The sequence below is a fragment of the Zalophus californianus genome, chromosome 8, assembly GCF_009762305.2.
Source record: "Zalophus californianus isolate mZalCal1 chromosome 8, mZalCal1.pri.v2, whole genome shotgun sequence".
NCBI lineage: Eukaryota > Metazoa > Chordata > Mammalia > Carnivora > Otariidae > Zalophus > Zalophus californianus.
This window is the reverse complement of record NC_045602.1, coordinates 136,176,371-136,318,579: the sequence shown is the minus strand read 5'-3', so window position 1 is coordinate 136,318,579 and position 142,209 is coordinate 136,176,371. Positions and strand designations below refer to the sequence as shown.

The 142,209-nt window shown below is 48.2% G+C and overlaps 3 protein-coding genes, 2 long non-coding RNA genes and 1 pseudogene across 12 annotated transcripts; 2 read left to right on the top strand and 4 right to left on the bottom strand.

The window, feature by feature from the left end:
* Window positions 1-30,038: 30,038 nt before the first annotated feature.
* On the bottom strand, window positions 30,039-31,422 carry LOC113936971 (annotated as a pseudogene).
* A 7,363-nt stretch (window positions 31,423-38,785) lies between these two features.
* On the bottom strand, window positions 38,786-92,955 carry GNAS (GNAS complex locus). Of its 8 annotated transcripts, none has more exons than XM_027620551.2 (13): window positions 91,077-92,955; window positions 53,938-54,010; window positions 50,686-50,730; window positions 46,256-46,313; window positions 46,050-46,169; window positions 44,149-44,246; window positions 40,819-40,873; window positions 40,612-40,685; window positions 40,457-40,515; window positions 40,228-40,348; window positions 39,906-40,036; window positions 39,529-39,596; window positions 38,786-39,298 (listed from the first exon to the last, which is right to left on the bottom strand). In XM_027620551.2, exons 1-13 carry the CDS (start codon window positions 92,938-92,940, stop codon window positions 39,152-39,154), a joined length of 2,913 nt encoding a protein of 970 aa, XP_027476352.2. In that variant the 5' UTR covers window positions 92,941-92,955; the 3' UTR covers window positions 38,786-39,151. The 8 variants fall into 8 exon arrangements, with proteins under 8 accessions (XP_027476352.2, XP_027476353.2, XP_027476357.1 ...); XM_027620552.2 differs by having other exon boundaries at window positions 46,256-46,310; XM_027620556.2 differs by lacking the exon at window positions 91,077-92,955 and adding an exon at window positions 57,730-58,236.
* Window positions 58,670-60,532, bottom strand: LOC113936967 (eukaryotic translation initiation factor 3 subunit A-like). The gene is made up of 2 exons (XM_027620560.2): window positions 60,270-60,532; window positions 58,670-60,094 (listed from the first exon to the last, which is right to left on the bottom strand). The coding sequence occupies exon 2, from the start codon at window positions 59,728-59,730 to the stop codon at window positions 58,894-58,896; it is 837 nt and encodes a 278-aa protein (XP_027476361.1). The 5' UTR covers window positions 59,731-60,094; window positions 60,270-60,532; the 3' UTR covers window positions 58,670-58,893.
* Window positions 92,956-95,352: 2,397 nt separating the features above from the next.
* Window positions 95,353-102,118, top strand: LOC113936969. Its single transcript, XR_003524432.2, has 3 exons — window positions 95,353-95,962; window positions 97,271-97,449; window positions 101,726-102,118. It is a non-coding gene; the product is annotated as an uncharacterized LOC113936969 (long non-coding RNA).
* A 1,610-nt stretch (window positions 102,119-103,728) lies between these two features.
* On the top strand, window positions 103,729-130,627 carry LOC113936970. The gene is made up of 3 exons (XR_003524433.2): window positions 103,729-103,830; window positions 129,262-129,443; window positions 129,913-130,627. It is a non-coding gene; the product is annotated as an uncharacterized LOC113936970 (long non-coding RNA).
* Window positions 105,098-106,228, bottom strand: LOC113936968 (neuroendocrine secretory protein 55). The gene has a single exon (XM_027620561.2). It carries the CDS (start codon window positions 105,874-105,876, stop codon window positions 105,136-105,138), a length of 741 nt encoding a protein of 246 aa, XP_027476362.1. The 5' UTR covers window positions 105,877-106,228; the 3' UTR covers window positions 105,098-105,135.
* Window positions 130,628-142,209: the final 11,582 nt, after the last annotated feature.

Here is a 142,209-nt window from a genome sequence, read left to right as displayed (position 1 = left end):
TGGGAGGCTCACGGACACGGAAGGTGTTGAGACCTGTGGTCACGCACAGGTGTATTTATTAGCAGGTACGTGGGGGAAAATCTTGGAATCTGTCATGTTTTATTGAACCACTAGGGTCAATCGTGAATGTCATTTGCTCTTGTGGACTCCATCATCAGGCCAATGAAATTCTGTCAGAAATATAGGAGGTATATCCTGACTTGTCCTCACGTGGAAATTTGAAGACCTATCAACAGGGACATTTTATCCAGAGGTTTTGAGCTCCGGGCCAAGACTGAAGTTTTTCTGACCTGAAGGAACCTCCTTCAACTACTACTGTAAGACAACGAATGACTTTGGAAATTGCATTTTGCTGTGGACTTGAAAATGTTATTTAATAAGTTCAGATGAACCTTAACAGGCAATACAGTGCTTCTTGCAAAACTTCTATTGCGGGAAAGTCATTTCAACTTTGCTAATCCTGTTGGAGTCTCAGGTAATGTCAAGCAGCTTTATATGCTTCCCCTGCTGTCAAAAGTTGAAATAAGACGGAAGAGCCCTTTCCCATACAAACCTGAAGCGCCTTTATTGTTTGTTCTCACACTACATTTCAAGCAGTGATTTTTAGAACTTGATGCAAGCTCAGAGGAAATCTATATATTTCAAAATCCATTTAACTGTGCAACAGAGAAGCTTCCACATAGCTGTCAACTGGAAGTGATTAATCTGTAATGGAATGACATGCTAAAAGACAAATATCAAGAGAAGAACCTGAAAGAATTCTGTAATTGCCTCGTATGTGATGAATTTGTTTAATTAAAATCACAGGCTTGTGGACCAATACCAGGCTTGGTAGTACCTCTTTGTGTTAAGAGGCATTTCCAAAGATGAAACGCATAAAATCTCATTACAGATCAGCATTTAGAGATGAATTTTTGTGACTGGTTTTGTTAGAGGGGACACACACTTCGGCCACCAATTAAACAAATGCTAGTCCAGTCCATTGCTAACCAATGTTAGTGAAGAGTATTCTGTTCTTCTCATGAGTCGGCCTATATAACAAAAAAATTATATTTATTATTATATTTTTAACTTCATCAATTAAAAACCTGCATAGTTTGTTTCCTCTCTTGTAATAACAATTGTCTACATTATTGAGTTTTCCCCTTCCTTCACAGAGCCTACAATATTTACTATCAGATGTCTTCTTAAAAAGCTTCCATGTTAGGGGTGCCTGGGTGGCTCAGTCTGTTAAGCGTCCGACTCCTGATTTTGGCTCAGGTTGTGATGTCAAGGTCGTGAGATTGAGCCCCACGTGGACTCTGCACTGGATATGGAGTCTGCTTGGGAGTCTCTCTCTCCCTTTATCCCCCCACCACCAAAAAAGCTTACATGTTAGACCGATGGACTTAAGAGATATATAAAGACACTCTACCCAACAAGAATGGCACACCCATTCTTCTCAAGTGCACATCGGACATTTTCCATGATAGGCCATATATTAGGCTACAAATAAAGTCTCAAAAGATTTAAAAAGATAGATACCATACAAAATATCTTCTCCAACCACAATGGGATGAAGTTAGAAATCAGTAACAGAAGGAAAACTGGAGAAAGCACAGATTGGTACAAATTAAACAGCACTCTTCACCAGTGGATGAAAGAAGAAATCATATAGGAAATTAAAAATATTTAGAGTTAAATGAAAACAAAAACACAACAGACCCAAACTTATGGGGTACAGTTGAAAGCAGTACTAATGAGGAAATTTATAGCTATAAACACAGTAAAAAACAAGAAAGATCTCAAATCAGCAACCTAAATTTACAACTTGAGGAACTAAAAAGGAGCGAACACTAAACCCAAGGCTGGCAGAAAGAAGGAAATAAAGATTAGAGCAGGGGTGCCTGGGTGGTTCAGGTCCTGGGATCAAACACTTCGTCAGGCTCTCTGTTCTGCAGAGAGCCTGCTTCTCCCTCTCCCTCTGCCCCTCCTCCCTGCTTGTTCTCTCTCAAATAAATAAAAATCTTTTAAAGAAATAAATAAAAATTTTAAAAAGCTTAGAGCAGAGATAAAATAGAGAAGAGAAATACAGTAGAGAAAATTAATGAAACCAGAAGTTGATTCTTTGAAAAGATCACCCAAACTGAAAAACCTTTAGCTACATGGGCTAAGAAGAGAGAAGACTCAAATTACTAAGATCAGAAATGAAAGTGGGGCCATTACTACCAACTCTACAGATATAAAAGGATTATAAGAGATTACTGTGAAAAACTGTATGCCGACAAATTGGATAACCTAGATGAAATGGACAAATTCCTGGAAAGATAAAATCTAATGAGACTAAATCATGAAGTAGAAAATCTGAATAGACTTATAGCTAGTAAAGAGACTGAAACAGTAATCACAAATCTCCCACGAAAGAAAAGCCCTGGGCTCAATGGCTTCATTGCTGAATTCTACCAAATATTAAAAGGACAACCAATACCAATCCTTTTCAGATGTTTCCAAAAGATTGAAGAGGAGTAAACTCTTCTTAACTCATTTTCTTTATTTTTTCCATGCAAAAAGGTGTTTTTTATTTTTATTTTTTTATTTTTTTATTTTTTTTATTTTTTTTTAAAGATTTTATTTATTTATTTGAGAGAGAGAGAGAGAGAGAATGAGAGATAGAGAGCACATGAGAGGGAAGAGGGTCAGAGGGAGAAGCAGACTCCCTGCTGAGCAGGGAGCCTGATATGGGACTCGATCCCAGGACCCTGGGATCATGACCTGAGCCGAAGGCAGTCGCTTAACCAACTGAGCCACCCAGGCGCCCTATTTTTATTTTTTTAAAGATTTATTTATTTTAGAGAGAGAAAGAACACAGGTGGGGGGAGGAGAGAATCAGACTCCTCGCTGAGTACAGAGCCCAATGTGGGGCCTGAAACCATCACCCTGAGAGCATGACCTGAACCAAAATCAAGAGTTGGATGCTCAACCGACTGAACCACCCAGGCGTCCCAAAAAGGTGTTTTTTATTGAAGTACAGGGACAAGACCCGTGGGCAAAAAGAGCTGCACTGTGATTGGGAGGAGTGATTGATTTTTATGAGGCTAACATTACTCTGATACCAAAGCCAGATAAAGATGCTACAATAAAATAAAACTACACACCAATGTAATACATCACAGTAACAGAATGAAGGGAGGGAAAACCCCACATGATTATTGCAATTGATGCAGAAAAAGCATTTGATAAAATTCAACACCCTTTCATGATAAAAACACTCAACAAACTAGGAACAGAAGGAAACTACCTCCCATAAAAGCAATCTATGAAAACCTCAGTGAACATCATAGTCAACAGTGAAAAATTAAAAATTTCCTCTTAGGGCGCCTGGGTGGCTCATTCAGTGAAACTTTGGCTCCGGTCATGATTCCAGGGTCTGAGATCAAGCCACATGTCAGGCTCCTTGCTCAGTGGGGAGTCCGCCTCTCCCTCTGCCTGCCGCTCCCCCTGCTTGTGCTCTCGCGCTCTCTCTCTGACAAATAAATAAAATCTAAGGAAAAGAAAAGAAAAAAAATTTCCTCTAAGAGCAGGAAGAAGGGAAGGATGCCCACTCTCACCACTTCTGTTCAACACTTCTTTTAAAATGGACAAAAGACCTTAATAGACACTTCTCCAAAAAAGATATACAAATGGCCAATAAGCATATGAAGGATGTACCGTAAATTCTAGCCAAAGCAATCAGGCAAGAAAAAGAAAAGGCATCCAAACTGGAAAGGAGAAAGTATAATTGTCTCTGTTCTCAGATGATGTGATCTCCCATATAGAAAACCCTGAAGATCTCACACACACACACACACACACACACACACACACACACACACTGTTAGAACTATTGAATGAATTTTACAAAGTAGCAGGACACAAAGTCAACATACAAAACTGAGCTGCATTTATATACACAGGCAATGGGCAACTTGAAAAGGAAATTACAAAACAATTTCATTTTTCTTGATAGAAAAATAAAAAAATTAGAAGTTAATCAAGAAGGTGAAAGATGTACAATGAAAACCACAGAGCATTGCTGAAAGGAATTAAATGAGACATCAGTAAATAGAAACATATCCCACTGTCACAGACTAGAAGATATAATATTGCTAAGATGTCCACACTGCCCAAAGCCATTGACAGATTCAGTGTAATCCCTATCAGAATCACATTTAAGAATTCTGCATTTCACAGAGTAGAAAAGCCCCATCCTAAAATTCATATGGAATCCCAAGGAACCCTGAATGACCAAAACAACTTTGAAAAAGAACAAAAGAACTGAAAGACTTACATGTCTTAACTTCAAGACATACTACAAAGCTACAGTAATCAAAATATTGTTGAACCAATGTAAGAACAGACAGACAGACTCATGGAACAGAATAGAAAGGCCTGAAATAAACCCTTGCATGTGTGGTCCAGTGATTTTTGACAAGACGGGCTAAGGCCATTCAAATGGGAAAGGATAGTCTTTTCAATAAATGATGCTAGGAAAACTGTGTAGCCACATGCAAAAGAATGAAGTTAGAGCCTATCTAACACTGTCTACAAAAACTAACCCAAAAACTAACTCAAAATGAGTGAAAGATCTATCTGTAACACTTAAAGTTATAAAAACCTTAGAAGAAAACAGGGCAAAAACCTCACAACTTTGAATTTGGCAGTGATTTTTTGGATATGACCCCAAAGACACAGGCAACAAAAGAAAAAAAAAAAAAAACAGAAAAATTAGATTCCCTGAAAATTTAACAATTTTGTTAAGACAGTATCAACAGAATAATAAGGTAACTCCCAGAATGGGAGAAAATATTTGAAAACCAGTAAGGGATGACTATCTAGAATATTTAGAGAACTCCCCAAAATGACAAAAATCAAACAAGCTGGTTTTAAAAATGGACAAAAGACCTTAAGAGACATTTCTCCAAAAAAGATATACAAATGGCCAATAAGCATATGAAGGATGCTCAGCATCATTAATCATTAGGGAAATGCAAATCAAAACTACAATGAGATACCACCTCACACCCATTAGGATGGCAACTATGAAAAAAAGAATTAAGAACTAGTGTTGGCAAGGATGTGGAGAACTTGGAACCCTCATGCACTGTTGGTGGGAATGCACACCGGGGCAGCCATGGTGGAAAACAGTATGGTGGTTCTTTAAACAATTAAAAATAAAACTACCATATGATCCATAATTCCATTTCTGGGTATATACCCAAAGAATTGAAAGCAGAATCTTGAAGAGATATTTGTACACCCCATTTGTAGCAACATTATTCACAGCAGCTAAAACACGGAGGTAACCCAAGTGTCCCTCAATGGAAATGGATAAAATGTAGTATGTATGTACAATGGAATATTATTCAGCTTTAAAAAGGAAATTCTGACACATGCTACAACACGGATAAGTCTGGAGGATATTATGTTAAGTGAAATAAACCAGTTGCAAAAAGACAAATACTATGATTCCACTTAAATGAGTTAGTGTAGAAAAAATCACAGAGTTGGACACCAGAATCGTGGGTGCCAGGGACTAGGGAGAAAGGCAAATGGAGAGTTATTATTTAAAGGGCATAGAGTTGTGTTTTTTTTTTAAAGATTGTATTCATTTATTTGAGGGAGAAGAGAAAGAGCATGAGTGGAGGGAAGGACACAGGGAGAGGAACAAGCAGACTCCCTGCTGAGCAGGGACCCTGACATGGGACTCAATCCCAGGACCCCCAGATCATGACCTGAGCCGAAGGCAGACGCTTAATTGACTGAGCCACCCAGGAGCCCCTTGTTTTTTTTTTTAAGTAAGCTCCATGCCCAGTGGGGCTTGAACTCATCATGACCCTGAGATCAAGACCCTGAGATCAGGACCTGAGCTGAGATCAAGAGTTGGTTGCTTAACTGACTCAGCCACCCAGGCGCCCTTGGAGTTTTGGTTTTAAAAGATAAAAAGAGTTATGGGGATGGATGGCGGTGCTGGTTGCACAACATTATGAGTGTATTTAATACTCCCAAACAGCACACTTAAACCTAGCTGAGGTAGGGGGGGTGGGGGGATGGGTTAGCCTGGTGATGGGTATTAAGGAGGGCATGTATTGAATGGAGTGCTGGGTGTTCTACACAAACAATGAATCATGGAACACTACATCAAAAACTCATGATGTAATGTATGGTGATTAACATAATAAAATAATAAAATAAAATAAAATAAAATAAATAAAATAAAATAAAATAAAATAAAATAAAATAAAAAACTAGCTGAGATAGTAGAAGAAGAGGAGGAGAAGGAGAAATATCTTGCTTGGTGGACCCGAAGCTACGTGCTGGGCCTTCTAAGCACATGTGCAGGCCTCTGCTCGCAAGACACCACAGAGCTTGCTCTTCTTTCCCTGAGCTTGTCCATCTGACACTTGGAAATACAGTCAACCCTAGAACGACAAGGCTTTGAACTGCATGGATCCACTAATATGTGGATTTTTTTTCAATAAATGCAATAAATGTCTTTTCTCATTCTTACTATTTTCTTAGTAACATTTTCTTTTCTCTAGCTGACTTTGTTGTGGGGATATGGTATATAATACATTTTCACATACAAAATATGTGTGGACTGTTTGTTATCAGTAAGGCTCCCAGGCAACAGGCTTTTTTTCGCAGTTAAGCTTTGGGGGGAGTAAAAGTTATAGGCAGATCTTTGACTGTGTTTTTCGAGGGTCAACTGTATTCACCCTGAGTCTTCTTTCAGAATGAAGTCTTTAATTCCTTTGAAAAAGAGGTTAATATGATACTAAATAGATTAGAATTAATGTTGATAATAATAATAGTAACAGATGGAAGAGGTTGGAGGATGAACAAATTATTTTGAACACTTACTAGTCTTTATTTACCTGCCTATCCTATACACACTGTATATTTGGGTAACCAAATAGTAGATGAGAGGAAGGAATTCTTTTTACTTTTTTTTTAAAAGATTTCATTTATTTGAGAGAGAGAGAGAGAGGGGTGAGCACAAGCAGGGTGAGGGGCAGAGGGAGAAGCAGATTCCCTGATGAGCAAGGAACCAATGTAGGGCTCGATCCCAGGGCCCCAGGATCATGACCTGAGCCGAAGGCAGATACTTAACTGAGCCGCCCAGGCGCCTGGAAGTTTCTTTTTAAAGAAACATTCTAGCTAATACACGGGAGAGGAATGCTGCTATTAGTTTTTGACCATATTACAGACGCTGATGAATTGGAATTGGACAAATGTATAATGACATGTATCATAATTATGGTGTCAGAGTAGTTTCACTGTCCTAAAAATCCTGTGTTCCACTTATTAATCCCTCCCATAACAATGCCTGGCAACCACTGATTTTTTTTTTTTTCTACTGATCTTTTACTGTCTCCATAGTTTTGCCTTTTCCAGAATGCCATATAGTTGGAATCATACAATATGTAGCCTTTTGACTTATTAATATGCATTTATGTTTCCTCCATGTCTTTTCATGGCTTGATAGCTCATTTCTTTTTAGCCCTGAATAATATTCCATCACCTGGTTGGACCACAGTTTATTTACATATTCACTTACTGAAGAACATCTTGGTTGTTTCCAACATTTGTCAATTATGTGTAAAATTGCTATAAATATTTGTGTACAGATTTTTGTGTGGACAGAAGTTTTCAACTCCTTCGGGTAAATACCAAGGAGTGTGACTGGTGGATTGTATAGTAAGAGTATGTTTCATTTTGGAGGAAACAGCCAAACTGTCTTGCAGAGTAGCTGTGCCATTTTGCATTCCCACCTAGGAATGTAGTGTGTTCTGTTGTTGTTTCAGCTTGCATTTCCCTGATGACATATGATGTGGAACATCTTTTCATGTGCTTATTTGCTTTCTGTAAAACTTCTTTGCTGAGTTGTCTGTTAAGGTCTTAGGCCCATTTTTTAGTTTTTTTTTTTTTTTTCTTATTGTTGAGTTTTAAGTGTTCTTTGTATATTCCGGATAACAGTCTATTATGAGTTGTGTCTTTGGTGTTTTTTTTTTTAAGATTTTATTTATTTATTCATGAGAGACAGAGAGAGAGAAACAGAGGCAAAGGGAGAAGCAGGCTCCCCATAGAGCAGGGAGCCTGATGCGGGACTCAATCCCACAACCCCGAGATCACAACCCAAAGGCAGATGCATAACCGACTGAGCCATCCAGGTGCCCCCAGATGTGTCTTTTGAAGATATTTTCTCCTGTTTTAGGTCTTGTCTTCTCCTTCTATTGACACTGTCTTTTGCAGAGCAGAAATTTTTAATTTTAATCAAGTCCAGCTTATCAGTTATTTCTTTCATGGATCGTGTCTTTGGTGTTTTATCTAAAAATGCATCCCCATCCCCAAGGTCATCTTGGTTTTCTCCTCTGTCATCTCCTAGGAGTTTTACAGTTTTGTGTTTTACATGGAGATCTGTGACCCATTTTGAGTTTGTCTTTGTGACCGGTATAAGGTCTGTGTCTAGATTCATTTCTCTGCATGTGGATGTTCAGTTGTTCTAGCACCATTTCTGTCTTTACTCCTTTGTACTGTCTTTGCTCTTTTGTCAAAGATTAGCTGACGATATTTATGTGGGTCTATGTCTGAGCTTTCTATTTACCTATATATATATTTTTTCTATTTGTCTATATTTTTGCCACCACTACCCCATCTTGATTACCGTAGCTTCACAGCAAGTCTTAAAGTCATGCAGCACCCGCCCTCCAACTTTGTTCTTCTCCTTTAATGCTGGGTTGGCTCTTCTGGGTCTTTCACTCCTCCACATAAATTTTGGAATTTGTTTGTTGATACCCACAAAATAATTGCTGAGGCTTTGATTAGGACTGCAATGAATCCATAGACCAAGCGGGGAGAAACTGACCACCTGACAATATTGAGTCTTTCTATTCATGAACATGGAGATCTCTCCATTTATGTAGTTCTTCTTTGACTCTGATCATCAGAGTTTCGTAGTTTTCCTCATATAGGCCTTGTACATATTTTGTTAGATTTATACCTAAGTATTTTATTTTGTTTGTCTTTTAAGATTTTATTTATTTATTTGACAGAGAGATAGAGAGCCCAAGTAGGCAGAGTGGCAGGCAGAGGGAGAGGGAGAAGCAGGCTCTCCACTGAGCGGGGAGCCGGACGTGGGGCTGGATCCCAGGACCCCAGGATCATGGCCTGAGCAGAAGGCAGCCGCTGAACCGACTGAGCCGCCCAGGCGCCCCTGAGTATTTTATTTTGGAGCGCTAATGTAAATGGTATTGCGTGCGTGCGTGCCTATGCATGTGTGTGTTTGTCATATTCCTCTTATTCATTGCTGGTATATAGGAAAAGCAATTTACTTTTATATTTTAAAATTTTATCCTGCAGGGGCGCCTGGGTGGCTCAGTCAGTTGAGCATCTGCCTTCAGCTCAGGTCATGATGCCAGAGTCCCAGGATCGAGCCCCACATCAGGCTCCCGGCTCAGCGGGGAATCTGCTTCTTCCTCTCCCTCTGCTGCTCCACATGCTTGTGCTCTCTCTTTCTGTCAAATAAATAAAGTCTTAAAATAAAATAAAATTGTATCCTACAAACTTGCTATGATTGCTACCTCTCAGAGTTTTTTTCTCCCCCATTCCTTTGGATTTCCTACATCCATGATCATGTCATCTGCAAACAAAGACAATTTTATGTCTTCCTTCCCAATCTATATACCTTTTATTTCCTTTTCTCCTCTTACTGCATCAACTAGAAATTCCAGGACAGTGTTGAAAAGCAGTGGTGACAGAGGACATCCCTCCCTTGTACCTGATTTTAGTGGAAAAGCTTTGAGTTTCTCGCCATTCAATATAAGGTCAGCTGTGGGAGGGGAGGGTTGCAGATGTTCTTTATAAAGTTGAGGAAGTTCTCACTAAGAGTGTTTATCATGAATAGATACTGGATTTTGACAAATGCCTCCTCTGCATCTGTTAATATAATCATGTGATTTTTCTTTTTTTAGCCTATTGATGTGATGCAACACATTAATTGATTTTCAGATGATGAGCCAACCTTTCTTGCACCCCTGCGATAAATCCCCCGGGGTCATAGTGTATAATTCTTTTTATACATCATTGGATTCATATGCTATTTTTCATAGTTGACCTAGAGTTTGCAACATGCAATTACAACTAATCCAAATCTACTTTCAAATAACACTATACCACTATACCATGTCACAGGCGGAGCAAGAACCTTGTAATAAGAAAAGATTCCTTATTCTCTCCTCCCATACTTGTATTGCTAATGCCATTTATCTCACTTATACATAATCCTACATAAGTACATGCATGTACATTAGCGTACAGAATTGAATACATTATTGCTGTTACTATTCGAACAAAGTATCACTGGTGAGATCCAGTGAGAGTATAAAGTTAAGAAAAATAAAAGTTTTTATTTCATCTTCACTATTTCTACTCTGGTGCTCTCCCTTACTTTAGGTAGATTTGAGTTTTTGACTACATTGTATTTCCTCTCTCTAAAGAACTTTCAACATTTCTTGCAAGGCAGGGCTACTGGCAACGAAATTCCTCAATATTTGTCCGAGAAGATCTTTATTTCTCTTTCACAAGGTACAGAATTATAGTTTGGTGGGATTGTTTCTGCTCAACACTTTGTAAAATTTCATTTTAGTGTCTTCTTGCTTGCATGGTTTCTGAGAAGTCAAATATAATTCTTACCGTTATCCTGTCTAGGTAAGGTGGATTTTTTCCCCCTTCTAGTTCTTTTAAGGAATTTTTCTATCCATCTTTGATTTTCTGTAGTTTGAAAATGACACGCCTAAGTGTAGTTTTGTTTTGCTTTGTTTGCTCGGCATTTATCCTTCTTGGTGTTCTTGGAGCCTCCTGAATGTGTGGTTTTCCGTCTGACATTAATTTGGCAGACTTCTCAGTTATTATTGTTTCAAGTATTTTTTCTGATTCCTTCTCTCTTCTCCGTCTGGAATTCCCATCACACATGTTACCCTTTTAGTTCCCTTTGCTTTTCCGTTTTTGAGGATGCTTATTGAAATGCCCTGCAGCACAGAGACTCTTGTCTTCAGTCACGCCCAGGCAACTAGTAAGCCCCTCAGAGGCATTCTTCGTTTCTGTTACAGTGTTTGAGCTCTAGCATTTCTTATGGTTCTTCCTTAGGATTTCCATCTCTCTGTCCCACTGCCCGCCTGTTCTTGCACACTGTCTGCTTGATCCGTTAGCACCCAAGCACAGGTGCATGTTGGAGGCATTGTGGGTTGGGGTCCGGGCCACCACAATAAAGCAAATATTGCAGTAACGCGAGTGAAATGGATCTTTTGGTTTCCCAGCATATTTAAAAGTTATATTTATACTATATTGTATTCTATTAAGTGTGCAGTAGCATTATGTCTAAGAAAAAGCAATGCACGTACCTTAATTTAAACTACTTCATGCTAAAAAATGCTAACCATAATTTGAGCTTTCAGCAAATCATGACCACTGATCATAGATTACCATAACAAATATAATAATAATGAAAAAGCTCAGAATATTGAAGAGTTACCAACATGTGACACAGAGACATAAAGAGAGCAAATGCTGTTGGAAAAATGGTGCTGACAGACTTGCTCAATGAAGGATTGCCTTAAACTTCCAATTTGTAAAAAAAAAAAAAATTTTTTTTTAAATGCAGTATCTGCAAAGTGCAAGAATATGAGGCATGCCTGCATATTTTCATAGGTGTTTTAAGTTTCCAGTCTGATAATTGCAACATCCCTGCCATGTTGGGTTCCCATGCTCTGTCTCTTCCGAAGGTTTTGTTTTGTTTTGTTGCCTTTTCTCTCTCTCTCTCTCTCTCTCTCTTTTTAAAGATTTTATTTATTTATCTGACAGAGGGAGACACAGCGAGAGAGGGAACACAAGCAGGAGGGAGTGGGAGAGGGAGAAGCAGGCTTCCCGCGGAGCGGGGAGCCCGATGCGGGGCTCGACCCCAGGACCCTGGGATCATGACCTGAGCCGAAGGCAGACGCTTAACGACTGAGCCACCCAGGCGCCCTGCCTTTTTTCTCTTGATAGCCACACATGATGTGCTAGGTACAGGAAGCACTGTAAATGGGCCTTTGGTAACATGGTGGTGAGGGTTAGAGTTGGTGGGGGCGGGAGGGGTGAGCGTTCTGCAGCACATCATTGCCTATCATTGGTCTTTTAGTGAGCGTATGTCTCTGGTCTGTGAGCTTCTGGTTGTTTCTCCCACGCAGGGGGGCTGCAGAATGGCTATAATGGGCTACCTTGGGGTATTTGCCCTCCCCAGGTTGGTTGGCTCTGGGGAACTACTTTCCTCCGAGGGCAGGCCTTGTCCAGAACAGATTGCTCTGGGGTATTTAAAGGGGATTTTTCTCAGATATTTATTGTGGGAACCTGGCTGAGCTCCCACCATTAAATCTCACCATATTGCGGGGAACTCTCCAGGACCGGGTTTTTACCTGGGGGACGTTGTCAGTTTCATCTGGGGATTTCCTCCTGGCACCGGCTCCCCGGGTGGTGGTCCTCCCGCGCCAGGCGGCCCCATACGTAGCGGCCCCCTGCATTTGCTTGCCAGTCTCTCCAGTCTCAAGGCAGCGCTTGGCCTTGTGTCCTCTATCTCAGGCATCCAAGAAGAGTTCTTGAGTTTTCAGTCTGTTCAGCTTTCTACTGGGGTGGCAATTTCCGAGCTCCTTGTATATGGACCAGATATGCTCTTTCTCAGATAAATTCCTAGAAGTGGATATGCTGACTCAATACTTGTGCAACCCGTGATGATTTCCCTCCTTCTCCAGCTTAGCCTTCAAGGTCCATCATGGAAGCATTCCCTTGCTGGGGCCCTAATTCCATTGCCCCGTCATCCTTTGACCGCAAATGCTCCCAATGCTGGGAGACCCCCATGCATCATGCCTACACCTGTGTGCCGAAGGTGAAAAAAAGCACACAACAGGGTAACCTATTTCCTAGAAATTCCTCATCACCAACATCAACCAAACGGTTTGTCCTTACATCCAGCTCCTTCCTTCTGGTCAACACATTCTCCTCTCTGTGAAGATGTTTCAGACTTTCTGCTTCTCTCCCCAGACCTCTGACTTGCCCATGCTCCAGCCAGTCACCTTCTACTACAGAGAGATCGTGGAGGCCCTCACATGCCAGCCGCTGACCCCTCTGCCACAGCTTCTCCCCTACACGTCATAACAGAAGCGACCCCTCTGCACACAGGGCTAACGCCCCCACCGGCCCTCAGGGCCCTTTCCACTCTGCCTCTCGGGAGTTTCATGCAATGGATCCATCCTCCTTCATCGGCAGATCTGGTGCCTCCTCAAAATAATATCTTCCCCCTTCCTCATTTAAACATACTCAGATAGTTTCCATCTTAAAAAGCAAAGCAAAGCAAAGACCATGTTTCCTTCACCTCGCCTCCTTTGATCACCACCCCAACTTTCTTCTCTGCTGGACAGACCAACAGTCCCAGTTACTATGGCTGCATACAAATTACTCTCCCAACCTGAGTGACCTTTATTCTTCTAGTGGTTTCTAGTGGGGATTATTGTTTCTGCTCTATAGCCTCTGAGCTTCCTCTAGTCATCCCCTAGCTTGGGCTGGCATTCCCCAAAGCCTTGTTTACTCACATGGCAGTGGACGGTGGCTGTCAGCTGGGGACCTTGGGGCCTCTCCACGCAGTCTCTTCACGGACCACTCTGGCCTGCTTCGTGGCATGGCAGCTGGATTCCAAGGATGCAAGTACTCCAGAAAAGAACCAGAGTCCAAGTCCTGAAGTCAGAAAGTAGATGGGGGGTGCCACGGGCTGGAGAGATAGGGCAGAAAGGGAAGGCCACGTTTCCTGGGGACACAGCTTTGGTTTTGTGGGTTGACAAGCGTTCTGGAGATGGGTTGCACGAGTGTGAATGTACTTAACACTACTGAAGTGTACGTTGGAAAGCCGCCAAAATGGTAAGTTTTATATTACGTGTATTTTACCACAACTTGAGAGAGAGAACACGCGAGAAGCTGCATCCTTTTCATGGCCCAGCCTCACAAGCCCCATAGCACCAGAGCCTCTGTTCTCCATTGATCAGAGAAGTCACAGGTGCACCGGGATTCAGGGGTTTGAGGATGGGCTCCTCCTCCTGATGAGGAGAGGAAGGTTCTGGAAGAGCATGTGGAATGAAAGGTAGTACTGTGGTGTTTGTGGAAACACCACACGCTCTATGCCCTCAGCCCCCACCAATCCCTTTTCCTTCTAGGCTGGCTTTTGCTGTGCCGCTGCTCATGGGAACGTCATAGATGATTTCCATGTTGATAAATCAACTAGATTGTTTTATTTTGTTGTGATGGATGGAAACGTTCAAACGTCTTCAAAAGTAGAATAGCGTAAAGAGCTGCTCGGCATCACCCAACTTCAGCAAGTACCAGGATCTGCAAACCCTGTTTCTTTGATTTCCGCCACCCTCTGTTCAATAATTTTGTAGAACAGCTCATCTCTCTTGACCCCCGAGCAGCCCTGGACAGAGTGGCGTCTCCCTCTGCCTTGAATCATTGGCTTCCCGTGGCTTCCAGGACACAGATAGCCTCTGGTTCCCCTGTTCTTTTAGGCCTTTCTGTCTCAGTCCATTTCTTAATTATCTTACTCTGAAAGTGCTCCGTGTGGGAGGACCTCAGTGCGTGGCCTGGGCCACCTTCTCGGTCACCTGTCTCAGCCATGCCCTTAGTGCCCATCACCACCCACGTGCATGTGACTCCTGGGGCGGAGACCACCCCCCCCATGCCAACATCCATCCGTTCCTCCTTCTTAGGAGCCCTGACTTCTAGCTGGGCATCAGGCTGCCCAAAGGTCACCGTCCCCTGCCTCTCTTGCAGTGAGAAGCACCATGGGACAAAATGGTGTCCCTTGGGAGGTGAGGGGAAATGACTCGTGCAAACTCTGGGTGGTGTCTTCACAGAAGGGGCATGGCCTCTCCCTTCTCTTTGCCCCCCTGGATGCTTGGAGGCCGTCACAGAGATGGGCCATGGGGGCCCCTGTGGACGAGAGTTACCCCCCCACCACCACGCAGACGCAGCCTGGGCCCTGGGGCACCCTCTCCAGCTCCTGCATGGGGCCGAGCTGAAGCTCGATCCCCACTGTGCTCCTATTACATCAGCCCGCCGCAAGAAGCCAAACTTACGTCCTGACTATCCTGTTTCATCAAGTCTCAGATGCATCTTTTTTTACATTTTAATTTATCTGCAATCAGACCTGTTCAGTTAATGGCAGGTCGGTTTCATCGTGGTGCCTGTTCTCCTTCTTAGTGGCGTGGAACACAGTGGTACAGCTCCCGGCCAGTGGCATCGGACGGGCGCTGAAACATGGGCTCCCGGCTCCCGGTGTCCTGCCAACCCAGCCCCTCCTCAGAGCTCTGGACCGAGTCATCCAGTTGCTCTTTGGCACTTGGATCTGAATGTCTCGAAGGCACGAGAGCCACTGTGTCCATGATCTTTCCCCGCCCGCCCCTCCCAAGTGGATCCCTGTCCAGTTCCTGTCCCAGTAGACGGCACCCTCCGGAGACCTCCCTCCACTCACATCCAGTCCATCACCATGTTTTTTCTCCTCTTTTCCATTTTTTACTGCTTCATAGAAACTGCCGTCATGTCCGTTCCGAACGCCAGCAGCACCCCACAATTGCGGTGCTTCTTCCTTTCGAGCTCCACCCCAGACCATTCACCACACCGCAGCCAGAAGGCTCTTCTCAAGCCCGATGTGGGACTTGATCCCAGGACCCTGGGATCATGATCTGAGCCGAAGGCAGATGCTCCACCGACTGAGCCCCTTGTCCATTGGATTTTAACATTCACCTTTCCCCATAGAATGTAGACTCCAAGTGGGCAGGGACTGTGTCTACTTGTTCACACGTTTACTCAGACTCTTGGAGTAGTGTTTAACATGCACTGAGCACTCAGTAGTTGCTGAATGAACCAATGAATCTTACTCTTTAATACATCGAACCAACCTATCTTCTCAAAAGGTTTAGACCAACAGACACTCCAACCAACCATGCCTGAGCGTGCTGATTTTTCTACCGGGAATTTGCACTCTTCTAAAATTTTTATTATTCACATCTTTCATCCATGTAGTACACTTCCATTGTCCTACTTTCTCAGAATTGTCTGTGTCATTTTTTCCCCAGACTTCCATTGACGTGGCCATCTTGTATTAATCTCTAAGAACTCTTTGACATAAGTGGGGTACCAATGCTCTGTCTGACATGTAGGTTACCCGCTCCCTTGTGTCATTAGTCTTTTGATCTTGGTTATAGAGATTCTGGTGGTTTGGTTTGTTTTTGTGCTATGGAAGTTTAGTATGTTTTGGTGTTTTTATTTATGACATTTTATTTTAGTGTCATGGTTGGAAAGGCATTTACCAAGCCTCCAATTTTTCAGTCACCAATATTTTCTTTCTTTCTTTCTTTCTTTTTTTTTCAAAGATTTTATTTGTTCACTTGACAGAGAGAGAGACAGCGAGAGCAGGAACACGAGCAGGGGGAGTGGGAGAGGGAGAAGCAGGCCTCCCGCCGAGCAGGGAGCCCGATGCGGGGCTTGACCCCAGGACCCCGGGATCATGACCTGAGCCGAAGGCAGACGCCCAACGACTGAGCCACCCACGCGCCCGATTCAGTCACCAATATTTTCTGCTAGCTCTTGAATGGTTTCTTCCCCCGCCCGTAAATCCTTGTCCATATAGAATACATATTGACATCAGGAATGAGGTAGAAATCTGGCATTTCTGGGTTCTGCCTGTCATCATGTGTTCTCTCTCTCTTGCCCCAGTAGGGTTAGCTCTCATTACAGTCTGAGCTGGGGTGAGCTCATCCACCTCCCCTGCTTGACCCAGGTCTGACCAGACTACTCCATCTCTCTGGTCACAGCGATTGGTCCAGGGAAGGGCATGTGATATAGGTCGGGCCAATCAGAATTTCTCCAGAATTTTTTTCTACCCTAACGTTTAGGAAAGAACTACTTTCCTTAGGCTGCGGTTGTTAAGGTACTACGTGTGTTTGGTTATTGGAGGCTGACGTTTGCACTGTGGGGAGAGCTGCTGGGAGAGATTGAAAGAAAGTTGGAGATGTGATGACATTATTTGAGCACCTAGATCCAACTGACCCACTACCCATGGGACTTTTGAGTTACTGGAGCAAATATGCCCCCCCCCCAAAAAAGCAAAAAAAAAACCTCAACTGAGTTTCTGTTACTTGCAATCAAAAGCATCCTGGATACATGACCTTACTTTTCACATCAAACACTAAACTAGGGATCATCTATTGCTTTGTCTGCCCAAAAGAGCAACCTTCCCTTCCTCTCCACCTCTCCCCACCCCCTCCCACTTGTCCTAGGAGAGTTTGTTTATCCGTTCCTGCCTTGCGATTTAAATAGAAGCTGTCATAATATAGATCCACCTTCCCAGTCACCTTTTTTTAAAATTTAAATTCAATTTAACTAACATATAGTGTATTATTAGTTTCAGAGGTAGAGCTTAATGATTTATCCTTTGTATATAGCACCCAGTGCTCATTCTATCGGGTGCCCTCCTTAACGCCCACCACCCAGTTATCCCATCCCCCACCCTCTCCCCTCCAGCAACACGCTCAGTTTGTTTCCTAGAGTTAAGAGTCCCTTATGATTTGCCTCCCTCTGTTTTCATCTTATTTTTCCTTATGATATTTGTCTTTCTTGGACTGACTGACTTCGCTTAGCATAATACCCTCTAGTTCCATCCACGTCGTTGCAAATGGCAAGATTTCATTCTTTTTGAACGCTGAGTAATATTCCATCATAGATATACGCTACATCTTCTTTATCCATTCATCTGTCGATGGATGTCTGGGCTCTTTCCATAGTTTGGCTATTGTGAACATTGCTGCTATAAACATTGGGGTGCATGTGCCCCTTTGAATCACCATGTATCCTTTGATAAATACTGAGTAGTGTAATTGCTGGGTATTAGCGTAGCTCTGTTTTTAACTTTTTAAGATTTACTTATTTATTTACTTGAGAGAGCTCACAAGCAGGGGAGAGGGGCAGAGGAAGAAGCAGACTCCCCACTAGGCAGGGAGCTCAACACCGGACTCAATCCCAGGACTCTGGGACCATGACCCATGCCAAAGGCAGACACTTAACCAACCAAGCCACCCAGGTGCCCATATTTTTAACTTTTGGAGGAACCTCCATCCCAGTCACCTTTGATTGGTCCAGGAATGGCTCCTGATTTAAGCCTGGCCTATCTTCCTTTTTTGAGATTCCTTTTCCCCCCAGAGAGTTGGGAGGTGAGATGAAACCCATTAAAATAGTAGATAACTTTCTGGGGGAACAGGAATATATCCATATTCATATTAGTCCACATCTAAAAGATACTAAAGGATATACAGCAAAAATCTCTACAAGCAACTCTTGAAAATCAATAAGAAAAATATAGAAACCCTAATAGAAAAAAAATGAACAAGCAATTTACAGAAGAAGAAATCTACCCATATGAAGAAATACTTAAACTCATTAGAGATCAGAGAACTACAATTTAGAGCAATAATAGCTATCATTTTACACCTATTTGACTGACAAAATTTAAAAAGCTGGTTATTGTCAAGCGTTGGCAAGATGTGGGGATAAATGCCCCTTTGTACCTCCTCATAGCATACACTGGAACAGACATTCTGGGGAACAATCTGGTGCACTTAGTGAAATTAAATACATGCCCACCTGTCCAGAAATTCTACTCCTGGGTGATGTTCAAAGCAATGGTCCAGGGGGCCTTTGGGGGATATATACAGGATTGTTCATCATACCATTGTTCGGGGTGGCAGGGAGATGAAGACAACGTGAGGGTGTTTGGTACTACTCACTGGGACTGTCCATGACTATTCTGATCCTTTCTCTTTCTATAGTCACATGGTAAGAATGGGCTTCCCTGCCATGAAAAGTTAGCTGGAACCTTGTGACATGCTCTGGCCATCAAATATGGGCAGAAAGTGTGTGCCTCGCTTCCAGATGAGGATCAAGTCAGTGCATGCTTTGCTACATTCTTTTATCTCTGGCATAGCACTTGGCACTGATAGAGATGGTGCATGGGTCCCTGGGTGATTACAGTGAGCAAAGCCCTCCCGCCAACCTCTAGTGGACAGGGAGCATGAATGAGAAGTAAGCTTTCGTGGCTTTAAACCATTTCAACGTGCGCCATATTTGTTACTGTAGTGTAATACACTGACTGATACAGTGGCCACATGTCGACATTGGAAGCAGTGTAGGAGGCAGTTCTGGGTGGGGAGAAAACTGAACGAGATCTATATCATAATACCATTTACATCAATTAAAAATAAGGTGCCCCAAACAACTCACGCATTTTTCCAGGAACACATACACACAAAGGGATACACCTCAAACATACTAGAATTGCTGTTGATGGTGGGAAGGAAATGCAGCTAAGGGGAATAAGTAAATCAATAAAACCGGTGGCCCTTTCAGTGGTGGTCTGTTTGGGACCTGAGGGTGACCATGAACTCTTGTCCTGAGGTCCAGTAAAAGGAAAAAGATTCCCTCCTCCAATCCCCTCCCTGGAGGCATCTAATCATACCTGTTGACTATGTATCCTGCTAGGGAGTTTATATTTATATCATAAATATAATCTAGTATAGTATAATAAGTTATCTATAATTTAATATGTAATATATCACCTTTTACCTGTATAATTATATGAAATAAGTATAGGCCATAATATAAACATATAACACACTAATCTAGAATAAAATTCATAATTCATAATATATAGCATATCAATGTTATATAATTTAATATATATTTCACATGTATGTGTAATTACATATAAACTATATTGTAGAAATACATATGCAGTAACATATATATGTTATGAATAATTTATACTATCCCGCAATATGGCACAAATGGGTTTTAAAGTCTCTTACAATTGAGAAGAGTATTAAAAAGTATTTGACAGATCCTGGCCCATCACAAACACCCAGGAGGTATAAAGTTTTTCTGTTGACAGGGGTATGAGTAGAGAGGTATGAAGCAGTACCGGCTCAGGGCAAGCACCCCATCAGTGCTGGCTTTTGTCATCACAGTTACAGGTGCGTCAAGCAGTGGGACGCGGGGGCAGCACTGGCACTCAGCAAGTGTTACGTTTGGTTACAGTGCACACAGGGGCTCTTCTCTGGGGTTTCCCAAAGCTAGCCAATCCTTTTTTTTTTTTTTTTTAAGATTTTATTTATTTATTTGACAGAGAGAGACACAGCGAGAGAAGAAACACAAGCAGAGGGAGCGGGAGAGGGAGAAGCAGGCCTCCCGCGGAGCGGGGAGCCCAATGCGGGGCTCGATCCCAGGACCCCGGGATCACGACCCGAGCCGAAGGCAGACGCTCAACCAACAAGCCACCCAGGCGCCCCGAAGCTATCTAATCCTATCATCCACAGGTAATGACAAGGTTACCTTCTACTTTTGCAGGTTTTTAATTCCAATAGTAATTATTGATTATTTTTGTCTAATTGCACTGGAAGTGTAACCAGAACTTCCAGAGTGAAGGTAAATATTAGTGACGAGCACAGGCCCTGTTTTTGTTGCTCCTGACTCCAGGGACGTTGAGCATATTGCTGGCCGTTGGTTCCATGCACACTTGGGAGACACACACATGAAGTCAGGAAGTACCCTTTCATTATTATTCTGCCACGGGCTTTAGAAAACAACCAGGAAGGGACCCAAAGGTCTCAAGTGCCCTTTGAACCCTTACCGAGCATCGTGATGTGCCTCTCTTTGGACCCATTAATAAGGAGAATCTCACTGGCCAATTTTGCGATGCTCCTCGTCCTCCTTCCTGGGGCCAACCCCTCTGGCTATGGTCTGGATCCTATTGGCTATGATCAAATTCATCTCTCACTCTGTAGAGGGTGTCAAGCATCAGGGGCAGGAGACAAAGTACCAGCATCGTTTTAGGAAGAACCAAATGAGCAAGAAGAAGTCCTAATAGGACTACATTCTTCTAAATGTTGCCAGGTTGTTGAACCAGCTTTGACAAATCCACAGCTGCAGCAGAAAGCCAAAGACAAGTGGTCAGAAGTGCTTGTTCTAAGGGCCTGGGCAGAAGCTGGCTCTCAAAACTCATCTGAATTTAAACTCTTATGACGAGGGTTTGGGTTTCAGAAGATGCACTGAATTGCACCTGAAAAAGCTCTTGCCTTGATCAGATGTGTCAATGAGGTAATTCTGTGTCCAAATTTAAAACTCCCAATTAAAGAAGTAGGTGACTTATAAGTTGATCGAGTGAGCTCATATCGTCATAGCCACACCCAGGGGGTTCTGGTGGTTTCTGTACTAGTATTACTGCTTAATAAAAGTAAGAGCTGTAAGGCAAATGACAAGCTACTATTACAGCTCCAATTTATTGCTAAAACTATTATAAGAATATTTGAACCTCTATATGAAGATAATGAAAATGTTTATAGTTGTGGATGGAAGCAATTACAGAATTCTATATGGGGTAATTTTTCAATTGGTTTGTACAATAAGCTATATTTTTATGGGTAAAGATTTGATGCTTTGTTATCATACACTGTCATTTTGAATTTAACCTGTAGTACCTGCTGATTTTTAGATTTTTCACTTACTAATTAAGGAAAGTTCTCTTCCTTTTTGTGAAAGGTATTTATTTCTGTGTTGGGTTCTTGATCCCAGAGACAACCGAGAATTACGGCCAGCTATATCCCAGTGGTGATAATTCTCTTCTGTGTGAAGGCAAGAAAACTTGAATTTTTCCTTAAAACTTGCTGTACCAGCAGTCTGGTTTCTTCCTTACCTGGTACCATTTTCCTTTAGGGGGTCTCTGCTTCTTCAGTCTACATCTTTTTATGGCCAATGTGTTTGAGATCTGGTCCTAAAAAAGTTTTCAGTTTGAAACTAAGGAAAGAGGGGCGCCTGGGTGGCTCAGTCATTAAGTGTCTGCCTGCGGCTCAGGTCATGATCCCGGGGTCCTGGGATCGAGTCCACGTCTGGCTCCCTGCTCAGCAGAGAGCCTGTTTCTCCCTCTCCCTCTGCCTATTTGGGCTCTCTATCTCTCTGTCAAATAAAATCTTAAAAAAAGAAAAAAAAAAAGAAACTAACGAAAGAAATTGTAGCACCGAATTACACAAATGGAAATACATCGAAGGGTTTCTCAAACTCTAGGAGCCCAAGACATCTCATACTTGAAAGGCATTGGAAAAATGTTGTCATTGTGGACACTGCCAACAAAGGCTACTTAATAATTGGGAAAGACAAAACAGAGGGAGAAATATTGAATAATTGTGGATTTACCAAATGCAGTGTGATTTTTAATTTTTTTTTTGCAGTGTGATTTTTAATGGGTCTTCAGATGTTTGCTAAGCACTATTAAATTATAAAACCCTAAAGAACATAGTTTAGAATGCCCTTGCTGGCCAGTTATTACAATGTCCAAGGATCCCCAGTTTGCTAGTGATCTATAAAATTCTAAAGCAAGTACCAGGCAATCAGGGAGTAAATGATGAGAAAACACAAAAGCATTCTTAGCCTTTGTCTGAGGGACTGTTTGGTAATCCCAACCCCATGTACAATTATCCGTTGCTTAAAGTCCTTGTTCACTGAAGCCCAATTTAATGGAGACTCCCTCTTTCCTTTGAGGTTCCCCAACCTTGGGGAACAGGGTCACAGCATTTTTTTTCTTTGATTGTTTCTTTCCTTTTGGAAAAAAAGTGAGGAGCCGATTCTTATCTCTGGCTCATGGATCCTTATTTCTAGCAGCTGATCTCAATTATTCTCAGACTTGAACTTCATCTCTGAAGCAGCAACGTGTGTGTGTGTGTGTGTGTGTGTAGGACAGTCTAGGCAGGTGGGGGTCAGGGAGGTCCTACGCTCACCTCCCCAGTATTGAGACAGCCACTTAATGAGCTCACTCATTTCACCAGAAAGTTGATGGAAATGCCCTCCTGTTTCTCCAGGGGGTTCATGCTACAGCTCTGCTTCAGATAGGTGAGTCTTCGCCTCTTCCTAACCCCACCGCCAGGTCCACCCAGCCCAGCCAAACTCTCCACTTTTGGTTGGTGTTTCTATAGAACCTCTCTTTGGAAAGGGAGGACCTGAGATGCACGGCCGGAGACCCCCAGGCAGCGTCGTGAAAGTCCTGAATTATAAACGCACATTTGTGTCTCAAAATGTGTGCTTCAGTGATGTGGAGTGCATGCGGGACCTTCCTCGGGGCTGTGCCCCGTGCCTCAGCACCTGTCTCTTCTCGCATTTCCCGTCTCAGGCCAACATCACCACCTCGGGCAGGCCTTCCCTGATCACACCTTCTGCAGTGATCCCACCGCAACCACATACCATTGCTTTAGATGGACCCTGGGATGCTCTGAGTTACTGTGATGATTTCTCAGGTTAGCAGTTTCCTGTCTCACTCTCCCTCTAGAATGAGAGGGCTTTCCTGCCCCGTTTGTTGCTATCCCTTTGGCGCCCAGCACAGCGCTTCCTGGGTAGTAAGTGCCCAGTAACTATTTGCTGGGTGGGTAAAATAGTCTGGGCTATGACAAAAAATGAAAACATTTGCGTTTTTTTTTTAAGTTTTCATTTAACTTCCAGTTAGCTAACATACAGTGTCACATGAGTGTCGGGTGCGCAATACAGAGATTCAGCGCTTCCGTCCATCACCCGGCGCTCATCACGGCGAGTGCGCTCCTTCATCCCCATCCCGTTTCCCCGTCCCCCGCTCCCCTCCCCTCTGGTGACCAGCAGTGTGTTCTCTACGGTTAAGAGTCTGTTTTTTGGTTTGCTTCTCTCTTTCCGCCCCCCCTTTGCTTATTTGTTTTGTTTCTTAAATTCCACATATGAAATGAAATCATATGGTATCTGTCTTTCTCTGACAGACTTATTTCACTTAGCATAATATTCTCTAGATCCATCCACGTCATTGCAAATGGTAGGATTTAATTCTTTTTTATGGCCAAGTAATGTGTGTGTGTATATATATATATGGATCGCATTATTATATGTATATATACATATATATATATATATATATATATCTCCCACATCTTCTTTATCCATTCATCTATCAGTAGATATTTGTGCTGCTTCCATACTTTGGCTATTATAAATAATGCTGCAATAAACATAGGGGTGCATGTGTCCCTTTGAATTAGTGTGTTTTTTTTTTTTTAAGATTGATTGATTGATTTTAGTGAGAGAGAGAAAGAGCACGCGAGTGGGGTGGGGAGGGGCAGAGGGAGAGGGAGAGAGAATCTCAAGCCGACTCCATGCTGAGCACAGAACCCAGTGCAGGGCTCGATCTCATGAATGAGTGTTTTTGTATCCTTTGGGCAAATACCTAGTAGTGTGATTGCTGGGTTGTAGGGTAGCTCTATTTTCAACTGTTTGAGGAACCTCCATACTGTTTTCCAGAGTGGCTGCACCAGCTTGCATTCCCACCAACGGTGTAGGAGGGTTCCCCTTTTCCACATCCCCGCCAACAGGTGTTGTTTCTTGTGTTTTTAACGTATAGAAATATTACTCTTAACAGATTCATGCAGAGAAACTACTAGAACACCATGTTGATAATAGACTAACCCAAAACTTTATATGTCAACAATCCCCTCGACCCTGCTCCACTCGGCCCCATAAAAATGAGATCCCATTTTGGAAATATGCTTTGCCTCCCAGCGGAGGCATGCTGCATGAAGACAGGAGCCAGATCTGCCTGGGTCACCATCATCCAGTTTAGTTCTGGTCTAATGGAGGCACTCACCAGATCTGTGATTAGAAAACCATTCTCCTAAACAGCGTGTTGCCAGTGGGCTGCATCACCAGGTTTATTTCCAATCTAGCATTTTGGGTATTTTTTTAAAAATTCAGTGAGCTGCCTGGCTGGCTCAGGCAGCAGAGCGTGTGACTGTTGATCTCGGGGTCATGAGTTGGAGTCCTATGATGGTCTTAGAGATGACTTAAGGAAAGAACAAGATTATAAATAAAAAACAAAATAAAGTAAAAAATAAAGTGTCTTGGGTCAGAGTTAAAATCGCAGGCTCTGGAGCCTGACTACCTGGATTTGTATCCCAACTCTGCCACTTTTGTGAGCATAAACCACGAAAGTTGCTTGGCTTTCTCCTCAATTTCTTCATCTGTAAAGCAAGGATGATAAGAGCCCCTGGCATTATCCTTTGTAAAGCACTTAAAGCCAGGGTCGAGCGGGTAGTAGGCGCTCAATAACATAGTAGCTCTGAGTGTTGTCAGGCAGCACTGATGTGATCGTGTGATTCCTGTTCATAATTATCTGCACTGATCAGTCATAACATTAAAAGGTTTAAAAGAACTTAATCTTGCAATTTAGGGTTCTTCTCTTTAAATTTTTAGTTAAAACGTCAAGCCTATGCAGAATGAGATGGTGGTGTAATGTACAGCCTGGTGAGATAGTTAACAGGACTGTGTTGTAGGTCTGAAAGTTACTAAGAGAGTAGATCTCAAAAGTAGTCACCCCAGGAGAAAAAAAGGTTTGTAACTATGAGTGGGGATGGATGTTAACTGATTGTGGTGATCATTTTGGAATATATACATGTATCAAATCGTTCTGTTGTGCACCTGAAACTAATACAATGTTATGTCCATGATAGCTCAATAAAAACATTTAGAGCAGTATAATGACCCCCCATGGACCCATCACTCCGTCTCAGCAAATACCGACTCACATCCAGTCTCTTGCCTCTGCCTGGCGGTGATGTGCTGGAGCCGGACAACCGGGTTGGCTGAGGGCTGGTCAGACTCCTCTCCTCCCAGCTCCATGCTCAGTGGTGTACCACTGGGAGCTGAACTTCACTGTGATGGGCATGTTTACATCATGGAAATTGGTGAATAGGACAAATCAGGGCTCGCCTACCCCCACCTTGTGCCAGAGAGCCTGCTGTTAGGTCATTACCAGCACAGCCTTCCCTCCACTCAGCTAGCTTACTTGGGAACATCGTATTTTGTTTCAATGGGTACACCTAAAAGATGAGAATTCCTTAAAAAACATAACTATAACTCCGTCACACATAAAAAAGTTCACACAACTTTTAAAATATTGTCAAATATCAGTTACTATTCCAGTTTCCCTGATAATTTTATGATTTTTTAAAAGATTTTACTTATTTATTTGACAGAGACACAGCGAGAGAGGGAACACAAGCAGGAGGAGTGGGAGCGGGAGAAGCAGGCTTCCCGCGGAGCAGGGAGCCCGATGCCGGGCTCGATCCCAGGACCCCGGGATCATGACCTGAGCCGAAGGCAGACCCTTAACTGACTGAGCCACCCAGGCGCCCCAATTTTATGATTTTTAAAAATAGTTGGTTTGGGGCACCTGGGTGGCTCAGTCAGTTAAGGGTCTGGCTTCGGCTCAGGTCATGATCCCGGGGTCCTGGGATCGAGCCCCGCATCGGGCTCCCTGCTTGGCGGGGAGTCTGCTTCTCCCTCTCCCCCGACCCCACCGCTCCTGCTCTCTCTCACTCTCTCTCTTTCAAATAAATAAAACCTTAAAAAAAAAAATAGTTGGTTTGTTCAAACCAGAATTCCAAATGGGGATGCAATCAGAAAAATCTAAGATGTGGAAAACTCTATAGGACAAAGAGCCTGGTTCCTTCAACAACGGGCCTGTAAGGGGGCTCGGAGAGGTAGCTACATATTAACTGAGACATATAAACCAAATGCAACGTGGTGCCCTATCCAGCCAGTGGTCTCCTGTGTCTTCTTCTAAAAACTTTGTTTTAGCTGTCACGTGTTACTGATTCCCCCCTCCCCATCTTACTGAGGTGTAATTGACAATTTAAAAATATATATTTGAATTGTACGGCTTGATGTTTTGATACATGTCTGATTGTGAAACAATCATCTTTGTCCAATTAATTAGCATATCCATCACCTCACATAGTAACTGTTCTCTTCTCTGCGGCCAGAACACTTACCAACTACTCTTAGCAAATTTCAAGTACTCAATAACACTATTAACCGTGGTCACATGCTGTAGATCTCTAGAACTTATTTGTGTAACTGAAACTTTACCTCTGACCCACATTTCCCCTTTCCCCCTTCCCTCCAGCCCCTGGTAACCACCATTCTCGCTGCCTCTATGAGTCTATTTTAGATTCCACATATAAGGTGGGTCATGCAGTGTTTTTCCTTCTGTTTCAAGCTTATTTCACTTAGCATAATGTTGTCCAGATTCATCTGTATGATCCTAAGTGGCAGGATTTCCTTCTTTTTTAAGACTGAATAATATTCTATTGTGTATATATATATATGCAACATTTTCTTTGTCCATTCATCTATAGACAGGTTGTTTCCCTGTCTTGGCTATTGTGAATAATGCTGCAGTGAACATAGGAGAGCAAATATCTCTTCGAGATATTGATTGCATTTCTTTTGGCTCTATATCCAGAAGTAGGTTTGCTGGATCATAAGTTTGTTCTGTTTTCATTTTTGAAGAACCTCCACATTGTTTTCCGTAGCAGCAGAACCAATTTATATTCTCATCAGCAGTGTGCAAGGGTTTTCTATTATTCACATCCTCTCTGACACTTATCTTTTGCCTTTATGACGACTGCCATTCTAATAGGTGCAAGGTGATATCTCGTGGTAGTTTGGATTTGCATTTCCCTGGTGATTAGTGATGTTGAACACCTTTTATACACCTGTTAGTCATCTGTATATCTTCTTTTGAGAAATACCTATTCAAGTCCTTTGTCTATTTTATAACTGGGTTTTTTTTTTTTTTTGCTATTGATTTTTGGATGTATATTTTGGGAATTAACCCCTCATCAGATGTATGGCTTGTGCATATATTCTCCCGTTCCATCGGTTCCCTTTCCACTCTGTTCATTGTTTCTGTTGCTGTGCAGAAGCCTGTTGGTTTGATGTAATCCCATTTGTCTATTTTTTGCTTTTGTTGCATGTGCTTTTGGTGACATTTAAAAAATTACTGTCCAAACCAATGTAGAAGCTTTTCCCTATGTTTTCTTTTCTTTTCTTTTTTTAAAGTAGTCTCCACACCCAGCATGGAGCCCAAAGCAGAACTTGAACTCACAACTCTGAGATCAAGACCTGAGGTAAAACGAGAGTTGGATACTCAACTGACTGAGCCACCCATGCACCCCTCCCCTATGTTTTCTTCTATTTTATGGTTTCAGATCTTACATTTACATCGTCAATCCGTTTTGAGTTGATTTGTGTCTATGGTGTGAGATAAGAGTCCAATTTCATCCTTCTGCATGTAGATATCCAGTTTTCCCTATATCCTTTAAGGAAGAGGCTATCCTTTCCCTCATTAGGATTTTTGTCAAAAATCAATTGGCTATAGATGGGTGGACTTATTTTGGGGCTCTCTATTCTGTTCCATTGATCTATATGTCCATTCTTATGCCAGTACTTAGGTTTTGAGTACTGCAGCTTTGTAAAATATTTTGAAATATATTTCAGTATGATGCCTCTAGCTTTGTTCTTCTTATTCAAGATAGCTTTGATTATTTGGGGTCTTTTTTTCCATAATAATGTTGGAATTTTTTTCTATTTCTGTAAAAAATACCTTTGTGATTTCAATAGGGATTATACTGAATTTATAGGTAATTTTGGGTATTATGGACATTTTATCAATATTAATTTTTCCAGTCCATGAACATGGGATGTCTTTCCATACACCTGCGTCTTCTTTAATTTCCTTCATTTTATAATTTCAGCCTACCGGTCTTTCACCTCTTTGGTTAAGTTTATACATAAGTAGTTTATTCTTTTTGTTGCTGTCATGAATGGGGTTCTTTTTCTCTTCTTCCCCCCCCTTTTTTTTTTTGCCAAGGTAACATTTTTAATACCCAACTTTCTAAACATAAGGTAAAACTGTCTTAGACAGGCAACTCCTGGGAATTTTTTAATTTCCATGGCAATTACACAGGTATGGATCACATTCAGTATTCAATGTATGAATGAGTTAATTAAAAAGAAGTCAAAAACAAAGTTAAAGAGCCAATACCTCTTTGAAAAGCTTCTGATGTTAATTTATTTCTGGACAAATAAGTGGGAAGAGCCATCAGTGTAAAAATATTTTAATTTTTTTTAAAGATTTTATTTATTTATTTATTCATGAGAGACAGAGGGAGAGAGAGAGGGAGAGAGAGAGAGAGAGAGAGAAGCAGAGGGAGAAGCAGGCTCCCAAGGAGCAGGGAGCCTGATGCGGGACTCGATCCCAGGACCCTGGGATCATGACCTGGGCCGAAGGCAGACGCTTAACCATCTGAGCCACCCAGGCGCCCAACCTATTTTAAGTTTAGTCTCTATCCTTAAGATTGCCTAAAAATTCTTAGAACATAGAAAAACTAAATTTGAATGCATTTGTAATAGCTTAACAATTTATGTACCTTATTAGGACCTTTTAATGGCATGTTTTGAAACCAATCATAATTTGCTGCAAAGATAAATGAGAAAAAGAAAACAAATTTGTGAATAGTATGTTACAATGTCCTGGACAAAAATAATTATCAACTAGTAATAATTACCACATGCAACAGATTGAGAAATTAAATCCTCTGCTATATACATTTAAGTATTTTGTCAGACATGAGGAATGTTTCTATCTATAACAGTCATCTCCCGTGGCACCTGGGTGGTTTAGTTGGTTGAGCGTTGAGCGTCTGCCTTTGGCTCAGGTCTTGATCCCAGGGGTCCTGGGATCGAGCCCCTCTGGGCTCCTGCTCAGCAGGGAGTCTGCTTCTCCCTCTGTCTCTCTGCCTTACTCCACCCCCTTTCCCCTCCCAGCTTGTGCTCACTCTCTCTCACTATCTCAAATAAATCTTTAAAAAACAAATATCATCTTCCCACAAATTTAATTTTATTTTAAACAAGAAAACCGTTCTTTCTTTCCAGACTTTTATGTTTATCAGTGCAAAGTGAAACAAAGCAATCTCAGTAGCAATGGCTTATTATAATGTTATTTTAGAAAGGTTTATTCCTCAAAATTCCTTAGTCCATTTAGGAATGAACTAAAAGATGTCCAGATTGTGAGAACAGTCAACCTCAGTGGCTTCCTCTACATCTGCCTTGGCCTCTCCATGGCTTCCTGGGGGCTCGTCAAGAGAGGCCAGTGCCTCATATTTGTCACTTGCAAAGTTTCTCATGATGCATCGCCATCTTCTTGAAAATTTAGATTTTTCATAGCTTGTTTCATCTTTTCCCCCAACACTTGTGTTCTCTTTCTAGCAGCTTTTTACGTTCCCACTCCTTCTGATTTTCAGTGTAGAAAATGTCCTTCATTTGTTCCTCACTGACGCTGAGAGTGTTTTTCAGGAGATCCAGGAAAACTCCACCTGGTGTTTTTCTTCAACTAGCATTCATTACGACAAGGCCGGCATTTTGTTCAACTTCAGCAGTTTCCATCAGAAGTTCAGGTGCCTTTTTGTTCCCAATTATCCTCATTACTTGTGCTGTCAGATCTTTCTTTGGGAAGATCTGCAAGCTGAAAGACATCTCCTGCAACTCGAAAGAAATGCCATCAGCCAGTTTCTCCTGTGAACCGGCCTCTGTGATCTGATACCGGCCTTTGGAGCTCAGCTCTAGTCCCACCCGTGGCCTGTCTTTAGTGGGTCAGTCCTGCGTGAGATGACCTTGCCCGTTTTCCTTTTCCTTCGACCCCAGTCTTTTGCCACCCTGCATATATTCATCTAGGTCTTTGTCTAATTCTTTTGTATGTTCTTGAGATTTCCTCTTCAGTTTCTTAGCAAGCAAACAACTGTAGGTCTCGCGTTGTCTGCTTCTGTCAATAGCATCCTCCATTCCCCAGAGAGCAAGTTCGGTGGCCACTGCACCCTGATTCTGTTCTTGTAGCCCAGCACCCCCTATGTTGTTAACTTTCTCCAGAAACAGGTGGTTTCTGGCTGCTCTGGCTTGGGAGGGGGGTTAAAACATTTCTACTGCTTGCATTTCCAAAGACAGCTGTTACCATCTGTATCAGAAAAACCCTCTTCGCTTGAATCCACACTTTTAACAGCCTGATAATGTGATACTGGTGTTGCTGTACCCTGGAAGGGCCTCACGGTGCTGTCCCCACCTAATGTTTTTGGTCCCTGCAGCGGCCTGTCACTGGGTGCAACTGTCATGTCAGAATCCAAGTCAGAAAGCTGCCCATCAGGGCGCCTGGGTGGCTCAGTCGGTTATGCATCTGCCTTCGGCTCGGGTCCTGATCCCAGGGTCCTGGGATCGAGCCCCGCATCGGGCTCCCTGCTCTGCGGGAAGCCTGCTTCTCCCTCTCCCGCTCCCCCTGCTTGTGTTCCCTCTCTCACTGTGTTTCTCTCTGTCAAATGAATAAATAAAATTAAAAAAAAAAAAAAAAAGCTGCCCATCCTCCACGTCACCAGCCTCCTGCACCATCTTCCCACAGCCTAGATGGTTTTCTTAACTGCCTTTTTGGGTAGTTGTTTGTGTATAGAAACGTTACTAATTTTTATATGTTGGTTTTTAATTTCGCAACTTTACTGAATTCATTTATTAGTTCTAACAGCTGTTGTTGAGCCTTCAGAGTTTTCTGTATATGTGATCATGGTCACCTGCAAACAGAGGTAATTTTACTTCTTCCTCTCCAATTTGGAAGACTTATTTTTTTTTAAAGATTTTTTATTTATTTATTTGACAGAGAGAGACACAGCGAGAGAGGGAACACAAGCAGGAAGAGCAGGAGAGGGAGAAGCAGGCTTCCCGCGGAGCAGGGAGCCGGACGCGGGGCTCGATCCCAGACCTGAGCCAAAGGCAGACGCTTAACGACTGAGCCACCCAGGCGCCCCGGAAGACTTTTATTTCTTGTCTAATTGTTCTGGCTAAAACTTCCAGTACTATGTTGAACAGAAGTGGCAAGAGTTAGCATCTTTGCCTTGTACTGGGTCTTATAGGAAAAGCTTTCAGTTTTTTCCCCATTGATTATGGTATTAGCTGTGGACTTTTTTCGTATTGGCCTTTATTGGGTTGATGTAAGTTCCTTCTGTACTATTTTGTTGAGAGTTTTTTTTTTATCACCAATGGATATTGAACTTTGTCAAATGTTTTTCTGTATCAACTGAGATGATTATTTACTTTCTGTTCTTCATTTTGTTAATGTACCACATTGATTGGTTTGCATATGTTGAGCCATCTTTGCATCTTAGGGGTAAATCCCACTGGGTCATGGTGTAGGATCCTTTTAATGTGCTATTAAATTTTGTTCGTATTTTATTGAGGATTTTTGCATCTATGTTTATCAAAGATATTGGCCTGTGGTTCTCTTTTCTTGTGGTGTCTTTATCTGGCTTTATTGTCAGGGTAATTGGCTTCATAATACGAGTTTGGAAGTGTTCCCTCTTTTTCTCTTATTTTGAAAGAGTTTAAGAAGAATTGGTATTAAGTCTTCTTTGAATATTTGACAGAATTCACCTGTGAAGCCATCTGGTCCTGGGCTTTTCTTTGTTGGGAGGGTTTTGATTACTAATACAATCTCCTTATTTGTTATTGGTTTGTTCGGGCTTTCTATTTCTTCTTGATTCAGTGTTGGTAGGTTGTATGTTTCTAAGAATTTACTTCTTCTTGGTTATCCAATTTGTAATGTCTCCTCTTTCATTTCTGATTTTAAAAATTTGAGCCTTCGCTCTCTTTTTTAAAAAAGATTTTATTTTTAAGCAATCTCTACACCTAATGTGGGACTCAAATCTAAGGCCCCAAGATCAAGAGTCACAGGCTCCACCGACTGAGTCTGCTCTGTTTTTTCCTTAGTCTAGCTAAGGGTTTCTTGATTTTGTTTATCTTTTCAAAAAACCAACTTGTAGGGTTTTTTTTTTTCCTATTGTTTTTCTATTTGATATATGTCTGCCCTAATCTTTATTATTTCCTTCCTTTCCTAGCTTTACGCTTAGTTTGTTCTTTGAGCTGTAAAGTTAGGTTGTTTATTTGAGATCTTTCCTCTTTTTTAATGTAGGTGTTTATCACTATAAACTTCCCTCTTCGTACGGCTTTTGCTGCATCCCTTAAGTTTTGGTATGTTGTATTTTCATTTTTGTCTGTCTTAAGATACTTTAAAAATTCCTTTTAATTTTCTCTTTGACCCAACAGTCGTTCAAAAATGTATTGTTTAGTTTCCACATATTTGAATTTTCTCATTTCTTACGTTATTGATTTCTAGTTTTAATTTATTTTGGATGGGAAAAACACTTGAATAATTTTGATCTTCTTAAATTTGTTAAAACTTGTTTTATGACTTAACATTGATTTATCCTATTTCTATTGAGAAGAAAGTTCTGTATATATCTGTCAGGTCCACTTGGTCTATAGTGTTATTCAAGTCAGCTGCTTATTGATTTTTCTGTCTGGATGTTCTATCCATTATTGAAAGGCTATTGATTTTTCATGTTGATCTCATAAACCTGTACTTTACTAAATTCTCATTTTTAGTAATTATTTTTCTGTGGATTTTTTTGGGGGGAATCATGATAGTTATATCATTTTCAGCACAAGATAAAAGTTTTACTTCTTTCTTTCAAATTCTCAGGCCTCTAATTGCTTTCTTTTGTCTAATTGAATTGGTTTGTTTTTCCAATACAGTGATAAATAGTATGGTGATATGGAATCCTTGTCTTTTTTGTTTCTTGTTCCTGATCTTAATAGGAAAGCTTTTAGAGGTTTCTCATTAAGTAAAATGTTGGTTTGGGGAGAAAAAATTTGTATAGCTATTTAACATATCTATGTTAATTGGTTACTTAGTCATCAGTTATTAATATAACTAATATATTTATATTTAAATACATTTAGTATACTTATAATTGATATATTTATGTAAAACATATAGGAAAGTACATTTTAGATACATACACATAGACAGTGTACTTTATATATTATACATAGTATAAATATAGTTATTAAGAAAGCACCCATTGATTACTATTTTATTGGATTTCCAAAAATATAAATGGGTATTAAATTTTTACAAATATTGCTGTTCTGCTAATATTGAACCAACCTTGAATTCATAGAATATTTCTCATCTAGGCATGATGTATTATTTTTTAAATGTAACATTGGATTCTGTTTGCTTATATTTTAAAATTTTCACATTGATATTATAAATGAGATTGGTCTGTAATTTTACTTTTGGATGCAATCTTTGACATATTTTAAAATCAATGTTATGCCTGTTTTACAAAAATAATTTTGAAATTTTCCTTTGGTTATACTCTGAAATAATTTAAGTAGTATTGGAATGATTTGATCTGTAAAGATTTAGTATAATTCTCTGTAAAACCACCTGGGTCTAGTGCCTTCTTCCTTTCTCTCAATTAAAAAAATTTTTTGAAGTATAGTATACAGACTGGAATCTGCATGAATCATGGGTATATAACTCAGTGGATTTTCTCGAATAAATTTGTTTAATCAGCATTTAGGTAAAGAAACAAACACCCCATTAGCCTCGCTCATGTCTCCCTCCATTTCCTAGCTTCCCACTCCAACAATTGCCTGGATCCAACTTGTCATGGTGCTCACTATGGTAATGTGAGGGTTTTTTTTTTTTCCCCCTGTGGTAACTGTTTTGCCTAGATTTTTTTTTTTTTTTTGTCTCCACCAGGGTCAGTTTTGATAAACAGCATTTTTCTGGACAACTATCTATTTCGTCTAGGCTTTCAAACTGATTTACATAGAATTATACAAATTGCTCTCTTATGATTTGAAAGTTTTTTTTTTCCTATTATCTTCCCGAATCCTTAAAAACTGTAGGTGCTGGCTAGATCTTTCTAGGTGTTCCATCAAGCTCTGTGCAACAGAACATTATAAATCCTTCTCTCTCTGTGTATGTGATAGTGTTATTAAACATACATTTTTCTGTCTGTCTAGCTAGTTATCTAGGCATCTACGTTACTATCTAGGTATCTATGTGTATTTCACGTGGTTGAGAAAATGGAAGGGCAGCTACAAAGCATTTGCCTTCCTGATAAAAGGGACAGTCGGCAAGGCTGTCTTTCCCTCTCCTCTCTGCCTTGGGCAAAGATGTGATACTGTCTTGCAACCAAGAGAAAGAAGCCAAGAGAATTGTTGGAGGCACCGGCCCTGCTATTGATGAGCTGCTTAAGTAACACTAGGAGCCACTTTCAGAATTCTTCAGGATTCCTGTGAAGTGAGTTATAAGCCTCTGTTTATCTGTGCCACTCCAAGTCAAGGTTCTGTCACGTGCAGCTGAATACATTCCTAACTGATAGAATACACTAGACAAAACCAGAAAACTTTAGTTGTTCATAGTATATGCGTGTTTAAACACAGGAAAATTATCACAGAGACACCAAATCCCCTAACTCTAAAATAGGAACCTGGGTAGCAATTACTCAAATTAAGCGCTTACTGCAATGGCCTTTTCAGTGTAGCCATTGTTAAAAGCATAATTTGCATAAATTACTCACCATGTTTTAAATATCACTTTTTAAAATTGTGTACAATGGGGCACAGATTGGGTGCAACTTGTACAGATGATAGGATACATCCTCAAAGGGTTTCAGAGAGATTAAATGAGACAATTCACAAAAAGGGCCTAGGACAGCCCCTATCACATGTTAAAGTACTCCATAAGTATTAGGTGTGATGTTTCAATAATCAATATTAATAAAAAATTTTGATGTTAGCTACTCACATGGATGGCAACTCCTTCTCCTCTTTTGCATTCCCATAAGAAATGTCACCTCCCCTGAGAGGCCCTCTCTGGCTCTTCTATCTAAAGTGGAATCCCTCCCCAAATATCTCCCATTCCCCATTGCCCCATTCGTTTTATTAGCTCGGAGACCTGGTCGCCATCTGTAATTCTTTTGATTATTTATTTGGTAAATGTGTGTCTCCCCTGATAGAATAGAAACCCCATGAGAGCAACACTCAGTGGCTGGCAGAGATCCTCTACTCTCTATACATTTGTTGCATACAAAGATGACCAGTCGTGGCCAAGAAACCATTAAAATAGAATGTCATTTAACATAGACGGGTTTTGCGGAGGCGGTCATTTTGAGGAGTATGATTTTGCCCACATTTAAATAAAAATGAAAGTGGGTAAAGATTCTGAAGATTCTGCTCAATTCTAGAGCCTCCTCATACTAAGCTTTATTGGGGAGCTCAGTGGTTTATTATTATTTTTACTTATTCTCTAAAAGGTCAATACGTGGTTATATATGGTCTATACGCCTTTAAAAAGTGTGGCACAAATTGTTACCTTTAGAAAAATGTTGTTTTGCATTCAAATGGAGATGTAAAATTCAGCTGAAATTTTAAAATCCAATGGCTACTTGTAATCAAAGATTTAGATGAAATTCCTCATAGTTTTTTGGCTTTCTGAAGATCCTAGAATTTAGATTTCAAAGTAACCCTATAAAAGTTATGTTTGGGACCAGGTCAGAGGGAAAGTAGAAATGGAAATGTTTTCAATAGAAGGAATAAATCCTAAGGAACAGAAGGAACCCTCAGACACATTTGAGTGACTGGAGGGGGCCCCAAGGCAACCCTTTGAACTGGGGGGAAGGCAGGAGTATGTCCAATGCCACTGTCCGAGGGGAGAGGACCCCCTCCCTGCTCTGCCACCCACCCCACCTACTCCACCATCACTGCTGGCTCTGGAGTCCAGAAGAGCCCTGCAGCACTTCCCCTTGGGGTCATAGGTCATGGACTCCTGGCAACTGGCATCCTGGAAAGAACAACAGGAGACCTTTTCCTCTTTTATCTTTGTCTTCCAGAAGGACAGTATGGTGTGGGAGTCAAGCAGTAGGCTTTGGCTACCTGAGTTTGAAGCCCATTTTCCCCGTTTACCAGCCTTGTCTCTTACAGCAAGTTGCTTTGGCCTCTCTAGGCCTGGGTTGACTCATTGGTAAAATGGTGGTGAGGGCCGAAACCGTCTCGCTGGGCAGTGGTCAGCACATAGTAGGTGCTGGGTAACTGACTTTCATGACCCTCCTTCTGGAGGAGGGTCATAAAAGGACCAATTTTGACCTGCAAGGGGGTGGGGTTCTGGGGCATCATTTTCTTGGTGTAACTGCTCTAGGGCCTGAGAATTTGTTTCCTAATTTTGATGGGATCTGTGGCTAGTGCTGTGGTAATCTTCTGTTTATTCTTCAGAGAAGGTTCCAGAATTTCTAGGTGGCTGGTGGTGGGGGGGGGGGGGCGGCATACAGGCAGCCATCTTGGAAGAGCTGGCCATCCTGGTGGGCTGGTCTTGATGGCTGGTACCCAGGTTTTTGTTAGCTGTTTATTTGGAGTACTTTGGAGGATTATGGGGATTGGTGGGTTGGTCTTTGGGCTATATTTGCATAATAAGCACTTATGTAGATTGATGTTAATTTGGGGGTGATTTGGAGAGTTGTTTTGCAACAAAATCTACAGAGCACGCACACAGTTTTTATGTGGACTGAATATTAGGTAGGAAGCTTTCGAAGGGTTTATGGAGATTGGGTATTTGCTACTTTTTCTGCCCTCCTTGGGGCTTATTTTGCTCACCCCTGGGGAGCTATGCAAGAGGATTAATTTGGCCGGGATTAATTTTATCTGGAAACTAGAACCGTTAAGTGGATTTTGGGGCTGAATTACAGAAGCAACTTAATGTTTCATTTGGCCACTTTCAGAGGGTGCAGTGGTTGATGCTGAAGACAAGCTGGTCTCTCTTCTCCCACCTCTCCAGGAAGCCACACCAGGGGTGACCACAAGCTTAAGGTATGACCCTGGGGATGAAGATTAGGGAGCCCAAGTGGACCTCAGACCCAAGCCACAGTCCATTACAGCTTTACTGAGTTTCATGTGGGGCCTATGAATGCTGACCACCACCCCCCAGCACCTCCCGATGAGTTTATAGTGCATTTTGAGACTCCCCATTTTCCCTGTTATTTGTATTTTTTTCTCAAGTAAACTGTGTGTTCATGAATTTTGCATTTTTATGACAGTTTATTAGTTCTTACGAGTACTTTCCTTATTAGGGAATCAACCCATTGTTACGGATTTTTACCCAGTCGCCACCCCATTCATATTGTTTTATATAATTTTCATTTTGTATAGCCCACCCCACCCCCACGGCTTGTGGAGGTTAGACCATATAGAAGAGGGCTTCTAGAAACCAATATTCTAACTGTTAAAATATCCATTTTAAAGGACTTTTTTGTATTTAAATGTGTGATCCACATAAAATTCCTTTGTATATGGAGTGAGGTAGGGATCCAGTTTAAGTTTGTCCCCAAATGTTTAGCCATTTGTTTCAAAGCCATTTCTATTTGATAGCTCTTGTTCTGTTTTTTTTCCCCAGCTCTGAGGGATGACAGACAAAATTCTGAGATAATTAAGTGTACCATGTGATGATTTGATAAAGGTCTACATTGTACACCATTTCTTGAGTAACCCCACTTCCTGTCTTTTGAAGCACTGCATTCCTGAATTTCCCCCCACATACGTGAGTCCATATCCTAAAGTTGGACAGAGAGCCCCAAACCTAACACCTATTTTGGGGCGAGATTCTAGGTAAAACAGGCACAATGTGATGACATATAAGAGAAGTTGGTAGAATGGATAGGGTGGCAATGACCAATTCGGAAGTCTTTCTTTACATGGGCTAATGGTTTCCTAAGGGGCGTGGGCTTGGGCAAAAGACAGGGGTAGACTTTTTGACTTATCTGCAAGTTGTTTTCAGAAACCCAAATTATGGGGACAAACCATGAACAATGGATATCTGCACGAAGCCGCAAGTAATTAATTCACAGGACTCACATCCTTTGCTCACATTTAATTTTTATTTTGATTTTTTTAATGCTGCACAAGACAATATTTATTTCACTTCTTTTGTTTTATTTCATTTATTTTATTTCATTATTTCTGTTTGCTGCTGTTATTTTATTTACTGAAAGAGAGAGGGAACTTTTGTGGCCTTTTCCTTTTTCTCTGTAGGCCGCCTTAAGCTTTCTAAATTTGGAATATTTAAGCAAGCTGAAGGGGAAAGGGGGTTTCGCAAAATCACTTGGGGGGAAAAGGAAAGGCTGCCTTGTTAATCATGCCCTATGGTGGGTGATCAACTGCGTGTACAATTACGTTTCACTCTTAATTGTGCTTAAGGCTTTACTTAAATTTGGGTGTTCCCTTCTTAGAGCAGCTCATACTGACGAAGGTGCATGCGCTGAATGATGTCACGGCAGTCGTTGAACACACGGCGAATGTTCTCGGTGTCCACAGCGCAAGTGAAGTGGGGGTAGCAGTAGTGGCGCCCATCTCCACTAGCAGTGCTGATTCTCTGCGGGACAAACGCAGGAAAACCGAGTCAGCGCCACCTCCCTACGATCATCAACAGGGTATCCGCCAAGGACGAGCTGACCAGCTACTTACTGAGGTTACGTGAAAGCTAAAATTCTCACTGGCTACCAGTGAAATAAAATGGAAGAACTGAAGAGATTTTAATCCCCAAATGTTCAAGTAAATTTACCGCCTGGAGAAAAGAGAAAACTAAAGACAGTCTCTACTCACCAGAAATTCGTCGCGGATGAAGTACTTGGCCCGGGTCACGCGTGGGTCCTCTCCGGGCTCGGGAGTAGCTGTGAAGAACAGAACCATTTTGGTAAGGTCATCGAAAGGTTAAGGGCAGAGCTAGGGTGCTGACATCATTGTAGCCCCTTAACTTCTACGCAGAGAAGTGAGCTCTTCTTGCCTCCCTACAGATCCCTTATAGTTGGGTGGTGGGAGTGAAGGGACACTTCCATTCTTAGAGGCTGTTCATTTAGGTGATTCTTAAACTCCACCTATGTGAAAAACCTCCAGAAAGGGAGACTTGTAGCACAATCAGGGGTGTATAGGACCAATGAACGGAACCACGCTCCCGTGCGACAGCGTAACGTCATACGCACCATCCTCAGGAGTAGTGTAGCGAGCAAATTCTGGAAAGTAGTCCTCAATCTTCGATTTTCCAGCAAGGACTTTCTCAGCGAGCAGGTCTTGCTTGTTGAGGAACAGAATCACAGAGATGGTGCGCAGCCATCTAACAGAGAGGAATATGGGCTTAATGTCCAGGAAAAGAAAGCATTCTTTCTGCAAGGGGTCTGATCTACTTGCACAAGACTCTTTTTAATAATAGTGCAAATACAGGGCTTTGGGATCAGTCACAGGATCCCTCCCCCCTGCCCCCCCAGGAGAGAGGCTGGGAGGAAGCCAAGGGGATGCTCCACAAACCTGTTGTTCCAGATGCTCTTGAAGAGGTTCAGAGCCTCCTGCAGGCGGTTGGTCTGGTTGTCCTCCCGAATGACCATGTTGTAGCTGCTGCTGGCCACCACGAAGATAATGGCAGTCACATCTTCAGCGCGAGAAAGCAAAAGCAATGCATGTTAGAGGTGAACGTGAACCTCGATGATTCAAAGAGCAAAACGTCCTTATAGAGCAGAGAAGTCTATGGCTTCCATACCATTGAAGCATTGGATCCATTTGCGGCGTTCATCGCGCTGGCCACCCACGTCAAACATGCTGTGGGAGACAGAGGACACCCAGTCACCCCACCGCTCTGCTGGTGGGAACTGAAGGAAACCAGTCTCTATCTTAAAAAGGGAACCGTTCACTTACTGGAAGTTGACTTTGTCCACCTGGAACTTGGTCTCAAAGATTCCAGAAGTCAGGACGCGGCAGCGAAGCAGATCCTAAAACAAGATCTAGGTCAATGGATCTCACCAAAACCAACTGGAATATTAATAATGGCCAACTGGAAGCAAAAGTCTTGACTAGCTTGGAAAGAGGGCTCCAAGTCCTCTGACTGTGAGAACTTTTGCCTACCTGATCGCTGGGCACATAGTCAGCCTGCTTGATGACATCAATCTTGTCCAGGAAGCTGGGAGGAGAAGAACAGACACACAGGGGTGTTCAAGGAGCTCATGAGCTCATGCTGATTTGCCCCTAATTCCATTCCTGTCTCGCTACGAAGTTGAGCTCAATGGAAATGAGGGTGTCATAGTTATATGGCATTCAGTCAATGGGAGTTTTGTCCGTGTTGGTCATGTTGATGACTCAAAGCCTATACCTTAGAAAGGTTAGAGCAAGCAGCATTTAAGAAAAGATATTTGGAGGACTAGTAGATCTAGGCCTCTCAGGGCCCCTGGCCTACAGGTACAGCAGAGGACCAAAGGGGGATGGGGTTGGGGGCTCTGGACTTGGTTCTGTGCAACTAGCAGAGGCCCCCAAACCAGGCCTACCTGATCTTGTGCCATTTGAAAATTATTAAAAATTTAAAATTTTCAAGTTGTCTGCCTTTGACTAAAATGGCAAGTAATTTGAAAACTGTACACTTCTACTCCATTTTTTTTTTTTTTTTAAGTAAAATGGCACACTTAAAAGCAGCAAGGATTTTCCCCTCAAGGGACTCGTGAAAATGAGATTGTTTGAATTACTCAGAATGGGTATCCCTTCCTCCTACTTTTTAAGAATCTCACTTATTAAAAGAGAACAAAAGAGGCTGACACAAAGGAGCCCTTTCTGGCCTAACCACACCGAGCAGGAAACAAACACAAAGTTCCCTTCCGCTCCGTTCGGTCCATGAAATAGAACCCTCCAGATAGGAGACTTTTGAGTTAAAAAAAAAAAAAAAAAATCCCACAGCCATCCAGGCTATGGATCCTTCTGGGGCTGGGATCGTGCACAAAAGAGGGGCCTGGGGCCTGAGAGACAACCATCCACCGTAAGGAAGCTCTGTGGGCCACAACTTTCCCAAAGCAATGAAGACATCCAAGTGTTGCTGGACTAGACACACCATTAGAGAAAAGAACTTAGGAAAGATTGGGGTCATTTAATTAATATGGAAAATGAATGTTAAAACTGGGAGAGGGGGTAGTTTTTCCTGGGGCGGGGGGGGGGAGATGGGGGTTTAGAATTGTTTTAAAACTGAAAAGAAAATCACAAAGGGAGAAAAGTCATACTTTGAAGAAATTCTGTAAGTTCCCCCTGCCCCCCATCCTCTTTACCAGTTTAGAGTTAGTCTGGCTTAGAGGATACACTGACTTGCCCAATCAGTCCCACATTACAGCACCAGTCCAGAAATAGCTCCCCAGCCGCCCTGGCCTCCAGCATGTTGCCATGGCAACAGAACCACAGTTCTATAAATAGATCATCAGCACCAAATCTTGTGAGAGAGACATCTGGAGCCAGGCCAGCCAAACCCCAGCTCAACAAATAAAAATAGGCAGCTTAAGAAATGGGCAAGATACCAGTATGGCAACTTTAACGTAAAGGCAGTTCAACCAGAAACATACTGGTCAGTGTGCCCCGCACGCATGCTATCATCCTGCCCGGGGAAGACATTTTAAAAGTTGTAACCTATGTTCTTTTTTTTTTTTTTTCCTCCAAGTTTCCTTAAAACGTTCCATAAACTGGGGCGCCTGGGTGGCTCAGGTCATGATCCTGGAGTCCTGGGATCGAGCGCCACATCGGGCTCCAGCCCCACATCGGGCTCCCTGCTCAGCGGGGAGTCTGCTTCTCCCTCTGACTCTCTTCCCTCTCATGCTCTCTCTCATTCTCTCTCTCAAATAAGTAAATAAAATCTTTAAAAAAAAAAAGATAAAACACCAAAAAAAAAAAAAAAAAAAACTTTCCATAAACTGTGCAAATGTTGCCATTTTCAGATAAAGCTGCAGGAGCAACATAATGTTGCTGTAAGAAAACTTTTAAATGGTGTGAAATTAAAAAAACAAAACAAAACAACAACAACCCAGAAACCTGGGTAAATTACTGTTCATGAAACTGTTACTCTCTCCCCGCCCCCCCAACAGAGCACTCAAAATGGGGAGGGTTAAGCCCTCCTAATCTTGTACCTGTACTTCTGACTTGGATCCAAAATACAAAACGCAAACAATTCCAGGATTTCCATTTGTTTTGAGTTACTATAATTAGCACTTCCAGCTTTTAGTTCAAACTTTTGAGAAAATCAGGGACTTTGTTGAAGAAGTGGTAGGGGGTTGGGGTCACCGGGACTGGCCAAGAGGGACTGTTTTTCTGCTCCTTGGGAAAATACACAGACTGGTGAGTAGCGACCACCGCCAAACAGCTAACGTCCCCAAGAGCTGGAGACAGCTGACTGCGTGCTTCCTATGGGAAGGCGGGGCCGGGGAGGGGGACGTTGATAGGTTTCCCAGAGCCTACCAGAAGCTTCTGTGATTTGTAGATAACAGGATTCTAGGGAACTTGCTGTTTGTTTGCTGTTACCTCTTCCTCCCTCCTATTTATTCAACTGGTATTCACAATAAATCCCTCAGGTTTGGGGCTTCTAAGCAAATGCAATTGTAGGTTTTTGTGAGCCAGCCTGGAACCCTGGTCCTGATGACTTGATATTTTCTACAGTGAAGTCGCTTCTGAGTTTCAGCGACCTGCAGAAGAAAGGCTGGAACGTCGCAAATATCTATTACCTGCCCCCCGCCAGCGTATTTTCGCTGAGACCACTTAGCATGTTTGTGCAACCGCAGTCTACAAACACTGTCTTCAAAAACAATTTCTTTGTGGCTCTGAGCATCCTGTATTTACTGTATCAGGTGCAGGGTGAGGGCGGTCCACTCCCCATAAGGGGAAGCATCCTTGAATTAAAGCCCAGCGTGAACGAATAACTCTAGAGGAACAGCATCCAGTAATGCTGGACTCTGGTAACTACTCTATAATCACCTACCTGATCGCAGAAATAGCAAGGCGATTCTCAGCTACCAAGGAGGGGGCGGGGTATGGTTTTGTCCTTGCCATTTCGGTTAGGTTTTTAAATGACAGCAATGAAGTATAATATTTTTACATTATTCAAAGCGTGAGAGCTACCCAATCTTCCTAAAAGCTTGGAGGTCAATCCAATTAATTACCTCAAGCTAATTAACTACGAACATCACTTTATTGCAAGTAATTATCATTTCGCTCTAAGAGGCATTAATTGTTTATATAAAATAATGTCACTGCACTAAAAAGTACAATTAACAAATGAATCAGACCAGAACTTTCTAAGTGCAGGTGGGACTTAACTGGCTGGCTCCTATGAATGGAACCCCTTTGCAAATAACTTTACAAGCACGAGCTGAGATTTCTAGTGTTTTCTCCATTTGTGCCTATGCTGTGTGTGGCTGGGGGAGAGAGGTTACTCACTACTGGGCGCAGTCGATCAGCTGGTACTCGTTGGAGCGCTCATAGCAGGCACGCACGCCTTCATCCTCCCACAGAGCCTTGGCATGCTCATAGAACTCCTGAGAGTGAACACGAGAGAGAACACAGATGAGCTTGAGCCCAGGCAGGCAGGCTGCCCCTACAGTCCAGATGCCACAGTTCACGGTGTGACCAGCACGGGGTGGGATTCCCACTTGCGAGCCAAATTAGTGACTCTGTGCTCAAAAGAACTTTCATTCAATTTGTGAAACGTAATTAAAAGGCAAAGTAATTAATTCCTGCTGTCCTCTTATTGGGTGAATTAACTGGTCTTGGGTAGTGTTCCTCCTATTTTTGGGGGGGGGGTGCGGACAGAGTAAACTACTGAATCATTTTGTTTCTCCACACAACTGCTTTTATGGGAAAGATATACATTAATCTGCATTAGGAGAATATGCCAAGGAATGATTCAGTGTTGTGAAAACATGAAAGATGTGCTGGGATGAAATTTCCCTTCCAGGGAAATTTGAATTTTACCCAAAAAATATTACGGTTGGGAATCGCTGACAAATCTGGCCTTGTCAGTGCCTGTCCCTTGGGAAGGGTCGTAATAGGGAGAAACAAAGGAGCAAATAACCTCTGTTGTTTTAAATTGTAGTAGGTTATGATTCACATTTCATTTGAACATAAGAAACATTTTTAATCATATGGGGGCAATCTTCCCTTACGAGGAAAGGGAAGGTTTCTCTTCCAATATGAATTTAGCAAGAGAAGGATTAAAAGCAGGTAGGGACACAAAGTTCAGCTATCAGCACGACTAATAAAAGGTTACTGTTCTGGTGCATTTTCAACTGGCTGCCATTTTTCCTTCTATTAGAAATATGCATTATGTATATCGTGCTGACCGCTTGATCTTTTTTTCTAGCAAGTGCTACTTAAAAAAAAAAAAAAAATTACCTAGCCCTACTTATTAATACTGCTTCCCTGCTAGTAGAAGTTTGCAGCCAAGCCCATTTAAAATACACAAACACAAATTCCCAGGAAAGCCTGACAAAAGGCCACAATAACTCATTGTTCTAACTGTAGACAAGTCTTTTCCTTCTGGGCCTTATAAACTTGCGCATCTTTCCATCTTGTTTCCCGTTCCCCTCTGAGAAACCACTCTTCCCCTACAAAGGGGTCAAAACGTATGTTTTGGCATGGGCAGTTTTGTGTCACCTAAAAATAGCTCTTTATGGGACAGAGAATCTTTGTAAAGTGTCCTGCACGCCAACGAGGATGCACAGAAGAAAATCTCCAAGTTATAATTTAGGTGAAAGTCCTTTTTTATTTCCTTTTTAAAAAATTTGCCCCAACGCAAGGACTGATTTAAAACTTCATAAAGGTCAAACAGCAAATTGTTGAAAACGAGAATGTCTCCCATTTATAAAACTCAGGGCTGGCCCTTCCTTTCTGCCTTCTTTGCTATCTTCGGGTCCGTTCATTTAACTGGACAATCAGCATTTGTGCGCCACACTTAACATACAGTTTGGTTTGCCACAAGACGGGTACGAGGGCGTAATGAAGGCTGTGACACACAACCCGTGCCATCTTCCCTCATAAACATTTGCAATCTACTAACACGAGGATTAAAGTGGGGTGCTGACTTGTGGGGATGGGTGAGCCAGGACTTAGAAGGGCTGATCGAATTTTGCTCCCCCATCTTGAGCAAAAACCCTACTGATTGTTAAGATTTTGGTTTTGAACATTAAGGACCCTAAGGGAATTCACTTTTCCGGAAAGGTGTTTCGCCGGAAGTGTGGCTGACACAGGTGACCGGTGGCTGGGGCTCATCACCTGTGCCGCCCCGTGGGCCAGGCTGGGGTGGGTGGGGGGGGAAGGAACAACCCAAGAGCTTAGCTTACAGGAGGGAAATCAAAGTCAGGCACGTTCATCACGCTCAGAATGTAGTCCACTCTGAACTGGTTCTCAGGGTTGGCCAGCTCCACAGGGGGCACCAGGTTGCTCATGGCGGCCACGATGGTCTGAAAACAAGTCAGCAAAGCAGTCAGGGGGACAGCACTGCCTGAGAAGGGGACTAAGGGAAGAGAGATAGGACCCAAACACGTACTTCGATCGCCTCTTTCAGGTTGTTTTTGATGTCCTGCACTTTGGTCGCCTTCTCACTACAGTGGGATTGAAAAGAGAGAGAGATCATATTGCATCACATTGACGAACAGAGTCTCTTTAGTCAAGATATTCCAACTAAAAGCATAGTATTCTGTTCTTGCAAGAGCTGTGGGTTCAAATCCGTATGGATTGGAGGTTCCTGAATAAAGGTGGTTTCAAATTATAACCTCCCCAATGTGTCCCAAGGACACGCCCAATTGGGGCTGATTAGCAAATTGGCATCAAGATAATGATCAAGTCTACTGTACCAGAAGCCAGACCTGGTTCACTGTTTCAGATGTGGGTCCATTTTTTGAAGTTCCCACTGCACACCAACACTTCCTAAAAGGCTCCTACTGGCCCTTATCAGCGTGTGTGTGTGTGTGTGTGTGTGTGTGTGTGTGTGTGTGTGTGTGTGTGTGTGTGTGTGTGTGTGTGTGTGTGTGTGTGTGTGTATGATGTGAGGGGGGACATGGGGGTGCTCTATCAATCATATTGGGGAGAAAAAGTTTCATGGTTCTATTTGGGGCTTACTCCATCACTGGATTAGTACATAGAGAACCAGTGAATGCAGATGGTGATATTACAGATTTGAAGGCTTTGAGGCCATTTTTATTAATTAAGTCTCCATGTCAGTCACTCAGCCAGTAGCAATGACGCTTCTAGGTGATGTTAATATACGCTGATCCCTCCACGTGAATAGGGATAAGATCAGATCCCCCCCCCCTGCTCAGGAGTCTTTATGATCTGGGACTTGTGTGCTGGGGGCAGTGGGGGGCAGGGGCACCTGTTAAGTAGAAGTCCAAGGTTTAGCTGATTTGAACCTAAGTCATACAGGACATGTGGGATGATCTTTTTTTTTTATTCAGAGTCACTGGGACCACAAGTAAAAGCCACACCCTCTGGCTCCTGGGGGGACCCCCTGATGGAATGCCTGCTCCCAATCACATCATTTGGAAGCGCCTAGGTGTCTTTCAGCAACTGTCCTTCATCAGCGACACGACCAAAGAAGAGTCTAGAGTTTGTGTCTTCAGGGATAAAAAGGGCCTCTCGCTTGGGGTAAATCTTATCACACCTATTGCCTCAACCTTGTGGTTTTGGGTGTGTGTGTGTGTGTGGGGGGGGACGTGGAACCATGTGCAGGACACACCTGCTGCGCATTAGGCCCCGGGGCTGTGACAGCGCTGTCACGTGGAAGTAAGGCGCCGCCCCCTCACAGAGGAAACTAAGGCTGAGAGGAAAAGTGAGTCACAGAGGCAGAAGGGACAGAGCTCATCTTTTTCTTGCTGTGTAGGAATTTTAAAGACCATCTCGAGATTCCTAACTTTTGAAGCTTTCACTTGATTGATTCACCAAGAGTCCTGGAATGGAGGTAGCCCTCAGGAGTAGAGGAAACAGAAGTGGGGGGGTTAATAACACCCACAGGCCGGCAGTAGGGTTAATCATAGGGCAGGGCGCAGGGAAGGGAGATTGGGGTGCAGGGGTCATGGGCTCGCCTGCCAGCCCGATCCTGGTCCTTTCCACCGAATTGTAATAGCTAATGTTTCCTGCACAGTTTATTCTTATCAAAAGGAAGATCCGCATATTGATCTGAGGGGTGGGCCCCGATTTTCTGATTTCATTTCATCCCTTCTCCAGGATCAGCCCTCTTTCTGGTAAACTGGCCTCAGAGAAACTGCTTTTCATATGAGAGTAAGAAGCTAGTTTGGAAGTATTCTCACCAGTGGGGGAGGGTCAGTAGGCTTTGGGGTATGTGCACGTGCGTGGGGGGGTGGTAAATGGTACCAGGAACCCCCTCAGGGCCACTTAAAAGTGCTGAAGTCAGGAGAACTTGAGAAACAGACATGATAGTAAGAGATCCTGCAAACCACGAGTGTGGCATCCGCACCCGATCGGGGTCCGGCTCTGGTCCCCCACTCTTTATGCAACCACCCTACACTGAAAAGGGACCCAGAGTCCTGACCCTTCTGTGGGACTTTTCTGCTTTGTACGTGCACCAACTGAAGCTCGTTTCTGAAATTAGGAACCATGTCCAGACTCGGTGCTAGAGTCTGAATCAGTTATTTAGACATTAGAAATTTTTTAAAAGGATGTGTGTTTGCCCCTAATGCTCACTTGTGGACTCAAATTTACCTAAAACCCCACAGAAGAAATCCATTCCCATTCATTAAAAACAGGCTCCATTTCCATGGTAATGAGAGCCATTAACCTTCCGTTTCAAGGTTCCACGGTAGTTAAAATTAGAGATGTCCGGGTATTAAATACCCAAATGTACGTACAGCAAGAGGAAAGTACTTCCAGAAACTAGGTTCTTTCATTCAGTTTGATATTTTGGTCTAAGTAGTAGTATGATAATTGGAAAACTTCCAGTCTTAAATACGGATATTTTGAGAACGTGTTCAGTATTCATCTACGTATGTGAATAGGTGTGGGAGTATATCAAGTATAAAACAGCTAAAATAGAAATCTAAAATCTAATTCGGGTGTGTAATACTAAAACATAAAATTCTTCCATTGAAGCAATTACTATGTAGATGGAGATATTATACTAGGGCTGGCAGGTTTATCATTTTTACTATCGCTTAATGAATTTAACATTGATTGTGAAATTCAGAGAAAATCCCTCAGATGTCTCTAAACTACTTAACAAAGCCAAATTATGTATCACCTACTACAATTTGGACGGACTAAATATCAGGGCTGGGGCTAGAAGTGCTTCTAGCACATTGCCCCCTTCCCCCCCCCCGCCAACACGTATATAAAGCCTGTTGTCTGGGTTTGAGTTTTAGGAGCCCCTTCTCTCCGCGCCCCCCCCCCCCCCCGTCAGCTGCCTAAGTGGTAGGGGGGGGGCTACGTCGTCCCGAAAGCCTCTCTCCGTCCTATACTTTATCCTTGGGCTTTTGTGGGAAAGGACAAAAGAAGAAAGACAGAAGACAGACGCAAGATACAGGGATTGCTGAGACATGCAGAGAATTTTTATTTATCACGTATGTTAATTCTTATATTTACTTGCAGAACAGAGTCACAGAGAGAAGTGCAGGCAAGGCATTAGTAGGGTTCAAGGATCTAGCGCAGCATCTAGTACACAGTAGCTGGTTCTATAAGGGTTTGTCATATTTCTCAAATGCCAACTTTTGGTACAGTAAACTGTCAGTCACTTTTATGTAGATGCCTTTTTTTGGATTTGCTATTACACTACATTTCTGCCAATTAAGGATTTCATGCCATATTTTTGTGTGTGTGTGGTTTTTTTTGTATTTTTTTGTTTGTTTGTTTGTTTGTTTTCAGTTATCTTTTGAGGTTAGGTGGTAGGGCCCCATCCCCCTCCCCCCCCCACAACAGAATAGTATTCTTATTAGAAGTTCCTAAGACCAGGCAATTCCAGCATGCAAAGTGTGATAGGACATAGCCGGGAAGATGAGAAACTGTAGCCATCATCTAGGGATAATATATTCTAAAAGAAACAGATGAACAAACATGTGTAAGTTACTTTGTCCCCGACCCCAGGATCCTTTGCCCCGCCCCACCCCGGCCACAGAGGCTATTTCTTTTGAGATGCCCTAGGCTAGGTCAATCAGCTCTGCGTGTTCTCATGAGAAATAGCTGCTTCATCACTGCATGCTGAATATGCAAGCAGACCTCCAATGGTTACCTGGCATGCGTGTGCGTGTCGGCGTGTAATGGGGAGTGGGGATGTAGGAAGTGAAGGAAAACAAAATTGATGATGAATGGAAAAAAAAAAAAAAAGCGGATGCCATCATGAATTTCCTATCCACTAGCTAATAATGCAATATGCCTCCAATTCAAAATATACTTGAAAATCTTAAAAAGATCAGAGGCTTTGATATCATTCTTAACAATGACCTCCTGCAAGGTGCTGAGGCACTTTTTTTTTTTCCTCTCCAAATTACAGACAGCGCAGCACCACGAATATTTTGAGAGGGAAAAAGATTTTTTTTTCCCCGCCAAGTCTGAAATTTTAAAATCAGACCAAGCACTGGGTGGATGGGAATTTAGTAGATAGTTTTAAAAACAAGTAGCCAATCCGAATGGACAGCTGGGGTAGGGGTGGGGAAACAAAAACCATATGGAAAAACATCCATTCTCGAAATCTTAAACTGATCGTCTAACACTGAAATCTGTAACTTTTCCCCCAGCTGGATTTAATTACATTTAAAGAATGCCCCCCCCCCCCCCAAATTATGTTTTGCACTTCACTGGCTCTGAAATGTCAAAGATTGTTTAGGTGTCACGTGCAAACGTATACCAAGATGGCCGATGGCCCTGAAATGAGTTCTGTTTCCTCCCCGGGGGCTCAGCCCTCAGTTTCCCAGTATGATCTTCATGTTTGTTTGTTTGTTAAAAAGTTTTTCTGTTTTTGAATGTGCCTACCCATCGCTGTTGCTCCTTGCAGCCTGCGGGTCCTCTTCGCCGCCCCTTTTAAAGAGAGATTGAAAGCTCACCTAATCTGCAAGGCACCGCAATTCCCCAAAACCCCACACAGCCTCTCTACATTCCTAAACAAATGGCCACCATCCTCCCGTTCAGTCCTAGTGGCCTTTCGGGCCAAGCTGGAAGGCCTACTGAGACTGCAGGCCGTGGAGGGAAGAATGCCACACCTCCGCCGCCGTATTAGCCGAGCCCTCTGGAGACTCGCAGGTCGGGTATACAGAAGGGACGGATAATTATTTTCTTGTGCTTTCACTAAATGTACATGCATTAGGGAGACAAAGCCGTGATTTCTCTCACAATTCTTTTGAGAATATAGCAGCGCATCAGGCTCCTTAATTCTCCTAGATCTTTACCATGTTGTATCTGAACACACAAAGGCCCAGACATGGGTGATTTTGGCCCATGATTTCCTGGTGCAGTATTAATTTCCTCCCTTCTTATAGTCGGGGAAACTACCTATGAAGTGTTTTTATTTATATAAACTGTTGCCGATAAATTGTCATCAATTAAAACTGTGTGTCTGCACCATGAGGCAGCAAAATAAAAGAAAAAAAAAAAAGAAAACAAAAACAAACCCTACTCAAAAACCAATCCTCATAAGTGGCAGGAATCCCTCCTTGGAAGTGGGAAGGGCAGGATGCCTAAGCGCTCTACATGGCTTTGTGATTGATTAGCTTATTCGCTCAACCAATGTTAATGGCACCTTCCCCCCCCCCCCCCCCCCCCCCCCCCCCCCCCCCCCCCCCCCCCCCCCCCCCCCCCCCCCCCCCCCCCCCCCCCCCCCCGGTACTAATGGTGAGGAAGAGTTAGCTTTTGAGTTAGGAAAATCCACACTTGACCTCTGTATTTCTCAAGGTCAGATTAATATTACACCTTACTCTAAAACTGTAATCGGCATGGCAGTCTGCGGATAGTTAAGGCAAATTTAATAGCTCAGCCCAGCCCTAACAAAGCGCACATTTACGGGAGCCAGGAGGAAAAGGCCCTGCACCACGCAAAACACCCTTTAGTGGATGGATGTCACCATTATTTCATAGGGACTTCCTAGTGAAGAAGGCAAACGCTTTTGTTGCAATACCGCACTGAGGAAAAAGAAAAAAGGAGGCTCACTTGAAGGAGACAAAAATAAGGTTTCTAGACTCACACGAAGAAATCCCCTGTATGTCACTTCCACAGGCTAAATTTAACATCCTGAGAGATTACCTATGGCTTCCTCTACAAGGCAGGCAAACTGGGAATGTCGCTTCCTCTTTTTAAAAAGAAAATAGAAAAGAGAAGTTCTGGTTTAAATGCCTCATGTGCATTACAGACTGGCTCGCCAAGGGAGGAGAATCCTTTCTCTAAAAATTAAAAAATTGTAGGGCAGTCTGGAGAGTGATAAAGCCTTAAGTAAATTATTGCAAGGATGTCCTACCTTCTGCTGGACTCGAGCTAAGGTAAACAGCGGCGGCTGCATCCTTTTAAAAACGCTAGCCATGTCCAGTTTTAATCAAAATATTTATCTAGAGGGTACGTGGTCAAATTATCTTTGCTTAACTAGCCTCCAGAAGAAGCACTCCCCGGCAAGTTACGGGGGAAATAATTATACAAGATTTTTCTTTAAATTACAAATTCACATAGTTAAAAGTTGGTTTCTGGCTTTTTGTTTATCAACCGCTGACAATCCCTGGGAATAGGGCTTTTTGAAGGGTGTGTCAGGAATTAAGAATTTCAGAATTGCTTTGTGACAAGTGAAAGTGAGTATTTAATTAGCTGCATGTATGTGCGTATTGATAACTCAAGTCACTCAAAATTGGTAAAATAGCCCATCCTTCTAGATTCGTGCTTAAAGCACAGAGCATCCTAAACTAAAACACCCATTTGTATGTGTGACATCATCCTCAGCCCCGATTATCTGAACCAAGAAATTCTAGAATGTTCCATAAAGAGCTGCCTTCAAGGGCAGTCCTTTTACCTCTGAAAGGTGGTAAAATTCATCTTTGTGTCCCTAGTGCTTGGTGCACAGTAGGCGTCTGTAAGTGGCTTTTTATTGGTTTGTTTTTTTTGTGGGGTTTTGGTGTATAACTGAAACTACGCGGCCTTGACTCAATGTCCCCCCTTTGAAACTAAATGGGATGCAAGGGAGAGATGAGTTTTCAACTGAATCCAGGTTTAGGGAAAGGAATGGGATTGCTAACCAGCTAGTAATTGCAAACTAGTGCCTTCAGGTGTTTGCAATCCGGTGCGGTGAATAGCTGTCACCCCAGTGAAAGCAGACAGCTGGTAGATTTAGTGTTTTCTGTTTCACAAGGGCTGGGGGGCAGGGGGCATTTGGGGTCTGGGGAGAAAAGCAAATGCCCCGATTATATTGAACGCCCCCTCTGTTTACATTCTTCATGGCAAGCAAGACCCCGCATTTCTCTTCCATCCCTAATACACACGCACTCTCTTTTAATCTTTATTCTCAATGCGGTATTGTCACCTTGTCCTAAACCAAGATGCCTGCAAGGACTTTTCAAAGGCAAAAATGCCCCTTGACCCGGCCGGAAGTACCTAACTCCCAGTCTCCATCACTTAAATGTCTTTTTCTTTCTTTATGCGAGATTATTGATTTTTAGCAAGGGAAACAGTGATTTGCCCATAATATTAATTCCAAAGGGGGGGTGGTGAGGGAATGAGGAATTATTAACAGGGGCTGCTGCCTCTTTCCAACTTTGTTTTACATGAGAACATTATGGAAACTGTTTTTCCTTAATAGTTTAAAACACCCTACATTGGTGCATTGCGCTGACGTCTGCTGGGGTGCGGGGCGGGGGGGGGGGCTTCTCTGCAGTGGTCAGGTTACCTGCAAAGGGGGTGGCCACAGCAGGTGTCAGCCATTAGAGACCCACTGCACCAAAATCTGTGGGCAGGTCTGCGGCAGACCTGTCATGGGACTACTTTTATCTGTAAAAGTGCTATTTTCTTGGGGGAGGGGGAGCATTTTTATAAGAACACTGGTGCTTTATTATTACTATTATTATTTACTGCTGCACCAAAGATTAAAAGGAGGGGGGGAATCCCCAAAGAGCACTTCCCTGGATTTTCTAATATGTAGGCTGAAAAAATTAAGTGGAAATTGGCTGCCCAGCCCCCAAAATCTACCTAAACTTCCTAAAGGTTAGTATAAAACGTGTTAATCTTCCTGTGCCCTTGCACAGAGTTGACACTTACTCTCCATTAAACCCATTAACATGCAGGATCCTCATCTGCTTCACAATGGTGCTTTTACCAGATTCTCCGGCACCTAGAAAATGAAAGTAAGTCTCAGGTTATGAAGGAGGCATTTTACACACTTTGGGCAGGGAAGAGGGCTTCTGTCTTTTCCATAGAAGCAGCACGCAAAAAAACAAAACAAAACAACAGACTTGCAATTTTCCTTGACATTTCGGCGCATTGAAAATGAAACACATGTCCAGCTCTACCTGCAGTATTCACCATCACAGTAACGAGAATTAAAGGGTTTGCTGTTTTCAGGAATTTTTCCCCCCTTCGGGTTGTTTTAAAATTTGTGAGGTGGAGAAGCCAAGGGGCAAAGAGAAGGAATGACGCAATTTTGTCATTTGAGGGGGGAAGAAAATTGAAGTTAAAACTGAAACTGAATCCTTGAAATAGGAGCATTCACTGGTGAAACGCACACATAAATGTAGACAGCCACAGAATTCACTGTTTGTCGGAGGTTTCACGGTTAAAACACCCAGGATTCACAAACAATGCCCAGACACCGCAGTCTCCTTCAGCTGGCGGACTGACGCAGCATTTCCCTCCCGCAAATTCTCACAATGTAGCTGCTGTACGGGCAGCCTTCTCTCCCCTTGGGCTACTCAAAAATCAACCCTAACCTGCAAGGTTCCATGTGTCCTCTTTTCCCGCAAAGGGTATTTTCTTAGAGATAAATTCTCTCTGGATACAACCACCGTGTTGGGGGAGGGGGGGAATGGGAGCCCATCAATTGTATGTCACATTCTCGAAAAACACATTTTAATATCAAATGTAGTGCTTGAGAACAACCATAATTACATGCAACAACAACTGTATAAAGTATTAAAAGGACACGACTTTAATCATGAGAAAAAATATTCCTGGGAGCTACTGAATTTTCAGATTCCTCAAGCCCTTCTCAAAGTAAGAAGGAACACACATGCCTCCATTTTAAATCACCTTTCATTTGTAAACATATTTTATGGAAAAAGCACATTTCCACCCAGCTAGAAGGAGGATTGCTATTTTTTCATTTTCTTTTTTGCAAATGTACTCACTTCAACAAATACTCTTTGTGTGAAAAATTTTTTGCCCTCCTCCCACACAAACCTTTTTTACCCTTTTTCTTTTTTTCCACTTTTAATTTTATTAATTGCTTTTGTTTTACTGCCCAGAGAGCAAAGCATTCCTCCTTCTCTTGCCTTTTCACAAGGCTGTAATCAATATCTGTAAAAGTTAAAATTAGTCTCCACAGAAACATTGATTTCAAAGCAAACACTGTATCTTAATGAGCCCAACTCTAATAAGTTAAAATATTAAAGGCACTATTAAGATTCCATGCAGAGAATACATGACATTAATCAGAATCTCCAAATTCTTTCGTCAGAAGTGTGAACATGTGTTAACACCTCTCTCTTACAGACACAAACAGATCTGTGCCTCAGTTTCCACATCTATGACATTGGAGAACTGGGCTGAAAAATTACTGCAAGATCTTTTGTGGTGCTGTAATTTACTCAACTTTACGTCATTAAATTAAGATGCACTTAAAAAGAGGATTTTGGGTATCATTAGGTTTCCTCTTTGGCGGGGGGGGGGGGGGGGGGGGGGCATTATTTGGTGAGAACCACCATGTAAAAATGCAAAATGTGTGGCAATGAGTTGGGCTGCAGACCCCCATGCCAGAGGCTATCAATAAAATCATGATAAAATGTAGCCACATAGACTGGGACACCTGGGGAAAATAAGCCCACAGGGATGCAAGGTGTGTTCGGAGTAACAGTCTCAAATTAAGCAGAGACTTTGTGATCACTGAGCAAAGGTGTTAGAAATTTAAGGCACCCTTAGTATCACATTTGTTTCAAATTAGTATTCAGGTAGCAAGATGGCACTCCTAGGAAAGATTCTAGACTTTTCCAGGCTTATACTTTGAAATCAAGTTATATGCATATTAATAATTCACATAGCATAATTCTACCTTTAGAAGTTTTAGGTAAGACTTCAACATATGTATCATTTAATTACTGAAATTGCAAATGCATAAACACCAAACTTATTTCCACTTAATTTTCTGCTTTATATAAATCTGGACCCAGGAGAACAAAGAGGTGACCCATCCAAAAAAAAAAAAAAAAGCAAACCAAACACCACCACGAAGAAAATTCAGCCTTTTACATTTTTATTCTTTATAATCAAGCTGTTTTGTTGAAATGTGACCATGAACTAGGTTTTAACCTAGCAAATTCACAAATGAACTCAGCCAAATTACTGAGGAAGTGGAAAACTTCCATAGTAATTAATGCCTGTGTAATTCTTCTGGTCATTTCAACAATTTCTTTTATGCTTATGTTTTATTTTGTCCCTCCCCCTCCCCTTAAGAAAAAAGGAGGTTAGGCCATCTCCTTATAGTTAACAATCCCCCCGCCTTTTTTTTTTTTTTTGCCAAAGAGGAAAAACCGCAATCAAGAGAAAACCCAAAACCAAACAACCAAATGTCACTTGACAAACAACTAATTAACGTCTTTTCATCTCCTTCCACCTGGAAAAAAAGTCTTCTCCTTAAAGCGCTCTCAATGCCCCCTCCCACCTTGAACAGGACAAAAAAAAAAAAAAAAAAAACCACGCCATTTCCAGACCAAGAAGCCATTTACAGACAAATGTCATTTTCCAGTTCTGATTTGTGAATGTCTTTTTTTTTTTTTAACAAAGCACTCTCAATGTGGCCGACTAACAGGAAAATGTGTGTGTGTGTGTGTGTGTGTGTTAATGGTTTGGTGGGGGGGGTGCTACAATTAATTCTCTTGCTTTTCAAAAAAGCCTGCATGTCTGGAAGGGGATAAAAAGGTCATACTGTAAAAATGACGTGTCATTTGGCTTCACTGGGCATTTAGCGTACTAACTCCATTTTTTTTTTTTTTTTTTTGGTCTTATTTTATTTGATTCTCCTTGTCTTGCTTCCACGGCCCGACCCGGCCCGGGACACGTCTGCTCCGCGCACACAGTGTGTGTCCTGCCCGAAACGCACCGAGTCGCGCCCAGCGGCGGCCGCGCTCCCTCCTCCCCGCCCCCCCCACTCCGGCGCCACGACTCGCCCGCGCCCCCTCCCCCTCACTGCACCACCTTTACCACTCCGATCCCTTCCGAGGGGCTGATGTCACCCGCCCCCCCCACTCTCCTCGGCCACTTCCCCCGCCAAAGCCTCCCCTTGGCGAGGTCCCCTCCGCCACAGCGGCGCCCCCCCCCCCGCGTCACCCCCTCCTCTCTGGCCCCTTTCTTCTCCCTCTCCCAACAAATCACACACCCCACGGAGGCGGGTCCCCCTCCCTCTGCCCGCCACCCCATTTCCTGTCCCCGAAACCCTCTTTTTGTCGCAGTCTCCCGAGCCCTGTGGGGCTCCCCCTCCCCCTCCCCAACATGCACCCAAACCCCTGGCGTCGTGTAGGCCTCGCGGAAAACAGAGAGAGAAAAAAGAGCAAGGGGGAGGGCGAGAAAGAAAGAGAGAGACAGAGAGCGGGCGGGCCAGGGGAGTGGGCCCCACGCCCGCGCCGCCACGGCCCCCCGCCCCATTTTGAGCCCCCGCCCGGCCGAATCTGCGCCCCGGGGTCCCCCTTCCGGCCTCGCCCCCCAAAACAGAGCCCGCGAGCGGGCGACGGGCTCGGGAGCGCGCGCCCGGGGCGGGGGGCGGGCTCGGCGCGCGCGGCCTGCGGGGCGCCCCGAGGGGCCCCCGAGCCGGGCCGGGGCCGGCGCCCCCCGCCCCGCCCTTACCCAGCAGCAGCAGGCGGTGCGTGGCCCGGTAGACCTGCTTGTCCTTCTGCAGCTGCTTCTCGATCTTTTTGTTGGCCTCGCGCTGCGCCTTCTCCTCGTTGCGCTGGTCCTCGGTCTTACTGTTTCCGAGGCAGCCCATGGCGGCGGCGGCGGGGCGCGGGCGCGGCCGGGCTGCGGCGGCGGCGGCGGGGCCGGGCGCGGGCGGCCTCACGCGGGCCGGGCGGGCCGGGACAGCGCCGGGCGGGCGGGCCGGGCGCGGGCTCGGCTCCTCGGGGAGGAGCGCGCGGGGCGGACTGCGGGCCGCGAGGCGCGCGGGGAAGGGAGGTTGGCGGTCGGACCGAGGGGAGCGCGTAGCTCCCCGCCCCTCGAGCCGAGGCCGAGGGGGCTGATGGCCGCCGCCGGGCCGAGGCGGACCAGAGCAGGAGCTGCGGGAGCTGCTGCCGCCGCTGCCGCCGCCGCCGCTCTTATTGCCTCGGCCCGGGCCCGCCGCCGCCCCGACCCAAAGCTTTGCAGCGGGCGGGGGGAGGCGGGGGGAGGAGGAGGCGGCGGCGGCGAGGGGGGTGGAAGGAGGAGGAGGAGGAGGAGGAGGAGGAGGGATGAGGAGCAGCCGCGGCAGCGGCCGCGGCGGCGGGGAGGGCGGGAGCTGGCGGAGGGAGGCGCCCCCCCGGGTGCCCGGGAAGGGGGGTCCCTCCGCCCGCGCCCGGCCCGGGACGGGACGGGGAGCCGCCCCCTCGCCCCCCTGACTCGGGCCCCACTCGGGCCCGGCCGCGGGGGGAGAGGGGGCGGCCCCGAGCCAGTGACGACCCCTCGCACGACGCCAACGCTCCACCCCCCGGGCCGCGTAGCCCTGCGGCCCCCGAGGCCGAGCCCCCCCCCCTCCTCCCGCGGGCGCCGCCGAGGGGCCGGGGTGGGCGGAAGGGGAGGGAGCGCGAGCCCGAGCCCGGACTTCGGAAAATTTTCGAAAAGAAGAGAGAGACACAGAGAGAGCCAGAGAGCAGGGAGAGTGTGGAAAAAGCGAGGCGAGCACGAACCAAAGGACAGAGCAACCGAAAAGGAAAATGTGTCCAAACACACACACAAATACTTAATAAAAATCCACACTACACAGCGATGGTGGTGTCTGGTGGTGGTGGCGGTGGCGGGGGGCGGGGGGCGGGGGTCTGACTAGATGAGCCGCTCGTCGCGCCCCCGGCGCCGGGCGCCATGGCCCGAGCCGAAGGCACCGCTGGCCCCGGAGCGCCCGCGGCCTCTGCGCTTGGCGCGGCCGCCCAAGTAGGAGAAGAAGGCGCAGCCCAGGAACACTCGGAAGCAGCAGGTCGCCCCGAACACGAAGCCGCAGCCGCGGCCCTGCTCCGTGCGCTTCTGCAGCAGGAAGTTGAGCACCCACGAGGGGCTGCGGACCGAGAAGACCAGGAAGACCACGAGCGGCAGGTGGGCGCTCAGCGCGCCAGCCTTCAGCGGCCCGGGCCGCCACACGACGCCCCCCACGCGCGGCGCCGTGTAGTAGGCGTCGTCCTCGTCGCCCGAGTCCGTGTCCCACGCGGCCCAGGCCCTACTCGTGCCCCCGCCGCCGGCGCCCTCGCCGCCCCCGCCGGCGCCCTCCGCGGCGCCCTCGTCGGCGGCGGCGGCGGCAGCGGCGGCGGCCTCCGGGCCTCGGGCCTCCTCCCGGGCTTCGGGCGCCTTCTTCTTCTTCTTCTGCATCTTCTCCAACTTCTTCCTCTCCTTCTCCTTCTTCTTCTCCTCTTTTCTTCTCTGCTCCAGCAGCTTCTTCTCCATCTTCCTCCGCTCCTTTTCGGTCAGGAACTTCTCGGGGGGCGCCTCCCGCGCCGTCTTCGGGGTCTTCTCGGCGTCCCCGCTCTTCCGTGGCGCGAGCGGCTCTCTCGGCTCGGCCAGCGCTGCAGCCGCCGCCGCAGCTTCGGCAGCCACCTCGGCCGCAGCCGCCGCCGTCTTCTTCTCGCTCTCCGCCGCTCGGGCTTTGATCTTCATGGCCATCTTCAGCATGGTGGCTCGGCCACTTCGGGGTGCCCGGCTCTTGCCTGGCCCGGGCGCCCTGCTTGCCCCCGGCCTCGGCCTGGCCGGACCCCGTGCGCCCCGTGTCGGGGGGGAGTCGGCTGCGATCCCCGCTGCGCTGCCCCGGGGCCGCGGAGCGCGGCTGCCCGGGCTTCGGGCTGCTGGGCTGGCTGCCTAAGAGTTAGCGCCAAAAAGGATGAGCCAACGAAAAAAGGGGTGAGAACAAACCAAAAAGCACCCAACAACAGCGAGAAACCAAAAAGCACCGAGAAATGTCAAACAACTCAAAAAAGAAAAGTGCAGAGGCGCGATGGCACGAGTTTGCTGTTACCCTCAGGCGCTCCTCGGTTTGGCTCTTGGGCACGCCAATGGAGAGGAGAAAAGAGAAAAGAGAGAATTGGGGGGTGCCCGGGAGGCACGGGGCAGGGCGGCAGCACCGGGGCGCCCCTGCCCTGTCCCGGCCCCGGTGGCTCTTGCCCGCGCCGGGCGACTCGCACTTCCGCGGGAGGCCACGGTGCACCCGGACTTACATGTGAGTGAGGTGCACTCACACGCAAGGCAGTGCCTGCCTGCCTGCCTGCGGGCCGCCCGCCGCCGCCGCCGCCGCCGCCGCCCCGCGCCGGGACAGGGGTTCGCTCCAGCCGGCGCCGCAGCCCCGAGCCGGAGAGCCAGCGAGCGAGGGAGCGAGCGCCGCGCCGGGCCAGCCACCTGACGCAGCCCGCTCCGCGGTGCCGACGCGACTGAGTGTCCCCGCCGAAGACGGCGCTCCTAACCAGCCCGATGACGCCCCAGCCTCTTCAGAGGACGGACCCACAGCGGCGGCCCCTATAAACCGAAGGGGAAGCCGAAAAATCGGCCCGCCGAGGACGCACCCAAACGGGGCGCCGCGCACCCAGGGGGTGCGGGCCATTGTGCGGGTGGTGCGGGAGTGGGTAGGGGGCGCGGGGGGCGCAGCAGCGCCAGGCGCGGGGGCGCCCAAGGCGGTGGGCGCCGGACCCCGCCTCCCAGACCTGCCTCCCAATTTTCGGTGAGTGGTGTAGCCCTGGGCGGCGTGCAAAGTGTGCGACGGCGGCGCTTACCCCGGCTGCGCGCCTCCTTACCTCCAGTTTCCCGGTTAGCGCACGCGGGGACCGCCACCCACCCCTCCCTTCCCCGGCGGCGCGTGCCCGTGGAGGTAGGTGTCGGCAAGACTAATTAATCGCGACGCCTGGAAAGGGTTTCAGATCTTGTGGTGAGAGGCGCTATGTGAGCGCAGAGCTAGCATTGCGACAAGAAGCTGGAGGCAGGCAGTGCGCCGGCGACGCGAGAGCCAAGCAGCGGTGGCCGAGGCTGCGGAGTCGGTGCATGCGGCGTCTTCCCAGGCGGGAGAGGTGCCGGGCCGGGGTGTCCTGGTTATCCGTGGCCCGGCCTGGGCACCGCGGGGGCCTCTGGAACAGAAGGAAAAGTAGTTTATTGAACACAAATTTGTTTGAAAGTTGTTTAATAACTCTATTATAAACGTGACCCCACACTAGGACGTGGTAGAGCGCACTGGGTTGAGAGTAGTGATGCTAAAGTTCTCAAACACCGCAGCGGCTCACTCTTCCTGGGACCCTGGATGAGCCACTTGCTGCCACACGGGTGTCTGCTTGGGTGCAGTTCATTCATTCATTCATTCATTCAATACATGTGGTCCATGCGGCCCACCTTGTGCCCAGGTGAGCCAGAGTAGTAGCCCAGGTGATTAGGCTAAGACATGGCAACTGCCTTTGGTGGGTGGCAGGCCTACCTGCCAGTAAACCCAGATGGTCAAAGTAGTCATGAACTCTCTCCCACCTTTGACCTTATTTGACTTCTCAACAGTCAGTCAAACCTCCGATGCCTAGGGGAAAAGAGAGAAGGAAGCCTACCTGTAAATGGAAACACACCTAACATACCTAGGGGTATGAGGAGATTGATACTTCGACAGGCCTTGAGCAAACTGTCGTGTACAGTTCTAAGTTTTCTTTGAAAACAGACACTGGTAACCATTCAACAGAAGGACTGAAATCCCCTTTCCCAAAAGTAAGAAAAGGTGTGACAGATGGAGATGTCACATACTATTTTTCTTGGCCCCATCAGGTACACTTCTATCCCTGTTCTACAAGGCCTCTTTTCTATGGATCTGAAAGACAACAGAGGGCAATTCAAAGTCACTAGAGAACACTTGGAATGAAGAACAGGAAGCAGAAGCCACAGGCCAGACCCTCATAACCTGCAGTGGCTACCTCACCCAGGGCCTCCGAACTTCTCCGCCGTTGGCCCGCTGCCGCACAACCTTAGCCAGGTCTTTATCACACTTCGGATTCTGGCCCCTCTTCCACACAAAAATACACCTTCTTTTGAAAAGAGCTCAAAAGAACCACTGTTCCAGGGTTGACACTTTTTACCTAAACCAGAGTGGATAAAAATAGTGAGCTCACTGACCCAAAGTGGGCCCGTAAGCCACCTCGGCATCAAGGCCTTCGGAGCAACGATTCTGTGGCTCTTTGCAGAGATCATGACTCACAATCGTTCACCAACTAGATTAGAAACTAGTTGAAGACAAGGCCCAAGTTTTATATCTTCCTATATTAAATAAAAACTTCTTGGCTGAATTTGATTCACTGATTGTCATTTTTAAAAACTGGCAAAGACTTATAAGGAGGAGGAACAGGCCAGAAATTTCTGTTATGCTCCATTTGTTCAAAAGCATCTTCCTTCCTGCTTACAATGTGGCAAAACACAAATACACTGTATTTAAGAGGAACAAGGTAAACAGTAACCAATACAACCTTGATAACTTGTGCCAGTAGCTACACATCAGTACAGTGAATATAATGCCCCATCTCCTTATTTGGAAATCCTTGAGGTGGGTTACCATCTCCCCCCTTTTGGATAAACATCATACCTAAACTTTGAAAGCGGTGACGCTGTCCCAGGTCACACACAGACACATATTCCAGGCAAGGCGCAATTAGGACTATTGTCCCGGAAATGTATCGAGCAAGGTCAGACTTCAGTCGTTTCAGCTTCTAACCTAGCAGGCTGTCCTCCAGAGGATTTTGTTTTGTTTCAGTGTAAGTTTCACCTATATGTCATTATGACCACTGATGGACAAATAAAGCATTTACTTTGTAAATAAATGACAGTAGGTGGAATCAAGGGTTTACAGGTAAGCAAATGACACGGAGCACTCTGGAACACAAGCCCGTTTGTGGTCTGTTCGGCTTTCTGTTTTCACCCGACACAAACTGAAAGACAAGATTTTGCTTAATTGGTGTGGCGAGCCGACACCACCTAGAGTTTTTGGTCTAGCATTTGACCTGCCCAGGCCTTAAAAGTTTTAATTTTTTAAAAAAAGGCTTTCACATTTGGAGGCCACCATGCGTGACCTTTTCATATGAATCAGTAATTTATTCTAATAGGTCGCTGCTGTTTTAAGGACCTGGCTTATGCTCTGAAAGGACAGAAATCCATTAGCATAATTCTTGGAACATTTCGACTAGAGTTTTCTAATGGAAGGGGCCTCTTATTTGGCTCAGGGAGAGATGTAAGTCGTGGAAACTTCAGGCTCCAGAAAGGGGCAAAGGGCCAGAATGTCCTGGGTATCAAATGTCTAGGGAGGGCACAGGTCCCTGGCTCAGGTGACCTGCTTCATGCCAAAGCCAGCAAGTTGGGATAACACACCCTTAACCTAAAATGCTAGGTTCCCTAACGATACAGCTTGGTTAAACAGATGGTGTCACACACTACCCAGAGGGATGGCCCAGCAACAGTTCTTTCTAACACATTTTACAACAATGAATTCACATGTCTGGGTTTAAATTGTGTGGTCTTGTAAGCTTCATATTTATGGAGGGATGTGTTCCTTGGCTCTTTTGCATCTTCCTGTCTGAGTAAGAATGCCTTGTCTAATGCCTTCCAAGCTATAGCTTGGAATCTTGAAAATACTGTTACACTTAATGATGTAATTCAGTTTTTGGACAAGGGTGTTCTTGGCCTTTCAACCACTGGGGTCATGGAAAGAGCCCAGAGAAAATATAATAATATTTTAATAGCCTAGGAAACAATAAATAGGTTTCCACTGAAACAGAAACCTCAGCTATAAGATTTTAATAGTATTTAGTGCTTTCATGGTGTTTTCGGTCTTTAAAGCACAGTCTGCACTTTATTTATGTAGAATGACTGAAATTGTTGCAAATGAATGTGACCTGAAACATGTGCTATGTAGATGATGAGGCCAAGAATTAAGACCCAGTATTATCCCTGGTAAAGAGATCCTATTACTTAGGACCATAAAGTTCTTAAAATCTAATGCAGTGATTACCTGGGGCATTTCTTTTTCTTGTCATATTCCCTAGTTAGTAACGTCAATCACAAAGTACTTCTAAACTTGCATTCTAAACTAAACACAATGTTTAAATTAGGAAAACTTCATTTCAGAAGATTTGAAGTCAAGGAATTAAGTATCTGCCATGTGACATTCCCCTATTTAATTGCCATCAACTAATTTCAAAACAATTTGTTTCAAATTCAAAGCAAAGCTGATCCAAAAGGAATGTGGGACCACACTGGCCCATGTGTTTGGACCCAATTTCTTGAGCGAGTGCTTTGAGATGCCATTCAAGCATCGACTTGAAACAGTGGTGCACAATGTGAGGGCAACTGGGACTTGTTGGCCCTTTACTGATCTTTCTTGACCCTGATGAGTGGGCCCCATTTATGAGGGAAGTTTTCTGGTCTCTTAGGAGGCCCAAGTTCCAGGGCCCTGAGTGCCTTCCCTTCCTTACCACATCCCCAAGAGCCCAGAGTGGGTGGGAGTAGACTTTTAACAAAGCCACCATCTACCTTAAAAGGGGGAAACAATCAAGAAGAGACTATGTGCTTTACTCTGTTCCTTTTAAAATTTAAACCTAAATAATATGATACACACGTTAGGCTTGATTTAAGATTCTAGATGGACAAACACTTTGGATTAGGGGCACAATGACATCAAACATAAACCCATGGACCCACTTACTGGAGATCATAATTGGGTTTGAGAAAAAAAAAAATAAAAGCTATACAAGTGTTACTGCCCTATAGCAGGAAAATTAATCTTCCTAAACTTAAAATATCTTTAACTCCCCTTGGGGGAAAATTTTTTCATGAGGGCTAAGGTAATGGCAAAACCTGTTGCTTAGAAGTTTTAAGTTGGCCTTGAGGATGGAAACTCATCCAGGATGGGGAGCGGTGGAGGGAGGGCCAGCTAACTTCTATTTTCATTTACAGGGTGCCTTATTTAAATGACATTTTGATCTGACTTCTTACTAAACAAGTATCAACAGGAAAAAACCAAAAAGCAAGTTGGCGCAATCAATAGAGTGCTGAAGTCCTAATAAGACCTCCTCAGATTAAAGAGGCCCTTTAATTGCTCTGATTTTAAAGATTTTAGTTTTTTTCCCCATTGCATTCAATTCTTCAAATTCAGCCCCCTATAATTAAGAGTTTAGAGCGTTAAACACTCTGGATTAATCAGGTTATAAATGTTCTTTCGCTAAATGCTGCTTTGTGTACACACATACACAAATGCGACAGCTTCTAGATACAAGTTTTATGTCTTGGGTTTTACTCTGTTTACCCACTAACCCAATGTGGGTGATCATTTTCCAAATAGCCTTGCAGTTAGTTACTAGCTTCTGTCTCCCATCCCCCAGATTCCCGCCAGGCTGGGGTGTCATCTGCCTTCCCGGCTGGAGCCCCCTCCCTAGTCCCATTTCTATCTGCTGTTGGTAAACCCTGAATGAAGCAATTCATGTGACATAATTAGTCACATGCCTGCTTCATCTAGACATGGATCTACCTTTTCATCTTTTTGTGTTTGCCCACACACGTTTAGACTGAAATAGAAAAATGTGTAATTACAGTGAGGCTCCACCTATTTCCCTGGGTTTTTGTTTTCAGGGGGAACAAACCATCGGGGGCACAAACAGCATGGCCCCCAGATGGGGAGGGCAGCCTCCTCCTTTCCACTGAGGCTCCACAGAAGCCCAGGCTCTCCTCCTGGCTGCCCCCCACCCCGCCCTACAAACTCCATTCAGCTACCATCTGGTGAAACTCAGGGTTTGCTGGGAGCCCCGAGGCTGCACCCCCCCTCACTACCCCTCCCCAAGGTTACGGGGTCAGCAGCGTGCTCGATCCTGACCGGCCTCTCAGGAGCCCACTCAACAGCAGCAGAACCCCACTGGTGCTGTGGCTTCCTGAGGTCTTTGCCGACCTCTGGAAGTTAGGAGGAGAAAATCATTCAGCCAAAGCATCAAGCATTTTGCCACCAGTCTGGGGATCAGATGAGAAGGAGATGTTTCCATGAGCTCCAGACCTCAGCCCTAGCCACAGCCGCGTCTCGGGGTCTCTGCACGCCGCCCAGGACTGGGAAAGCTGCCTCTGCCCCTTTCTTGAACATTCCTGCCTCTGGGTTGCCTTAGTCTCTACTACCTTCTCAGATTACGGCTCCTTTTGTGCTAATTACACTGAAAAAATGGAAAGAATGTCGCTGACTTTACAAAGAACACAAAGCAGGGTTGCCTTAAAGCCTAAATATAGCCAATTTCTTTCAGAAGGCAGACAACTCAGCTTTCAAACGATCCGCACTACGTGGATTAATTGCAGATGGCCAATTCATTTATTAAGACCCAGGTGACAGAAGGGCCCAGCGACTGGGAGGACAAATTAAAAATCTGTGCTGCTTTTGGGGGCCATTTGCATAAAATGAGAAGATCTGATTAATGATGAGCTCCCCCCAACCCCGTCCCAGCACTTAATTGTAAATTATGACTTGCCAGGGATGAGGGCAGAGACCAAAGCCACAGCTCTGCAGAAAGCAGTACCTATACTATGCAGGTAAAGACAGACATGAAACTCAAGCCCAACTTCTCCCCCCGGAAGGCTGTGGCTGCCGCACAGCCGAGCAGAGCCGAGCATTCAGTTTCTGCGGCCCCTGCTCTCCACGATGTAAGAAGCGTCTCCCGGAGAGGCAACCCGGGGAGGACGAGCTACCCCTGTAAGCCAGGCACACCACGGATGCACACCACCTCTCCTTTTCTGAAATCCTCTAAGGGTTAATAGGTGAGCAGTAGCAGCTTGGAATGATTTATTTTTCTAAGGAACATTAAATACTGAATTGCTCATGCTGAAATAATGCCACAGCTGTGACCCGTAGGGCTGAATTTTGGACACCGGCTCGAGTGACAGGTGTACTTGATGTATGCCCAGCTTGGCTGAGGTTGTGGTGCCCCACTCAAATCCACCCCCCCCCCACCCCAGTTAATTGGTGGGGACTCTGGAGCCGGCCAGGAAAGCGAGTGCTTTTTGCCACAGACAGAGGAGACCATGTGTGCTCAGCCGTCAACAAAAACACCAGCCTCGGGGGAGAATGGAGGGAGGCATAGCTCCCTGAACATAAAACAAGAAAATCCAGAGAGACCCAGGAAAGACCACAAAGGTGGGAGCGGGGAGAACTGATCGGGACCAAACCCTTCCAGGTTTTAAAGCAAACAGGTCTGTCCTATAATCGCCTCTTGGAGGATTTCAGCAATTGAAGCAAGCCCGGGATTCTAGGAAATGTGTCACCAAAATTGGTATTATTAGAGGAAGTGGTACAAAGCTAGAAACGCAGAGTCTAATCTGTAACATACTAATTATAGCTCTTTTTGTCCCAGGGTTGCAGTGACCTAACACCAAGATATAAGATCTCTAGAAAACTAGCCCTCTGCATATATAAGACATGAAGACCTTGGGGGTGAGGGTCACGAGGGTATGGCTGCACTGGGCCCTTGGTCCTCTCTGGGGTGAGAAATCAGCAGTCACCCATGAAGGCAGCTGATTTTCGTGGGAACTTAGAAGCAGTGAAAGAGGCCAAGTGAGGCTCTAGACCAAACCTTGGGAGTTCTAGGGGTGATGTCACCACGCTGGGAAGAGGGCAACTCTGAAATGTCAGCCTGGCCCAGGCAAACTGGACGACTCCCACAGGGTGTCCTGGTCTACAGAGAGAAGGAAGTGGGTCTTGTCAAGGCAAGACGGATCCTAGACAAGGCGCTCCTTGGTCCGTCCCACTGACTTGCAAAGGCCCAGGTCCCTATCTTCTGGCAGGATGGTGCCAGACAGCTGATGGATAGAGGACCAGCTCCAGATCACTGCCACATCTCCCGCTTTGGAAACTGGTTCCAGTAGGTTCCAGTAAGTGCTTCTCACTAAGATGATGGCTGAAGGTGTTGACCAACTTAAAGCCGTGTTAGATTTTTTTTTTTGCTTCTTATTCTTAAAAGGTAATCTCTGCCTTCTGAGTACCAGGATTTCTTTAATAATTGGATCCCCAGAACTGCCTCCAAAAGCATAGCTGTTAAAGAACCTTTCAAAGGAAGTTGATATAAAACTCAGTTGGGACCCAAAGACACCTAATCTGCAAGTTAAATGGATACTCCATTTACTCACCACCATTAAAACCAGCCCCAAGTCTAGAAAAACCTAACTGACCCCAAATTCCTACCATGTTGTTATTAACCCATGCCTCAGGGGGGCGCCCCAGAGCAGGGTAATTTAAAATCACTCTCAGCCTTAAAAGTGAGTTTCTTAGATGGCTTTCTCGTAATTAAGTCAGTAAGTACTCTAAATATATCATTTCAATGAGCTGCCACAAGTTGGCTGAATGCAAAATGTGAAAACAACCAAACTGTTGACTAACTAGTGTGATCCCCAAGGACACGTAACGCTTGAATCTTCAATACAAAATACCTTGATATTTCATTTTCCTTGCACATCTTTAAATGTGTCAAATAAATGTGTTTTCTTCAACCTGGCATAGCTACTCATCTGCTAGATTTACTGAGGGTGTGGAGAGCAGGGAGGGGAACTCCGGAGAAAGGAAGGTGAAGACAGGACTAGAGGAGAGAATTCTGCAACCAACACCCAGTTTCCAAAATGGACACCAAAGGCAGGAGATTTGCGGAGAAAAATATACATGTCATTTCTAAAACGTGCAGAGCAAAACAGCGCGTCTTGCAAATGAAAAATTTTTAAAAAAGCTACTTGCGGCACGCAGACCCCAGGGAAACAAACAAACAATCACTCTAATTTATCGTAATGGAACCCGTGCTTAACCTTCCTCCCAATACCTGGTAATTCTGTGAAATCACCCAGCTGTCTTTCTCTTCCTTTTAGGAACATGACACTGATTTGTCTGGCAAAGACCCATTATTAGAATTCTGAGGTCTGCCTAATGGGGCTACTAATAAATATCTAAGTCATCAATTCTTGACCTTTCTCTCCTGAAATTCTCGGTATGGGGTAAACTGCTGAAAACACCTTTTCAAGGTTCTGTAACTATAACATAAAAATAAAGGATCAAGGCTGGGTGGTTTCGGAGGTCTGAGCACATCTGGGCTCTGCCCTGCCTGAGCCCCGGAGGGAAAGTAAGACCGGTTTAGAGACAGCATCTGGGGGGTAATATCAACGCTCTGCTTTGGTCTGAGCTGTTTGCAAATAGACATGAAGTGCACGAGACCGGAGGGCACGGGGGAGGTGCGCCAAGGGGGCCCGGACCCTTCTCCTGCCCCTTCTTCTCATCCCCTTCCTCCTCCACCTGCCTGGCTGCGCTGACCGCATGGGAAGAGCCGAAGAAAATGCAGCCCCGAGAGTCTAAATTGGCTATCCACATGAGAAAGAAAGAAAAAGAGAAAAGAGTCATGATCTAGTTCTAGTTAGTTTGGGTGACTTTGAGATAAAAGGGGGGGGGCATCTGCTTTTTTTGAGAAACTGAATCATGGACATTTTTTCTTTTTCTATAAAAGCTACAATTTCTCATCCTTAGTTTTTCCCGGTGGGACTGAGCTGGTTGTAACCTAAGACAAAACAAGGGCTGGTGGCTTCAGCTTCCTCTAAATTCTAAGATGGCTTCAGGCACCCGACAAATCTTGACCCTGATAATGAGGTTGCCGAGAGCCAAGCCATAAAGATGTCTCTTGGCACCATTCTGCCTCCCGGCGCCTGCCTTCATCGGCTTGCTACTCCATCCCCCACCGTCCCTCGGCAGACTTCCCATGGCCACTGCAGAGAGAGCAAGAGACTCCGATGTCTTGTTCATGCCCTCCCTTCCTCGTCCCTCAGATGCAGCCTGGCTCCTAGGTCTGTTCCCTCTGGTTCCAAAAAATAAGTTTATCTACGGCGTTGGGGTGATGTCAGGGTAGGTGGCTGGATGAGCTGTTCCTCTGAGATATTCGAGCCAACAGGCTGGCTGTAGACAAAACAACCAGATGCTTTTTCATGATTACATTTTTGACCAAATTGATTGGATGCTTCGGTGGGAAGAAGACAAAAAACTCAAGTCAAGAAGGTCACCAGAACAGGAAATTTGTGGGCAAGAAGAAGCGATAGGAACAGTGGAAAGCATTACATTTTTCTAGGAATGAAAATCTGAGTTTTCAGATTGTGCTAAATGACTCAAAATTTGCCAGAACAAAGCCACAGCAGAAAGAATGGATGTTTTTAAAGGTTATACTGTTCCTATTTATTTGGCGTTGTTGCTGCCACACAGTGGCCTGAGCCCTCCTTTTTAGCACTGTATAAAATGTAAATGGTCTAAATTGGTCTAAATTAAGAAGCCATCTAATCTCAACCAATACTAATTCTGACATGAGAAATGAGACCAATTCTCCAGACAGGATTATGACCACCGCCGCCTGACATTAACCGATCGCCTCACTGTGTTTCTCAAAGAACGGGATATTTTCCCTTCCCCGAAGTGCCTATTTCTTTCCAAGAGGGGATGAAATCCTCACTCTGTCCTTATTCTGGTATTGGAAAGGCATAATCTCCTAAAGTGGGCTAGCCTTGACCGCCACCCACCCCCCCGCCCGACTCTGCCAGCTTCTGTATCTTATTTGTCTGGTTTTGTTGTTGTTGTTCCTCCAAATTATAAAATCACTATAAAATAAAATATCGAAGTGCCCCAAGGGTTCTAACTCAAGATGTTGTCCTCCAGTGTTTCTCCCTGCAGACCGAACTGCCGGCTCCTAATATTATTTTCCAAGCGAAAAGGGAGGGGAATGGGTTTAGACATATTTTTCTGATCTCTTCTCCTCAACTGGTCCATTGCAGTCAGCACGATCATGGTGCCCCCATCTCTGTCGCAGGCAGAATCGCCGCGTATCTGGATGGAGCAAGAATTTGCATCTCGGCTTGGCTCAGACGGGGAGACTGCAGTGGTTCCAGGGAAGGAGGCATCTCAGCCCAGCCTGCAGTCCCGACCGCAGCCCCCTCCCCTAAGATTCTACAGATGTGGCATTTTGCTTGTTAATCCTCTTGTTAAGTTCAAGAAATAAAGTGGTTTTACTCGTAAATGTCCATAATTCATCTACCACAAAGCCCTAAGTCCCCGCTGTTTCATTATCCGCTGCCCGTTAATAATCATCAAAATTAGAAGTGTCTCTAGCAGCACGCCAATTTAGCGAGGGGACTAAGGAGCCCTGGAAAATCACAAATTGTTTGGGGGAAGTTGCCGCAGAGAGTGCCTCCTTGGAGGGAAATAATGCCCATCGGTGTTTAATTCAAGGCCGCGGGGCGCTCGGCGGCGGCGACATCACTTTTAACGAGACATTGTGTAATTCAGTTACACAAAAGCAGCCGAGATGAGCAGGTTCAAATCATGTCTCCTGCTCTGTGTAATTCCGTGCTGGAGGCTTGGAAACAGCCAGCACTGTACGGTGCATGGCACGAAAGAGCCCTAAACGGAGCAGGGAGGTGAAAAGGAGCAGGGAATAATGCACCCTCTAAGTCTGGTGTGTTTCCCCTCTGCTCCTTCCTTGCGAACCCCACCGCTAACCTGGATGCATTCTGCTCCTCCCTTGCTCACATTCCCACTCACAGCAGCTAAGGCTCTTTTCAGCTGACAGCGCGTCTAGTATTCACTTTTACATTTCTCTCTAAACGCTGCCAGACCGGAATCCCAGGGCCCCTCTCAGGGGTTGTGGCAACCCACTCTGTGGGCTCCCCGTGGGCCCAATGCCTAAGATCAGGGCAGGGATTACAGACAAGCCCGGGAGGGTTGCAGGGGGACAGGGGGACTCTTTCCCTGATGCTTGCCCCGAGCTGAATGAGGTCTATCAACATCTGCCTTTCTAACTCTCTTCCCACTCTAAGACATGGCCTCTGCCCATTCGAGCATCAGTCCCTGGCTCTCCCTGCAGCTCCAAGGGCCCTGGATGTCCATTTGGCTCAGGCACCTGACTTTAAGGAAAAAAACACCGTTTTCAACAACGGGCTGTGTGACCACTTGAAACCCCTCTGCTGCTTTCGCAGCCGCTGGAGCAGAACGCAGGCTGGCCTCCTCCTCGGGGTGAAAGTCCCAGCTCGCCCCCACAGAAGGAAGGGAGAGGCCCACACCCAAGCAGCTTGCTGACTTCTGTCCCCTGTGGGCCCTTCCTAGTCACACTTCACCCCTGGCGACAAACAGCAAGGCGCGCCCACCCGAGGTGAGGCCGGGACCTGGGGCTCCTGCGAGACGGCCGGGCGGGGGGCTTCGCTCCCCCTCCCAGGGTCTCCATCACGCTGGTGACAGGCGCTCTGCACTCCCGCTCTGCAGCTCACATCTCTTCCAGAGGTCCCTTCCCTTCCCCCGCCACAAGCCTCCTCTGTAAAAACCAAAAAACATCTTGTTCTTTCATCATAATTAAAGTGCTGTCAGGGAAAATGGCATGGCTGATTTTTGCTGCAGTTGAAATGACCCTCTCCTTCCTCTTCTCTCATTTGCTAAAGTGGTCCTTTCTCTGCCTGAAATCAGGCCCTTTGGGGATGGAAATTTTAGCTGGAAGCAGAGAGTTCTAAGCAGAATCCTAACCTTGGGAGGGTTGGGGGGGCGGAAATCGATGTTTCGAGCGGCCTCTCTCTGCGGCAAGGTGCTGGCGAAGCCATCTTAACGGGCAGGAGCGGTGCCGGCAGCCACCTCTGGGCTCTGCTCCACGCACGGCCCCTAATTACCAGTCATTGTCAGGGTGCACAATTCAGCCACATGGGGCGGCTGATTCTCCCCCGTTGACTTAGCAGAGAGGCAGGAGGAAGCTGTTCGGAGGAAGTCAATAGGTTCTGGATCTGGGAAGATAAAATCCGAATGCCTTTCACGCTCCCGGGGAAAAGCGTGACTGTGTATTTAATATCGGCAGCGGCCTGCGTGTTTGCGTTTGAAATAAAGCTGTAACTTACACGCATAATTAAATGCCCTCCTCCTCCCAGCCCAGTGCTACTGAGCCACTGGGTGACAGCCCTGCTTGTCAGGGACACTGCAGTGTTTCGGGCTCTCGTCCCGGCAATGGTGTCTCCTCTCGTTTGGTGAAAACGTCACTTTCATCCCCTTGACCGTCACAGAACTTTCTGCAAAGAGCCTTGCAGGTGGGGTGCATGTCAACGTTTGAGAAAACAAAGGACAGAAAAGACGAAAAAAACTGGGAAGGAAAGAAAAAAGAAGAAAGAAAGAGCCTACGGCCCTGAGCACCTCTGAGCTCTGCCGTTGGAAGCCCTGACATATGTTCAAATACATATTATGTGAGGAAATCATAATATTCATCCTAGCCTTCAACTACTTACATTCTAAGGAAACTCGTATGTCAGGAGCTTTCAAAATTAGCTTAATTTCCTTTTCCTAAAGATCACACATCTTGGAAAGGCCCCTTTTGAGTTACACTGGGGAGCTTAATTGGCAGGCTTCCGGGTTTCTATGAGGGTATGCTAATATCTAGCAAGTCAAAATGGCAATCCAGGCCTCCCTCAACTGAATCATTAGTTGTTAATGCACCTCTGAGTAACTGGAAGCTAAGGTGTGAAATCAACCCAAGTGTCACTAAGCACCAGTTTTTCCCGAGGCTGTAACGCAGGACAGTTGGGGGGCTGTTTATGTAACATCCGGGCAACAAGACTGTTTTTGCTGCTGGATTATTTGCCGGCCTGGCCTCCTACCTCCCTGCTCCTTCTCCCCACCACCCCCGACATGATTATTATTTTTCTTTTTTAAAGAAAGCAAAGCAACCATATAGTGCTCGAGCCTTTTATTTCCTGACTGTTCTGTGTGTCATAGCAGAGGATGCTGCAGGAAAACACGGGGCTTGTTATTATCGACCCGAGCCGGAATGAGTCAGGCACCTGAAGGCTTCAATCTGGACCTGACTCTGCCACTCGGACGCCCACCCCCAACCCCCCACTGCCAAGCGGAAGCCAGTATGGCACCCCGTAGCACCTGGAGAGCTGGGGAACGGGGGAGGAAGCATCCCAAGGGGAAAAAAAGCCAATTCAATGAATTCACTGCACTGGGGGAGGGTGCCAGGAGGGGGAGAATGGGGGTGCAGCCTGGGACAAGGAGTGAGGAGTGAAGTCCACTGCCCAAGGGCCCCCTCCCGTATCCTTTCCCAATGCCTCCAGTTAGAATTCTACTTCTAAGGACTCCACCATTAAAAATGTGACTCCCTGCCTTTTTTTATTCTTTTGGCCTCACAGAGCTCTTTATTAAAATGCAAATTTCCCTTAAGCGTAGCCCTGTAAGCCTTTGCCAGCTAATGGGATTAACTGAACCGAACACAGCCACCTGCAGGGAGGTAAGGAGGCCCGGGGTCCAGTCTCCACTTCTCAAATTTGCCTGAGGCTCATCTCAAGAGGGCCCAGAACACAAAACACAGGCATCCCTGTTTCGGATCTCTTTGGAAGGGGACTCTGAAGCCAGGGCCTGAGTCCCAGCTGTGGGACCACCTGCTCACTGATTTTCTCACAGCCTTGATGCCCTCATCTCTGCCCACCATTTCTCTTGGGGTGGACAACGCTTTGTTAGTGTCCTGGTAATGCGGTAGGCCGACTGCCCACAAACTAAGGCATTTACAAAGCTGGCAACTTGTCATGAAGGATGCTTTCAAAGTAACTTGGGCGACTGATTTTTCTGAGTAGGCAAGTCCTGAAATGAGTCTTCAGTCACACTGATGGCTCCGCGTGCCTCTCGGGTGCAGAGTGTTCAACGTTACAAACGAGGGGGGCCAAAACTTAACTCTGTGAATCTGAACTTCACTCTTGGAACAAAACCAGTCCCTGTCATCTGAGAGTTCCTGCCGTTCAGTGCTCCACGCAAAAGCATGTCCCCGGTCTTATCGCTAAAGCAAAGAATCTCTATCTGTAGACACACATTAAAAATTTGTTTTGTATATAAAGATCACGTAGGTGCTGAGCATTACAGGAGGCCTACAGGTAAGTAAGATGCTCTTCCAAGAGCAATGCGTAGATAAAAGTATTTGTTAAAGGAAGGTTGGAAATTAATTCTGGAATTTAAGGTGTGTTTTCTTTCCACAGTGACTGGGAACTAATTATACTACCTGAATACAGAATCTCTGTGTTTGCATCAGAGAACAGGAAAAAGAGGCCCAAAGTTCAGGGGCTAAGACGGAGGCCTGCAGCTAAGATGGAGGCCAGCTCAGGGCCTAAGATGGAGGCCTAGAACCAAGATGGAGGTCTGCACCTAAGATGGAGGCCTGGAACCAAGATGGAGGTCTGCAGCTAAAATACAGGGCAGCCTAGAAGCTAAGATAAAAGCACTCCGCAGTCCATCAGTTAACTCTGGCAGCAAACTACAAGCACTTTCCCATCCCACCCTCAGAACAGGAATCCCAAAGAAATTCTAAGGTTGGGTAGAAGAATTTGGACCCATCCCCTAAGAGAGTTTTGAGTCCTAGAAGATCCCGGGAGGCACCACCTGGCTCCAGACAGAGCAGGAAAGAGAGAGGGGCTGACTAAGGGCAGTTGTCTGCACCAGCCCTGGCCAGGCCTCTGCAGCCCCCTAGGAAAGCATCGCCCCTGGGTTACACCAAGGGAGAGAGGCCTCGTGGAGTCCCCGGGAGGAAGACTCGTCACCCTGCTAGAGAGGGCTCCATCCCGGCCGGCTTACAAAGTTCCAGCCTCAGACTGACATGAAAATCTACATTGTCCTACCTGCCCAACATGTAGATAACCATTGTTTGTTTTGCCTGAAGCAGCTCTGGCGGGTTCTCTGCAGTTTAATGATTCAGGGCGCAATAATTTCATGTAAGCACTGATTTGGTTTGCCCCACCAGCTTGGAGAAGTGTTGAAAGGTTTCTGCAGTTTTTTTTTTTTTTTTTTTTTTTTTTTTTTTGACCGTCTTTCCATCTGCTCTGAACTGTTCTCTCTGCCCTAGTTCATTCCTCAGCAGAGACTTCCTGGGTTCGTTCTGATTGTAAGACCATCAAAGGTAGCCGCAAGTCTTAAACTTTTGTCTTCCCCATGGGGAAGGGCACATATTAGGCGTTCGATGTGTGTACAGTGAACAAATCAATGAATGAATGAATGAATGAAAATGCCCAAGTGAAGGCAGACTCACCGACCCGGCAAGGATTTCGTCCTTCTGGGAGGCTTGGCAGACACACCCACTGCTACCGCAAGCTAAGAGACTCTACTAGAAGGGCAAAAAGGAAACAAAGCTATTTAGACATTCAATTGAACCCCCCAATTAGGAAATAACTTATCAGTGAGGGAAAATGGGTATGAATGTACCAAGAACCCGGCAATATTCCACGCTCTTTGCCAAGTTGGACATAATTCTGCATATGAGGTAAACCTCCGATCTGCCAATAGTCAAGAATTTGTAAAATTAATTTGTGACAACTGTTTTCATTTGGAACCGTGATTTTCCTCGCCGGGCGTGTCATTTTATGCTAAATTCCCATTAAACACTTCCCAGCAACCTTTCTCTTTCTCTGAAGAACAACCACGACCCCCCTTTTCTCCCCTGCAACAGTTCCTAAATGTCATAGAAGGCCCGTTTCATAAACATAGTTGTGGCGAGTCCCTTTTCTTGGCCACTGGGATAACAATTGTCTCCCCCCCCCCCCGCCCCCGATGGCCCCTAATCGACCATTTGCTAAGTCTCAAAGCAATACAAATTTAGGTCAAATCAATTAGTAACACATTTCTAACTCTTGGCACTTGGGAAGAGCGTGAACTTTTCCTGGTGGAGAGAAGCTAAGCCTTGAGAGCAAACTGAGGCACGCTCTACCCAGCAAACCCCCTTCTGCCTCTGTGGGCTGTGCTTTTTTAAACAAACAAACAAACAAAAAAGGGCAAAAATTTGGGAGAACTGGGGTCCCACCGCAACAAATTAGGACAAGACTTTGATTTTTTTTCTTTTCACTTGAGTTAATGAATAAAGTGCAGGACAGAGAGGCAGCTGACGAAATATTTTCCCCCACTAACTCCAGGAAGCTGAAGGTCTGCTCTGCTGTGTTGTTCCTTGCTACAGCCTGAGAGATTTGCATCTGGGTGTGATGGTCCCTCTCGACCCCCCAGCACAGAGCCATCAATCTGTGTCTCCTCCTGCAGAACCCTGCTCCCCCTTCTTCCTCCCCCCATTCTTCCGTACTGAATAGAATGTCTCCCCTCTCTAATGAACATACCCAGGAGAATAAAACTTGTTTTTCCAAAGGCGGGGGGTGGGGGGTGGGGTGGGAGAAGAAAGGAAGGAAGGGAGGAAGGAAGGAACAAAAAAGAAAACAATGCCTATACTGGGTCTGGCTGGAGCCAAATTCTCGAGGACACCAACCTGTAAACTTCTAAGGATTTCCTCAACATCTGAGACGTATACGTAATGTACAGGGTGTTTGCTTTTAACTTTAGGATTGGCTTTGTTTTGCTTTGAGTCATTATCGAATCAAAGAACTCATGAAGACTGGATTTTTTTAAGGACAAAAAGGTCCATTGTGTGCCAGATTTCTTAAAGCAAAACCAAACCACTGAGTGGGGCAAGGCATGTGAAAACGGCTTGGAAGGGGCTTAATTCCTAATTTCAAAAAAAAGATTCCAGAAATCCAACGATCACTGTAGCGTGGGGAGAGGAATCTGGGGAGGCAGAGAGGGCCCACTGTGTGGGAGAGAAGGCGGCGGGCGGAGCTCAGGCTTTCCCTGGCACACCCCCCCAGCCCCGCAGTCCCTGTCCCGCTTTGTGGGCTCCTGGCACCCACGTCGGACCCTAGGGGCACAAGAGGGATGGGGAGGATGCTGCCTCCCACTCCTGCTCCGGGTCCGGCCCTCAGCTGTGCGGGCCGCTCCCAGGAGGCTGGCAGGTCTCCACCCTCTGCCTGTTGCCACTGCCCTGACTTGCAACCTGATCCTCCCTTCTGGACCGTAAGTTCCTAGAGGGTAGGCGTCCCGTCTGTGGCTTAGAGCTAAATTTGGCCAAGGCCCCTTTTCTCTTTTAGACTTTCATTTGATCTCCGTGTTTAAGTCTTCAATTCCTTCTGTACCTCCTGTCCTTCTCTCTTTCAACAATAAAGACCTGGCTAAGGGGAGTTGGTTTTTAACTTTGGGTTGGTGGGGGGGGGGGGGGTGGTCGTTAGCAAGCGCTCTGGGATTTCAAAAGTTCAGAGAAGGAAAAACAAAGGAAAGGAATTCAGATTCCTCCCCGCCCCCCATCAAGTAGAAGTGGAAGGCGCAATGGCGACCGTGGGAAAACCTCTAAGGAAGAGTGTGTGGGAGGGGGCACAAACACAGAATGGTTTGTATACCGTGGTTAATACCCTCTTTAGAAACATCCATACATCTAGCTGAAGAAGAGGAGATAAGGAGATGTAAAATCATGGCAGGGTAAGGGCGGGGTAGGGGGATTTCCTGTCATACTAGAATGTCATTTTAACAATAAATACAATCTTCTGGAAGAAAAAGGGAAAGGGGCAGGTTCCCAGTCCTGTGGGCAACCGAAATGGGCAGTCTGGTCACATGTGGGAGGCTCTGAGCTCTAGAGGGCAAGGTCCCCCGTCAGGAAAAAGGGTGTCTGTGTGGGTGTACGTGTTGGGGGCCTGGAAGCATGGCAAAGAAACCCACCAAATGAACAGACCGAAGGCACCCGGCCCCCTCAAAGCACAGGACGGCAGGACTGGTGTCAAAACTAACCCCCCTAGGGACCCAGGACAAAATGAGACCCCAACCTAACATATCCCTGAAAGGTGGGGCTTTTTTCCATTAGGGCTTCCTACATTCCATCTAGAGAATTCTAAGTGATCCCACTTCCTGAGAGCGGGCAAAGCCATTCTGAGCTCTCTGCTGACCCCTGGTGGGAGAGGAGCTCTACTGGCCCCCAAAAGGTGTTCTAAACAGGGGCAGCCCACCTGTCCTCTACCCCAGTACCCTCCAAATCCTGAGTCACGCCTCCGGGGGCTTCCATGGTCACTTGCCTTGGCCAAGGTTCAGGGCTATAAGTTGGGAGGTGTAGGGAGAAAAAAGAGCAAGCAAGGCTTTAAAGAGGGTCCAGAAGATTATGGGCTTAAGACAGGAATGTTGGAATAAACTTCGTTAACTTAAAGGAATTTTAATAGCAGGGTGGGGGAAGCTTTTGCCTGAAATTAATGCATTTTATTCAGTTCTTTTAACTTTTCAACTATAAAAGAGGGGAACGTATCTGGGAATGGTGTATGGAAGATAAGTTTTGTTGGGAAGGAATGAATTCCCATTCCAGGGCTCAGTAGGGCCTCGCATGAGAAGCTCACGTGGCCCTTCTCAGATGGACGACCTCATGATTTACAGCCACTGCAGGGAGGGAGGGAACCGGGGTGGAAGGAAATGGCGAAAGGGTGCCTGTTCTTTTCAGAACCAGGGAACCTGGCCCCAGACATTGTCAGAGCTAGCCTCCCCTCCACAGAAACTTGGCCTAAAGACGGCAGAGGTGACCTGCCCCACATCCTGAGGTGAAAGGTGGGGGTCCCACCCTTAGGGAAGGCTCTTCATCGACAAGAATGTCCTCAGGGCATTGTGGGTTTGTGGCACAGAAGAGTAGCGGGGGACTGATAGGGGAAAAAACTCAAGCTAGCCCTGAAATCTCAGAGACCCTGAAAAACCCAAGGACACCCTCGTAAGTGAAAGACAAAAACGAGAAACAACAATAGGGATTCGTCGTCAGCCAGTACGTTCTCTCGTCAGCACTGAGCTTCCACCCCAAATCCTGCTCCCTCATCCTCCTCTATCTTCCCATATTGTCTCAAATGCTAACTCCTCCAGGGAAGCTCCTCGGGTTTCCCAGGTAGAAAAGGGACCTCTGCCCACCTCTGAATCTCTTTTCTAGCCCCTGACTGGGGTGGGAAAGATGCACCACTCTCCTCTGCCTCCTGTAAGGACTCTCCCAGCAATGGGTACCCAGAAATTATTAACTATTTACCAAAGGACAACAAATAGGCCTAAAATTTCCTATACAGTCTGCCATTTTGGTAAGGACTCTTTAAAGGCAGGGTGTGTGTGTGGGGGGGGGTGGGGTAGCATACCTGTGCTAGGTAAACTTTTTACAAGAGAACTAAAGTTTTAAAGTGAGGAGGGCATCCCTCTCATTTTTCAGATGAGGGAAACTGGGACCCAGTTAGATTTGCCCAAGGTCTCAGAGCTGGTTCCCAGAAGCAGCATGGCACACACGTGGGTTAGGAATTTGGAGGTCACTGTGATAGTGTGTTTTTCCGCACTGGCTAAGGTCTCTAGAGCCACTAGTTAAAAAGTGACAGGATTTGTCCTCAGAAATCAATTGTTCAACGGAAGAATCTTTAAAACTATACCCTAGGCTTTGGGGTCGGGGGCTGTGTCCCTGAGAAAGATGATTAGGGGAGGGGGATGCAGAGTCCTGCCTAAGGCGGAGCACGCGGTGAGTTTTGAAAAGGCAGGCTCCCAACAGTAAAAGCCGAGCGCCATCTGCCAGCCAGCTCCGAACAGCCTCGCTTTATTTTACTGTTTCTGTTTCCCAGCCCCAAACAGTTGCGGAATCTCAACTCTTTCCCTAAAAACAAGCTATTTCCTGCTCCGAGGCCCCCTAAAAAAGGAATCTAATTGTTAAAAAAAAAAATCTTAAAATAGAGGGGGAAGAAAAGGAAAGCAAGAAGGGAATAAGAATTCCCTAGAAGGTTGATTTCTGCTCCCATCTCTGCGCTGGGCAAACCTCTGCGGGGACAGGACAAGCCCCGAGGGTCTTCTCCTTGACCCCTTCTTCCCGCAGGATGAAAGGTCAACTCCCAATTTTGAGCCTGCTCTCATATCTGAAGTCGGACCCCCCCCCCCCCCGCCCACCTCTGGGGGATCAAGGTTTTCAGATCAGAAAGAAAAAGAAAAATGAGCCCTCTGCCACCTGTCAACTCAAGTCTCTGGATAAGACGTCTGCAAGGGTTTTTGATGTACTCTACCCAGAATCCTTTTAAGACCTGCCCACCCCCTACCTTGGGTCACTCGTTACTTCTTTATACCTCCAGCTGGACACAGAGATACCCCCTGGCTTTCTCTTAGACCACCCATCAAATTTAAGTCCCTCCCGTGACCACGGCAGGACCTCAGGATTACTCTTGCAGAATCATCACAAAATGAAGGCTTGTCAACACTTGAAAGATAATCAACCTTTGGCCTTTTCTGGATGTCACTTGGCAAATTCATGGGATCCTTGAATAATAGAGCGCTAGAAACCACCACCGTCCCAGGAATGAGAAACCTCCCTAACGCCTAAGGCAATCTCTTTCCACTCTCCTAGAACCCTCCAGAAAAGCTGGGGATCCTCCGCCCATCCCCTCTCCCATCAGATCAGACTCTCTCCCCCATCAGGGCAATGCGGGAAGACAGCAAGGAATAACCATCATACGCTCAACCCCATGCCAAACCACCCCACGATAAATGATTTCCTAAGAGTGCTCCAGAATGACTGGATCCCATCAGGAAAATTTCCAAAGACTCCCACTAGGAAAGGGGAACCTTCCTTCAAGTGTCCATCTTAAAACCAGCCCTGGTCATTTGTAAAACAAAATGATCTAACATGCTTCCCATTTAGCAGCAAAAAGGAAGAAATGAAATCACACACAAATGTTTAATTATAAATAGCTATTAGTTTTCTGGCAACCCAACTTTCAAAAATTTTCCCCTAATGTCTGGCATTTGTTTTGGGTTCTGCCCGGAGTCTTCTAAGTATTTCCTTGGAAAGATGTTGTACTTGGTCCCAGGCAAAATGTCAAAATCAACATTCAAAAAACATGCCTTGGGTAATTTCGAGGATTCTGCAATAAGGATGTGTTAGTTAGAGGCACTTCACTTAGCTAAACTCGAAACACATAAAAAAATGATATTTTTAAATTTACATATCTGATAAATAATGTATCAAACTACCAATCACTTTCTACTCCTCACCCTAAAGTAATCCCAATAATAAAAGCAAAAGTATTTAAATTCATATAGATGGCTGGGGATGGAAAGTAGTTCTTCTCTTACTTTTTTTTTTTCCTTCTAGACTTTGTGATTAACAAAGATCACAAATTCCAAACACTTTAAGGAAAAAAAAAAAACACTTTGCTTAAGACAAATTCAATCTGATGAATCTATAAGATCGAACAGCTCTATCGAAAGACCAGATGGGGGCAAGAATATAAATGCGTTGGGCTCAAAATACAATAAAGAAGCAATATAAGTCTTCTTCTATAACGATTAACTGGGGGAGAGTCTGTTTAGGTGCAAGGTTGGGGGTGCGGGGGAGTCAGGCCCCGGTTTAAAAATAAAATCATGATTTAGTCTTGTTATGATTGTTACATACCAGATGCTGGTTATAGATTCTGCCCTAGGATGGAGGAGGGGGCGTTTACCACCTTTTCCAAGACCAAGTGCAAGACTCTTGATCAGGAAATGTCCTTGGATTATGACTTCTGACACAACTATGTTTTATTTCTAAAAGATCTCATTTTACCTTTCTCAGGTAGTCATTCAGAGGCATTCCTTCCGTGGGACCCCACCACCACCCCACAAGGTAACTTTCTGCCTTGAAATATCAGTTGCTAAAGGTTATGGGTCACTTCCATGCAGTTGGGCTGGCCCCTGTGGACCTGGGACTAAGGTGACCAGCTAAGAGCCTACATCCATGTGTGTGCGCACACACTACCAATTAAAGGCTCCATTAATGTTTTGTGGGACACATGCAAACCCAGTGCTGCTCTATTAACAGTTATCTGAGTACTAGTTCTGATGATCCTGGCATCCTTCTCTACAATGCAGAGTGAATTACTTTAGCACACACCAGACAGAGGGAGAATCCCCAGCCTGCTACAAAAGAACCTCTAAGTGGTAGAGATGATCATGAAAGGGTTAAAATCTATTTAAGCATTGATTTATCCCGGCCCATTGATTGGCTATGGGACTGAATTTGTTAATCAGAGTCTTTGACCAATTCATTACTTACTTCCCTGGAATAATTCCCTTTTCTGTCCTATTTAGGGTCATCTGAGTCACCTTCTTTTCTGTGATTTTTTGGAAATTACTTCTACCCAAGAACGCAGGGTCGCCTCCACTGCGGCAAACATTTCTGAATGGTTATTAGTAACTGGAGTCAATAACCTTTCTCTCTGAAGATATCTTTTCTTTTCAAGGTGCTCAATTGTGACATGTGTGATCTCAACCTTCCCCAGAATTTGATACTGATAATGTTAGGGCAGGAAGTTATCAACTGGGGATGCTGCTGTCCCCCAGGGGACACAGTTCTGATTGTCGCACAGTGTGTGTACCTAGTGGTGGTGGGGTGGGCTGTGTGTGTGTGTGAGGGACAGAGATGGGCATCCGGGAGGCAGAGATCAGGGATGCTGCTGGACATCTATATAGAGTGCTGCTAACAGACAGCTTCCACGACAAAACATCAGTAGAACTATTATGGAGGACCCTCGTGTTAGACACGGCCCCTAAAATGCTCCCCAAATCCCACCGCCTAGCCAACAAACAGGGAGATGTCACACCTTACAAACAAAAGGCTGGGTTCGACTAAAGCTTCGGGGCCTAGGAGATGTGGGCTTTGTCCCGGGGTGCGGGTGGTGGTGAAAGTGGAGCGGGACCCTATCCACCCCTGCTCCATGTGCCCTTCCCTCTCATTTAATCATAGATGTGACACCTTTTTTTTTTTTTGCCTTACACCGTCTCACCATCTAGTGGCCACCTGAAATATCAACTCACCTTCACCATCTCTGGGCCCTACTAAAGTCAGTCATTAAAACATTCACAGCTGTGGGGGCAGGGGGGCGGAAGGACCCCTGAATGATGGATATGATTGTATTAATATGTTAATTACGCATCTCGTAGGCCTAATGGACCCATATAGACAGAGGCTGTAAGGAATTAAGATGGACACTTTCTACGATCTGAGAAGCCCCAAAAGGCCAAAAAAAAAAAAAACCTCAAGGGACTGATGACAAATAAGGTTTCATTTTTTATAAACAAGGACCTCGCAGGCTTTTGCTTAAGTCCTTCGGATGCTAAGGAATTAACATAGACGAGAAGATTGAAAAGGGTGTGTTCACATGGTCCCAGGCATTTAAGTACCCAGACCCTTCCTAAGTAACACCATCTACTCCCGACAGGTTGGGGGTTTTCGTCATTTTCAGTTGGACCCAGGCCGGTGAAACAGGCCTTCCTGGCCCTGGACTCTAGCACTGCCACCTGACTTCAGTTTTGGGGCATTAATTAGGATGAGCATTAGTCTTTCTTTTCAAAAATCCTGCAAACTTACCTGAATACAGCCTCCCTATGAAAATAATAATAAAAAAATCCCTTCATAGTCATCTGCACACTAGCCATTGGTTTGATGAAAGGAAAAACTGTTCTATTTAATAATTAGAAACGAGGCGGGAGGTGACAGGGTCTGTTGACTGGGGGAGGCAAGAGCTGTGTCAACCAAGGGGGTGCCTCTGGGTGCCCCCGGCCTCCCGGTTAGACTCAACTGTGGTCTAGCGGGGATGGGGAGCCGGATCACGGCACTCCTTAGGAAGTGGGTGCAAGAGATCTTCCTTCCCATTATCAGCTCATTAAAGGCAGTTTAAGGTACTTACTCTGTCCCACACACCAAATGTGTGTGACAACGTCGGAAACGCTGACTGACTCATAATAAGTCTGGGATCAGATAACAATTTATACACCTCTCTCCTCGCCCCAAACTGAATCATTAAGAAGCATTTAGTAAGATCTAATGTTCAAGTTCTGGGGGCAGAGCTCCACGAGTCAAGGCTCCCGAATTCTCCTGAGGTTTAACAAATTACTCTGCAGTGCAATTTGGGATTTTCCCTCTAAGCGAGTACAACAGAGGCACACTCCCTTCATTTTCATGACTCTGTCACAGATCAGTTCCCTAACATTCTTCCCATGTTACAGCGCCCAGTTCCTGGACAGGCCACCCTCTGGTAATTCTAACGTGAAAGGTGGGCACCCGTGTGCTCACTGTTTGTCAGAGACCAGAGCATCCTGGGTCCCAAATGAGCGTGTGATGATCAACAACAATTAAACGTCAAGCATTGCTTTTTCTTGTTGTTCTTACCTCATTCTTGGAGGTCTCATCTTCAGTCCCACTGGCTGGCCTGCTTCATCGTCTGGCTGTCAGAAGGGAGACTAAAAACAATCTTTTTTTTTTTTTTTGCATGTGTAGTAAACATCCAACAATCTGCACTCAGGTCCCTGGGTTCAACCACAGTATGGAGTTGGTTTATAGATTGGAGGATAATATAAATAATAAAAGAGAAGGTGGGGGGAGGTGGGGGAAAGGAAAGGGGGAATAGGGAAACTTTTTCAGGACAAGTAAAAACAGGGTCTCTCCTCATCTTCTCTTGGCCACGTCACTCACCTGAGAGTGACTTCACACAACCCTAAATTCGGCAAGGTGTCATCTGTCTCCTGTTTGAGCTGACCTTAATTTATAAAGTATGTACAAAGAGTGTACTCTGAAACGTAGCGGAAGAATGGGTGCCTAGTACTTTTAGAATTTACAAGTTAACAGTCTCATGGGGAATACAGAAAACAGACAAACAAAAACCCCAAAATCTTACTTGGAGCAGGGAGAGAAAAGTCGAAGAGAATTTCTAGAAACAATGGTTACCATTTATTGGGCACTTGCCTGTGCCAGGCACAGGGCTGAGAATTTCTACAGGGTAACTTCACTTCTGGTATCTGGCCCTCTTTTTAGAGGAGTCACGGAAAAATGACAGGTCTACCTCTGATTCTTCTGGAAATGCCCCTCCTCTTCCGCATTCAGAGGCTCCCTGGCCTACCCCCACGGTACTTTGTATCTGGGGCATCCCACCTGTCCTTTCAGAAAGGCCACTGAGGATTTGTTGATTCTTCAGCAGGGCTCTCAAGGAGAGACAGACTCAGGCTGATTCTCCTCCGTCCCTGAAGGGGCAAGATCTCATGCCCAGGGTAACCACAGGCCAGAATAGGAACCTGATGCGACAAAACCCCTTTCCAGTCTAATTCAGGGAAATTTGTCAAGGAGGGTGTAGCAGAGCCATAGTCTCAGAGTCCCTGTTACTGGGGGGCACCAGGGCTGGAGAGGGCTAATTGTTAGACTGACCAACGCTTGAGTGTTTCACTTGGAGGGGGGGGCAATCTTGTCCTATCAATCGGCCCAGCCCTTCCTATTTTGAAAACTGTGACTCTTCCTGAGAAATTTGATTTTGAAATGGACAAGTGGCATGTTAATTTCACATTCCACTAGGAACCCCAGGAGGCACAAGGTGGGTTTGGAAAGAACACCCCTGCCACCAGTTAAAGAAACCAAGAAGCGTAGAAACCAATTTTAATTCTATTGAATGAAAGCCTATTTCTGTGCCTCCTGAAAGTTACTTTATGTAGAAGCACTGGAATGCCACAATTTTGCTGGGGGTGACGGTGAGTTTTATTTGGGGGGGGGGAGGAAAGGACTCCGAAAAGAAGTAGAGGCATGACAGTATGAGGAATTTCAAATCTAGGCAATTAGGCTACCTTCTCTTAAAAAATATACTCTTTTTTTTTTTTTTGCTTAATACCAACATTCCCGCATAAAAGTCAAACATGATTTCTAAGACTATGCGCTAACTTTTGCTAAGTAGGAATTAAGCTCCAACTAAAAGTAAGGAATACTTAAAAAATCACTATGAAGAATATTAAAACAAGAGTTATTTTAATAGGGTTATTTGATCCAGGCCAGGATTTTAAGCAGTCTGCTTCTCTAACACTGTACATATAGGGAGCTAGGCACTGAAGCCCACTTTTTAGTATTATTGTTAATTATTATTATTTTATTTATTTTTTTGGTGGAACTCTGAGTAAGGAAAGCTTTAGACCCCACTGAAGAAAACCACAGAGGATCCTAAAGGAAACCTGCAGTTGAAAAAGAACAAAGCCCAATAAACAAACTAAGACTGCAGTGTTGGCAGATGAGTTAAAGCAAATGTGGAAACCAAATATCACCGTAGTGATGACAGGTATCTCAGAAATGGGGGAGCTCACGTGTCATGTACACTCAATGGACATTTATAACCAGTGATCTGTTGGGTTTGGCTATCTTTCAGAAAGCAGAAGACTGCTAGACACCTGTCATTTGACAAGGGATTTGAAGAGCACATAGCACACGCACAATCATGCTTTACATTTAAATAATGCTTCATCGCTTATTACCACATTTTTTGTTAAGCACTGTCTTATCTGAATTAGAAACTTTTGATTCCTTCACTTACCTTGCAGTCTTTGAGCAAAAGTCCCTGACATTTAATCTCTGAGCTTTCAGTTTATTTGCCTATGACATGGGGTCCTACCACATTTTTATTGCCCAAGGCTGTTTCAAAGGACAAATGTGACTTAGATGAAAGGCTTTTAAAAATACAATAAGAATGTGGTATCATTATGCGTGATCATTACTATTACTGGTTACTAATACCTGAAGGCAGGGAGGCTATCCCTTTCAAGTCAGGAGGGGGTGTGCAAAAAGCCCAGGGACCCACTTTTCTTTGCCTAATATCAATTTCCCATGATAGACATAATGTGGGCAAATTACAAAAATGAACCTACTTGTATAGAAAACATTTTTTTGGAGACAAATCTATGGGAAATTGTATTTTAAAAGGCAGTAAAGAGTTTTGGCCTTCGAGAGGCATAAAATACTACTGGGGAGACAAATAGGGAAAATCACAAAAGTCTCTTAATTCTAAAGATTTGGTGGCCTGATAAGCTATGCCCTCCCCACTGCACCAAAAAGCTCAGTGGAGGCATTCCGAATAAGGAAAAATGGCTGTACTAAAGAAGAGGAGGAGAAAAAAAAAAAAAGGCCCTCTGCATGATGGGATGTAATGCATCACTGTTGTACCTGGTGGCATAAATAAATTATCATACAATTAACTGAGACTCACTGTATAAATAAAGGGTCATGACAGGATGGCCATTATCATCTATAGCATTTGCCTGCACACTTTTATGAAATGTAGCAGATACTAAAAAATTCTAATCTACATGGCCCTTCAAGTCTTAAAAAAACGGGGGACTCATACCCAAACTGGGTTTCCAAAAACATGGAAATAGTCTATTACTGAATAGTCAAATAAAAAAAGCCTTCATCTCTTACATATTCTAGAATTTGTCATGTTATTGATTATCTATCTCCTTTAAAAAAATTCCCTCTAATATGGTTAAACTGGGCAATAAAAATGGAAACAGTATATACACACAAACACACACAGTTGTAAGGCAACACATGAGTGTGCATGTCACAAATTCATAACCGTATGGAAGGATGCTCTTTTGACCTGCATTTTCAGTGGTAGGAATATATGGATGTCTTGTTTTATGTTAGAATTAGACTGTTAGTAAGAGGTCTTGTCCTAAATATAAGTCCTCATCCTTCCTTCCTGCCCTCTCTCCCCCAATCAGTAACTGAGACCCCGATGGGGTACCGCTCTTGTCACTTTGGCCAAATGAAGGCTGGTCAGAAATGAGCCGTTTCGACAAACTGCATTATGGCAGCAGGTAACACCGGCTGTCCTAGTTCAGGCTCGTGTCTGACGTAGCCTGGGGTTTGGTCTTCTTGACCAGCTGGCTCCCTGAGAGCAGAGTCAGGACCACTGTGGGATGACCCCAGCAAATTTCCTTTTATTAAGGTTAATTTTGCACCCTGGATACAAAACAAGGGTGAGCAAGGTAAACTTCTAATATTCTTAAGGCTTGGCCCCAGACATGGACTGACAGTTTGCTGCAGGGTGGGCATAATCTATGGTTTTAAGCCTCCAGTCCTGATTTAAGTGGACTGTGCTTTCCACCCCAACTCCCCCAGAACAGAGGACCCGGCAAGTAAGGGACACTGCCAACTAGGGGCCAAGTGGACACTGTCACCTGGCTTCCTGTCTGTACCCACGTGTGTCCCCTCCCCATCAGAGGCCAGCTTCCCAGAGCTAAGCTCAGAATATTGAAATGGGATTGTTATGGCAAAACTAGTTGTCTGCGGGAGAACAGCGTGTTGTCATCTAAGGCTCTGGCTATCAGTACGGTTGGGACATCCCAAATTTAAAACTGCATCCCTTCTATATGTGATTGAGAAAATGACGACATCATTATTTCCCTGGGTGGGTGGCACTAAAATGACCACAGTGTTTAAAACTGTGATTTGTGAAAGACACACATGTCACAGAAGCCAATAGTTATTGTCCATGTCATTACTAAAAAGCATCACACATTATAAAATATTTCACCAACAAATGTAGCCCAGCTTTAGAAATTGTGATCTTTAAATCCCTTGAAAGGTCTTAAAGAATAAAATAAAGAAATTAAGGTTGTGGAGCTTCACTTTTGAAATTTTCATTCAAGCCACAGTCAGACCCTTGCTAATTGCTCTGATGGACTGTGGCACAAGGAGCCAGCACCTCAGCTGGGAGCCAAGGGGAGGCTGGAGGAGGGGAAGTGGGGGGTGTGGGAAGAGCCACAGAGGTGGGGAGATGGGGGGGAGGGACTTGTTGTGTGTGTGTGGGAGAGTCCTAGAGGGGCGAGGGGACCCTGAAAGGTGGGAAAGATGAAGAGAGAAGGAGGGGAAGGCGGAGGGCCGCCAAACGTACCCGATGTGGTTATGAACACAAGACCTTTTTAATTTCTTGGTATCCCAAGTCCATTCGCAGAGGATCTTACCTTTGATCCTCTCTGCCCCCAGCTAAAGCTGCTTGAAAAGATTCACATGCATACATTTACATATTTCACAAGTCATAGTCACAGTTTTACCACATATCGTCCATATACTTAAAATACACTGGAAACATTTTTAAAATTTTTTATTTTAATTGCATTTCGAAGACAAGACAGCATTCCACTCCCAACGCATAACAGTCTTTTTTAAACCAAGCCCCTCCTACTGTACTCTTTGTAAAAGTGTAAATGATTGGCTTACCTCGGGCTCTTCCCTAGGAAAAAAATTATTTCATATTTTTTAAACACAGCCACGCCCACCCTCTTGGACCCAGTCCCGTGTAGGTTTAGATCCAGACCTGCCTGTAGCAGATTAAGTGGGTTTTTCCCCCCCCTCCTCCCTCCATCCCCCCACCAGGTGAGCTGAGTGTGTGCAGAATACTGAACTTTATGTGTGTAGCCCCGACGCCCCAGATACCTGAGTGTCTGGTTTTTCAACCGTAAAGGCGGGAGGGTTTGGCGAACGAATGAGAAGTGAGGAAACGCTTAGCGCAAAGGGAAAAAAGAGAGAAAGACATACAGAAAAAAGGTTATGGAGGCCAGCGAGAGGCGGCCCCCTCTCTCCCGCGCCAGTGGCCCGACACACTCCCCAAGATGTCCCACCAGCTTCTCCTCCGCATTTTTCGCGCCGCCCGCTGCAGAGCGCCAGCGTCCAGGTACCACCAGAGTGTGCAAACACGGAAAGTTTTTGCCCGCGCCATGGCGCAAAACACAAGACAGCCCGTTCCCCAGTACGAGTACACAGTCGGCGGGTAATCTGGGGGTGCCAGGGATGGGAATTGGGGGACACTTGAGCATATCATGCACAGGCGGACACAATATGGACACCAACACACACCAACGACAAGCTGTCTGAGTCCAAGCAGCAGTGCCAGGCGAGGCGGGGGCGCACCTTCCCCAACGACCCCAGCCCACCACGGCCCCAACCGGCCTAGCCTGGGGAACCCCGGGGCCCCTCCCCGGCAGTTCCTGGCTCACCTGAAGCCCCCGCCTTTCTTGCCGGCCCCCACCCCAGGACTCGGGGGCATCTTACGGTCGCTGGCGCTGGCTTGTCCAGCCGGAAACGACCCTCAGTGTTGCTCGGCACCACTTTTCTCCCTGGAGGGCACATACTTCGGCCACCCAAGCCCAACCGAGGCCCCCTCCCGCTCCCAGGGCAAAGTTAGGGCCCCTCACTGGAACTTTCTAGCAGTCTCTTCCCGCCTCGGCCTGGACCCCCTCCTCCCGCTGCCAGGCCCTGAGCTCCACCGGGCAGCCCTGCCACCCCCTCCCGGGGTCCCCCGGCGGCCCTGCTCCCCGCGGGCAGAGTCCGCCGCATTACCTAGAAGCAGCAGGCGGTGCGTACACATGTACCCCATCTTTTCCTCCTGGAGTTGTTTGTCGATGAGCTTGCTGCGTTTCTTCTCTGCGCGCTTCTGGGCGCGCTTCTCCAGGGCTTCCTTGCGCATCTGTCTGCGCTTCTCCGCCAGAGGAATCTTCTTGACCTTGGGGCTGTGCGAGGCTTTGGGCTGGGGGCTCTCAGATCGGCCGAAGCAGCCCCCGAAGGCCTGCATGAGGAAGTTGCGGAGCAAGTTGCGCCGGGGCTTTCGGCGGCGGCGATTTCGCCGGGGCTGCAGCCAGCGGCGGCATCCGGAGGTCCCATCGTCGGACTCATCGCTGCTGTGGTCGTCGTCGCTGCTGACCGACCCCTCATCGTCGTCGCGGCTGCGGCCAGACCTGCCCCGCCAGGCAAACGCGCGAGGAGGCTGCGGAGTAGGCGGATCGGCAGCCTGGATCTCGGGGCTGGGGGGTCTAAGGAAGCGGAGCTTGGGTCGGGCTCCAGACGCAGGGGCGGCAGGGGCTGCCCGGGCGGCTGGAGCAGCTGCCCCGGCGGCTGGAGCGTCAGGGGCGGCTGGAGCGTCAGGGGCGGCTGGGGCTGCCCCGGCGGCTGGAGCGTCAGGGGCGGCAGCGGCTGCCCCGGCGGCTGGAGCGTCAGGGGCGGCAGCGGCTGCCCCGGCGGCTGGAGAAGCAGGCTTGGCCCCGGCGTCAGGGGCTCGGTCCCCCGGAGAGGGGACTTTTCCTCCCTCCGCAACAGCGGCGGCTGAGCCTCCTTCCATCTCGGCTGCTTCTCCCTCAACTGGGGGTCTCTCTCCCTCTGCTCGCTCTCTCTTAACTGGGGCTCGGGAGACCTCGATGGGCGGGCCGTCAAGCGCGATTGGGGGGCTGTCCATGTTGACGGGAGCGTCGTCGACCCCAACGGGGGCGCTGCCAATCTCGAGCGGGGGTCCGGAGATCTCCATCGGGGGGCTGTCGCCCGCGAAGTGTGGAGGAGCTCTGACAGCCTCTCGGGATGGGCTGCCGATGGCGCCTGGGACCCAGAGGGGGGGCTCGTTCGCGGCGGGAGCGAGGAGGACCGCACTCGGGACCGCGGGTGCCGCGGACTGGCCGCCGCTGCCGCCGTCGATTTGTGGAATAGCTCGGGGGAGCCCAGGGGGTGGGCTGTCGTCCCCAAAGGCTGCTCCATCAAACTCAAATGGCATAGCCTCCTCAGGGGGAGGGCTACGGTCTCCTCTGAAGCCTGCGTTTGCAGGTCTGAGAGCTTGGGGCTCCTGCGGAGGAGTGCTAAAGACCCCCGCACCTGGGCCTCCCGGAGCGAGGTCTGAGACCTGCAAGACAGGCTGGCTGCCACCTCCCTGGGCAGGCTGCTCAAACTCAAAGGGCATGGCTTCTTCGGGTGGAGGGCTGTAGCCTCCCAGGCCTGGTCCGGCATCACCGAAGGCTCCAGGCTCCATGAGCGCCTGGCTGAAGACCTCAAGGCCTGCACGGGCCCCAGTGGTGTCTCCAGGCTGCTCCGGGGTAGGCCAGAAGCCTCCTGAGCTGGGCTGCTCGACCTCGAAGGGCATGGCTTCCTCAGGAGGTGGGCTGTAGCCTCCATGGGCTCCGGCTTCCTCGATGGCCTGGCCCAGGTCCTGCAAGTTGGGCCTGGAGACCTCTGGGGGTCCACAGGCCTCGCCTTCACTCTCGATGGGGACGGGCTCGCTGTGAGGCGGTTCGGTCTCCATCTCTTCGGCTGCGCCAGGCCCAGAACTGGGGGCAGCTGCCCCTGGGGCCTCCAAAGATGGTTGCTCGGGCTGCTCCCCGAGTTCAAGGGGGATATCGCGTTGTCCTGACATATTATTGCCGTCGAGGCAGTTGCGCACGCCCATAACACGGTGGCGGACTCTTAAAATAAACTTGGGGCCCCGTAAGACGGAGCACCCAACCGAACTAGGGTGAAAAAAATTTTTTCAAAAAAATTCAAAGTACCAGCCAGAAAGTTCTCCAACCTCACTTTCCAGCCCTCTTGAGGTCTGGGGGTTCAGGGCCTCAAACCCAAGACCGTGGTGGAAGCAACTCTATTGTTGCTGGTGGAGGCTTGGCTCCTTCCTGGCCACTTTTTATCCCCTCAGGCTGCCCCCGGCCCCCTCCCCCCCCTTGGCCTGCCCTTGTCCCCTCCTCTCTCTCTCTTTCTCTCTTTCTCTCTGCTCCAGGCCAGCCCCGCCTGCTTGGATCTGAGGAGCGTGCCGATTCGGTCCGAAAATCGCTCGTAGTGCTCACTCTTTGCCACCAGAGGACGCCGGCCTCGGTGCCGAGGCGGCTCCGGGAGCCGGATCCTGGCGCCGGCAGCCCCGGACTTTGGGTAAGGGGGCTGATGAGCGCAGGCCTCGCAGGGATGTTTTGGCTCCTTCCAGTCCTCTCCCTGACTGATTTGGAGTCTTTCTCCTCTCTTATCCCCTGGCCAGAGAGAGAGAGAGAGAGCTCTCCTGCGTTGTGGGACACGTGATGCAAGACGTGGGCCCCGGGCTGCTTGAGCGCAAGAGCTGAAACCCTCCCTCCCAGACCCAAATGACTCTCCTCGGGGGGGGGGGGGGGGAGGGGGGAACTGCAGGAGGGTTTCATCACCCCAGGATACCCCTGAACCCCTGAGCCGCAGCCCCCAGACCTGGGCAGCCTCCCATCTTAAGCTCCAAGTCCGGAGTGCAAGGCTTCGGGCGCGTGGGAAGGGGGCGCGGGCGCGCGCGGGGATGCGACAGGTGGTCGTGAGCCCACCGGCGGAGCGGATAGGAGGCTAGGGGCGAGGGGCTGCCGTGTGTGCGCACATAATTTCTTTTTAAAATGCCCTGGGGTACTTTCTGCCGCTTCTGCAGCTTTTGTTTGCCGGCTTGCCGAGACTGGCTCCCGTAAAGCACTTCAATGTCCCCCATCCCCACCACACTCTGGGGGGTCCTCGCAGTAGCTGAGGGTGGCACAGGCAAGCGTTTCCCCCGTTTATGTGGATAATGATGTAGGGGAATTAAGAGGGTCTTGGGCGCGTTCTACGGAGACCCTCGAAGCGGTAGTTGCCGCGGCACCAAACAGGGGGGCGGCGTGGGACACACACGGAGACCCCATCCAGTGCAGGCCTCAGAGTTCCGGGGGTCCTACTGTTCTGGGGAAGGGCTAAGGGGATTTCAGTTGGGAATTTATGGCCGGCTTAGTGTGGTCTCTGAGACTGGACAAGCCTGTGCGCACTGAACCCAAAGACACATACCGTGCCGCGTCGGCAGCAGTGGCTATAATGTGCCGCTCATCTGCCTCGGGTGCCGGCTGCACGGTCGGTCGGTCAGCAGCCCCAGTTCCTCACAAGTCCCCCACCAGCCCCCTTCCAGCCCCTCTTCTTTCGCTATGGGTATCCCAGGGCAGCTGCTTCACTTTTCCACTGCTAAAGCCCTCTGAGGCGGCACTGAGCCCGGCCAGAAGTCCAGCGGTCTCCTGGCTTGCGCTCCTGTCACCGAAGCTCGTGGGGGCTTGGAGCCGGCTGCGGAAAACACCCGCACCGCCTGGGTGGGCTTGGTGCGTGCACGCGCACTGCTCTGGGTCTGGGGTCTGGGGTCTGCGGAGGGATTTGAGCCGCGGGAAAAAATTGCGGCTTGCGGGTCACGTACGACCGGGGACATGGGCATGAGGTCTGTCTCGCCAGCGGGTGACACGGACCTGCAAGCGACCTTTAGGTGCAAGGCATCCGGGCACGAGGCAGGTGGTCGCCTGGTGGGCGGAGGGGAAGAGAGATGGCGGGATGAGTGCCACAAGGGGTGGGCTGCGGCGAGCGGGAGCACCGCTTGGATCGCTGTATCTACGAGCCTCAGGCGGGCGAACCACGCACCGTTCAATCTCGTTAAGTCTAACGCATCCCTCTTAGAACGATGGGACCACAGCCACGGCGCATCATTGCCCCGCATCCACCATCCACGTGGCCATGCTGCAGAGGAAAGCGGACAAAGTCGGACTCTGGGCAACGTGTGGGGCCCCCCAAAGGCGTATCATGTCAGGTCCATGGGTCTACACACTTGGAAATGCCAACACTGAACTTTGGCCCAAACTTTGTCCAACTGTTCCCACGCGCAATGGCTCAACCATTTGAGCATCCACTGAATGGGCCAACTGGGTCGCGACCGTCAACTCACTCCCCTCCGACCCCAGGGCTGGGTCAGCTATTGGGCTGGGGTCACGCCAATCAAGGTTGCCTGGCGAATGAGCAGGGGGCGTCGGACCGGAAACCGGATATGAATGGGAGGTCCAATAGGGGGCGCCGCGTTGGAACGCCCTAAGAGGTTGTGCTGCTGGGGTAGCTGGAAGCTGCTGGTGGGCGGGCGTATGGCGGCCAGGCCTGGAACGCCACGAGGCCCGCTGGCGCCGTGGGGTCACTCTTCCTGAGGCCACAAGTCACCAAGGCTGGAAGGGAAGGTCGGGGGCTGTCAGGGCCCAACCCTAGGTGTCGCTGGTGGCGGTGGGCAAACCCACCGGAGCAAGGGGACCGCCGCTGAGGCCAGGCGAGGAGGAAGAAAATGTCTAGGGCCTGGAGGTAGAGAGCCAGGGCCCCGAGGAGAGAGAGGGCTCACTGCCCCGATGCAGAGGAGCAGCCCCAGACGGATAAGGAGTTGAGGCCCCAGGGATGCTGCGCCCTGCCGAGCTAGAAGGTCAGGAGACGCTGGGGTCTGGAGCCCCAAAGGGACGGTTTGCCTACTACGCTTGGGCTCTGTCCCCAAGCACTGTCCATCAAGGAATGGGTACAAGGTCTCTTTGTTTGACCCCCTCATGGGCATGTGGGACCCCTTTGTTCAACACTCTTTGGGATCTTGGTCCTTTGCCTGGAGAGCACAACTATGAGGGGATAACGGCTGGGTAGACACCGGTCCTCCGTCCTAAAGGGTAAGTAACAGAAAAATGAAAGAAAGACCCCCTCCTGGGGTTGGGGTGGGGGACCCTGAAAGTCTCGATGGGGAAAACAGCGTTTCAGATGGGCCTGCATGGATGGGTAGGGCCCCTGCTTACCGATGCCGGGAAGCGGAGGAATGGGAGGTGTGGGCCTACCCTGAACAAGACCCAGTCGGGGGAAGCAAGGGACACCGCGTGGAGTCTGAGGAGGGGCAGTGAGGGCGAAAGCAGGACAAACCGACAGGCTCTCTCTGCGGATGGCTGGAAACTAAAGGGCAAGCACTTCTGAGGTTGTTCCGGTAGGAAATAGAGCAGATGTTGACTGCTTCTTGTCCCGCAAGGAGGGTGTGAGCCTAGTTTACTGTAGTAAAGATGGAGGCGGTGTGGGGGGATGGCCCCGATGGAGAGAATACCGGAAGCTGTGGCCGGCCACGACCTCCAAGGTAGCAGGAAGGCTGAAGGAAGGGACTCAGGAGGGGTCTCAAAGGGCCCTCTAGCCTCTTCTGTGCCAGAAAGGCACAAAAGGTGGAGAAGCCAGAGTCTGGCACTTGGATGATGGGACACAAGTGACACAGGAAGTCCAGAGGATCTGGGGCGGAGCTGTGGTGGTGGCAGAGCCAATTTGGTTTTAGACTTGGCAGAGGTGAAGGAAGGATGGGCAGTCGGGATGCAGTGTTGTACAGCCTATTATTTAAGAGGGTGGGTCTGCAGTTTCGAAGGAAGGTAAAGACCCCAAGTTCAAAGTGACAGCCGTCCTTATAGGGTATGAAATGAGTGGATCAGAGACTACCCTGGAGGGGAGGAATGTATCTGGAGAATCTTGAACACTTGGAGCACGGGAGAGGAAAAGGAACGATGTCTCGGGAGCGAGCAGTGGGCTCAGAAGGGACTGGTGGGGGTATGCCGGAGGGGAGACTCTAAGAGGCGCCCAGAGTATCTAATGGAGATTGTGGCTCCTTAGCCTCTACACTGTTCACATCGGGGCTAGCTGACTCTCTGCTGTGGACTGTCCTGGGCACTGTAGGGCGTTAGCAGCATCCCTGGCCTCTACCCACTAGATGCCAGTAGCAGCCCCTTAGTTGTAGCAACCAAAAAATGTCTGTAGACTTTGCCAAATGTCCTCTGGGGGGCAAAATCACCCCCGGATGAAACCACTGCCGCAGGCTGAGAAAGACCCTTAGACTTGAGTAGGAATCACCTTAATTTAAAGGTAAATTAGGACTGGGAAGAAAAAAATCCCACTATTTAACTCCAATGTTCCCCATTGTGTCTACTTTTTTTTTTTTTTTTTTTCTCCTGTAGGGATTGGCTGCCAGAGTCTGAAAATCCCATCACTTTTGTGAAGGGGTTCAAAGCTGAAACCGTCACAGAACAGAGTGGGACCCGAGACACCTCAGAAGCACGGCCAGATGTTTGAGGAGCTGGCTGACATGAAAGGCAGCTGGTGTGCCTGGTCACAGGGACCTGAGGAACTCGCTGTGGTAAGCGCTGGGGGCGACAGCGGGTGGGTTGACTGGGGCCCGCTGTGATTGGTGGGGCTGTCTGGTGAGCTTTCTGGCTCAAGACAGAAATGTGGCCTTGCCCTGGATGGAGATGGCCAGTTACAGGTGGTGGTGTGCAGCCGAGTCCAGATCTCCAGTTCTGGATGGATCTCTCTCAGGAAAAGCAGTCAGTACTTGGTAGGAATAAGCAGGAACAAGGAAGGAAAGTCAGTGAGTGAGTTCACACAGATCACAAAGAGGAAGGCAAGAGAGGCTCATCAGGGGGCCGGGGAGCTGGGGTGGGGGGCAGAAGCTGCGTGCCAGGGTCTGGGCCCTGTTCCCGCAGGGAATGCGGTGAGACGGTGCAGCCATCAGAGAAGGAAAGGATTGGCTGTCAAAATCCAGGCAAAGGTTTCTGGGAAGTTGTGTGTCCTCAGCTACTTAAAAAGAATAGATTTTCTACACCTGATGAATTAAGAAAGGAACAGCAAACACTGCTCATGTTTCAGTAAAACTGCATTTCTGAGGCAAGTCAGCCTGTTCACCAAATGGCCCGAGTGCCTCAGGTGGAATATCGGCTGGCTTTCTGTACACGAGCAACCCCCAACGGAAAGAACGTATTTCTTCACTGTTGGCTCTCTGAGCAGCACCGTTGCCATCTGCAGGGACATGGCCCCCTTCCTTGGCAACCCCCTGTGGCGCCCTAGGCTCCCCAAACTCGATCATCCTGCTGTAGTGACACCTCCCCACGAGCGCACACTATAGTCAGCAGACGGCTGTTAGGGTACTTACATTTGGGGATTCTTCCTCATTGCCAAAAGCACAAGGCACATCCAAGTTTTAAGTAGCTGCCTGTCAACTTTCTTTCTTAGTTCATCCCTGTATCCGAGAAAGAGAAAGCAAAGCAGACAGGGAAGGAGGTGGTAGAGAGGGAAGGAAGCAGAAACCAGGAAAAAGATCTTTTTTTTTTTTTTTGGTGCTTTTTTTTGGCAGTGGGATTTCCTCCTAGCCTATGGCTTGGGGCCGGGGGGCGGGGGGGGGGGGCAGGCTTTTGCAGAGGGGCAGTCTCTGCAGACCACCTCTGTCCCTGTTGTCAGTGGCTTTCTTTCAAATGAGGAAAAGGAAACTTCCCTGGTGGTCTAGTGGTTAGGATTCGGCGCTCTCTCAAATGAGGAAAAGGAGAATCTTTTCACCAGTTGTGAGGAAAAAAGCAAAAGTAGAGAGGAGAGAACCTGGGGAAGAGAACTGAGGCAACTATCCCGTTTCTCAGCCTCCCAGTGACACGTTTTTTTGTGTGCTGAGCAGCCGTAAGACTTTGAAGCTGTTCAGTTAATTACTGTTCAATCCAGACGTGCTGTGCCCATCCTTCTCCCTTCCAGCCTTGGCCGGGGGAGGCAGCAGCAGCCTACTGCTGTCTGCAGAAGGGCCTGCGTGACCAGGCTGTCTCAGGCAAACGCCAGCTCCAGAGAAAATGCCTCAAATGGAGGTTAGGAGCAGGTGCAGGGCTGATATTAAAGAAAGTCGGAACCAGACTTAGGAAAATACTTGATGTGCTCAGATTAAAAAGCCCTGAGCTGGAGCCGCAGGGGCCAGGGGTCTCCTATCAGGAATTCAGACCCCTTCATTCAGCTCACGAGCTAAACTCCGCAGCCCTCAACTTGGAAGGGCTACTCATTTCTGCTGCAGCCAGGCACACGACTGTCCTCTACCTGTGCCGGTACGGTGGGTCCGCACACTCAGCAGTCGCTTGAACTGGGCTGCGGACTCCTCCTCCAGGCTAGCTGATGATGCAGCCGAGAGTCTGGAGGGGAGAAGTGGCCATTCCCGAAAAGATGAATGGTGCCCTGGGAAGGGGGCTAAGAGAGGGGTGAAAGTGAGGGCCAGGAGGGCAGGAGGGAATCCCTGAGGATAAACTTGGCTTGAGTGGAAGCTCTGTTTAAAATTTCAGTAATCATGGTGGCTGTTCCAGGCACCGTAATTTGAATGTTAGGGGAATGGTATATTTCATGTTTGTGCATGGCCTCAATTTCCCAGAGTGCATCCTCCCTGAACTGGAATGGAGACAGCAACATAAGCCAGGGCACTCAGAACCGGCTCTCGCCTGGGGGGAGGAGAAACAGGTCATCTTCAGCTGGCGGCAGTCCTTGGCCAGTTTGAGATGTGGGGCCTCTCCCTGAACTGAAATCCAAGATTGAGCATTTGAACTCTAAAACAAGATTTCCTAGGTTTTAAATCTTTCCATCTGGTTGAAGCAATTGAGGCCCATGTACAAAAATCCCACCGCACCTAGAAAATTCAAATTTCTGGCCAGGTCTGTAGAGACCCTCTGAGGGAAAGTGACCTTCTGCGTGCCTCCACCGCCAGGTGTGGCTGTTAGAAATGTTCTTCCTGACATTGCTTCTGCTGCCACCAGATTTTTGCAGATGGCCGTGAAGTCTCCCCTAAACCTTTTTCTCCGTGAATCTCCTTGTTTCTTCATACGACCCTTCCCAGCCCTAGCGTGTATGCGCTGTGACTTCCTATCTCCAGATCTTATCTTCCGTTCCTTCCCCAGTGTTGTCTTGGCCTTCCAGTTTTTTCTGTGATTTCCCCCCCAAACCTTCCCGTACATCATGGACACCCCTTCCCATCTGTTCACGCAGTCTAGTCGTACCCCAGACATTTCTGACAGCCGTGGCCCCCTGTTAATTTGCAGCATGCTCACCCTAAAATAAGCTCATAGAATAAAAATAGGCCATGTCCACAGGCAAAGCCAGGAAAGTAGCCTCCCCAATTCTACCATGCAACAGGGACTGTGCCGGCAAGTGGGGGGGGGGGGGGACGGTGTGGGGTGCTGTGGCGCCGGCTCCTCTTGGGTGTCCTGCCGTGACTGGCTGAGCCCTGTCAACAGGTGACGGTGGCCCTGCACTGCAGACTGGCTCCCTTGCCCTGAATTAGTTGGGCACTAGCACCAGGATCGGTGCCAGGGGCTGGGGGGGTGAAATGAAAAGAAAAGCGAAAACCAAACATTAGTAAAGTTTACCTTATATATAGCCTTGTGACATGTAGCCAAAAAACCAAAAATAAAAAACAAAAATGGGATCTCAAATCATTAATTTGACTTTTTTTTTTTTTTAAACATTTGCTTTGTTATCCCAGGCATTTGCCACAGGGGAAGACTGGTTTAGGGGGAAATGGAAAAAAAAACAAACAAGACCCAAAACCCAAAAAACACAACAACTTAGCTATTACAAGGTCTCGCAGTACAGAAACAGAATATCCAATACATCTGTATAACTGTGGTATTAAAATTTCATGGGAGAGGAGCAATTAACAAAAAAAAAAAAAGTCTGAAAAAGCTCCTGGGAGAGAAGGATAATAAAAACGAACACAAAGGCTGAGGAGACTGGTTTATCCTAACTAGCTGCAGCCTCTGAGCGTGTTTGCGGGTCTGGCCTAATCAAGACCCTTCTAAGTGTTACCAAATAATATATTCAACACTTGTGGTCAGTTAGCCACCGCCGTCAGACTGCACTCAGAGCAGTGAGCGTTTCCAGGCTGCAGTACTCGGTGCAATGCTGGCTTCCGGCTGCCTGCTCCCACTCGGAAAAGCTTGTTTTCACACACCAAGATCAGGGAGAGCAGGTGGGGAAACAAGCACACAGAAGACACACACTAAAGATCTGTTCTGAAGGACGGCTAGTAACAAGACAGTGGGATTCTGTATTCTCTAACTTGCCTTTTTAAACCTTTTTTTTTTTTTTTGCCACCCATTCAAAAACAGACTGGATAAAATCGAAATCAGAGCAACAAAAACCAGATTTCTTCACAACTGGTGCTTTTTATTTGATCAACCTTGCACATTTTTTGGCCCCATTAGTGTTAAAATCATGGATAAAGTCAAATTGGGCAACCCTGGGCTTAACAACCTGCACACATTTTGGCGCTGAGGGGATGCTAGGAACATACTTCATTTTGCATGTGAAGAAAGAGGCAGTGGGGTGCTGGGTCTGACCCAAGGCCACTGGGCGGGACCAGGCCTAGAAGATGCTTAGGTCTTGCTGTCCATCCCTGGGGCATCCAGATTTAGGAAACGGTCATTAGTGTCAAAACCCCGAAGAGCAGGACGAGGAATTCCACCCCTCATCCTGGAACATGGGGATTAAAGATGTAATTTGAGGATCTCATCCCCTTTGCTGGGCAATTTCTAAGAGAAGGGCAGCACTTGAGCTGGCGTATGACATCACTCGCCTCTGGAAGCTTAATTTGATTTTAGTAATTTGTTTTTTTGTTACAGGTCACCTTTCTGTTCAGATACATTCGCCAACACCATGGTTTCTGCTCAGTTTCCCCTCAATAGCTTCCCTCTGCGTAAGGAGCAGTGATAACACAGGTAAATTAAGTAAAATCCATTCAGATTATTAAAGCAAAGGAAAAGACCTCATTCTTACCCACACTGAAGTTTCAGCTTCCTCATGAAATCTTCTATCCCAGCTGCTAAAAGTGAGGGCTAAAGAGTAAAGGGCTGTAAGCAGTTTCCGGGGGAGGGGGGCAGCCTCCGGCGCATTAAAGAAACATCCTCTTAAAACAGTTCCAAATTTTAAAATTCCCAGTTTTTGAATTCTGATAAACATAAAAATTTTGTTTGCCAAACTTGAGAAGTAAACCTGTGCCAGCTGGTTGACAGCACACAATATGTGAACACGCTATCACTTTCCCACTCAGAAAGTTCAGTTGTAAGAGGACCTTTGTCCAAGAAAAAGCCAATTTCTAGTAAGTAAATGATTAATGTAGTAAAGGAAAATCCTAAATGCCAGAGCAAACCATCACCTTTAACTAGCTTTTTCTCCTCCTCCCCCTCTCCATGTGAGATACTACAACCAGCTAGTAATTTACTTCTGTGGTCAATTAGAAGGTCTGGTTTTTTTTGAGCCAATTTCCTCACCAGACACACCCCACCTAAATTGAAAGGGCAAGTGAGCCCATTCAAATGCTAACCCCAATTTAGCAGGGTGAGACAAAGGGCCAGTTTGGAGACTAGTGAGTTGGGAATGCTAGGGAGAACTTGCCAGAAATGCCTGGGGTGGGGTGGGGGTAGGCAGTGAAGCACCAGTGTCTCAGGTAGAAAGAGGGTTTGAAATGTCTCTACAGCAGAATCCCTTCCTCTGGCGGCTCTGGGGCACTTCCTAGGAGTTTGGCATTTTCCTCAGTTGTTCTGTATAGTCCCTAATGGCTTTTCTACCCTGCAGTGGGGGTGGGGGGGGGGCGTAGGGTGGGGGAAGGGAACTGAGTCGGGGGGGTGGGCAACAGACTTTCACAGTCAGAGGTAGTTTACAGGGAAGAGTATGTCTGAAAGAGGGCAAACTATTTGTGTGTTCCTAGATGGGGGCCACCCCCTCCCCATTAATCAGCTTGGTCTACTGCTTACAGTTAAAGCAAGCCTCCCAATATGCAGGCTTGTTTAAAAACGGACGAATATTGGCGTGAACAGTGTGTGCTTAGGCACTGAGGACTTCTTTAAAGACTTGTTTATTCTTTCTGCAACAAGGCAACATGCTAATTTCTCTAATGGAAAACCTAGCTCTGCAGAAAATGGGGCCCCCAGACTACCCAATCTGGGAAGAGAGCTCCCACACTGAAAAGTACACCAAAACAAGCCAACCCAAACCCTGGCTTCTGTTGCACACTCACTAGACACACTTTACTTGGTGAACTCAGGCTGCTAAGACGATACCAGAGGAAAAACAACACTTAATGCCACTGAAAGGAACCCCCCAGCATCTCTATTTAGGTGGAGTAGAAATTTCAACTTTGGGGAGCGCCATCTCACATAGGCAATCTCACACGTTTAAGCCAAAGGCAGGGCACACCTGGCCCTTCTGCAAGTCCTCGGCGGCCTCCAGACTTCTGACACTTGCCCGCTGCCCAAGGAAGCCCCCTGTGCACAAAGTGCCTTCCCGGTACTTCCTAGTTAAGACGGTAAAGGCATCCAACAGTCCTTCGTCAGCGCCGCAGCCCGCAGAACTAAGTTCGGGGCAGCGCGACGCCCTTCCTAGGGAAGAGACCTGGAAGGAAGACCGTGGAAAGCGTTCCTTCTGGCTTCCCCTTTTCTTAAGAGTCTATAAACCCGACCGGTCTTTTCATTTCAAGCCTCAAAACGCGTCACTCCCCCACCCCCATCATTTTCATCAGACTAGCTCGAACCGGCGCAAACCAAGACGCGCGCGCGCACCAAGAAAAGATCAGTTTCCATACTGGGTGAGGTTTTGTAAAATATATTTCACTTCTCAGTCTTTTCCTCCAGGGTTGGCGAGTAAGGCACACTTTATGCACCGAACCGAAGATGCGTTACGAGACTGCAGCCGTTTTTGTCCTCGGACAACAGGCCGGTTTCACCTCCAGGTTAGAGATTCCAAACTTAGCTCCAGCCGAGCTGAAAATGGCCGGTGCGCGCCTTCCCTCCCCGAGGCTGCCCAAGCCGCCAGCCCCTGCCCCTTCTCGACCGATCACCCAAGGACTTGTGTCGGATCCAACACCTTTCCCCAGCTCAGCGGTGCCGCGCTCTTTAGGGACGCACTGTAGGGTATCCTGATGAAAGACGCGATCCCCTCTCTAGCCCCGTTTCGTGTGCCGCTTTACCTTTCCGCTCGGCACCGCCTCGCGGGCCTCTCAGCCCCTCTCTTCCATCCCCAGGGCCTTACGCAAACGGCCCAGACCTCGCCAGCAAAGCTGCACCCAGCCCTGCCGCCAGATCAGCGGCGCCAAAACGTTAGCGATGCCCCGACGTGACCAAGCCCGCGCCACCAACCCTGGTAGCCTGTAGAGGCACCCCCTAAGACTCCCATACCTTCTCTGCCAGCCCTCCAAGTACGCGTGACTCGTGGGGAACCGCCGGCGGGCCTGGAGAGGTCGGCTCTGGAGCGCGCGGGCAGGTGCGCACGCTCTTTGCGGCGGGCTTGGCCCGGTGCGCGCCTGGAGGCGGGTGGCTGCGGCCAGGACTGGCCTGGCGCACAGCTGCGGGGAGCACTGGCGCCGAGGTCCCGCGGCTCCAAATTGGCAGCGCTGGGACCTGGGCTCCGGGCTCCGGGCTTTGTGCGCCTTAAAGCGCCGCGCGCGACTTTTCCCGGAGCCGGCAGCCTCCGGAGTTCTCGCCCAATCCCATTGTGATTACTTTTCGCGCATTGCAACAGTGTCGCTACGGCGCGGCTCCTTTCTCATGGTGAAAGTTGGCGCGCGCACCTTAGAACCACGTTTCGGGCGCCTGCCAAAGCCAACTGGTTTGAGTCTAGTGTTAAGGGGGAAAAAAGCGTGTAAAACAAGTGATTTACCCGTACCTTTTGGTTGTGCAGCTCGAAATCTGGGGCGCGCCGGGGGTTCAGCCGCGCGTCCTGGACACCAGCTCCAAGACCCCAGGCTGTCTCCAACGGGGCGCGCGGAGCGCCCCGCCGTCCAACAAGCCCTTGGGCACCTGGGCGCTCCCGACGTCCTCCCGGCGTCCTCGGGAGCCTTCCCCACCTCGCCCTGGCTCTCCGGCCTCCCCGGGCAGGCTAGCTGAGCCCACTGTCTCCCCGCCTTCCTCCTAACCTGCCTTTCCTTTATCCCTCCCTTCCTCCCGCAGCTCCCACGCCGACCCCAGGTTCCCAGGTTTGGCGGCGGGCAACTAACCTGAATCAAAGAAAACAAGGAGAATCTGGACGGCGTCCTCCATCAGTGACGCCGGATGGGGATGGGTCCCCTTTTGGAAGGAGACTCCGGGGATGGGTCGCGGCGGGTGGGCTTCTTCGGCTTGCAGCGGCGCTGCTGCTTCTTCTCCTCCTTTGGCTCCTCGGACTCTTCGGGGTCCCTCGGATCCTTGTCCTCGGGCTTGGGCTCCTCCCCCTGTCTGGGGTTCTGGGGCTCCTGAGTGCTGGGCTGCGCGCGACTCGGGGAGGCGTCGGGGCTCCGCAATCTCAGAGCGTGCAGACGCTCGGTGAGAGATTGGCCGAAGGTGGTGTGCTTGGGCACCACGGGGCCGCGCTCGTCTTCTGGCTCGGTCTCGGGCTCTGTGGCGGGGGCGGTCTCAGGCTCGGTCTCGAAGTCGGTCTCGGATTCGATTTCAGACTCGGTCTCGGTCTCGGTCTCAGATTCGTAGTCAAACTCTTCCTCGTACTCTAGGCACTCGGGGAGGGACAGCTCGAGGTCTCCCTCCTCGTGCTCGTGGTCAGATTCGGGGGGCTCGGGGAATACCTGGGCGGCGGAGCGGTGGTGGGCGTTAAGGAAGCTCCGGCGCTGCTGGGCTGCCGCGCGCTGCTGGGCGCGGGCGTTGGAGGTGGCAAGGGCGCGGAGGAGCGCGATGGAGCAGGAGAGCCAGAGGAGCGCGGTGGCTGCCCGGCGGCCGATGGGTGGGCACAGATCGTTGTAGTTGTGGCGAGCTCTGCGCCACTGCTGAGCCCGGGACCTACGATCCATTCTCTTAGGCACGCACCGAGAAGACCACCCGCCCTCTGGCTCTGCAGAGAGCGGCTCCGATGCGCATTGGCTGCTAGGGCCGAAAAAGGTGCACCCCACGAGGTGAGAAGCTGGGTCCGGAGGTCCCAGCCCCACCTCGGTGTGAGGGGGAAAAAGGAAAGCACCTACCTTCCTGAGCACTCAACTTTCTAAAGCTCCGCGCCCCTGTTTGCCTCTCTGAGCAAGAAGAAGGGATGGGAAAATGGGGAGAAAAAGTCTCCCTCCTCCCGGGCTCCTCTCCCTAAGCCTCAGACTCTGCAGGCTAAGACTCGGGAGAGGTGCCTCCGCTGGTCCTCTCGCCTGGGAGAGGAAAGAGGAGACTGAGGCGGGGAGGGACGCGGCGGAGAGGTTCTGCAAAGTTGCGCGCCCGGACTTCTGCCGGGCATGTGCAGTAAGGAGGCGGGGGCGCCTCCCCGCGAGCTGCGCGGTGGCGCCGAGCCCGTGGCGCAGACCCTAGTGGGCCGGCAGGTGGCAGGAGGGAACCTTGTTTGAAAGGATTTGGGCAAAGCAAGGGGCGGGGGTCTGGCGGGTGCCAAGGAGCAAAACGAGTGAGCGAGCTAGCCACAGGTTAGGGGAGTCGGGCAGCGGGGCATGGGTTCTCCGCGGGGTTCATACCCCTCCCCGACTCCAGGGTTATCGCTAAAATGAAGCTAAAAGCCAGACCGCAAGATTGCAGATATTCGGCAGAATGAAATGAGGGGTCTGTGCGTGGGTATTAATGATCAGCCCCGGGTGATTTCCAAGGGCTTAATAGTTTGAGGTTGGTAACCTCAGGCAGCCATTAATCATGAAACCACCTTTGGCAGATCTGTTATAGTGACTGTAATTAGAGCGTTTCCGAAAAATCCCCCCCCTTGTAGTCTCAATTGGCTAATTACCTCATGGTCAAATAAGCATCTTTCCTAGGAAGGGCCCCACAGACTGGGTGATGGTTTGCAAGTCCACAGACCCATCAGTGGACTGCCGTGAGCTCGAGCTGAGAACATGAGCTGGAAGACAGACTCTAATTAGCTGGAACCACTAGGTAAGGGAAGTCTTGCCTGCGCTGATATTCAGTAGGTACAGCCCCGTTCTCTGCCCCTGTGGGGCGCTGCAGGCTGGTCAGCTATCAAGGAAATCTCACGGGGTACCTTTTAAAGCTCTTTCATTTAATACATAGATAGTTTTTCAACCACGCTAACTCATTCCGGGGCTATTTATTGAGTGCCTAGCACATGCCAAGCTCTGTTCCAGGTGCTGAAGGTAAAGTTAAGAAAAAAAAAAAAGAAAAAGGAAAAAAAAACTTATATTAAGGAAAGCCTGTTTAGGACTAATCTGCTGTTAATCAGAGCATTAAACCACTCAGAATCCCTCCCTGCCAACCAATATTTAATCCGGCTTGAATGCTCCATGAGAAAGCTCTTGGGTCGATCAGAGCATTAGGGTTAGATGACTTGGCTAGACACCCCTAGACCATGTTGAACCCCAGAGGCCAAAAGGTTGGAGGAAATTAGTACATCTCTTTCTCAGACCTGGAAAATCAAATGAGCTCCATGTCCTCCTGAAGGGGGGTCCCTGGAGTGATCTTTGCTCAGGAAAGCATGGCCCTTGGAAAGCTCTTGAGTTCCATCTGTAACAGAACTGCTGCTTCTGGGTTGTGTATGATGCCTTCCCTGTTAAAGTATGGAGTGCCCCTTTTGTCATAGCAGCAAGTCCAAAGGTAGTGTAATTCAGAGCCACACCATCGTCCTAGAATCCTTCTACGTGTCAACAAAGTTGCTCCACTTGGGACTCATGGGGTTTTTTTTGTCTTTGAGTCCATATGGGGGAAATTTGGAAAGGCATGACCTCTCGTAATTCTGCTTTCCCTTTTGAGATCGTCCACCCGGCTTTCCCTCCTGGTACTCCCTTCTTGGTGGCTAAAGAGTCATGTACCTACAGCTGCCACTCAGCATGGTGGAACTGGTCCTCATACCTTTAACACCATGCCCAGGTATAGCTGTCACATCCCGAGTTTAGACCTTAGCAAGACTCCTCCTGCCTTTGATGTGTTGAGGTTTTTTTGTTTCTACATCTTGGCTGTGGACGTTCTTGAATGTTCCTGACTGGGCTTCTTGGCTGTGTCTATCTTTTATCTTGTGTTCTTTGAGTTCCTTTGTAGAATTAACATACCAATGGGTCTAATAAAGTAGGATTGATTTGGCAAACCCCATAAAAGGACAAGTGTCTGTATTCTAGTGTTGCCTGAATCAAACACTTTGCAGAGACACTGAAAAGGTTTTAATATCACAAGTACCTGGTTCCAAGTCATCATGGGGATATTAGTATGGGACACCGGACGGGCTGTTTTGAGCTGCATATCTCAAATCCTTATCTCTCAGCCCTCATCCAGGAGGTTTGCTCATATTGACCCACCTGCTTTATTTCTTTCAATTAGCCCATTCCCACTGACGGTGCATGGAACATAAAGACATCATTGAAGTGATTTTTCAAGGCACACTGGAAAAAGAAAATCAGGAATATGTGGGTGCTGGTGAATGCCCTTTCAGTGGAGACGAATGCCAGCTATCAGCAATGAGGTGGATTATGATTCTTTAGTGTTCGTAAGAAAGTACTTCGTTTTTCAGAAGGAGTGCTTTATGCCTATAATGGAGATGGCAGCCCCGAGCTGATCCACTAATATAGATACACCGAGATTGCCTGCATTATTAACAAATGTGCATTACATAATACGTATTTTTGGACTAGATTCTGCATTAGTAATGCACTTTCTTTGCAAGATGCATTTTAATCAGCAAATGAACATTTAACAAAACACCGCATTTTAGAGCCCCGGTCCTGTATAGTTACAAATACATTTCGGTGCACATTCCACACAGGCTCCGGGAGGAGCAGCAGAACCACACTGAAATACTGTTTCATCTCTCACTTAGGGCCGGGGCCGAGCAAATGGATCTGTGCAGAAAATGCTGTTTAAAATGCATTACGTGCACGACTTTAAAAAGTGCTTGCTGCAGAGTGAATTTCAAAAAGGAGCAAGTGGGTGATGAACAACTGCGGGTTGTTAGCAGCTAAGGAACAAGGGGCTCTGTCTGTCTGCCGGTAAATAAAGTGCGGTCATACGTCACCTTTGGGCTCTGCCGGAAGGAGGCTCCGGAACCTGTTGGACAGGAAAGTGCAGTTCCCAGTTCATCAGAGCATCATACAATAAGGTTCTGATTGGGGTGCATTGTGAAGAATATTGTCTTCAGCCCCTTCAAGGATTGTCCTGTGGAACGGGCATTGAGATGTATTTTACATGGTTCCAGAGGGCAAAATTACAACCTATGGGTAGTAGTTACAACAGGCAGATTTCAGCTCAACCCAAGGAAGAATATTCTAACAATTAGGGCTCTGAAATGGAATGGCTGTCAGGAGGCGGTTGGCTCTTTGTCAGAAGCGGTGTTAAATCAAAGGACAGATGAGCCCATATTGGAGATGTTTTCCGTGGGACTCATGAGCTGGGCAGAGTTGGAACTTGATGCGCGCCAAAATTCTTTTCAACTCGGATTCTGATTCCGTGAAAGGCATTTGGAGACCTTGGGAGAGGGGCTGGGGGCTCTATTGATGGCCATGCCCTTCCGACTCTGCTTCTATTTTAGAAGCATTTGAAAGTGCAGGCGGCTCAGTGACAGGAAGGAATGTTTGGGTGGCAGTTTCAGGACATGAGCAAACAGGTGTATGCAGAGAACCAGCAGGGCTGCAGTGCGGCTTTCCTAATCGGGCTCCGAGGCGCTTTGCTCCACAGCTCTCTTGCTGGAGCAAAAGAATTCGTCAGGTCCGTCTATTAATTCTGTCGGTCCTCTGCCTCCCCTCCCAGAGTTGTCTCAGAAATTAGGAATGAACTTGGCTGTTTAGCAGTCAGGAGTCGAGTCCCTTGCTGTCGTGGGCACTGTGTGGGGAAGGTGGTCAATGGGAATGCATCACAGCTCACCCTCCAACATGCATGTCAGCGCGATGTGCCCCCAGATTCTAAAAAGTGGGCTGCCAACAGGTGCCAAATAATAAACCCTACATGAGACACATGAACTGCCAAGGGCAGCTGAGGAACTGCTTATACAATCAGAGGGGGGAAGTTCAGCTGCTAGGTTTCCAAAAAGGTGGGTTTTTTCCTGGTGCTGACTTTTGAGATTTTCTTGTTTTTTTAAATGTCCGTGAGAGGATCGCTTTCGATCCCATCTGTCTAGTGTGCCTACCGTGTACATGACCTGTGCTGGTCGCTCCGGGGGAGACAGAGATGAGTCACATGAGTTCTCAAAAGGCTTGACAGGCTATTGTCATGGGTCCCCTAGACACCGACACAGTTTCCAAGATGAGATACGAGATAAGAGATTGGTTCTCCTCTCAGGTGAGTGGGTATAATCACTCTTGAATGAATTTTTTGGACAATCATTAGAAAGGACTATTTTTTCGAGATGGAGAGCTTTTCAAACTTTCTTTTGGGTAGAAATGAATTCAGGGAGTTTGAAGTATCCCCCACCCCTGACTGTGGCAATCAGCCAGAAAGGCTCTACCCCACTGGGAATTTAGCATTGCCCCGCCCCCGAAATAGGTCTGGGTACAGTACAAAAGCATTTGGCTCATTTCTCTGGGGCGCTATTTTGCTGTTACTCAGACGGCACTGATATCGATTGGCTCTCACCGGTAGAAATAGTGACAACCCCAAGCTCCTGATTTTGTGATTTTGGGGGAATGCCATCCAGAGCTAAAAGCAAATGATAGGGTGAAATAATCATCTTTTTGACACGGCTGGATTCTGTCCAGGCCATCATTTGGATTATAATACTCTGTTTGTGCCCTTTGTTTTTAAAGGGAGACAGGATCAGAAGTGAACCAGATTCCTGTGTACAGAGCTGTTAGGAGTTGTCTTCTCAGGAATAGCCTTTCTTTCCCTGGGATTTGTGCTTTACCAGGGTTCGCCCATCGATCCAACACCCACTCACCTATTGACCTGCCTGCCCACCTCTGCCACAGGTGGAGCACTTTCTGGGCTCCTCATCCAACAGGGAGTGTCTGGAAGCCCCCTCATTCAGGCCGAGCTTAAGCACACGGGCCCTTGTTGGGCCTGGTGCCTCCTTTTCTCTGCTTTGGCTCTGTCAGCTTTCATGTGGCCCCTGGTTTACACTCTGGACTCTGGCCATTGGCCTGGCCTTGTCCTGTAGAAATTGGGACTGGGTTCTGTCCATCTGCCTGCCCCCAGCTTACACTTTAGCTTGCCCGGTTCTTTCCCATGGCCAGCTGATAGAATCAGCATCCCAAGGTGCCAACAGCCCAGTGATTGCAGCCTCGGGTGGGCTGCTGGTTGCGGAGGACTCAGCCTTCGGGACCGTCCTCCGGCGTGTGGACTTAGCTTTTGTCCAGCTCTCCGGGTCATCTCACCTTCCCTCCGGCCGCCAGCACTGACAGAGAGCTTCAAAGTTGTTTTTCTCCCCTCTGCTGAGAATCTGACTCACCTCTTCAGATTTGGTGGGGGAGTGAGTGAGCGAGCAACGCGCCCAGAGAGGAGAAACTCTTAGCGGTGTCATGGTTCAGGCACACGCTCATAGAAACCCTTTCAGCTCGAGCTCTTCAAAATATGATTAGACCAATTTTACATGTCTAGTCACTGAGGCTTTGGTAGATTGGGACTGTTTCTATATGTGCAAAGTGAAGTGGGGAATTGGGGCAATTATCTTCAGGCAAATGGCTCTGGGCTCTGTAATCAGTCAGTCCTGGTAATGGGGGAGCCAGCCTCATTCACTGTAACGCTTGTTTGAGTTAAAAGAGGATTCTAGGTATTTGTTTGTTATTTGAGCTGGGCTTTGTTTTTCCAAAAGGCAGTCTGGTGAAGCTGTATCCCACCCCACACAGGAGTTAGGGTGTGTGGCTCCCTTTGGTGGCAGGACACTGTTGACCAGTTGGACATGGGCGACCGTGATGTGGATCTGTATGTAATCTGCAATTCAACTGACCGCCTCTGCTTCTGGTGGAGGCGGCTCTGGGTTCGCCTATCTTTTTCTCCCCGCTCCTTCCCTCCTTGTGCATAAGGATCCTGAGACACGGGCTGGGTGGTCGACAGGGTCGTCCCCGTGCCAGGACCATCCAGATTCCAGCAGGGCCCACGGTTGGACACGAACTGTGCATGCTAAAGAAAACGTCATAAAGCTAGGAGAATAACACAACAGAAAATGAACCAAATCAGAAAGGAAAATGTCATCGGCTGGCCATGGCTTTTCTCTCTTCCACTCATTGTTTTGGCTAAACATCATTGTAAATTGGGGTTTTTTTTACCTTTGCCGGTCTAGAAATGTGCTCACAAAACAGCCATCACTTCCCTCTCTTCACTCACGGAGCAAGAAAAGACTCGTGTTTTTCCAAAGCACAGAGGGCTGTTTTGCTTTGAGGCAAGTGCAGACTTCAATCATAATTGCCCTTGAGAACAGTCCTTGCCATTAGGAAGCCAACCAGCGGGTAACCAGGGCCGCATGGGGCCTGCTGGGGGACACTGGGTGCAGGGTCCTGGCCAGGGAGCCCAGACGGAAGATTCTTGCCCATACACCTCCTGTATCTCCCTCGCCCACACTCGTGTTCAGAGTCCAAGAACAAGAGGATCTAATTAATAAGCACCCCAGCAAGGAGGTGGTGGGACTTGAGATGACTGTGGGAAAATACAGAGGAGGCAAAAAGGTGTTTTTTTAGACTGTCAGAAATCTTCGTCTTTGTCACTTTGAAATTTCCTGATGTTGCTTGATTAGTTAAACCTAAAATTTCCTTTCCACATTTGAGATAGGAGGGTTTTGAAAAACATCCAGCCAGACTATTGTGGCACAATGTGGCTTGTATATATATATTTTATTGATAGCTAGTTTATTCCTGCTCCGTTTGTTAAATCATAACGTCTTTCTCCAGGGTTTTACCGTGATCGGGGTTTACAGCCTTAATGATCATCATTTTATACTGTATTTTAAGATCTGCTGGGGCAAATGCCTTCTTACTGGATATTATCTCAGAACCCTCTGATAGTTTTGCCCATTTATTTTCCTATAGAATGTAAGAACCATTTTTATCAAGTTCCATAATGACCTTGGTGATATTTTGACTGGAATTGCATTCAATCTATAAATTAAGTTGGGAAATACTGTCATCTTCTCTGCGTTTAGCCTTAAGCCCCAGTATGATCTCACTCTTCATTACCTTGAGTTTCTATCTCTCCCATTAAGGATTTGTGTTTTCTGTATATAATTCTCATGTATCATATGTAGAGTTTGATATGTAAAAATAGATCATGTATTTCCCAAGTATTTGATACTTTTGTTGCTGTTGCGAATGGGTTCTCTTTTTTCATTATATTCACAGGCTGTTTATTATGTGTTTATAGGAATGGTATTGATTTTTGTGCATTTTTCTCATATTCTGTGACTTTTAGAATTGCTTGGTTTATGAGGCAACCAGCAGCCTGCTCAAGCAAACACTCAGTGAAGGTTGCAGAGGATTTTGTAGAAAGGATCCGTGCATAAGGGAGAGAGGCGAACTAAGTCAGTGGTCGCCAATCTGCAGTAAAATGAGAAAAGTTAAAGACGATATGATGGGTTTTTCATCAGGCTCAAGTTATTCAGAGAAGGGACGAAGGGACGATTCTTTTATTTTTATTATTTTTTTTAAGATTTTTTTTTCTTTTAAGTGATCTCTACTCCCAATATGAGGCTCAATTTTAACAACCCTGAGATCAAGAGTTGTACCCTCCCCAACTGAGCCAGCTGGGCGCTGGAGCTCCAGGGACTGTTCTTGATCATGGAGCCTACAGAAGCTTCCCTCCTGTTAGTCTGTCAGTGGCAGCTCTTTTTGAATCACAACAGATAGTAATTTGAGTTTTTTGTTTTAAGATTTTAGAGAGTTTTTTAGAGCTTTAAAAATTTTTGTTTTTATTCCATTTTTAAAAATTATTTTACTTGTATTAAAAAAATAAGTTGGCAACCCCAGGCTGGCATCTCACATTTCTTTTGAAATGTTAGCATTGTCTGAAATCTCTAAATCAGGAACTTCTACCTCATGTTCTCTTGGACGGTACAGTTTGTGATATTTGGTAATTCTGGGCTTCTTTTTATTTAAAAATAAGTTTGGTTTATTCTTTAGTTTTCTTCCGGTTAGTCTTTTGTGTTCTTCTGGTTAGTCGTGTCATTTCATTAAATTGATGTTTTATGTCTTCTCTCATCTTTTTCTAGTCTCCTCACCCTCCCCTGTGCCTCACCGTGCTCTCTGGCAGTACGCGGCAGAGAAGAGCCCTTACTCCTTTACTAAACAAGGGGTTGGAATGGGGGCATCTTCATTGCGTTTCTTTTAAGAGATTTTCTCTTAATGTCCTTTCTCTGACAGTATTTAGGTGGCTTCCAAGAGGAAACAAGATGGCATCTCATGAGAGGGACTCAACGGAAAGGCTGAGAAGGGTGAGAACTGAGAAGCCAGAGTTGGAACTAGATGGGGCTAGATGTACGTCTTGCATCCCTCTGCTTCATAGCTGACCAGTGGCATTACCTATCTGGACTTCTGTCTCCTCCGTTGCAAAAAAGGTCTTTCTAGGGTCCAAAAAACTCTGCCGTCCAGGGTTATGGAGAGGATCAAATGAGGAAAGAAATAGAAAGTGTCTAGCAAGGGTCTAGAACAGGCAAACTCTGAACCAGTAGTTTGATGGCAGCTGTCGGTGATGATGGTGGTGGTGGTGGTTGATGGTGGTGATGGTGGTGATAATAATGGTAATGGTGGTGATGATAATGGTAATGGTGGTGATGGTGGTGGTGGTGGTTGATGGTGGTAATGGTGGTGATGATAATGGTGATGACGGTGGTGGTGGTGATGACGGTGGTGGTGGTGATGATGGTGGTGGTGGTGGTGGTGGTGGTGATGGTGGTGGTGGTGGTGACGGTGGTGGTGGTGGTGGTGACGGTGATGGTGGTGATGACAGTGATGGTGGTGGTGGTGGTGGTGGTGATGACGGTGGTGATGGTGACGGTGGTGGTGGTGGTGATGGTGATGGTGGTGACGATGATGATGGTGGTGATGATGGTGGTGATGGTGGTGGTGGTGATGATGGTGGTGGTGGTGGTGATGATGGTGGTGGTGGTGGTGATGATGATGGTGGTGGTGATGATGGTGGTGGTGGTGATGGTGGTGGTGGTGATGGTGGTGATGACGGTAGTGGTGATGGTGGTGGGTTTTGTCTATATACATTTCCAGTTCTCTCTTAGTGGCTTCTTGATGAAGGTCTTAGAAGCCATAGTTTGATGCACAGAAGTGCACTGAGCACCTGCTATGGCCACACACTGGGCTAGGCACCAGGAATATGTTGGTGAGCTAAATCAGACTCTGTCTCTCCACTCAGTGCATTCCGTGGGGGCTCTGGAAATAATGAATCATCATATTAAGGAGTCTCGTTACAACCTGAGCCAGGGGCTCTGGAAAAGAACCTTTTTTCCGAGTGTACAGCAGAGGAAGCTGCCCTCGATTTGGGCATGTCAGTGAACCCTCAAGCGCACTTGAGCTGTGAACTGAAGGATGGGCATGTGGTGGGTGGCAGGGGATGGCGCAGGTCCCAGTGCAGGAATAGCATGTTCGCGGGCCCTCTGCTGGAAGGGACTGAATGTATTAAGGAAACTGGCAGAAGCTCAGCAGAACCTGAAGTACGGAGCGAAGTGAGTCAGAGGGCTGGCCCAGGGCTGCCAGGTAGGGCCTCTTTGGGGACAAAATACAGTCTTGTGTCTTGAACACCCTCAGGACAGTGGGAAGCCGTTGTCCTGGTGGCTGGCAGGTGCTGCCACCAAGCCGTCTGCTGCACAAATCTCTCTGGCCATGGGCTAGGGGCTAGAATTTGAAGGGAAGCCAGAGATGATGGGAGTAGCTGGGTCTCAGGAAGGTCATTCTAGAAATACATAAAACTGGTAGTAGTGAGAGTGACCCTGAGAGGCATCTGGGCCGTCGATGAAGCAGGGCTTGGCGGCAACATGGAATCGGGGAATGGGCCATGTGAGGGAGGGAAGTCAGTAGCTTTCGCTGAGCTGCAGAAGGGGTGGGGGTGGAGAGGGTGCAGGGGCGGCTGGCAGACCGTGACTTCTGCCCTGTGGAGTGGGGTGAGTTCTGTCCCTGACTCGCTGAGTTAGAAGCACCTGCATGACCTGTGAGAAGGAATCCATGAGGTGGAAGGGTGGTGGGAGGGGGTCTGGAGCCTGACGAAGGGGCTCTGGTGGCAGCAGAAGAGTCTTGTGGGAAGGGCCGTGCAGGAGAGGCCCACCAACCTGAGTTTCCAGCCGAAGTCGTTGTGGATGGAAGGGACTGGAGATGGTGTCATAGCCCCTCCGTGGTTCAGCTGAGGAGCCTGAGCCTCTGAGAGGGCAGGTCTGCTGGTTTGGGGCCGAAGCCCTCGGGGAGGGGACCTTCAGTCCCTACTTGAGTCCCTTCGCCCCACACCGAGTGGACTGTCCTCATGGGGAGAGGGAACGCGAACCGAGGGCTCAGATGTCAACCCTCTTGATATCAGATCTATTTTTTGTCAGCATCCAAACGGACAGCTCACAGCTTCACATTCTTCTCTTGATCACTTTAGAACTGACATTCTGCCGGCTCCTTATTAAAGAAAGAGCAAATCAAGAGCTGGCTGAAAGTGGTTTGGAAGCTGGAAATAGAACTATACCATGCCCTTAATACTCAGGCCTGGCAGGGTCCACACGGCAGCCGGGAAGGACTTGGGCAAGGTTAAAGCTAAGCGCATTTGGTGACACTCTTTTTCTGCTGGTTATTCAAAAATCCAGCCAAGGCCCAAAGCACCAGTCATTATTTAAAGCTGGTCCCCAGAATATGGGGATTCGGTACAAGAACGGCAAATCCATTTTTCTCAAGACCCTTTTTCAAGATGCCTACTCTGAAACCTGTGATGTCTCAGCAGCTTCTCCTAGCTGTAATTTAAAAAAATGCAGTGTTTAATTATATGTGACATTCATGAATTGGGTATATTACATGAAAAGTCAGTCAAAAAAAAAGTCTGCTTTAATGGCCCTCCACCAGCCATAGTCTGCATAGCCCACCTCTCACATTCCCCCGGGGCTACCAGCTTCACACAGAATGACCCGTTTCCATAGAAAATGTCTCCCTCCCTCTTCCTCCCTCCCTCCCTCCCTCCCTCCCTGGCTCCATGCCCAGCGTGGAGCCCAGTGAGGGGCTTGAATCCATGCCCTGAGATCAAGACCTGAGCTGAGATCAAGAGTCATGCTTAGACAGCTGAACCCCCCACGCGCCCCCCCAAAAATGTCTTTTTTTTTTTTTTTTTAACACAAGTCGTGTTTATGTCACTTTGCAGCCTTTTCACTTGGCAGTGTTATCTTGGAGACCCTTGTATGTTGGTTCACCTAAGATCTCCTCTGTTCTTTTCAGTCGTCACGCCATCATCTGTGGTTCCAGTAGAAGACTATCAGTCGTCCTTTCCCTATCGGTGTACATTCTGGCTCTTTCTCCTGGTCCCCTGTCCTGGCATTTACTTCTGTGTATACAACGGTTTGTCTGGGGTCAGTCGTAAGTGAGGTCACAGGGAGGCATGTGCTCTGACTCCGTTGCCCTCCAGTATAAGGCTACCAGTCGGTCCCCACGGCAGTGTGTGTGTGTCCCCCACCTTCTCACACCACCCCGTTGCTCCGGCCGAGAGAGCAAGGCACCGGTGGTGTGCCCAGACCCCCGCGAGTTGGGAGCCAGGCCCTGGCGCTGTTTTCCTAAGGGGCATGACCTTGGCTCTGACTGGTCAGGAAGAAAAGTTAAACTTTAGTGAAATACATTTCTGAGACTTCCCACAAAGGGGGGTGGGGGGCGAGACCGCACTGAGAGAAACTAGGCCGGGCTCTGCACTGTTTCTTCAAGTTCTTATGACGGGCACTGAGCCTTTCGAGACACCGCATTGACAAATCTCTCTTGCTAGTGCCCCCTCGAGAACTATGAGCAGTGCTCCGATCTTTTGGTCATTCTGAACCCCCCTGGTAGACCTCCTCTCCTAATCCCCTATCTAGACAGTTTAAGTTGGGAATGGCCACAATTGAAAGAATGCTCTCCAGCCTTTGAGATTGGGAACCCTGTCCCCCGCGCTCCTCCCCGCCCTGCTCCTTGCAGGCATAGACGAGTTGGTCACGGTGTATAACCAGGGTTACTGTATAATTTGTCATCCAGCTGGGACGTTTTTGAGTGTGAAAGGCCACGTTAACTGGAGGGGTTTCTGGGATGATGGGTAAAGTAGGGCTTTCCTGCAAACCGGGTTGTATGGGCGTACTAGCTTTTCCTTATAGTAATATTAATCTATTATTAATAATATAATTATAACATTGTAGTTGTATATAAGTAAAATTAGTGAAATAATATGATTAACATTACTATTATTTTTAGCATGTTTAAAAGTAACTTCCCAGCTCTGACTAGTTTTAAAATAGACTTCTGTCCAAAGAAAGGTACGCCATTAGGAACACTTGTTAAATTGGGTGAGCTATCTGTATGAAAAGGGAAATGTGCTGATCAGTGCTTCTGAAGTCATTGTGGAAACTTTAGGAAAAGAGCAAACTTGGGAGAAAGAGAACAGGAACTTTCTCTGAGACCTTTCCTGGGGGTTCCTGACCGGAGAGCTGAGGTGCATGACCACTGGCTGTTGGGGGCTTCGCTCAGTATCAGTGGCGGGGACTCTGGGCTCCTCCTTCCCCCTCTCATGCACCCCATGCTGGGGGCCCAGTGCACCCCTTCCAGCAGAGCCATCAGAAACGCCCCACAGCACACGGCCTGGAACAGAGGAGGTTGGAGGCGGCTGGCCTGGGGTGTGGATGGAATGGCCTTCTTTAGGCAGAGAATGTAGTCAAAACTTTCTGAGCTCAAAAGCACTATAGAAATTAGAAAACATTTTACAGTCCCTTAGAAAGAATTGAGATTTTTGCTCAAACTTCAATTATTTCCATACTAGCTAGATGATTTTTGCCATATTCCCACCCTATAGCGGCACTTAACGGTTTTCTTTAAATCAACTTGCTGTATTTATGTAAATGAATTTAGTTTTAAAGGAAAATTACACCATTATCACTGGCTTCTAGCTAAGAATTTTTTAAATACACAAGAAGATAAATACATAGCTCTTAAACTGGATAACGTTGGCCCTTGGCCCCTTGGAATCGTCTCGGGCACCACCTTGGTTGGGTGTAGCGCTGTCTTCTCCCCAACAGACAGCGAGGGGCCGAGTTTGTTCATCCCCCTAGGAGAGTACTCGTCTGGACCGTAGAAAAGATCTCCTGACAGGTGGTCTTCCTGAGCTGTGTAGCATATTCTTGTCTCCCTCAACAACAGATATTTACCATCGGGGCGGGGGGGGGGGGGGGCGGGGACAGAATCGATTTTGAACCCAGGATCTAGTGAGGCAACTCTTAGCTGAGGAGTGCTGGGAAGGGTTCTGGTTCCAACCAGCTGAAGCCTGGTGAGTTTGCACAGGACTAAATTACTTGGGGCATATTTTCTTTCCATGACATTTGCCTTCTAATAATAAATCGACAGATGTAGTTGTCTTGATCTGCCTTTACCATGACATTTGCCGTCACTTCACATGTTTTTGTTTGCAGATGCAGCCAAGAAACAGGCTTATCAGTGAGGCTTTAACCCATGCCCTTGGCCTCAGCAGAGCTCTGTCCCAAACAACAGGAGCGTGAGCTCAGGCACCTTCTACTTCCTGCTGGGCTTTTCTGGGGATTTGGGTGGGGGGAGGTGGGTCTTTTCTCCCATCATGCGCTTGGTTCTTGATTGGATGCCAGAAAAGGGCCTGTGCCTAAAAATACACCTTCAGAAGTGTGGTGGGATACGCTTTTCATACAGGTCAAAAGCCAGCAAAACGAAGCCAATATATACATGATAGAAGGAACACGTTCACAGAAAGCCTACGATAAACTAGAGATTTGTTACTCTGTTACTCTGGCGGAGAAGGTGGGTGAGGATGCGGGGAGGCATTCGAGTATATGAAGTTACTGGCTGCATCTTGCTTGGGTTGGCTCGTTGTGTATTTTTAAATACTAAATTTAAAAAGTATGTGTTGAGGCCATCTCCATGGGTCAATGGAATGGGACAGTTGAAACAAATCCAGGGCATTTGGGGAGGGGACCCGTTGTGCTGTGGCCACAGGAGGTGGTTTTCAGGCCAGGCTGTTGCTGACCAGATGCCAGGGCTCTGCTCACCCATCTTTATTTTGAACAAATCAAGAGGGGTTCCTAGCACACGCTAGGTTCTCAGCAATTTGTTGATTTTTTTCACATGTATATTGTGAGTATTTTTGAATACTGAATTCAAGTTTTGTTGAATTTTTGTTGACTCTTTTTTCACATGCGTAAGTTTAAACTTGTTGTTATGGACGTCTCCCGGCGTCCTGAGGTGGAGACGCAACCCCGGGGCCCCAGCACCGCAGTACTAGCCCATCAGTGCTTTCTCCCTCCTTTACCCCTACTTCTTCGAGTGTCTTTTTTAAGGCATGTCCCAGAAATCATACTGTTTCATGCTGCTCTTTCTGGGCTCTTTCTGGGCTCTTTTGGTTGTCTGTTGAAGCCACCCCCTCCCTGCAAGGAGAGGAAGTCAGGTAACTGACCCCCCTTCCCCTCCTCCTCCCCGTGAGACACTTAGTCACTGCACAGATCTGGGACACCCTCGCTAGGGGAGTAGACTCTAACCCCTGTGAGCCCTAGGAGTCTCCTAAAGCCACCACCCATCTTCTGGGTCCCCTTTCAAAGGCCTCCAGATTGATCGCTGGAGATTTTCCCAATTCCCAAAACAACATAGAGACATTTTCAGTGGCCAGGCAAATTTCAGCTATGCTCTTTCTAAAAGAATGCACATTTGGAACGTACAGAGCCCAAATCAGTGTGATGTCAGTTGTCACTGTCCGTGTGGAAAGATTTTGCCACGGCCAGCTGCTGGGCCTCTTTGCACTATATTAATAGCAGGGCCGTGGGGCCCATTGGGGTCGGAAGCCAGGGAGAGGAGAGGGACAGCTGTGGCGGACATCACACCATGCTCCAGGCATGTGCTCTCGTGTCATGGGCACACAGATGGCCCACACCTTGCCCTGCCGCTCAAAGCCCCCCAGGCCTGCGCCTATCTTCTCCTTGTAGGGTCAGGAATGGGCTCAAGTGGACAGCACACTTGACGGAGGAGCCAAATTAAGATTGGCGTGATTGGAATAGAGGGTTCGGGCGGCCCAGTGTTCTGGGTCAGCTTACGCTTTTACCGGAAGCAGAGGCATGTGCGGGCCGAATGAGGCAGTGGTATTTAAACAGCTGGGGGTATTGGGTTCTATATGCCAAGGCTGGACAGATATTTTTAAATGTCACAGGCCAAATGGAAGCTCAGTTGGCAGCAGGTTAGAGGGGCAGGGGGATTTGGAGGACACTGCAGTACCATGGCTAGATATGGTCAGGAGAGCTCGGTAGGATTAGTGCCTGGGAAGAAGCCCAGCATGTGAAGTTCAGTGAAGAGGTAGCAGGAGGGTCATTTGAGTAAGCGGTAGGCGCTGGCGGGTGGGGGCAGGGGCAGATGGAAATGTGGGGAAACGCCAAGGACAAGTCTGGAGCGGAGAGGTCAGCAGGGTTGAGCCCCCTCGCTCACAGGAACGGGCCGCGGAATAAACCTGGTGGTTCAGGTCCCCGGTTTTGGTGTCAAACAGACCTGAGCACCAACCTCAGCACCCCACTGCCTGCCCCACACCCTTGGGGCGACTCATTTATCTGCCGAGTTGGTTTCCTGACTTACGAGGAAGGGGACCTGGGCTCCTGGAGGATTAAACTAGACAACCCGCTCCGGAAGCTCAGAAACAAGTCCCGAAAACGGTGGCCGCTGTTATGACTAGCAAAAACGAAATCTGTGGAAAACCACCATTATGGAGCAGAGCTGGAAACTGCCCTCCAGGCTCATCCCACCCAGAAACAGGTTGTGTTTCAACCGCACAGAATCGTTTTTTTTTTTAAGTCTGAATTATGATAGCCACCAGTGTTTAGATATTAGGAGATATTACCAAAACTCTTGGAGAGTTGACTTCTCCTGGCCCACGCTCCGAAGCCTCTAGCTTCCGGGGCCTGTCCACAGGCAGTCGTCACCGAGGGGTGACTGCCCCCTGTCGGCGAGCTGCAGACCGCCACCGCGCCCGCTGCCATCTGGCCCCGTCACTCATCTCTGAGCAGGGCCTGGCCTCTGTAGGCATTTGCACTTGTTCTCTGTGCAGTGAAGTGGACCTATTATTATCTCAGAAGGGGCGAGGGCTGTCAGAATTAGCCACCAAATTGCTGGCTGGGGCCTTCTTGACTTTGCCATGACATTGGTCTTGGGAGACCTGGGCTCCTGGAAGAGCACTGAGTGGCCTGGCCGGGGAAGGGGGAGGTGAAGGAAGGGGGCAGCGAGCTTTCACGAGGGCCTCTGTCAGGCCCCCGGAGGCCGCTTGGCTGCCCGTTTCCCTCCCTGTGGCCCCTCGGTAAGCTGAGTAGAAACACAACAGGGTTAGGGCGGTTTCTGTGGCGATGCCAACATCCGTGCGCGCGGGGCCCCTCAGCCATAGGATGGAGCTCGGGGAGGCTCTGGGGAGGCCAGGGCAGGTCTGAATCCTGGATGTGGCTTCTCAGCCTGGGGAAGGAAGGCAGGAAGGGTGGGGAGGGGCTTGCTCAGGGGGCTCGTGGGGCCCTCGGCCGGGGGCAGGCAGCCCTCAAATTGATCCCTATTGCTGTGCAGAACCTTTTGCTTGTCCAGGCCCCTGGGAAGAACCCTTGGTGGCAGTGACGCAGCTGGGCCTTCAGGGCCGCCTGTGTGAGGGCTTGGGAGACCCCTCCTCTCCCTTGAAGAACCACGTCTTCTGTGGGAGAAACACTCGGTAGGGTTGGCTGTTTACACACAACCAGCCTCAAACTTGGAGAGGCCCTTCTTCCTGACTTGTTTGCTCCTTTATTGGATATGTCTCATGGTGCCTCCCATATCCTAGGCATTAGGGAAATACATTAATTCATTTAATCTTCACAGCGACTTTACAGGGAAACTGAGGCACATAGGTCAAATAACCCTTGCAAGGCCATACAGCTGGACAGTGGTAGAGTCTGGATTTGAACTCCAGAGCCCACCTTCTAAACCACTGTCTGCAAATGCTGCTTGGAGATGGGGATGGGGGGCGGGCTCCGGGGAGGAGTCTGAGGTGATGTTTGGGCTGAGTCAGGAGCCCACCACCTCGCAAGCTGGGGGAAGGGCCTGGGGTGGGAAGAGCTGGCTGTGGGCTCTAGGGACAGAGGGAGGCCAGCCTGGCTGCAGGAGTGACAGGGAGGGGAGCGGGGCTGGACTAGGGCCATGGAAGCGCTGAGGGGTCTCAGCCATGGTCTGAACCCACGTCTTCCAGCACCCTCTCTGCTAACCTCTCTGCTACTGTGCTGAAGAGGGATTGCCAGAGGCAGGAGGAGTGGCTGGGAGACCGGCTGGACCCGTCAGTGGTGATGATGAGTATGTTTGAGATGCATTTGGGAGGCTCGCAGCACTTGCCTGTGGATGTGCTAGAGGTCAAAGGTCACTCTGATTTGCTCAGGGTCTGCTGAGCGGGTCTGCTTCCTGAGGTGGTCCAAGTCTTGGGGGAGGCTTTCCCTTGGAGACCTCTTTCTTGACAGTGGAGAGGAGGGTCCCTGGTACTTTGGAATATTCATCAGCCTATGGTCAGAGCTGGTTCCTTCCAGCCTGGAGCAGACATGGCCTCAGGGCAGGGTGGCCTTGGAGAGCTGACCGGGGTGGGGTGTGACCGTTGGGAGGACCAGCCAAGAGAGGGCAGGCTGAGGGCAGACACCCGTGTGTCAGCGCTTACACGATTTCCAGCAGGGCCTTTCCTCTCACCTGCACTTCTGGAAGGAGCAGTAGGACCTGTAGATGCGGTGTCCTGAGTCTTCCCATTGTAACTTTCTGATAGGTGAGGACAGTGAGGCTTGACAGGTCAGTGCCTGAAGTCGCTCTTCACGCCCCTGATGGAAACAGTCAACTAGGTGGGGTGTGTGGGTGGCCATTGCTCATTGTGGGGACACCGTGAAAAGGTCTTCTGGACACCCCCAGGTTCGCTTGGAGCCCGGCCTTTCGTCTTCCTCTCTTTGGGTGATGGATGCTCTTGGGGGCTCGGACCGAGGCACAAAGTGCCCCAGTCCCTCACCACTAGATGGCGCAGCTGCAGTAATGATGTCGCTGGTGCTCTCCATGCCCCCTTTGTCAGGAGAGTCCCTGGGGTGGGGGTTCCTCCGGTCCCCTTGGCCTGGGGCACCTCTTGGACCTGCTCTGGACCTGGCCATGTGTGTGGTCCTGGCTAAGTGATGGCACCTGCATGGGTTTCCTTGTCTGGAATGACAGTTGGGTACAGAGATGATGGGTTTCCATTGGCACAGTCATTTGGTGGTGAACGAGGCCACGAATTCAGCCGCCTCATTTCTTCCTGTGTTCCCTGCTCTACACGACCAACAGGACCGCCATGGTTCTGTCTCCTTCCTCGTTTCCCAACCAGAAAGATTCAGAGGTTTCTGTGAGCTTGTCTCCGTGTGCTCTGCTCTTGGCTGGCCGAGGCTCTGAAGTCGGCTGTGGGCGGAAGAAGGCCTTGGAGATTGTGACTCCCAGCAGGTTTCATTAACAGCCCATTCTGTCTCATCAGAAAAGGGGCCACGTTTCCAGAACCATCACTCCTTCTCTCTGAAATCAACAACAGACAACAGTCTATAAAGATTGCCCACAAGTACAAGTCGCACTGATGGTTCTTCTGGCCATCGGGAGAAAGAGATCAAGTACAAGAGCCACCCGAATATGACCTTGGGTGGTTGTGGTGTGTGCGCACTTGTCTGCCTTTGGGTACCCTGTTAGCCCCTCCCCTTTTCCTCTTTCTTTCTGTCGCAAGCGGGTCTGTTCTCAGGCGTCCTCGGGGCGTCCAGCAGCAGTGTCCCTGGTGGCACCGCCATGTGTGGCCCCGCTGAGCCTCGTTGATGGCACCTCATTGATCGGACTCTTCATGCTTCAGCCTCTTTGCAGGGGGACTTTACCCTTGCTCCCTGGAGAAGAGGTTTGCTAAAAACAGATTTGTGTAAACAAGGTCTTAGGAGGAAAAGGTTCATCTCCACCTTCTGCCAGAACGCTCTTGTTCTTCAAGGCTTCTCTGCCGCGTTCTTTGCAAATGTCGGTTGGGAGATGAGTCAGTTTTAGCTTGGAGTGCAGGCCCAGCACGGTGGCCCCTTACAAACACCTTGTCGGAGCTTACTTTGGGTTCACCACCGGGCTTCTGTAAGGTGGCTTGATTAATTCACGGTGGTAACCCCACCGCCCAACGCCATCTGAAATGGGAGGATTTACTGTACCAGTTTACTGCCAAGCCACATCAGGTGAAAGCGGGAAACTCCAGACCATCTGTTGTTAAAAAAAAAAAAAAATTAATAACGGAACATCCACCGAGCAAACACTTTGTACTGCTGCATAATAAATGTGGAATGCGGTGACCTCGGCAGAGGCGGCCACGGGTTTGTCTCCCCACTCCCTGCTTGTCTGGGGCGCCGGGCTGTGAGGTTTGTGGCTTTCTGCCCCCTGAGGAGAAGGCTGGACGCCGGGCCCCGGCCCTGGTTGCTTTCATCATTTTCTCACTCTCTTCTCTACGCCACAGCGAATGTTCTAGGCAGAACGTCCAGGTTTCTGCAGACACTCCTCATCCGCCAGTGCCATTCGCCTAGAATCTCCAAAGTCAGGGCGCCTGGGTGGCTCAGTCGTTAAGCGTCTGCCTTCAGCTCAGGTCATGATCCCAGTGTCCTGGGATCGAGTCCCGCATCGGGCTCCCTGCTCCTTGGGAGCCTGCTTCTCCCTCTGCTTCTCTCTCTCTCTCTCTCTCTCTCTCTCTCTCTCCCTCCCTCTGTCTCTCATGAATAAATAAATAAAATCTTAAAAAAAAAAAAAAAGAATCTCCAAAGTCAGATGTGCGGACCCGCTCCGAGGCGGTCAGCCCTGGAGGACACGGGGGTGCGAGGCGGGCAGCGCCCCCATGGTTCTCCCCCACCATGAAGGACCAGCCTCCTGCTTTGCTTAGGAGAGAGCTGACAGCTCCTTTTTGATTTGCAGCTTTTGTTCAGAACGAGGCAGGGGTTCTCCATCGTTGCAACACTCGAGTTAGGCAATTGTTCGTAGACCCTCTTCTGGGGCCCGGTGCAGAATAACATGGTGAGCACGCACCCGCCACTCAAATCAAGGTAGCGACAGAACCTTCAGGGAGAAGCCTTCAGAAGATGAACTGTTGAGGCTGGCTGTCAGCGCGTGAGGCCGTGACAGAGCTGTGATGAAGTTCTTTTCCATGGTGCTCAGAGCCTGCCGCCAAGGCCCCAGCAAACCCACGTTCAAAGGCCGTTTCTTCAAAGTAAACAGCGCTGCCTTTGAACTGGGAAGGGAGACGGGGGTCGGAAGGCAGGTCTCAGTGCGCGTGTTTGAACGGGCTCCACCAGGGGAGATGCATGATTTCTGGTGGCCTAAGCCCTTGGGGTGCAAAGAGGGGCCATCGGTGTCCTGTGACATCTCCGTTCACCTGCGGCCACCCTAGGTCCCCATGTGGGGCTGGGCTGGGAGGGGTGACAGGAGACCCTGGGCCACATTATGAAATCAGGAAGGGGGGGCACGTGAGGCACAGCCTTGTGTGGGGCTGATGATGAAGGGCTCTTCCGGAGGGCCCCCCCCAATCCTGTTGTGCTCTATTCAGAGGGTTGGGTGGAGGCTTTCCTGAAGGGCTCTGTGAAGCGCTGTACCCTCGGGCTGTGCCGTCAGGAGGCAGGACACAGGGAACCTGACAAGGGAAAGGCCCCGTCGTCCGCCTGCCCCCCACAGAGGCCCCCCACTCCACCGGCAAGCCCCCCCACGTGGTAGCCAGAGGCCACTGACCATACTGTTCTTCTGCCCCAGGCCTCCAGTGGCTACCTGGAGTACAGCCCACCCTCTGAGCTTGGCCTTGACCACCTGCATTGCCCCCAAATGCCCCAGATGCTGTTTGGCCCAGAGCTACCTGAAGCCCTGCCCCTGGGCCTGCTCTTCCTCTCCTGGGGGTCTTCCTCACTCTCACCTTGGCTTCCCACCTGCAGGGAGCCCCCTGCCACCCAGCCGTCACTGGCACCGCGGCCCCCGTCGCCTCGGTCCCTGGACTGGGAATGGTTGCTGCCACCTCTTCTAGTCCCTGGGCTCCCGGGAGGAGGGCCAGAGTTGCCCTGAGGATTGTGTTCTCCAGCTTGGTCTTCTCCTGTGGTGTGCAGTCGGTGCCTAATAAATGTGTGAGCTTGAGTAGGGTGAATGTCTTTCTCTCTGTTCATTCTCCGCAGAGCCCTCCCTGCTCGCCTCACGCCTGTGTCCCGAGGCCAGCGTGGGGCCGCGCTCCCTTGCCTTGGCTCCGTTTCCCTCGAGCTCCCGCCGGCTGCTCGCGGGGCTTCTCAGGACGCAGCCGCGCCTCCCCCGAGGCTGAGCGGGGTGCCCCCCGCCCTCTCCCCTGATTACGGGGTGGGGCTTGCCTTCACGGCACTTACCATCACACGGAACGTACTGGCTGAACGCCTGGCTTCCCCAGCGGACTGAACCCCAGCAGGCAGGGGCTGTCTTTCTCACACACACAGCACAGAGCAGGCCGTGAGGCCCCGGAATTGCTGGCTGGATGGACGGACGGACGGACAGACAGCGCAGAAGGATCCAGACAGGGCATGAAAAGGGCAACTGAAGGAGTATCCCAAGTGCAGAGTGGCCTCACGACAGTGCACGGGACAGGCACAGCAGTGAGGGGCGTCCCCGAATCTACTGAGAGCAGCCATACAGACGAAGCCACCTCCTTGCTGTCAGGGAAACGAGTTTTCTCAAACACATTCCCCTGCGAAGCTGGCGAACCTGCCCCATCACAGCAGCATCCTGCGGCGTGGATGCGGGATTCTCCGGGCTTGAGAACACTCCCCACCCCCGCCGCCGCCGGGGCCCATTCGTGAACCTCCGCGGGGTCTAGCCTGGCTCCACAGGTGGGGGAAGGGGGACTGAGGGGCCTCTGGTGCCCAGCTCTGCAGGGAAGGCACCAGGTCTGCAGTGGCTTTGCGCTGGGGGGGGCGGGGGTTTCCTAGTGATGCACTCGGGCCACTGGCCACTCTGTCTGCTCCAGAGTTCTGCCAGCCAGGCGTGTGTGGCCCCTGCCGGCGGCCTACCGGGCAGTAAGGGGCCTGGCAAGTGGGACGAGGAGGCCAAGGGCCCTGAGAGGCCGAGAGAGAGAGACGGAGAGAGGAATGAGCGGGGCCTTGGCTGCCAGACGGCACGTGCCACAGGGAAGGCTCAGAGTCTGTGGCTTTGGAGACCGTGTCAGGGGGGTGGGAGATAATGGGCCTCCTGGTCCAATTCTGTGGCCAGGCACCCCAGCCCTCTCCCCGCCAGCGTGGTCGCAGTGCTGACCGCCTCCCACTTCTCTGGCCTGTAGCCTTTCCTCCTGTCTCTCGGGAGAACAACGTGACCGTCCTTGCCGAGGCCGACCTTCTTTCTTGTGGCTTCTGCCTACTCTGGCCTCCTCTGCCTCACCACCCGTTCAGCCACGGGCACGCAAGAGAGGCAGGAATCCCTTCCAAGAGGCGTTTCCTTCCAGTGGGAGAGGAAAGCTGTAAAGGAGAACTCCGAACTGTGTGGCAGGTCAGAAGTGACTTCTGCACACTCGCGCTCCCACTCGGGTTGGGGGGAGCGGGAAGACAGACTGCAGATTGAAACGGGCCCCCGTGCGCCCTCCCCTCTGTGTCCAGGCCCCGGGCTTCTCCACCGTCGGCACTGTTGCTAGTTGGGGCTGGACTGTGGGGCGCCTGGCAGCGTCCCTGGCCTCTACCCACCAGAGGCCGGTAACCACCCCTCTGCCTGTTGTAACAACCAAAGGTGTCTCCAGATACCGCCCTGCGTCCTCCCGGGGGGGGGAAACCCACGCCCCACTGGAAGACTATGGTTAGCTTGCACAAAGTTTACTTTGACCTCATAGGAAGAAATAAAAAAGGACAAAAAAAGATTTCACACATCACCTGATCTGGACTCGATCCTACCGCCCCAGGGTAGCTGAGATGTAAAGAAAGTCTGTGCCCTTCCACGGGTCCCGGTGTTAACCTGGAGTCTGATCGATGTTGCAGAAATAGCTCTAGATCAGTGTGCCTCATGGGCACAGACGGATCTCTGAGCTCCACTTGGCCCTGGGAGGCCCTGGAGCCAGGGTGACCCCAGCAGCAGCAGGCATGCCCCACCCTCAGACTTTGGCCCCTGATGCCCTTATCCAAGAGAAGGAACCAGGCTTCTTGTTAACAGAGCTTGTTCCTGGGCCGAGGTGAGGACCGCAGATGAGCCAGGAACACGGCATTGTGGCTGAAGATAAGGAAGTCCTCCAAAACCAAAATGGGGGCCATGGCAGGGGACACAGGAGCCACCGAGAGTGGAACCATCTGACTAACAAGCGAGCACTGGATTCTGACCCCCGAGTCTACACCGTTGTAAGTAACTGAACAAATAGAGAAATGCGTACAAGAGACAGATGTCTTGCATAGAGAATTCCAAAGAATTTGTTACAGGATTTTGTGTCCCCTTAGCGTCCATGGTTCTTGGTCACACCGCTTTGAAGAATGAGGAGGTAGACCACACCGACGGTGGTGGGCAGCAGAGCAAAGTTGATTGAGCAAGAGCATAATGCTCCCGGAAAGGGAGGGGGGCCGGAGTGGGTTGTCCCCGGGGTTTCTAAGTTTAGGGGTTTTTATGAGCTCTTTTGCGGAACTATGTTAAACAATCAGGGTGTGCTGAGTTGTGCCGATCGGGGCTTTGGTCACGTATCTCTAAGTACTAGGTTCATGTCCACATGCTGATGGTCTTTTTTTTTTTTTTTGCTGACATCCGGGGGCTTAGGTCCTAACTGCCCCTTGCCCGTGATATTGACAAATGCTTTTGTGGTTCATTGTCTTATTTTAGGACGTTTTGCAGAAGTCTTTTCTGCAAGGGCTGCAAAGCAGAATGTCAGTGCGGTCCTGTCTAAGCTGCGGAACAGGATGGCAGTGCTGTTTGATCTTAGCTGTCCTGACTCCATATTTCCTTGCTGGGACCTTGGCCCCGACTCCCTGACTGTCCAACACCCTCCTCACAAATTCATGTCAAAGCCGCTTAAGGAGTAGGGCCGGACCTACCCATCCCTTCAGTCTGGGCGCCGCTAGGGGACTTGCTTCCAGAGCGTAGTGTGGAACCTGGGCGGACGGGAACGCTGCACACCAGCCGGGGCTGAGGTTCACGTCACCAGTGAGAGCCTGGGGAGAGCGCGGACCCAGACAGGCCGTGATGAGAAGACCTTCACGTCTGTGAGCTCCCTCCTGAACCCATCACCCTGATCCAAGTACGAACCAAACATCAGGGACGTTCTACCAAGGATCTGCCAGTCCTCCTCAAAATGGTCAAGGTCATCAAAAACAAGAGAAACCTGAGACACTCACAGCCAAGAGGAGACCTGACAACTCAATATAATGTGACCTGGATGGGATCCTGGAACAGAAAAGAGGCATTTGGTGAAAACCAGGGATAACCTGAATAACACATGGCGTTCAGTTAATAATGGATCAGTGTTGGTTCATGCGTTGTGGCAAAGTACCTCAACAATGTAACAGTAGTAGAAACTGGGTGCTGGGCCCTCGGGAACTGTACTGTCTTGGTGACTCTTCAGTAAATCTAAAACTATTTTAAAATAAAAAGTGTACTTAAAATATAGGCATGTGTGTCCCAGTCTCAGAAATAGCTACCAAGGCACCAGGCCTTCCTGGATGCCGATCAGCGCTACAGACAGAACTAAGACAAGTGAAACGGCGCCCTGCCCCCACACTCACGTGGGGTTCTGGCTGCCCCCTCGCCCCCCACCTGATCTTTTTTCTGTGCCATGACTCCCAGCATTGCACGGCGAGGACTGGAGGGAGGAAGTTGGGCTGGATACATGGCGAGGGAAGAGAGTTGGGGTCCAGGAGGCACCTGGGGCTCCGGCTGGGACCCGACAGCAAGGGGGCGGGTCCGAGGGGTGGTGCTGGGTCTGAGGTAGGGCACAGGAGGATGGCTGGGGTGCCCTGGAAGCGCTTGTGCTCCCAGCGTGTGCAGCCTGGACCTCTTGGGAAAGGCCCAGGCCTCCTTGGGCTGGAACCGCTGGTCCAGGGCCTCCGTGACCCCTTCGGGCCTGGCAGGCGCTGTGCCCGTGGCCCTGAGCCCCTGTGGGGCCTGGCCTTCCCGGCTGCTGATGGTGGTTTGCACAACTTGGAGAAAGCCCAGAGCACACTCCTGGCAGAAGGAGATCCAGGGGAGGCCCCTGTCTGCCCTAGTGACATTCTTCGCTCTCTCAAGAGGCAGAATGTTCTCGTTGCCTGAGGTGAACTGGGACCAATGCCATCTTCTCAGAAAGAAAATGTGCCCGCGTCCTGGGCATTGGCACCTGCCTGTGAGCGGGAGCCATCCGTGGCCTGTTCCTTCACAACAAGCTGTGATGTCCACAGTCCAGGCCAGGGCTCGGAGGGGGTGCCTGCCGCCTGACCGAGGCTGGAGTGGCGGGGGAGTGGGGGCGGGAAGGGAAACAGAGGTGCCCCCACTGCCATCACCTGTTCCCGGGGGCCAGCCACCACCCATCCCTCCCTGCACACTTGTACTGCATGCCAGGCCCTGTCGTGGGCCCCCAGGGACACAGAGTAGGACAAGATGGACACGGCCTGTCCTTGTAGAGCTTAGAGCCTATGACCATGTGCACAACAGGGGCTTGGCCAGGAGAAGCAGGGAGGGCTCCCCGGAGGAGGTGGCATGTACGTGGCATGAGAAGGAGGTAGTAGCTAGGTGGCTAGGCAGCAGGGAAGTGTGTGCGCATGAGGGGGTGGGGGGGATGCATGGGAAGGCCTTGACCCTCAGGACTCCCCTCAGCCTCCACCCCCAGCTTGGATTTTACCGAGAGGGTAGGGATGAGCCACTGAAGCATTTCTGACAAGTGACAATCCATTTGCATTTGGGAAGGTTCCTTGGAGAAGCCTGGAGACGGGGTTAGGGAGGCTGTTGGAGTCACCCCTCAGTAGATGTGAGCCCCTCAGCGGGGCTGGGGGGCTGGCGGGCTGGCAGAGGGAGGAGAGAGGAGTACCAGCTGCAGGCAGCCCAGGAGGCTGGGCACCCCAGCTCTGTGCGGGGGGGGGGGGCACAGCTGGGAAAGGGGCCACTTGGGGCAGGATGTGCGGTAAGTTGGCATCTCCCCCCGGTCTTGGAGTCCCCCTTCCTAAAATAAGGGAGCTTAGCTGGCAGTTGGCCACGTGCTCTCCCAGCTCGGGAGCCCAAGATGCAGTGGACGTGGGGCTGCGGCCGCCCAGAAGGGCTCGGGCAGCAGCGCCCACCTGCCACCCCAAACTTCAGGAACCACAGCGTGCAGTGCGCCCTCCTCTCTCTTTGCTGAAACATTTAGCTGTCCTCAACCACAGCCCACGTCCACAGCCGCCGGGTGCCCTTTCTGCATGGGTGACTCACCAGAATTAATGTTCATTTGATTTTTACTATAAATTACGCCTCCCATAATTCCTCCATCACGGGCGGAGGACAGCTCCTCGGGAAGGCTGGGGCAGGCCATTTGGTCACTCGCGCCGGGGAGGCACTGAGTCATCCCTCCTCCCACGCGCTGGCTGGTAGTGGACTGCCGCCGCAGGTGGCTTAGTGGGTGTGTCCCCCCAGCCCGCTCATGGGAGGTGCTCACCTCGGCCCCCAGGAGAGGGGGGGGGCAGACAGGGAGCGCCGCTACCCATGTACCACCTGAATATGGGTGATGGGGTGTTGAAGGTTAAAACAAACCACACTTTTAAAGATGGGGGGTCTCCCTTCCCGCCTTCCTTTCCTCTTGCCTGCCTTCCTTTAGATATTCATCGACTGTGCTCAGCGTTGTGTAAAACACTGGCGATACAATAGTGAACAAAACTAGGGCCTCCACTGTCAGGCTGCTTATGGCCCAATGGGATTAATTGGATAATCACAGAAACACATGTCAAACTACCACCAGCGACGACGTACAACAGAGGGGCTGGTTGGTTCCCAGAAGATGCGCTGTGGGGCCAAGATCCAACTGATGGGAAGGCGTTACCAGGCACAGGGGCAGGACTGCATGTGCAAAGGCCCTGTGGCAGGGAACCACGGGAGCAGGAGGAACCCAAGGGAGGCTAGGCGACCTGGGGGGAAACGGGGGTCCAAGCAGGGCTTGTGGGCCCTGGAAAGAATTGCGCTTGTTATCCTGAGGCCAGGGTATTGGGCATTTTAAGGAGTGGGGATCATTTTAGGAAGCAATCAGAGGCTCCGCCAGTCCCACTGGGATGGGTAAAGGGAGGGTCCCTGCCATGTGCAGACGTGGCCCCAAATGGGCCAGCCCTGGACTCTGCAATTCGAGGACGGGGGGAGTGCATGTAGAGGTGGGGGCAGGGCATGAATGGGGGTGAGGAGAGCAAGGGCCCAGAGGCTTTGCACCAGCTTTGAAACCATACGCTACTTTGTAAAACTCCGTCGACCCGAGGACTGTGACTCATCCACCCCAATTCCCTCGGCAGTGGAATAAACCAATTTGCTTAAACCAACTGATCTCATACATTTGTCTTTTTTTTTTTTTTTTTAATACCTAAAGCTCAAAAGAAACCAAAGTTTACACGAAAAGAAAAAACCTAGCACGCTGGATTGAAGCAGACGTGTGCTTATCTGTTTTTCAAAAGAATTGAATTAAAAAACAAAGCCCACAAACAGAAGCTCACGATGCCCTGCACCAGCCCCCTTGCCGCTCCTCTTGCCTTGGTGCCTGGAATAAATCACCCTGCAGCCCGCCTCTCCTCGCTGGGAAGGGGCCAGCCTCCTTCCCGTTCTGGGGTCCCTGCCGCAGGAGAGGCAGAGAGCTAGGTCCCCGGTGAGACCACCCAAGGAGAAACTTCAGATGGGCCCGTGGGGTCATTCTCGGCATGAGCACCCTGTCCCTGTTTCTGGAGAAGCCAGGCAAGTGAGGCTCGGTGACGTCAAGTAATCTACCTGCAGCTCTGACCTCGTAAATATCACAGCTGTTCTCCGACCCCCCGCCACTCTGATGCTAAATACCAAGGGACACAAAAGTCATAACCCTTAGTCTTTTTTCCTCTCTTTCCAAACACTGGGTATATACCAAGCAGGAGGTACATGATTCCATTTATCTCCAGGGTTCCCAACTAGGGTCAGTTTTACCCCCCACCCCCACCCCGGGGGGACATTTGGCAACGTCTGGGGACATTTGGGTTCTCGAAGTTCAGGGATGGGGAGATGCTCTGAGCATCTAGTGGGTAGAGGCCAGGGGTGCTGCTGAGCACCCTACAGTGCCCAGGACGGCCTCGCAGCAGAGAGTAATCCAGCCCAGAATGTCAGGGGCAGGTGGAGAAACCCAGAAGTGGACAGCAGGGTGCTGTGGGTAACATACGGGAGAGCAAGGGCCTGAAGGGCAGGCACCAAAACGTCTCCATTTGTTTATCTCTTGCTGAAAGGATTTGGGTAATTTTTTATTTTTCTTCCTTATGTTTTTCTGTACCGTTTGAATTTTTTAAGGAACAATGTGCATGTATCATTTTTATAATCAGAAAAAAAGAGCTGTTTTTGTTTTGTAAAAATAAAAAAAATAAAAAGGGATTCAGGACTTACCGATTCTGATCCAGTTCTCCCACTAACTAGCTGTCAGGAGCAGCTCTGGGAAATATGTCTATCTGGAAAGTGAGAAGAGCAATCCCTTCTTGCATTATATTATAGGAATATAAAGTAACATTGTCCTGGGAAAGCTCTCCGAGCTCAGAGGAGAAAAATTGTTGAGAATATGGAGATACTGCTTCCCTCATATATTTCCCCTCTGAGCCGATGTGTACATTTTTTTGCAGCAGAGGCATTTAGAAGACGGAGGACTCAGTAAGGGTCTTCTAAGTGCCAGAGACTGGGAAACAGAGGGGGGTCCAGCAAGCCTCCTGCCCTCGGGTGAGTGGACCGGGTGCTTCCATCCTTCAGAGACAGCATTTAGTCCCCAGATCATTCTGATGGTGTCTTACGGCCGGGCTAAGCCTGGCTTTCTCAACCAAGGCACTATCAACAGTCGGGGTGGGGTAGTTCTCCACTGTGGGGAGGCATCCTGGACGTCGTAGGGTGTTCAGCAGCCTCTCTGACCTCCATGCTAATAGCTCCCCTCCTCTCCCAAGTCATGACAACCCCACATGTCTCCAGTGGAGGCCAAACGTTCCAGTGCGGGAGTGCCGAGATCGGGGCCTGCACAGAACCACCGCGTGGCCGTGCTCAGTGCTCTACCGGGGAGGCCCTCCCAGAGATGGTTCAGGCCCCTGAATCAGGACGCTGATTGGCTGCATTTCCGAGTCACTGCCCACGTTTTCTGTCTTCAAAAGTCTTCCCTTTGTGCCTACCTGGTCCAGGACAGCCGCTCACGAAGGCGGGACCCCTGGAGGTCCAGGGGCGCCTGAGGCTTTGGGATAAGTCCCAGTCCCACGAGGCCGTGGGGAGGCCTGAGGCTGGGGCCCCAGCTTCCCTACAAATAATGCCACGCAGGTAGGCTGTGCTCAAGCAGCCACCCACGCCCCCACCCCCCGCAGCGAGAAGGCACAGGAGCCCGTGTCTCTCGGGAGCGCGTAAACCCACCCACTAATCGTGAGAAGGCCCTGGGAGGTGCTACTGAGGCCACTTGGCACACCAGCGCCGAAATCAGAAGCAGAAGATGAACTTCCAATTAAGTAAGATGAAACCAGTTTGGAAATTCAATACCTCACCTCCCTTCCTGTCTTTTTAAAAATCCATAATTCATGGCGAACCCAGTCAGGGGGTGTGCAGCTCAAGTGAATTATCCATTTTTTTGTTTTTTGTTTTTTGTTTTTCCCAAAGATCGAGACTGGGAGAGGCCTGTTCTTAAATTGGAGGAAATAAAAAGCAGCTCTTTGGAGCGCCTGTCCCCTGACGTTGACCTCGTTGGCCCAGCCCTCCATCCCACGGGAGAGGAACGTCACAAACACGTGCAAACAACATTCTAAGACTCATGGTAATTGCACTGCCAGGAACTTATCCTTCCGATGCCCTGCCCAGGCTGGGGATGATGAATACCCAGGTTTATTCATTGCCAGGTGGTTGGTAACAGCAACAGGCTGGCAACAACATAGATGCTTGCCCATAGAGGGCTGGTTAAGTCAACCCCATTCCTGCCTTGCGATGGAATTACCATGTAGCGCTAAAAACAGAACCCGGAGGCTCATTGTATAGTGAGAGGAGATGCGTCATCACATTGTTGAAGCCACGGTGGGGAACAATGTTTATAGTATGCTACCATCTGTGTTTATAAGAAAAGGAAAAAATATACACGTATGCATTGGCTTGTATATACCTAGTGTGTCCCTAGGCTGGCTGGCTCCCAGGAGGGGGACGGGGAGACCAGAGAGAGAGAGAGAGAGAGAGAGAGAGAGAGGTCACAGGACGCCTCCCTGCATACCCTTTTGTGTGTTTTGGTTTTCAAACCAGAAATAAGTGCTCAGAAATAAATATATAAAATTAAATTTCCTTTACAAAAAAAAAAGCACAAACCAACCACACACCATGCTAATTTGTTATGAAAAACACACCGTAGGGAAGGGATGGTGAATTCCTAGGAAGCACGCAAGTGTGTCGCCTCCAGGACACCCAGGTTCCTCCCTGGACCTCAGAATTTTTCCAAACTTTGCCTTAGTTCTCTAAGGATTTTTTGCTTCGCTAATATCCCGTGATACGTTGGTGTCTTCCACATTATAACCCAGCCATCAACACCTTCTAGTCGTGGGCCAAAACGTACTCCAGGACCCTTGTCCCCTTAGACCCCGGCGAGGGTTGCCATTATTATGTTTGATAAGCATGGACTTGTTTTTATGTGTATTTCCTATTTGTGTCAAGTGATACAGATTTTTCCAGTCACTGTGGTGGTGTAAACGTTCACTTTCAAGTAATTTATTTAAATAATGCAAGAGCAAAACAATGTTAAGTAAATAACAGCACAGCGAAGCCAGCAGATGCGCAAAAACCACAGATACAGAAGCGTGCCGGGCTGAAATTCAGGGCACGCAGCTCCGTGCCACATCACCCCTCTCCCCTGCAAAGTGATTTTACTTTCAGTGACCTGGCCTCTTGGACTCTTAACTCAATGTGATCAAGAGAAGAGAAGAAAGAGGCATTTGCAGTGAGCTTTCAATTACTCAGTGGAGCAGCAAATGCAGGTGTTCCTTAAGTGGGTGGGTGGCGGAAGGCTCCCCAGTGCACACTGAGCTCCTCGGCTGGGTCCGTCCACCTCTGTACAGAGATGATGACCTTCACTTCCCATTCCATTGTAGAACATACTGTTCATTCTCCCGTGTCCATTATGCCTTAAGGGCCACAAATTTTAAGCTGATAAGGGAGGCCTAACGAACCCCAGGGTTTGGCTGGATCAACTCTTGCCTGCTGTCCATCTCAGATAGATTGCAGACAGCGCCAGAAATGGGTCCTGGGACAAAACTCCCCTCAGGAGATCCAGGGTCCAAAAAACTGGCTAACAGATGGGGAGGAGTTATTGCTTTATGGGGTACTTACATGCAAGGGAGCTCCAAATTACATTTCAGAGACACCAGGGAGGGGCTCCAGTGGAGAAGGGCAGGATGGTTTCTCCTGATAGGGGCAAAGAGAATTCTAGCAGAGCGGGCTGAGGGCCGTGTGTAGTTACTGCTACATGGAGGCAGGATTTCATGGGTGCCTGGCTCTCCCGCTCGCCTTCAAAATACCCAGAGTGCCTGCTCATTTGGTTTGGTGACAGCATGATCACCCTGTGCGTGGGCCTTGCACACCTTTCTGGTGGCTGGTCTCTCTTGGAAAGCCCCGTTAAGCCTTCTGGCCCACTTTATGCCTTTGCTTGGGAAAGACAAAACAAAGATGGCTCTCCTTAACCCAGATCAACGCCCGTCTAAGGGGGGACATGGAGGCAACAGACGAGTATTTTCGGGGCGGGGGTAGGAGGCCACTTTCTGCAGGCCCTTTGTCAGGATGGCTTCGCCCCAGTACCCCCGGGAGGGAGTGGGCATGGGGTGGAGGGTTGGGAGGCAGGCGCCTGCAGGACTGTGGACTCAGTTGGCCCTATGTACCGAAAGATGACCGTTTTATACACCAGTGTCTAATGAAGTTTGCAGGCGAATGTGAGTGGAAATACGAAGAAAATAATTATCTAAGCCGGGGAGTCGCCAGGGCTCTGGAGGCTATGATTTTGGTGCTAAAGGAAATGTGGCAAAGGGGAGGGCCCGTCAGAAGACGCGAACACTCCTGTCCTTTTCTGAACTTGAGGTTCCCGGTTCCCGAAAGTTCTCGGTGGGGGACGTGAGATGCCAGTGTGGGCCCATCTCCGCCTGCGTCAGAAGCGGGCTCCCTCCTTTCTTCTGAAGTGGGGGGCAAGGTGGGGTCTGGGTAGGAGCCTCCTGACTCCAACGCGGAGGGACTGGCTTGGGGGGGGGGGACGGGCCAGAAGGGGTCCAGTCTTTCCACTGATCTAGCACTTTCCTGTCAGGCTGAGCACCAGCCCCTTCCCGAGTCCCCTCCTCTGGCCTCAGAAGAGGGCTGGGTCCGCAGGAGAGTCCCCGAACCGAAACCACACCCGGGCTGCCGGCTGGGCGGCCTGGCGGCCAGGGCTTCGGGGGAGGCCCCGCCTCAGGGTCCTGCTGCCCTGCCCCCGCACTCAGGTAAGACCCAGGATTGTTTTTGCGAGAGGAAGGGGCCATCCTCCCACCCACATTTGCCGCCCAGAGCTTTCAATAGCTCCAGGCTTCTTGGCGGTGCCCACCTATTGTTTCCCGAAACCTGACTGTCCTTTTTGGTCAAGCTGCAAGGGGGAGATAAGACTGACCTTGACGTGCTCTAGGCTGTAGCCTGGGAATTCCACCCCACCCCGTGTCTCCGTCCCCTCCCCATTTCCTGGAAGCCGGGACAATCATGGAACCTAAGAACGAGACCCAGTGTAGTTAGGGGCCGCTGGGGCAATGCGGGCCGTAGGCTCAGCTTGTCTCCCCGGGTCCCCCCGCCGCACGTATCTCGGAGGTCTAAATTGCAGCTCAGCTTGTGCCATGTGAAAGGAATATCCATCTTCTCGCTGCTCACGTCACTTCAGCCTTTGGGCTCAGCCTGGGGTCTACAGATCCCTCGTGAGGCAGCAGATAAGCCAACGTGCCTAAGTGAACACTTTCTCCTCGGGGGTGGGGAGTGGAGGGCTGGGCCGCTCTGCTCAGGGTCCTTTAAAAACACCAAAAATACCAGCTCCCTGGCCCCACCCGAGACCTGCTGGTTCTGAGTCTCCAGGGGTGGGGTCCAGGGTCTGCACTCTCATTTAAAAAAAAAACAAACCACAAAACAACCCTTCCCCAAACCGACCTAGGAGACACTGGCCTAAGGATAAAACCAAAATGGATTCTTCATTCAAAAGGTTTCAGGCTACAGTTGAGGTTGAGTGGCGAGCAACCCACTTGATTTGCATGAGGGGGGGGGCGAGAGAGATTTCCACGTCCTCGAGACTTCTTTGAACAACTGGAGGCAGTAATTATCCATGCAAAGTGAAGCTAAAATTTCAGAGAAGTATCTGGAGAATTCCAGTCAGAAGAAGCATGCTTGTCTGAAATACCTAGATAATTAAAGAAAAAAATATATTCATTGCATAAATCGCTCATTAATTCATTCCTCTGTGGGGGCACACGGCTTAAAAGCAGGCGCTTTGATTAATCCAAGCTATATTAAATCCTCGAGATGCCTTTTTTTTTTTTTTTTTTTTTTTACACCCTGTGCCTGGATCTTCGTATTTCCTTCCTCTAAAGAATCATAAATAAAAGTTGTCCCTTTGCAGAAATGCATTTCAGGTTTGGCTTGGCAGAATATGCCCTAGAGTTGGTAGAATCAATTTGGGTGCACTTTTTCTTTTTTAAGTACACATTTCGAAATCAGATGCATTCTTTCCAGTTCACTGGAAATGCTAATTTTTTTTCCATCACATTTCGAAGTTACATTGTGTGTGGCTAAGCGAATAACACCGGGCACAATAGCACTTCAGAGAGACGGAGGAGGAACATGATCCCAATCAGAGGGAAAGCCAGAGAAATGGTTAATTTCAAAGGCAGGCCACTGATTGGGGAGAAGGATCTATAGAATTATTTATTTCCTTTAAAAAAAGAAGAAAAGAAAGAAAGAAAGAAGAAAGAAAACCCTGAAAATTCAGAAACCACTTGGAAAGAACAAGCGTCTAATCCTGACAGGTTGATTTTCAAGACCCTCTTAATGAAATTTCAGCACATCTGTTCTCCACTCATTCCCCTGCCTGGCTACCCAAGGTACCCTAGACCCGGCTCACTTTTCATTTCTCCTTCAGCTGTTTTATTCTGGTATAATGGATTCCACTCCTACCCACCCCTCTGGCGGGCTCCGGCAGGGGTAGGCCAGCCCCACCTGGAGCACCTCTTCCAGTGGGTTTGGGGAAGCGAACAAAAGCAGATGCTGAGCTCGTAGATTCCACTGGGTAGCCTTGAAAAAACTAGCCTTTTGATGTGTGTTGGCTTGAGCCAGAGTGTCCTCGGTGTCTTCCCAGAGATCAATATTAAATACTTTGCAATGCCTTGTTTTACAAAAAGCTGGCGGAGAAAGGCAGAAACATCCTGTCTCAAAGCATCTTTTGTAGTATATACGGGGAGGTGGACACATAGGGACTATTTTCAGGTGCTCGAGGGGACACTCCTCTTCAGTCAGTTAACACACTGATGGGTTGTGCCCCAGATTTTGAGATTTTACAGGGTGGTAAAAAAATAAAAATAATTAGAGGGGAGATAGCCACTTTTTCTTTTATCGAGAAAGGGCAGTAAAAAGCAACCACCTTCTAAGGCGAGTTCTTGTGAAAGGGAGAGCATTTAGGCTTTCTAAGGGCAACTTGAGCCGGAAGCACTGAATCTCAGAGCTGATTACATCATGTATTCATTCAACCAACATTTGCCGAGCACATCCTCTGGGCTCGTAGCATTCTAGGCACCCGGGAGACAGGGCAAACACTACCCTGGAATCGAGTATGTCCAGCCTCATGAAAACCTCACTGTCCGTGTTTGGCTCACCTTCCTGTGGAGGGGCCCCAAACTTGAGAGAGACCAACCCAACCTGTGCTTCCCCCTGCATTGGGAAGTCACACCCGTCCTCGAGGCTCCAGCACCACCCCACCCTTGGGTCTGACAAAGCCAGGCTGGACAGCGAGTGGCTGGGGCGTTCTACCAGAAGGGCCCCAAATCAGCAAACATCTGATAGGAAAGAGACAGAAGAAGTGGCCCACTTAATTTCTCCTCCTGAACACCTTGAGAAAGCTACCACCCTGTTGGAGACGCATCCCTGGGGACCTAGCTAGTGCCCAGGGCAGGGCCTGTCGTCACAAGGAGAGTTGCCTGTGACGTCCCATACTGCTGGACCCCCTGACCGTCCATCCTCCCCACTGCTTCCCTCCTCCGGGAAGCACCAAGAATGTCCTAGGAGCCATGGGGCACACCGGGGTCCTCTTCCACCAGCTGCAAAGGGCCATGCGGACCGCCTTTGGCTCGGGCCACTCAACCTCGAAGCCCACTTTTACTTTTCTCTGTTATAGCTCTGATGGCAGGGGGCCCAAGGCTGAGGGCGAGCCTGTGATTCAGTCATCAGAGAAAGACCACACGGGGACCTGCCTTTCTTTCTTCCATGACAACTGTTTTTCTTAAAAAAACAAAACAAAACAAAACAAAAACACCCACCTCCTGAACTGTTCATGCCTCATTCTAAAGGGGGCTGCAGCAGACCTGGGGAGGGGGAGCCAAGGGCGGGAGGAGACCACCCAGCTCGGGGCTCTAGAGCAGGGCTTGGTGCATTCTAACCTGCGAGCTGAGCACGGTTTTTACATTTTTAAATGGTTTGAAAAGAATCAAAAGAAGAAGATTTTTCTTGACACACAGGAATTATTTATGGGAACTGAAATTTGAATTTCCCATGATGTTTTATTGGCGTACGGCCACGCCCGTGTGTATGTATCAGCTCTGGCTGCTTTGGCTAAAGATACTTATCATCTGGTGCTTTGCAGAAAAAGTTTGCTGAGCCCTGATCTAAACCTATGGATGGACTTCCAGAGGGTTCCATGAATTCCCTGGAATTGTTTGCAGAGTGGGGCCTGGGCACTTCTCCAGGAGAAAGGCCCACGGTTTCTTTTTT

Coding starts and splice junctions, on each gene's coding strand:
- LOC113936967 (XM_027620560.2), bottom strand. CDS start 59,730: ATGCTGAAGATGGCCATGAAGATCAAAGCCCGAGCGGCGGAGAGCGAG.
- GNAS (XM_027620551.2), bottom strand. CDS start 92,940: ATGGGCGTGCGCAACTGCCTCGACGGCAATAATATGTCAGGACAACGC. Junction 54,011..91,076: donor GCACCGCCTGCTGCTTCTAG/GTAATGCGGCGG, acceptor TTCATTTTCTAG/GTGCCGGAGAATCTGGTAAA. Junction 40,349..40,456: donor ATGGATCCAATGCTTCAATG/GTATGGAAGCCA, acceptor CTCGCGCTGAAG/ATGTGACTGCCATTATCTTC.
- LOC113936968 (XM_027620561.2), bottom strand. CDS start 105,876: ATGGATCGTAGGTCCCGGGCTCAGCAGTGGCGCAGAGCTCGCCACAAC.